General features: G+C 46.3%; 2 protein-coding genes across 4 annotated transcripts; one reads left to right on the top strand and one right to left on the bottom strand.

Annotated features, from left to right (window-relative positions):
* Window positions 1-8567: 8567 nt before the first annotated feature.
* Window positions 8568-53339, bottom strand: EFCAB7 (EF-hand calcium binding domain 7). Of its 2 annotated transcripts, none has more exons than XM_083157678.1 (14): window positions 53322-53339; window positions 42066-42253; window positions 35520-35731; window positions 35125-35211; window positions 33646-33823; window positions 32724-32845; window positions 25652-25790; window positions 24461-24570; window positions 23429-23586; window positions 16883-17016; window positions 12325-12473; window positions 10167-10376; window positions 9115-9222; window positions 8568-8760 (listed from the first exon to the last, which is right to left on the bottom strand). In XM_083157678.1, exons 2-14 carry the CDS (start codon window positions 42250-42252, stop codon window positions 8689-8691), a joined length of 1866 nt encoding a protein of 621 aa, XP_083013804.1. In that variant the 5' UTR covers window position 42253; window positions 53322-53339; the 3' UTR covers window positions 8568-8688. The 2 variants fall into 2 exon arrangements, with proteins under 2 accessions (XP_083013804.1, XP_083013803.1); XM_083157677.1 differs by lacking the exon at window positions 53322-53339 and adding an exon at window positions 52139-52249.
* ITGB3BP (integrin subunit beta 3 binding protein) lies at window positions 52445-95021 on the top strand. Of its 2 annotated transcripts, none has more exons than XM_083157681.1 (8): window positions 52445-52687; window positions 61861-61903; window positions 64023-64155; window positions 68225-68300; window positions 76776-76854; window positions 82673-82766; window positions 83827-83866; window positions 94892-95021. In XM_083157681.1, exons 1-7 carry the CDS (start codon window positions 52683-52685, stop codon window positions 83862-83864), a joined length of 468 nt encoding a protein of 155 aa, XP_083013807.1. In that variant the 5' UTR covers window positions 52445-52682; the 3' UTR covers window positions 83865-83866; window positions 94892-95021. The 2 variants fall into 2 exon arrangements, with proteins under 2 accessions (XP_083013807.1, XP_083013806.1); XM_083157680.1 differs by lacking the exon at window positions 94892-95021 and adding an exon at window positions 90698-91284 and having other exon boundaries at window positions 52450-52687.
* Window positions 95022-119247: the final 24226 nt, after the last annotated feature.

Genomic DNA, 119247 nt, shown 5'->3' with positions numbered 1-119247 from the left:
AGCAGGGGGAGAGGAGAAGGGCGAGGAGGAGGGGGCGGGAAGGAGAAGAGAAGGTGTGAAGGAGGAGGAGCAGACATGTGGAGGAGGAGCAGAGAAGGGAGAGCAGTATAAGTGGATGCTGTTTATCTCCTGTCACGATCAGCGGCAATGGTAGCAATTTTTTCTTCCCAGGTCTGCTGCACTCCCTCTCCCCCGGTGCTAGTCATCTTCTCCTCTGTCTCCCTTGGTTTTCTCTTTCTTCAGCGCAGGGTCCCCAGCAGCTACCGCTCCCTGGCACCACATCATCTTCCTGGTGCTGAGTTTTCTCTCCCTACAGCGCAGGGTCCCCGGCAGCTTCCGCTCCTTGGCACCACTGACAGCAGGCAGCTGATTTCAGGGGATAAACTGGAGCCGCTCTTGGGGTGCAGGTATTGTACCTGAGGCACAGTAGCGCTGCTGAGGGAGTAATGGGATGCAGAACACGGGATGGGATGCCCACGTTCATTCATTAAAAAAATAAATAAACACTTCCGGGTCAGTGGAAAAGAAGACTTCGACCACTGCTTTGAGCTGTGACAGTTTTTAGCCCACAAACTCTGCACCCCACCCCCAGTCCCTATCTTCTCCTACCTCCTACCTCCAATCTCTGTATTCACAGCTCCCTCTGTCCATATCCAGCAAGTTGGATTCCTGCAAAAAAAAATTCACTTTCTATTGAGAAGTAATTTGGTTAATCGAGAGGCCTCTAGTGGTCCCTGGTGGTACTTCACCTCATTAGCCTTTTATTCATATGATGATCAAGCAAAAAATGTGACTATTATATTTATTGTTATATATTTATTTATTAAAAAAAAAAAAATATATATATATATATATATATATATATATATATATATATATATATATATATATATAAACTACTATTTGGATAAAGCTGATACATTTGCATAGATTAGATTAGACCATTCATTGATGCAGCAAAAAAGCAGTTCGTGACATTTTCGCAGAATTTGTCAATCGATGAGCGAGCCCTTATTTCTTATTTTGGTCGTCCCTCATGTAAAATGTTCATTCGCAGGAAGCCTATCAGATTTGGATTCATTGTCTGTGTTCTGCCGATGATTACGTGTACCAAACCTTATTGTGTAGAGGTGCTTTTACACATGACAAAACTGCTGCATGATCACCATCATGTCAGCATATTTTTGTTATAATTTTTTCACATCTTGGACCTTATTCGCATCAACGGATGTCAGCTGTCCGCCCGATTCCCGTACAGGGTGCCTGCGGATCAGAGACACCATAGAGGTGTCTCAGATCTGCTGGAGAAATCATTTGATGGTCGCAGACTAATCGAATGATTTCTCCCCCGCACCCAAGGCTGCAAATGGATGATTATGCAAATCATCCATACGCAGCCATGCGGGGGATTGCGGCGCATTCTGATACGTACATTATTAAATGTGTAAATATCGCATACGGACGTCGATTGATGTGATCAATAGCATACCCTCCAACTGTACCTTTTTGGCTGGTACAGTACCATTTTTTGGGGCCTGCACTGGCCAAAAAGGGCTCTGTACTTGTTTTCTGGCTCTCCCTCCATTTTGCCCATGGCCAAACCCCCTTTCTGAATTTTTATCGGTTTCTGCCTTTCCGATGTTGGAGGGTATGCAATAGTGAACCACATCCATGAAGGCATATGATTCAGTGGTGAAAACGGGGGCGTGTCCATGCTGAGTGATGCAATTTGTAAACCATTCCCCCCGGTTGGTAGGCCACACCCCATTTTGTGTGCTGGGGCCTCACCATAAGCCACCAGTGAGGGCTGGTTATTACCCCTTCCTAACTATTTCAACTTTCATCACACAAGGCAAGCCAAGGAAAAGAGCGTGGAGAAACAGTACACAGGGTACCGCTGTCTAATTACCAACACAGGACCGGGCTCGGTGACCCGGTGTAGTGAATCCTTAGGAGGAAAGCAGACCCCAATGGTTGAATGTCTGACACAGAGGCTTGTGGATCCCTGGGAGGGGGCGGAACCCAAGGTTTTAGGTTTTGCACTGAGTGGGTTGTGGATCCCTGGGAGGGGGCGGAACCCAAGGTTTTAGGTTTTGCACTGAGTGGGTTGTGGATCCCTGGGAGGGGGCGGAACCCAAGGTTTTAGGTTTTGCACTGAGTGGGTTGTGGATCCCTGGGAGGGGGCGGAACCCAAGGTTTTAGGTTTTGCACTGAGTGGGTTGTGGATCCCTGGGAGGGGGCGGAACCCAAGGTTTTAGGTTTTGCACTGAGTGGGTTGTGGATCCCTGGGAGGGGGCGGAACCCAAGGTTTTAGGTTTTGCACTGAGTGGGTTGTGGATCCCTGGGAGGGGGCGGAACCCAAGGTTTTAGGTTTTGCACTGAGTGGGTTGTGGATCCCTGGGAGGGGGCGGAACCCAAGGTTTTAGGTTTTGCACTGAGTGGGTTGTGGATCCCTGGGAGGGGGCGGAATCCAAGGTTTTAGGTTTTGCACTGAGTGGGTTGTGGATCCCTGGGAGGGGGCGGAACCCAAAGCTTTAAGGCTACATAGCCCCTTCCCTGGTGCAATGCCCTTTGGCATCCACAGATGATGAACTCATTGCTTGGTGCACCATTATATGCCACCAGCCACACTTGCAGCAATCCGTGTAGCAGATGCAGATTATACATCATGGCCTCCCATGTGAGGGGCGGAACCGCTTTCAGTGACAGTGATATCTCCATGCACATGATTACCAGGATAATCCTTATTGGACAGGTAGAATTACACTGCGTATACTGCAACAGCCAGGTGGGTAACAAGTAAACAAGTGGGGGAACACGTCATACAGATAGATATACCATGGTTGTCCATTCCCCTATTACCTCCCAATCATTGCCCAGGAACACCCCATACATTTACTGCACCCTACAGTAACATTCACGTCTAACTCAGAGTAAAGGTCCCCATACATTAGGCTGCCCACCAGGAGGGCTCTGACACGAGTTGGCACTTCATGTTCCAAGTTTTGCATGTGATAAATCCCTCACGATGAGCCGGCAGGGGGGATTAAGGGCGGGATGTACTATGTACTATTACCCTGCTGCACGGATTTCGCCGGGCAGGGTATCGCCACCTTTGGGTGGCGATACCCTATAGAAGCCGATGGGCTTCTTTTCGCCGCCTCGCCGCAACCCCGCCGACCCCCCCTTTCCCCCTCCATTGGGCTTACCTTCTTGCAGGTCGTCCTGGACCACGGAAGGTAAGCCCTTCCTCCCCCTAGCAACGCAGCCGGACGTCCTTCCGGCTGCAGGGGGAGGAAGGAGGCGCCGGGGACAGCCTGCTTAGCTGTCCCAGGAGTGAAGGCAGTTCAGGCGGCAGGGAGGAGACCCCCCCGCACACCACAGTACAGGTATCGCGGGGGATCTCCGTTACCGCACTGTGATGCCAGCCGCATATGCTAGTACATATGCGCTGGCATAGTGGCGGGCGGGCAGAGAAGGGCGGCGATGTATATTAATACATCCCACCCTAAGAGTCGGGCAGGGGACTCACAGAAGCAATGAGTGGACGCAGGCGGGGGAGCCGGACGGCAGTGTTTTCGGAGAGCCATGCATGAGAGCTGGGAGACTAGGTTAAAAAAAAAATACCCATACAAATGAATGGGAGGCCGCTGGTTGGCTGATCTCAGCCAATCAGCGGCCTCCCATTCATTTGTATGGGTATTTTTTTCTCTTGAACCTCATCTCCTATCTGCCTCTCCAAGAACACCGCTGTCCGGCTCCCCCGGCCCGTGTCCACTCAACGCATATGTGACTCCTCCCCCTGCCGACTCCCAACAGCCCCCAGCCCAGCTCCTGGCTGCACATAAGATTTATCTCATGTGCAGCATGTCCGACCTCCATACTCTGAAACAACGAGCACGGGACCGAGCATTGGGTCGGACGGGATGTCATAACATGAGATTCGGTCCGATTTAATGGCCCGATCCATCGGAATCGGGTCAAATCGGACCAAATCTCACTAGTATATGTTAGTCTATAACAATTAAGACAACTGGGTTTGCAATGGATACATTTATGTTCGCATTTCTCAGATGACTTGCAGGGTTGCTTGATCCAAACCAGAGATCTTTGGAAACTTCATCAGGGTTAATGTGACCCAGAGTTTACAAGACAATAGCAGCAGCCCAAACAGAACCAATGTAGGCCAGGATTCCAAAGTTCAGCCTGTTATAAACAGGCCATGGTCAGCAACAGGTGTGCAAACAGGTATGATCAAAGTATCAATAATCTGCCACGGACTGAATGCTAGGAGTGAGTACCTACTGCAGGTACGTAGGAGGCAGTGTAAGGGGACTGTACATGGCCAGCACATACAGGCAATGTGTGCGTTCTACCATTGAAATCAGCCCCTTTATCTGTGAGTGATTGATTGTTTCTAGCTAGCCAGTGGGGGCTATATTCTATCACACACACCTGTTATGGGAGTACTTACATTTTTAGTCACGGATCGCTAGCACAATACTGCGTCTTTAGCAGCGAAAGCATGGCACACAATAACGATGAAATGTGTTGCTTTTTACAAGGTGAAGCTGATATTTGTGATTTATATGTATTCGCGTTGGGCAGTAGAAAAAATAAAAATCGATGTCATCTTCTAGAGTCAAGTCCTATTACCCAGCTGACATTTACAGGCCGGGTACGGTTACAGACACAGAGCAGAGGTCAGTACAGGACAGAAATAGCAGTGGCTGCTGGCTGCGCGCTCAGAGAAGGTTACACAAATAATGTGTGTTTAACCCAAAGCGCGTCTACTTGTGCATCCTAATGACTGACCCTTGTTCTACCGCAGAGATTAAAGTCAAATTATCACCTTCTCTGAGCACGGCGGTATCACAGGGACGCTAAGACCCGTCCTGCTGAACCCAGTGTATGGGACTGCTCTATGGTGGCCATGACCCTGAGGAGACGGGATGACTGGGATGCCAACGAGGAGATGTAATACGATATGGAGAGATAAAGTGGAAAGGATGCAATCGGGATGGTATCAGGATCCCGGTGTAACCCTAACCTTCCCACTTAGTGCCTAGCCTTAAACGCAGCCCTACCCTTCACCCCCACCCCACCCCCGCCAGTCTAACCTTAATCCTCCCTCTAGTGCAGGCATGTCTAAACTGTGGCCCTCCAACTGTTGGGAAACTCAGGGCCGGCTCTACCGCTAGGCAGCTTTAGGCAGCTGCCTAGGGCGCTGGGATCTGGGGGGCGCCACCAAGTCTACAAATCAAAAAATCAAGGATCCTTGTTGTACTTAATGCAGGTGGCGGCTATGGAACTTCTAAGACCTCACCTCTATACTTTCCCCCTCCTCCTTGTACTCTGTTGTTGGTGGCAAACGGGAGGGTGCAGAGGACCTCCAGGAAAAGCAGGGGAATTTGCCACCTTCCCGGGGGGGGATTGGATGACCACATGATCTAAAAAAATTTGGGGGGGGGGGGTGTGAAGTTTTGCCTAGGGTGCTGAGAAGGCTTGCACCGGCACTGGGGAAACTACATATCCCAGCATGCTTTGCCATAGTTTTAGCATTCCCTAATAGCAAGACTGCGGCAAGGCATGATGGGACTTGTAGTTTCACAACAGCTGGAGGGCCATAATTTGGACATGCCTGCTCTAGTGCCTAAATCTACACCCCCCCCCCCCCCTTCATAAAGATTTGACTTCTGATGTGTAACAGGGGAAGGGGTCATAGGGACGACACTATGAGAATTGACATACATTAGGTCGTCAGGGTCGAACCCAAGCAATAGGTCAACAATGGGAAGGTCAAAAGTCAAAAAGGTCGAGGTAAGATTTAAAAAAAAAAAAAATTTGCCCCGAATTTCAAAAGTAAGTCGGCATGGACACTGCACGTCGACCTACCGACCGTGTCCCCTATAACAGAGGAAACAAAGTTAGGTATAGTACGTTTTATTTACCCAAATCATTGCAATCACAATATAAAAATAAAATCTAGTAAAAATGTGAGATTTAATAAGTCCCCAAACACTTGCTGCATTAATGGGAAACGGTGGGCATAGCGGGAGGAAAGTAGGGGCATTTGTGCTTTTATTATTGTGATATGGGCATGGGGGGGGCATGGCTTAGGAGCATTGAGGGATGCACATTTCTGAGCTGGCCGAGGCAATTGGGGTCATTCAGACCTGATAGCACGACTCCGAATTTGCAGGCTGTGCGATAATAGAAATGACTGCACATGCGTACGGCTTGACGATAACATCCTGCTACATTTTTGTGTATACTGCCCATGCGCAAGGTGATTGCCAGGAAGCTGGCACAGCCGCTGGTAACCAGACATTTTCTGGGAGTGTCAGGTAATACGCAGGCGTGCCCAGGCATTTTCAGGGAAGTCATGTGACGCCAGCTCCAGCCCCGATCAGCCTGTTTCTATCGTAGCCGATGAGTAAGTCCTTGTCTACGCACACACTGCATATACTCCGGAATCATTATATGGTGAGGGGCGTGGCCATGTGTGTGAGGGGAAGTTATGTGATGTCAGCTCCGCCCCCGATCAGCCTGATTCTCTCACAGCCGCTGAGTAAGTCCTGGGCTACGCACACACTGCACACACTGGGGAATCATTACATGGTGAGCGGCTGTTATCTGGGAGTGTCAGGGAATACGCAGGCGTCGCCAGGTCTGTGAGGGGAAGTCATGTGATGTCAGCTCCGCCCCCAATCAGCCTGATTCTATCACAGCCGCTGAGTAAGTCCTGGGCTACGCACATACTGCGCACACTGGGGAATCAGTACATGGTGAGCGGCTGTTATCTGGGAGTGTCAGGTAATATGCAGGCGTCGCCAGGTCTGTGAGGGGAAGTCATGTGATGTCAGCTCCGCCCCCGATCAGCCTGATTCTATCACAGCCGCTGAGTAAGTCCTGGGCTATGCACAGACCGCACACACTGGGAATCATTACATGGTGAGCGGCTGTTATCTGGGAGTGTCAGGGAATACGCCGGCGTGGCCAGGTGTATGAGGGCAAGTCATGTGACGTCAGCTCCGCCCCCGATCAGCCTGATTCTATCACAGCCGCTGAGTAAGTCCTGGGCTATGCACAGACTGCACACACTGGGGAATCATTACATGTGAGCGGCTGTTATCTGGGAGTGTCAGGGAATACGCAGGTGTGCCCAGGTGTGTGAGGGGAGGTCATGTGATGTCAGCTCTGCCCCCGATCAGCCTGATCCTATCACAGTCGCTGAGTAAGTCCTGGGCTACGCACAGACCGCACACACTGGGGAATCATTACATGGTGAGCGGCTGTTATCTGGGAGTGTCAGGGAATACGCAGGCGTGGCCAGGTGTGTGAGGGGAAGTCATGTGATTTCAGCTCCACCCCCGATCAGCCTGATCCTATCACAGTCGCTGAGTAAGTCCTGGGCTACGCACAGACTGCACACACTGGGGAATCATTACATGGTGAGCAGCTGTTATCTGGGAGTGTTAGGTAATATGCAGGTGTGTGAGGGGAAGTCATGTGATGTCAGCTCCGCCCCCGATCAGCCTGATTCTATCACAGCCGCTGAGTAAGTCCTGGGCTACACACACACTGGGGAACGGCTTGTGAATGGATTTGCAGCTAGTCGAGCTAATCGCAGCCATGTACAGGGCGGGATTTCACTGGCTTGGCGGACGGCAGCCCAGCATTCATGTCTGAATAACCCCCAGTGTCTATTTTTATACTGTGAATTGGACGTAATTTGTACCTCTAAATGGAACACTAATTTCTAGGTGTAATTTCACAAAAATATAAACTTCAAATACAAAAAAACGTAATTTTAGAAAGCTCTCCCCGGTGCCTCCTCCTGCGCACAGACACGGTCAGGATATTTAGGCTCGCCGTGAGGCCAAGCTAAGTGCGGTGCGGTACTATACATTTAATGTGCCTCATAAAGGTCCATAGTGTGTAGATAACAGGTCTAGGTCGACATGGGAAAAGGTCAACATGGTTCTAGGTCGAAATGTCATTAGTTCGACAATGTCTAGGTCGACAGGGAAAAGGTCTACATGGGGTTTTTCACAGTTTTTTTACCTGAATGTCAACACAGTCGAAATGGACACAGTTTAAAGTACAACGCATCCCCTCGCTGTGCTCTCAATGCATTGGGCACGGTGCCTCGCTAAGCTCGGCACACTATTTTATTCTCCCACCACGCCCTGGTGGATGGTAGGGCATGAAATACAGCCTGTCAGCACATGTCGGCTCGAAAAAAAACAGTGGAAAACCCCCATGTCGACCTTTTGACTGTCGAACTAGACACTGTCGAACTAATTACCTGTCGAACTAATGACCTGTCGAACTAACGACCTGTCGACCTAGAACCATGTTGACCTTTTCCTATGTCGACCTTTCCCCATGTGGACTTAATGGTGTCGACCTAATGACTGTCTACCATCATGCTGTAGACCAATTGACCGCATCCCGGATTCTTCATTACCTACAACACGCACAGCGTCACAATGTCTCTCAATGTCACGCCTGGAAATGGGGGAAATACATGAAATCATCCAATAATGATGATATTTGCTCAGTGGAATGTGGCACTTGTTCATTTAATCAAAATCTTTGGCAAAAAGTGTAAAGTTTCTTAAATCCCAGAATATCATCCACGTCCATTAGGGATCACCCACGATTCTCCGTTATCCACGTTTATTAGAGAACCCTCTGTACGCAGTTATACACCCACTCCTGCCTCTCATTCGTGGCCATGACGTGTTGTGACACCTGCAGGCAGAAAAGATCACGTTAGTTCACAGGTGTGATGTCACAGTGATGTCAGGGGAGAGCCGTGCAATTGACCTATAGAAATACTCCTTCTGCAGATTTTAATACAGGGCTTAGGAGGATGAAGGGTTTACGACAATGGTTCTCTTGCATTAGTATAGATCGTTGTAATGCACCAGGGTTAAAGGTCACCGGCTCTCCCCGAAGCAGGCACCTATGTGAGCAGGGATTATTTGTATACACCACATACGTGCGCAAGTACACAAATACACAGGTGGTGCATAGATTCCACAATCCATACTACGGTGTGTTTGGTTACAATGAAAATATAAGCAGATTGTGATTTCTTTTTACCATAGTTGATCTTGCCGCCACTTCTACTGCAAACACACTGAGTCCCCGGCTGCTGGTGCAGTTCTTGCTCTGGTCATTGTTCACCTGAACCACAATCTTCTTATCCGACTGCCGAGGGAGAGAGTAAAATAACCAGCGTTCCTGTACAGAGTAATGTATCACTTCCATAGTGGCTGCTAATTAGTCACGGTCATATTACTGTGTAGCACATATAGGTGGTTCTGGGGAACACTGGATATTCTGTAGCAGTTCATACCAGTCTCCCTGAGGCCATTCTGACCCCTGTTGTACAAATAAGCATGGCTCCTGGGACACAGCGGATTAACTTTGCAGCAGCAGCATCAGGTTCGCCACAGAGTCACACTTAGATCCCTCTGCGACCCACACAGGTGCTACTGTACATGGTGGTGCCCCCTTCACGACTTGGAGCCCAGAGTCAGGTACCTCCATTGTTTCTGGGAGTTACACCTCTGTTCTGGAGCTATTAGAAGTATATATACAGTACCAATGTATAGGCAATAGCAATGTGTGTTCTTAACATTACAGTTATGTAGTAATCGCCTTCAGCACAACCAGCGTAGTTTTATTTATCTCAGATCTGTGAGCTATGATGTGCCACTCCTAACTAGGCAATGGGGAAACGCATATATAGATCATGCGTTCTGTGATGTCCTGATAAGAATCAATAATGAGGGCTGTGCAAGTGGTGCCTCTGCCTGGGGTGTAAAGGCACGGGGGTGCCATGCTCGCTGCCCTTGCAGGTACCCAGCTTGGTCCTGTGGTAGCAGGTTAGGCTGTGATTTCCACAATACACCTGGCCCACAGCGCCTTGCAGTGGATCCTGATGGTATTTCTGCTCTGCATATTGGAGTATGGTTTGACCTTCAGCTCAGACCGAATAACACTGACCTTGTATTAATGACTCATTTACATTACTGAGCCTGCTGCTCCCCGCTCCCCTGCATTACAACATTATTACCTAGGGGGAGGGACCCTAAACTGCACACCCTGGACTGCAAACTCCTCCTCCTGCTTGCAACATTAATACCTACCTTATTCTCAATGACGGAGCTGATCCGGGTGTCGTTCTTGTATGTGTAGATGATGGCCGTTTCGTAGCCATCCATGGGGTTTGCGTCTCCTTTCAGGACGACGGATTTGCACAGCGCCTTCTGGAGCTGCCGACTGCTGGAGCCCAGGCTCACCGCCTTCAGTTTGGGTTTGCATTTCTCAGCATAAACATCGATGATGAAAGGACAGGCCTGTGGTACAGAATACAATGCAATGAGAGAGAATACCCTGCGCTCAGCGGTCACCTCTCCTGTTTATAACACAGTAGGAAATGTTAGATCTCATTTGATGACACTCACATATTAGACATGGCAAATCCAGATAGGGCCATATAGCAGGGCTCCACCCCTTCCTGCACTTTCCACCAATCAGTGTGCTACTATGACCACACAGGTGGCAGAGGTTACTGATCAGCTTATTGCACCACACATAGGGACACACATATTGTGCGGAAGACAATCAGGTGCCCGTACCATACCCTGTACTAATTCTAGTTCCTGGAATAATGCCTCAGGCAAACGGCTGACGTGGTCCAGCATCATTACAACATTCAGCGCCAATGTGGCTAATGCAGGAGTGATGGGATAGTTTTCTATGTATAAGAAAGAGAAAGGTGAACCTGGAAACCAGTTAAAGCTGCTGTATATGGGAGTGTGTAAAGCTCCCTGTAAATATATGGACAAGAAAGGGGGGTATACAGCGCTGGGTTATTCTGAATGATGACCAAACACAATTATATAGTAAAATACAAAAGCATTTATTACAATACACAACAATGAAGAGAGTACTCTCTATGAACAAAAATATGTATAGATACATATACTTAAAAAATGTGCATTGCGCAATGGATAAAAAAAGGGGGGGGGGTGGGATTTGTAGGTTGTCAGTGCATGCGCATGGCTTCGGAAAGTTAAAGAAGGTAGTTCATTGGGCCAATAAATTTGTTATAGTTACCACCATTAATGGTCAATTCATCAGGGTCTCATCTGGTGACCTGAAGGTGGTTCCGGTTAGATTCCCAGCATGTCGGTCCAGTTTGCCTCAGATGGAAAGAAGCAGGAATGGTTGGTGGAATGATGGAAATGACCACCGCCGGGAATCACTGCCAATGGAGGTGTGGACCTGTAGGGCCCAAGATGGTGGAAGCTGGTCCGGAATAAATTCACCGCTATGGAGCCTGGTGCAAGGTGGTGTTGGGGCCCAGGTAGGGGGTAGGCCTCAGTTGGTAACAAGGTCTGTGAGAGCCCTACCACAGACCTTGTTACCAACTGAGGCCTACCCCCTACCTGGGCCCCAACCAAGAGCCCAACACCACCTTGCACCAGGCTCCATAGCGGTGAATTTATTCCGGACCAGCTTCCGCCATCTTGGGCCCTACAGGTCCACACCTCCATTGACAGTGATTCACGGCGGTGGTCATTTCCATCATTCCACCAACCATTCCTGCTTCTTTCCATCTGAGGCAAACTGGACCGACATGCTGGGAATCTAACTGGAACCACCTTCAGGTCACCAGATGAGACCCTGATGAATTGACCATTAATGGTGGTAACCATAACAAATTTATTGGCCCAATGAACTACCTTCTTTAACTTTCCAGAGCCATGTGCATGCACTGACAACCTACAAATCCCCCCCCCCCTCTTTTTATCCATTGCGCAATTCACATTTTTAAGTATATGTATCTATACATATTCTTGTTCATAGAGATTACTCTCTTCATTGTTGTGTATTGTAATAAATACTTTTGTATTTTACTATATAATTGTGTTTGGTCATCATTCAGAATAACCCAGCGCTGTATACCCCCCTTTCTAGTTTTCTATGTATGCCTTAGTCAGCCCCGACCAATGTGCGCCCACTGTTTCCACCTTTGTACGCGAGGGGCAAATATAAGGTGGCATCAGTGCATTTTTGATATAAAAAGACACCTTCTCACGCGACCTGGCGTGCCAAGAGAAGCTGAGTGGCGTATCTGCAGCAAAGATGTACCAGGATGATACTGTATTAAATGTGCCACCCCCCACATAGCCACACTGATTATTCCGGAAATTGCACCTTTTTTTTGCTATTGTTACTAAGTGTGAATAAGGCCCCTGCTCTTCTAATAATAATATATTTGTAGTATAAGATCATTACATCTGTCAGTTCCAGCGCCTTGTTGTAGCCCATGGCTAGTAACGTCACCCAGAGGTCACTGGGATCTCCTTCTCGGTCGTTCGCCTCCATGAGATTGAGGTCCAGAAACCCTTTCCGCGTTAACTCGTTTCTCTTAGTTTCAAAATTTTCTGTAAGAAGAAGAAGAGAATAAATCATTGGTAGAGATGGAGATTCCCGCATTAGACACATCATACGGCCAACAGCCGTCTGTGGGGATGTCCAGGGGCTTCTCCTCCCTCGCTATTAGATTAAGATACCTCTCCTCTGTGCGGACGCATGGCAACTCACAGTTAATGGGAGCATTTAAACGTGCAGTTGTTGCCCATGGCAACCAATACAATTCTAGCTATTAACTTCCAGAAGGTGCTAGATCAGGGATGGGGAACCAGCTGTTGGTGAACTACACTTCCCAGCATGCCACGCAACAGTTTTGGCCTGGCCAAACAGCAAAACTGTAGCAGGGCATGCTGGGATGTATAGTTAAACAACAGCTGGAGGGCCAAAGGTTCCCTATCCCTGGGCTAGATAAATGATAAGTAGGGGGAAATTTATCATTATCTAGGTTGAATTGGAGAAATAATAGACAGAATTTGATTGGTAATGAGCAACACCTATTTTAAGTTTTAGACGCTTTAGTACATTTACCCCAGATAAGCTGCTTGGTAGCTATGGGCCCTGGCGGTGCCCCGGTGTTCCCCGGCGTCCTTTAGAATCCTATTCAGCAACATCTCCGGTCCCAGGGGTGCATTGCACGAGTGGGTGGGCGCGCCGGTGACATCACTGGCGCGCTTGTGCACTTGCGCAATGCGCCCCTGGGACTGTAGATACCGCAGTGGACATTGGGGGATGAGGTAAGTATGAAAAAAAGGCTGCGGGGGTGAGAGGGAGAACCCAAATAGCAACATTGTCTCCTTATATGCAGATGACCTGTTGGTAGGAATGGCTGATTATGTCAACCAATTGCCATTAGTAATTGATAACATGCGGGCATTCGGACAGTATTCTGGTCTAACGATAAACTACGGGAAATCACAGCTCCACATAACTAAAGCCGAAGGGGATAGTACACCCGATAGGGCCTCCTCTCTCCCTAGGGTTACTTGGGGATTATTGTATCAAACAACCCAGGAGAGTACGTCAAAGAAAATCTTGACCCCATAATAAATGAGATCAGAATTAGATGTAAAAGTTGGTTGAGACTCCCAATAACAGTAATCGGTCGGGTTATCTTAGTAAAAATGACGATCTTGCCAAAGCTCCGTTATATATTCTTGCACTCACCCATTCTCATTAAGCAAGAGGTGTTTTAGAAAATCAATCGCGTAATATCATCTTTTGTTTAAAACCCGAGAATTAAAATGCCCTTCTTAACGAGAGAACGAGGTGATGGGGGTGCTGCTACGCCCAATTTTAAACTATATTATTACGCCGCCCAAATGGTCCATTTAGCAGTCTGGATCAATGGAGACAAATATATTGGGGAAATAACCAGATTTATCTGTAAAATCATTCCCGGGCACTAACTTCCCCCGATACTTAAACAAGCCAGGAAAATATGGCAATGGGTAAGCAAAAAAATGGACCTCGTAGAAATAGATCCCGACACTCACCTATTCTCGCTGATCCCAATCGATAAATTAAATTTACATCAAGGTGGGAGGATATGGGGACATTTTGGAATAAATTCTATTGGCCAGGTTTGTTAATAATGGTTTGAAATCATTTTCTCAACTACAAACCGATTTTGCCCTCCCCAAAACCATGTTCTACAGATATCTGCAACTGAGGAGTGTATTAACACAACGAAATCGGATAAAACAGATTAATCTTGTTGAATCCCCAATTAAAAAATTTATCAAAACACTGGGAAATAACAAACGTTTATCAAAATGTTATAAATATCTGTCGGTAAATACTCAAGGGGGGAGATTCTCTAAGCTAGAAATGCGGTAAAAACCCCGTTATCGGGGTTTTTACCGCATTTTGGGATGCTGTAAGCATCCCCCGCCGGATTACCGCGGCAGGGGGCATCGCCAGAAAAATCTGGCAATGCCCCATAGAAGCCAATGGGCTTCTACCGCAATCCTCCGCCGCCCCGCGCCGACCCCGCATCGCCCCCTCACCTGTGTCCGGGCAGCACAGAGCTGTGCTGCCCGGACCTGTGACCTCCTCCCTGCACTGATCCTCTTCCGGGTGCAGGGAGGAGGAGAGCCCGGCGCAGCAGCAGCAGCGCCGGGTGTGTGAGGGAGGGGGGAGCCGCCAGGACCTGCTGGGACCCGGCGACTCTCACCGCAAAGGACAGCTCTTAACGCAAGAGCTGTCCTTTGCCTTAATTATCGCATATGTTAGAACATATGCGATAATTATAATTGCGATGGGCGGCGAAGGGGGCGGAGATTCTTAGAGAATCTCCCCCAAGGTGAGGAAATGGGTGGCTTGATCCAAAAATGGAATATCAACATCCCAGAAGTGAACGCGGGAAATTGGAGAACAGTTCTGGAGGCCCCTAGCTTAGCGACAAACTCGTTAAGAATCCAGCAGGTACAATTAAATATCTTGTATCGAACATATCTAACCCCAGAAAGGATTAGTAAATTTTCTCAAAATAGCCGTAATTGCTGTCCGAAATGTGATGAATCAGGATGCAACTTCTGGCATCTCCTTTGGGAGTGCAAGAGATTGCAAGCGTTCTGGAAAGGAGTTGGAAAAATATTGTCGGCATTAGGGGTCCCATGTCAAAGTCTATCACCCTTGGGGCTGATTCTTGGGGTATGGCCCTCTGGTATCATGTCTCGTGGAGACAGACAGTTAGTGATTAACCTTTGTGCCATAGCAAAAATGGTAATTGCTCTCTCATGGATGGCAAAAAGTGGCCCACGGGTACAGGAATGGATCAGCTTGGTCAATTGTAACATGGAGCATGAGAAATATATGTATCTGTTAAGAAAGTCAATTGATAAATTTTATGCTATCTGGGGGACGTGGTATTATTCAAAGTATTATAGTCATTAAGTAGTATAATCACTAATGGTATTATATGTCATTATCCTTTATATACGTATTAAGTGGTCAAATAATTACACGAAGAAGATTATAGACGAACTGTACTTCAATGATCATTGTGGCAGAATGAGATGTAAATTAATTATAGTATAAGTTTGAAATTAGCACTTTATAAATTCTCACTACTTAGAATAGGTGGAACTCTGTATGGTTATAGATACTGTAAGACACAGAGAAATATTAACGCAACGTATAATAACGCACTACAGCACTTAGACGGACCACGACTTTATTCACGTAAATAACCGTCGATAGAATATGAAGTTGGCACAATAGTACCTTAAACTTTCTGTCCGTATTAGTATATAGTAGATATACCAGTTGCACCGTACTTATTCGATAACACTATTCACCTGAAGTTAATCATAAAGAAGAGTTACGTACTTCAGCACCTCTAGATCACGAGTTATGTGTATCCGGGAGGGCTGTGAAGAAGTAGTAGCCATTACACACACGAATATATTTAAGAATTTAATGAAGGAAAGAAGTGAGAGAAGCGGAAAAAAAAATCCATGTCCCCCTTTTCATCTTCTGCCTCCCTTCTTTCTATTTTTTTTTTTTTTTTACTTTTCTTCCCCCTTCATCCTGCCACCGTCTCTTTGCTTCTCGTAAATACGATTGATAATCCATTCCCACCCCTCTTCCCTGCCAGTCCTCTATATACTAATTAACATAAAATGATTAAAAAGAAATCGAAGTCTTGAGGGACAACTGCAGATCGAGAACTTGAAAAGTAGCAAAGTGATTAAATATAACTGGGTAGCTGTATAGATGCACACGTGTATATATATATATATATATATGTAACGTATTGTAATTCTCAATTGTTTGTCTATGTATTAGTATTATGTATTGCTGTTTTATAAAATTTTCAATAAAGATGATTAAAAAAAAAAAAGTATGAAAAAAAGGGGTGGGGAACGAAAAATAAAAACCCCTGAAATATTCTGAAAAACCACGATTTTCGGAATACACGGATAAGGGAGACCTGTACCACTTGAAGTCTACTGAGAGACAACATAGATTTCCCACTGTGTTATCGGAGCGTTTCTGGAGAAAACGCAATTAATACCGGTAAATGATGTTCGGTTTCTCCCAGCAACGTCCAAGGAAAAAGCGCTACTGTTAGCGGGTGATAGTAAGGTCATATTATAATAAATGTTGGAAGTGTGTGGCCTTTATACCAACGCTTTTTTTCAGCATCTTGCTGAAAGGTTAAAAGAAAAGTAATTCAGTTCTAATGCATTCTTAATAGAAACCATAAAAATGCAAATCTTTTTGCTCAGAATTAGTGGACTTTTTACGGCCTGTAATATACCATGCAGCATCGGGAAGATAGGGATACATATTTAAATCTGTTCCAAATTATCTCCCAATAACACACTTTTTTCTGTTAAACAACTGTATTAAGTGACTTCATTAATAAAACGGTGACAAATCTTGTGGAGGAAACGTAGAAAGCGGAATCACGCACCTTTACAGACCTCCCAGGCGTCCTCGTCGCACTTCTCCCCACTCGTCCTCAGCTCAAAGAAGTTATACTCCTCCAAGTCCAGGTAGCCGTTACTGTCTAAATCGATGATGTCATATATATCGGACAAGGCCGATCTGACGAGCGGAAGATGGGAAAAGAGAGAGGACGGTTATTTCATATTGTTGTAGAAGGTCTCACATTATTTCATATTGTTGTAGAAGGTCTCACAGGAAGGTATGCAGTTCTGCAGAGTCTATGGCATCCTTATAAATGAATGCCCAGGCTTTTGCTCTTCTTGGAGCAGGTCATGTTTTCCTGAAACGTCTCATTAATGCAGGTTTTTGAGCAACTTAGAGTTCTTTATATACATACAAAAGGCAGACGTTGGAGTACGTCTGTCACCCGCATGCAGAGCTGGCAGCGATTTCCTGGGCAGAATCTTTATCATTACAGGAGCCTGTGGCACTGATGGGAATGCAGAGTGAATAATAGTCGGGGAACTGCAGCCTATAATCCTGTCGGCAGCATAACAGGGTGATGGCTGGACAAGTGCGCATTGATGTGCGCCGAAATACAGGGCGAAAAAGAAAACCTGCAAGATGGCTGAACATCTTACATCAGGCATGTCCAAACTGTGGCCCTCCAGCTGTTGTGAAACTACAAGTCCCATCATGCCTTGCCACAGTCTTGCTACTAGGGGATGCTAAAATTATGGCATGGAATGCTGGGATGTGTAGTTTCACACCAGCTGGAGGGCCAGAGTTTGGACATGCCTGTCTTACAGTGTCTGGAGGAGTTTAGTGCGGTGAAGGCAGGGCTTGTAAAGTTAGGACTTATTCAGGTCCGTCCATTAGTGCATATGCGTTCGCACGGGGTGACATTTCTGCGCATGTGCAGGCGCTGGGTGCGTACCCCCACGGCCAACAAACTGTTCACTGGGTGCACGCACCCAACCTTGTGGCTGGTGGGCAGGGGTACACGTCCATGGGAACGCCCAGCGTTATATGGGCGTTCCCATGGTGATCGCCCGGTGATGAGGGCAGGCAGCTGCCCGTCCATTTCAGTGAGAACGTACACGCATATGAAAGTGACCTGAGAGTCATTTGAGCTGAAAGCAGCTCGAATGGTAAAACTGAACTGCTTTCAGCTCAGAATCCACCAGTGTGTATGGACCTTTAGTTACATATATTTGCAAAGACAGGTGTAAGCCACCAGGCCACGTCACGGCTTCTCTGATACTGCGAGATAACAGCATCCACTCTGGGCCATACATGGGACATGTAATGGGCTACTGTAAAACCACATGATAATATCTCAGAGTTGCCGACTTTCTTATTCTCCTCTCCGGGAGAAGCCCGGAGAGGAGAGATTCAGTAGCCGCTCGGGGGCGGGGCTTAATCGTGACATCACTAAGCCCCACCCCCATGCTGTTAAACCAGCGAATTCAGGGATCTCCGTGGAGGGGGCGGGGCTAAAATGACACGATTGTGTCATTTTAGCTCCGCCCCCTCCTCTGAGACCCAAGGATTGCGGCATTTTAATGCCGCGATCCGGGGGTCAGTAGGGGTCCCCCCTGAATCCGGGAGGGTTGCCCACCCTTCCGGGGGGCCGGGAGGGGGCCCCGATTTTCGGGAGACACCCGGAAATTCCGGGAGGGTCGGCAACCCTGTAATATCTAAATGGAGAGCCAAAGTACATGAAGCGACCCCTAGTTTCTCCCAATGGCACTACAATAACCAGCATGCTCCGTGGCTCTCGGAATTTCAATATAAAATGGTAGCTGCTCAGTCAACTTAGTAATAGCCCTCAGGTGCTTGGAAAAAGGCACCTGAGGAGTATTTCTAAACTGATTGAGGAACTAGCATTTAGATATATTTTTATGTGCTATTATCATGCGGCCATTCAGGAGACAGAGATATGAACCAGAGTGGGCGGGGTTATCATGGAGCGTTAGAGAGCACCGGCTTCATAGAAGCTTTGCCAAGAACTGGTGGCTTACCATATCCAGAGATATCTTATAGATTTTTTTTTCACCCCCTGCCCCTTTTTTCATACCTGCCAAGTCCCCGGATGTCCACGGCGGCCTGCAGGAGCTTCTTCAGCGGTCCCAGGAGTGCATTGCACGGGTGCGCCGGTGACATCACTGGAACGCCTGCAAACTCACGCAATGCACCCCTGGGACCGCTGAAGAAGCTCCTGAAGGCCTTGGGACCATCGGGGGGACCAGGTAAGTATGTTAAAAAAACAATCTAAAAATCCCTTATCCGGAAATCTTGTGGCCCTGAGCATTTCGGATAAGGGATACTCAACCTGTATATGTAACTAAAGCCGTGTACACTGATGTGGTAAATCTCACAGACAATGTCTAGTCAATAGATTGATACCAAAAGTTATGCTGCCCATACACTAGGGCGATATTGCATACAATCCTTTGGTTTCGACCGCATCTGTTTGACATATCGAAGCATTGAATGCACATGGAATGTGTCACCCGACGCAATGCACGGGCCTGCCGGTCGAATGTCCCGTCGATAGATATTATGTGCCGCACATAATATTTATGGAATTGTATGAGCGATTGCATGTGGGTTTTAGCCACATGCGATCACTCGCAATGCAATTGTCGGGCAGCTGGAGCGCCGGCATCGTGGAGCACTGTGCAGCAGAGCTGGAATGCGACTGTAGTGAGTGGCAGGCGGCAGAATTTGTCAAAACATTTCAAAAGATAGGGAGGTCCTCTGATTGGCTAAGATAGATCTCTCTCAGCCAATCAGAGTGCTGCCCAGTCTTTTGAAATGTTTTTACAAATTCTGGCGGCTCCGCTGACAACCACCGCACACCAGTGGCAGCCCTCCTGCACACTGATAGATCAACACCCGCCTCCAGCCTTCTTCCAGAACCTGATGTGGCATTACAGGTGGCATGTGACATCGGATGCTGGAAGAAAAGCACTTGGGTACCATAAATATGCGATCGGATGTGATGGGACATCTGATCGCATAAGTGTATGGGCACCATCAGACATGCATTAGTTAGACATTGACAAAAGGTAGACATACATAATTGGCAAAAAAAAAAAAATCGGTTGTTGGGATATTGCGTGCGTTAGTATGTCTAACTAATGTATGTCTAACGATTGTCAGTGTCTAACAGGGACGTGCAGTCAGGGGAGGAAGTGCCTCAACTGTCATTAATGATTAACATAATACAATAACACAAAGAATATACTTATGACACATTTTATATGCTTCATATTATTATCATTGTTTTTACCCCATTTTTTTTTTATTTGCTTTCGGAGGCACCGAGAGCAGTGCCTCCAGCTGTCAATGTAAAAGATCCAAAAACAGGGGGCGGGGCCAAGCTGCAACCTGTAAAAGCCCATTAAAATAGCTGTATAAGAGACGCATATAGAAGTGCCTTATTGACAGGGGCGTGCTTTCTGTGATTGGGCCCCGTTCTTCAAATTCCCTGGCCCTGCAGCTCCCCTGGCAGTGCCTTACCAATCACTGTCCTCACCGCATGCCACTGCTAACTAATGCATGTCTAACATGTATCAGTGTCTAACTAATGCATGTCTGACATGTGTCAGTGTCTAACTAATGCATGTCTGACATGTGTCAGTGTCTAACTAATGCATGTCTAACATGTGTCAGTGTCTAATGCATGTCTAACATGTGTCAGTGTCTAATGCATGTCTAACACATGTCAGTGTCTAACTAATGCATGTCTAACACATGTCAGTGTCTAACTAATGCATGTCTAACATGTGTCAGTGTCTAACTAATGCATGTCTGACATGTGTCAGTGTCTAACTAATGCATGTCTAACATGTGTCAGTGTCTAATGCATGTCTAACACATGTCAGTGTCTAATGCATGTCTAACACATGTCAGTGTCTAATGCATGTCTAACATGTGTCAGTGTCTAACTAATGCATGTCTAACATGTGTCAGTGTCTAATGCATGTCTAACGTGTGTCAGTGTCTAATGCATGTCTAACACATGTCAGTGTCTAACTAATGCATGTCTAACATGTTGCAGTGTCTAACTAATGCATGTCTGACATGTGTAAGTGTCTAACTAATGCATGCCTTACATGTGTCAGTGTCTAATGCATGTCTAACATGTGTCAGTGTCTAACTAATGCATGTCTAACATGTGTCAGTGTCTAATGCATGTCTAACATGTGTCAGTGTCTAACTAATGCATGTCTGACATGTCAGTGTCTAACTAATGCATGTCTGACATATGTCAGTGTCTAACTAATGCATGTCAAACATGTGTCAGTGTCTAACTAATGCATGTCTAACATGTGTCAGTGTCTAACTAATGCATGTCTAACATGTGTCAGTGTCTAACTAATGCATGTCTAACATGTGTCAGTGTCTAATGCATGTCTAACATGTGTCAGTGTCTAATGCATGTCTAACACATGTCAGTGTCTAACTAATGCATGTCTAACATGTGTCAGTGTCTAACTAATGCATGTCTGACATGTGTCAATGTCTAACTAATGCATGTCTAACATGTGTCAGTGTCTAATGCATGTCTAACATGTGTCTAATGCATGTCTAACACATGTCAGTGTCTAACTAATGCATGTCTAACATGTTGCAGTGTCTAACTAATGCATGTCTGACATGTGTAAGTGTCTAACTAATGCATGCCTTACATGTGTCAGTGTCTAATGCATGTCTAACATGTGTCAGTGTCTAACTAATGCATGTCTAACATGTGTCAGTGTCTAATGCATGTCTAACATGTGTCAGTGTCTAATGCATGTCTAACATGTGTCAGTGTCTAACTAATGCATGTCTGACATGTCAGTGTCTAACTAATTCATGTCTGACATATGTCAGTGTCTAACTAATGCATGTCAAACATGTGTCAGTGTCTAACTAATGCATGTCTAACATGTGTCAGTGTCTAACTAATGCATGTCTAACATGTGTCGGTGTCTAACTAATGCATGTCTAACATATGTCAGTGTTTAACTAATGCATGTCTAACATGTGTCAGTGTCTAACTAATGCATGTCTAACATGTGTCAGTGTCTAACTAATGCATGTCTGACATGTGTCAGTGTCTAACTAATGCATGTCTAACATGTATCAGTGTATAATGCATGTCTAACATGTGTCAGTGTCTAATGCATGTCTAACATGTGCCAGTGTCTAATGCATGTCTAACATGTGCCAGTGTCTAATGCATGTCTAACATGTGTCAGTGCCTAATGCATGTCTAACATGTGTCAGTGCCTAATGCATGCCTAACATGTGTCAGTATCTAACTAATGCATATCTAACATGTGTCAGTGTCTAATGCATGTCTAACATGTGTCAGTGTCTAACATGTGTCAGTGTCTAATGCATGTCTAACTTGTCAGCGTCTAATGCATGTCTAACTTGTCAGCGTCTAATGCATGTCTAACATGTCAGTGTCTAATGCATGTCTAACATGTGTCAGTGTCTAATGCATGTCTAACATGTGCCAGTGTCTAATGCATGTCTAACATGTGCCAGTGTCTAATGCATGTCTAACATGTGTCAGTGCCTAATGCATGTCTAACATGTGTCAGTGCCTAACATGTGTCAGTATCTAACTAATGCATATCTAACATGTGTCAGTGTCAAATGCATGTCTAACATGTGTCAGTGTCTAACATGTGTCAGTGTCTAATGCATGTCTAACATGTCAGTGTCTAATGCATGTCTAACATGTGTCAGTGTGTAATGCATGTCTAACATGTTTCAGTGTCTAATGCACGTCTTACATGTGTCAGTGTCTAACTAATGCATGTCTTACATGTGTCAGTGTCTAGCTAATGCATGTCTAACATGTGTCAGTGTCTAACATGTGTCAGTGTCTAATGCATGCCTAACATGTGTCAGTGTCTAATGCATGTCTAACTTGTCAGTGTCGAACTAATACATGTGTAACATGTGTCAGTGTCTAATGGATGTCTTACATGTGTCAGTGTGTAAGGCATGTCTAACATGTTTCAGTGTCTAATGCATGTCTAACATGTGTCAGTGTCTAATGCATGTCTAACATGTGTCAGTGTCTAATGCATGTCTTACATGTGTCAGTGTCTAACTAATGCATGTCTAACATGTGTCAGTGTCTAATGCATGTCTAACATGTGTCAGTGTCGAACTAATACATGTGTAACATGTGTCAGTGTCTAATGGATGTCTTACATGTGTCAGTATCTAATGCATGTCTTACATGTGTCAGTGTCTAATGCATGTCTTACATGTGTCAGTGTCTAACTCATACATGTGTAACATGTGTCAGTGTCTAATGCATGTCTTACATGTGTCAGTGTCTAATGCATGTCTAACATGTGTCAGTGTCTAACTTGTCAGTGTCTAACTAATGCATGTCTATCTATTGTCTTCTAGAAGGTAATTAGTAAATAAGTAGACGATGATTGGTTTCCATGGGCAACATCCCATCTTAGTACATTTACCCCTACGAATCAGGCTACAGAGATGAAGAAGCAGTAAGATATCTGCCCTGACTCCACGCCTGGGTACTTACCGAAACTCAGGAGTCAGCACCAGGTCCTCGTTGGCGTCTCTATATACCAGCCTGGCTGCCTTACTGACCGCTTTCTTGGCCTTTCTCAGCCTACAGCCAGTAGTAAATGGTATGAGGGTGTAGGAGCCAACTGCGAGTTCTCCCTTCCAGGCATACGTCTGTAGGGAGAGGACAGAAAGAAGTGAGCACTGGCCTGTAGTATACTATGGAGTAATCACTTCCCTCGCGGCATTGGAGAACATCCCATGGTGACACTGTAACCCCCGTTTTATAGCAGTGCTTCTCACTGTTTCCTCAGGACCCCCCGCCGCTCACATTGCCCAGATCTTCCAGCAGGAGCACAGGTGCGCTCATTACTAACTGACACATTTACTAACATTCATCATTTCACTTGTGATTCTATGAGGAGACCTGGAAAACATGCGCTGCTTGGGGTCCTGAGGATAAAGTGGCCGATTCAGACCCGAATTGGGACCTGACCCTGATTAATGGTGTTTGCGCCATGTGTGACACTCGCCGGGGTGTTTGCTCCTTAATGGGAGGGCAGGGGGCGGAAGCAGGGGGAACGCACAGCATTTTATGGGCGCTCCCACAAAAACGCTGAGCGCACTACTGCAGAAGCCGGCGTGTCGATGTCTTCTTGTGGCAGGCAGCTGATGTCACGTGACGTCCACTCCCGCCCCAGATTCGGAGGACAGCGTTCAAATGAAAAGTAAGCGAGCAGGTCCGAATTGGGCCCAACGTTTGAGGACACACTTTGTACTGGTCACTTCTTGCTCTGGCAATACATAGTAATAGAAGGTTCGGTGGACACTGTGATCTATACGCTGGCGGAACGGTCGTCGATTTTGCCGACTTTAAACCAAAATACCCCAAAATGTCTGTGCACGTGGTTCCATTTTCCTGAGGCCTGCATAAGAATTGCCTCTGTATACATTGGTACCGGACGCATTTGGTCAGCAGGTGCGATGGGAATCCAGGAAGTCGCGGTGCAATGCCCATGTGTGTGTGTAACAGGAGGAAGGCTCTTGCCTCTTTGTTCCGGAGTTCCGTTAAGGATATGAGCTGAGGATCGCCTTGTCCATCGCTTTCCTTTAGGAGAAATAAGGCAGTGTCCACTGACGTCCATGGGGACGGTTTCCCTGGGGGGAGATGTAATAGTGACTTACAAGTGACAATAGAGAAACCTCAATGAGATAACTGTGCTGACATAATAGGCTCGCCAGTGACAGGCGCACTATTGGTTTCAGCTGTACACAAGAGTATACTGACACGCATGTAACATACACAGGGCCTGATTCAAAGATGTAAGGGCTGGATGTAGCAGGGTGATAGCAATGAACACAAGAGGAACCGGATTTTACTAGATTACGATTACCCCCTTAGACCCAGCGCCGCTAAGAAACTGCATCTATTAAAATTTGACATGTGGTAAATCTACCCCTGCCGTGTCCTGCAGACGCGATATTACTGTTCAAGCGCATAACGACGATTTCTGTACATAGGTGCTGATCCTGAGCTGGACCCTGACGCAGCTATAGCTATTGCTGCCCTCGCGTCTGCTTCTTATGTTAATCCACAGCTGAGACGCCAATAGGCTTGTGTCCTCAGACAGTGTATTCCTATCTGTGTGCATTTCACCATCGGCCCCACCAGCATTACTTGCAGCTAACCTATGGCAAGCGCAGTTTGCGTCTGACTATGGCTTCCTGCGCGAAAATCGCTTTCAGCCATACGCCCTCATTGGCTTAGCCGCCGTCCGGTTACCACCCAGGAACGCTCACTAAAATTCCCAGGCCTCGCCCCTGATCCTGTACTGTGTCTCTGAGCGCTAACAATCAGTCACACTGAGTCTGAGTCACAGACGCGGCGATCAAATAGCGATTTGCGCACGAATGCTGGATTTAGTTACAGAGTGAGTGACATGTAGCATTTGGGGGAAGTATTATAGGATTGCTCCGATGTGTGACCGATGTACGCCCGTTGTCACGCTTATGTACGTGAGCTGCGGATGTAATACGCTGACAGTGGGCGCGTCTGTGGGCAATACAGCGACTGAGCAATTAGGAGAAGACCCCTGTGATCTAAATCGCAGCAGCACCTTTCAACTTCCTGCACCTTTCAATAAGGCTTCCTGTGCCTTCTGCAATTCCAATATATAGCACTAGAGGGCAGCAGAAAGCCAACATATATTAATCATAGCTACAGTACAGTGATACATACCTTCAGCTTTGCTGAGGTTTAATGGTTTGATTGTGAGATAGACCATAGACTTCTGGGACAGCTGCAGCTTATACTGATGGCTGGTTATATTGCTCTCCTCCAGGAAAAAGCACCCCTTAGACTGAGTATAAAGCCACTCCTAATAATGAGAAGAAGATGCAATTAATGCTCCGAAATCCCATGGAACAGATACATAGAATAGTATTCAATGCTGCAGCAGCGAACACGGTCTTCCTTCCACCTGCGCTCGCCGTGCTCTATGTCCGCCGCCAGCCCTCCCTCTCACCCTATTCAACTTGTCAGGAGCTCGCTGCCCCTGACAGCAAAACTTGTGTAACCCGGTGAACACAGCCAGCAGGGGGGACGGCGGCAGGCAGGATGGCATAGGCAGGGAGAGGGAGCGGCCGGCGCAGGATCCAGCAGCAGCTGCACTTCCCGCAGACCTCCGGCTCCCGCTCCCCTGACAGTGAGCATAACATACCTCCCAACTGTCACGATTACAGCGGGACAGTCCCGATTTTCGGGTCCTGTCCCGCTGTCCCACCCGCAGCAGGCATTGTCCCGCTGCGGGGGGTGGCAGTTGGGAGACCCCCCGATCTAATAGAATAGACGCTGTGCACATGCGCACAGCATCTATTCTCGTATGAAAATGAGGTCGCGGCTAATTAGCATAAGCTGCGCCCTCATTTGCATTCGCCGCGCGAGTGTCCCTATTTCCCCAACACAGAAGTTGGGAGGTATGGCATAACCCCTTGGCAGAGAGCTGCCACAGCTGCCAGCATCCCTGATACTGGCCGCCCGTGAGCTGACGTTCCCCGCATCCCCCCCCCTGGCGCTCGTGCTGAGCGTTATATTTGATCGAGCAGCGCCCAGAACGCTCAGCATATAGGCCAGTCATGTGCACTTAAACAGCGGGGAAGAGGACAAAGCCTTTGTCAGATGTAACAATATTGTTTTGTCTCAATTACTTTTGTGATCAAAACATTTTCTTGCCATAGGGCGAAACCGGTTTTTGTAGCCACTCAATTACTTTGGCAAACACAAACCATTCACGTAAGATCAGATGGGAAGTGGAGATTGTCTGGTATGAAACGTACAACTATTTATTAGCTTTTATGTTTTAAGTGTCATAACCAGTGGAGGCTCCAGAGGGCGCTGCAGCACGGTTCAAAATTCAAATAGAGAAGAAACAGCAACTGCCATTCTAAACCATAGTTGCCGACTTTTGAGCTGCCCTCTCCGGGAGAGGGCAGCCAGCTCTGTCAGGCAGGGGGGCGGGGCCATTTCCAGGACTGGAAAAAGAGGCGGTCTGGGGGCGTGGCCACACAGATGATGCCCTGTTGGGGGCATGTCTACAGCGTCACGGCATTTTAGCCCCGCCCCCCGCCGTGCAATGCCGGTATTTCAGTCATTGCACTGCGGGGGGCGGGGCTAAAATGCCGCGATCGCGGCATTTTACCTGCGGACCCCCCCGCCAAGGGGCACATCGCAGGAGCTGGGGGGGATATGCGGGAGGATTGCCACCCTTTCCGGGGGACTGGGAGGGGGACCCGATTTCCGAGACCCTCCCGGCCATTCCGGAAGGGTAGGCAACCCTGTTCTAAACTGACTCACTGGCAGTGGGTGCGGCTCCCCTATTTGAATTTTGAACTGTGCTGTAGTTCCCCCTCTCTGGGGCCGCCACTGGTTATAATGGTTACAAGGGTAAATTACTCAGCTTAATCAATCAAAGCCCATGAACGCAATCTATCATACCAATTATCATTATTTTGGGGAAATTAAAGTATGTCCCCCACCATGATAATGCTTGTGGCAGCATCCCGCCCGATCCCTACAGCTCAAATGTTCACTTTGGCGGATGTGTGCCATGGCAGCCGTTTGTCCGATTATTAGCTGTGCATCAGAAATCCTTGGGAGTTACATACACACTAAAGACTGAGCTCTGGAACCATGTGACCACACTAATGTGACTTCTCCCAGGGTACCGCAAGTCGCTGTATAACTGGGGATCTGTGGTTTGGATGAGGTTGTTTTTTTTTAATAGTTTTTTTCTTTAAATGTATGAAGAATTACATTTATGCATTAATAGTTTCCTGTACTAATATTGCTGTATTGCATCTTAGCAATATAATCAAATCTGCACTGCCCAGTACAGTATACCTCATAACAGTTGATTTTGCCATGTAATTGATTGCTGCTTTAAAAAACATGGGAAAACTCTCCCTAAATCTCTCACTCTGAAACTCTCACCCTATTACATTTGGCCCTATATATATTTTTTAAAACCCCCTTGTAGTTAAAGTAAGTACCTGTGGGTGGCGCTGTTTTACATACAACCTTTGGTACTTGTTTCCTAGCACGGCCACAATCGCGGGCATCATGTACCTTTAAGTTAAGGTACACGATCCCCGCGATGGACCCGATTTCCTTTGAAATCAGGTCCATTTTGCAGGCAAATGTAAAAAATCGGGGGCATCGCGTCGGTCGGGACCATTAACATTGGTCCCGACGCGACCGACGCGATGCCCCCGATTTTGCCATAGGCTTCAATGTTAAAATATTTTTTAACATTGAAATCGGGAGCATCGCGTCGGTCTTGTGCCATTATAATGGCACAAGATGAGATGGACTTGATTAAGTCCATCTCACATAGTGAAAAATGTGAAATGGGCCAATATGACCCATTTCACATTATATATGGCCCCGTCGTCACCCCACGATAGACGCCAACCCGAAGCGTGGCGAGCGCAGCGAGCCCGCGAGGGGCGGCGGTGCGCGGTGGTGCGCGTCCTCCGACCTTTTCATTCCCCTACTATCCACGTCGGCGTGGAGTTGAGAATATATAGTGTGGCGAGCGCAGCAAGCCCCGCGAGGGGACGCGTATACCTGTGAAGTTATACGCGTCCCCTCACCACGCTTCGGGCTCGGTGGATCGCTGCGCTCGCCACACTATATATTCTCAACTCCACGCCGACGTGGATAGTAGGGGAATGAAAAGGTCGGAGGACGTGCACCGCCGCCGCTCGCCACGCTTCGGGTTGGCGTCTATCGTGGGGTGGGGTTCACAGGGTTAAATTTGGGGGTCTAGGGAATATTTTACATTGAATCCAATGTAAAATCGGGTCCCAGGGACCCTATTCACATTTGATTCAATTAAAAAATCGGGTCGGTCGCGTCGATCGCATCGCATGCGATGGACGCAATTTTTCCGACACGACCACCCCGATGGAAATCGGGGTGGCCGTGCTAGGAAACAAGTACCCAACCTTTTTTGCTAATTCATGTTTATACCAGGAAACAGTATTAGCATCACAATAATAAATGAACGCGCGCCTGTGTCATAACAACTACTCCAGGAATAAAGTGAATATAAAGCTAAATACATTTTGATATGTAGTCTATGTAACGGAGGAAGCGGATGATAGATGACAGAACAATCCTTACAGTGCTGTAGCTGCTGTCTGGGCTGATTACGCGGCTTCCCCAGAAATAGCCGTTATTTTGTAATGTAACGTAGGAAATAATGTCATTGTCAAGATATTTACGATTTAAAGGCGGTTGGGGGTGGACGAGACGACAAACCTGGAGTTGTTATTTGGAACGAGAACGCGCCCCGGGAGGGCAGTGACTGGCGTATTTTCAGCTGGCGTTCTGTAATCATTTTATGTCCCCTCCACACCTCCCGGGGGCCACGTTAATTGGAGCCGGGGCAGTTTGCGCTTTATGGCCCTGTTATTTGCGGCTGTTATTTAAGGGTGCGCACAGTAATGACATAAAAACAGGAACCTTAGTGAAGTGCGAGTGAGGTAAAGGACAGCGAAGAACAATGATCAATAATAACACTCTACAAATATTGACTCTGGAAACATTAGCTGATGTGTACCCCACAGGAGCGGCTGTGCCGGTGATTTATCAGAGGCGCTAAAACTAGGCTCCTAAATGAAAATCAATGGACGGTTTAGGAGAGAGGTGGGAGCGGCTGGTTGTCAGGGCACGACAGGTGGAACGCGGTGGTGTCTTACCCAGCAAGGGTTAATCGCAGCGCTACAATAACTCCCCGCCACTGCTGGTGGCATGACATCGACGGCGCAGCACTGTCTGTGTCATATATAAACTATAATGCACAGAGCCAAGCCTCCGCTATGTGAAATCAGACCCCGGGGCCGGTGCGGGGGGGGGTTATATGTATTTGTATGTTTATTACTATAGCCATCCTTTAAAGAAAAATCCAATGCAGATAATAAGCGTCTATGTGTAAACCATAAGGATACGGCATCTAGTGATCGAGCCTCAGCCCTTGGGGCTCATACATGTCAATGGCCAAGGGGTACAGTACATTTATACTACAGGCTATTACAGAGAGGAAAACAATGGCCGCAATCGGTGATTATCTGGGAGCCGTGTCCTCATGCAGGATCATTATAGTTGGCGGCCCAGTGGGTAAATTACTGACACCCCTCCTCATTGCTACACTTGCGTTGAAGATTGAGGGTCACCAATATCAATCCTGCTTCAAGCATGCTCAAAAACTGTCTGCAGTATGGGGGCAACCATTTTCTAAGTGTCACTTTTCATTATAGCAGCAGGAGCCGGCGCCGGGAGAGACAGGACCGTGACCGCAGATGCGGCAGGCTAGGTACCGGCAGCCAGCAGCGGGTAACTATAGCCCCGCAGACCCCCCGGGCACCCACACTTTCTCTGTGCCTCCACCGCCACCACGGGGGCTGCGGAGCTATAGTTACGCCACTGAGCTCCCTCTATACATATCCAGCAAGTTTGAAACAGATCAGTGTCCCTGCGAAAAATGCTTTCATTTTCTGTTAAGGAGTAATTTGTCCCATCGAGTGGTCTCTAGTGGTCACTGGCGGTACGGCACCTCATAGAGGCGAGTAGTAGTTAGCATTTTATATATGTAAAGATATATTCTATGTATTCATGAAAAGAAGCCCTATATTGTTTTCCATGCTGATTAGGGTGGCCAATCCCGGGATCGGGATCAGCGTAATCCTGGGATTTAGCCCCTAAATTGCCAGGATTTAAATCCGGAGATTGGAGTTTCCAATCCCGGGATTTCGGAGTTTCCAATGCCGGGATTTCGGGATTAGACTGCCGGGCAACATCTGAGCATGATGCCCGGCTATTCCCGATGCCCATCGGCGGCCAGCGGCTCTGCGCAGCACGACACGGTCAGAGGTCGCGCGGCGCAGCCTGTAGGGCTCTCTTCTCCTCCCACTCTCTCTCCCCAGGCGCTGCTGCTGCTTCCTCCGTTTCCTCTGCCCTAATGCTGACACACTGATGCAAAGATGGAGAATCTTGCCACTCACGGAGGTGCAGTTAGGCCCAGAAGGTACTGCAGGTGTTACTACTCCAAGGTGAGGGGGGTGTGTTTCCTATTCACTGTGTGTGAATTCTGTAATACAAACTTGCTGGCTTTCCCTGAAGGTCCGATATATATCATCCGTTTGACTGAACAACTGATATATCGATGGACCATCGGTCAGTGGTTACCAGCAGTATATCTGTGAACAGCAGCGTTCACAGATGTATCACGTTGCCTGTGCAAAACAGCTGATGCCCCATCGTGCTGTGTGAACGGCGATCCACCATCCACCCGGTGATTGATAGCTCAACTGAGCGGGCGCATGTAAGTGCACCCACCCGTTGTGACATCAGGCAGGATGGATTGTATGGAGATCACGTTGCCCAATCCGAAGAGAGATATCTCTGCAGATCAGTTGTGAAAGTATCAATATAAAAGTATATTTCATGTTCTGTGGACTATTGGGGTTAGCACATGCGCCAAAATTTCTTTGAGTTTCGCACTTGTCGGATCGTTCGCTCCAGGATGGGTGGGCAGGGGCCGGACACAGGGGACCGTCCAGCATTTCATGGGTGTACATACATATCTATGCCTGCTTGGGCCAGGTGGCTGAGGTCACATGACGTCAGCGCCAGCCCCGAATAAGCCCATCTCCGGCCAGAAAAGAAGTCAGTCTCGCCTTGCTGTTATTTGCGAAGGGAATAGAAATCATTCGATGGTGAGCGAACATCAAAGATTTTTCTTCTGTGCAGCCGCATGTGAGCGGATGTGTATGTGAGGAGATTGAGGCGGGGCGCCGTTGACCCGCTTGGGTCTGAATCGGGCCATAGGGTCGCTCCGATACTGCTGTGCTCGCCATAGGTTACCATTAGGGATGGCCATCGACCATCGATGATTCTAAATTATTGATGGTTCATGGCCGATGTCAAATACTTTAGCCATCGATGGGGGGAGAACCAGATGGTTTCCCTCCATCGATAGAACAGCAAAATTATGTTTTGCTTCTTTTTTTCCTTCAAAGTGCCGGGACACGGAGCATAGCTCCGCCCCCCCACCCACACCTGCGAAGCCCCGCCCCGTGTTTTGATTGGCCCACAGGCCAATCAATCAAACACAATGGATGACCATCGATATGTAAAAAATATCGATGGTCATCCATAGCATAGTTTAGCACTATCGATGGCAACCATCGATGGCAATGGCAACGATGGCCATCACTAGTTACTATTCCTAATCATAGTCCACGTGAATAGAAATTCAAGCAAATGTTGGGAAAACACATGAAACCGCCCCAAAAAATGTGTGTGTTGTCCGTGATCATTACGTGTGTTGTCCGTGATCATTACGTGTGTTGTCCGTGATCATTAAGCATTGTCAATCTATTGTACATCAAACATACGAAGCTGATCAGTTGACTTTGTATCTATACAGTGTAGATGAAGAGCAAAAGGTTTTATATCACCATCAATATCAGATGAGAAGACCAATCACAGAGCTTTTATTCCAGGCCTGGCCAACTGTGAAACTCCAAGTCCCAGCATGCATTGCCACAGTTTTGCTAATAGTGAATGTTAAAACTGAGGCAATGCATGCTGGGAAGTGTAGTTTCACAACAGCTGGAGAACCACAGGTTTGGCCACGTCTGTTTAATACGATTCCCACTGCTGCCGCTGGCATTAAAGCCGCCTGACCCTCATGTTACAGGTATATCACTATGCAGGAAACGTTCTGACAAATACAAGTGGAAATCACCTGTAGGTTTTTGGGCTCCGGCAGCTTGGGGCTCTTCGCGCTGGGTGGCGCCATGTTGATCACCGTACTCATCGTTGCTTTGTAGCTGCGAGCCGATGATGGGCGTGGCGACTTGCCTTCCACTATAACCAATAAACGAGGTTTGACCATAATTAGTTCACTGGAAATGTCATCGTATCACGGCAACATAACTGCGCCAGGCAACAGGAAGGAAGGGAGAGCAGATAATGAGCCGGGTTAATGTTTTATATGACCAATAAAAGTAACAGATTTGTATTTAATTGCTCTTTGGTCACCCGGCTGCACCTGGCTTGTGTCATAGGGCTGCAGGCAATGGAGTTGTGGTGTAAGCAAATATCCAGAAAACTCGTACAGAGGCGCGGCTGAGATTCAGGCGCACAGTATTGGAAATGTACTGGATATGTTCCGGGCGTTCCCAGGTGGGGACTATTAAGATGCAGGGAAAAGGTCCATCGTTGGGGGAGCGAGTTATGGGAGTGTTAGCATTGGCGAAAACCGCTTTCAATTCGACTAAACCATGTGAATTTGTGGCAATTTCGCCTATACGCGCGGTTTTCGCCAATGCTGGATTTTTCACCCAGGCAGGAAATCGGCGCTGGGATTGAATAGACGGTGTCAAATTCACCCAAAAAAACAGGCGAGACCTGACTATTTTTCACCTAGTGAAACTTTCGGCCAGGATTGAATACAGGCCTCCATCGCTCACATTGGAGGCCAGGTCTGTACATACTGGAGGATTTCTCTCATGCACAGTGGTTAGTAAAGCAGATGATACTGATACTAATATGCAAGCACAGCGTCTGTCTGATGGGGAGCGAGTGGAACAATTTTAGGACCTCGGGTGGGGAATTAACTATAAATATTAAGAATGTGATCTCGCTCCACGTTCTCTCAGACTCGCCTTTCTGTGGTGTTGTGTCGCCATCGTTAGGCCTCTGCGCTCGCGGAGATGTGGAGCGCTCAGGAGATGTCTCGACGTGGCTTCCAAACTGCTGTCGCTTGGCCCGACTGTTAATGTCCATTCTGTCGGCCGAGGTCTTGGCACATTGGTCGCAGGTACTGAGGAACACATTGCAGAACTGCGCAAAGAAAAGGGGGCGACATTATGGCCACTTCTACACCAGCAAAGCGTCACATGACGCGTTTCAGTTTTCTTTTATCTGGAACCAACAATGGAAGGTGCAGATCTCAGTGCTACACACTAAAGATGGGCACACACTGGGCGACATTTCGTCAGCGTTATGGACGATATCGGGAATACTACCCCTCTTCTTTTTTTTTTTTTTTTAAGGAAATTTAGCAAAGATTGCAACAAGTAGCTCCCAGCCAGCACAGTGTGGAGTGGTCACAACCTAGCGGCGTCCAGGCCCACACAGCTGAAAGCAGGTCATTCTAAAGGCCCCCATACACTATGCGATTTTGGGCCGATTCCATGCGATTTCGGCACTTGGGCCGATAAATCGCGTGAAATCGTCCCAAAATCGCATGTGTTTGACATGTGATCCGATCCGATGCGCGGTCCCGTGCGCATCGGACCGGATCAGGAGGTCGGACGTTCAGCAGGTACGATCACGTCCGACCTCCTGCAGTGGGCTGGGGGGGGAATGAGTGCCCAGCGGGGGATGCCGGTGACAGTGGGGCGGGCAGCGGTGATAATCCTCATGCTGTCACTCAGCGGGCGGGCAGCGGCGGCTATTACATCTTTAAAATAACATGTCAAATGACTATCCGCCTTCTGATTGGCTGAGATAGCGCACTCTCAGCCAATCAGCGGCCGGCTAATCAGCTTATCACCGCCGCCCACCCCACTGTCACCGGCATCCCCCGCGGCACCCAGAGATGCTGCTGCCAGCCCCCACTGCCGCCGCTGCTCACCGGCACCGCCGGTGCCCGCCCCCCCCCCCCCGCTCCTCACCGCCCGGCAGCTCCCTTGTTTATTTTATATGTGATAAATCTTATGCGATTTATCACATGTAAAAAGTGGCAAATCAAGTGCCACATTGTATGTGAGCTTCCCGGGGAGCTGCCGGGCAAATCGCAGGAGTATTGAGTCCGACTTGTCCCTAGGACAAGTCGGCCTAATGTATGGGGGCCTTAAGGCTGCATCTACACATTACGTTTTGACAAGTCCCTTTTAAAGGGACCTGTTTGTCAGGAAGGAGTCTGCACATTTAAATCTTTGGTTGCATCTACACAGTGAATTTAGCCAGGTGCAGTAGAACAGGAGCTGTTTGGCAGGATGCTTAGTCAAGAGGGGGAGCGAATGAACCAGAATAACCCCCAATATGTTTCGGAAACTTTTCCAGTATGTCATTTAAATTGTTACCATTATGAAATAATGAGGGTATACAGGGAGACTCGTGTGATTCAGGGCACGTACCTTGTTGTAGTCCAGTTTTCCGCCGCTGTTTACGTCAGTGAGCTGGAGCACAGCGTTCACCTCCTCCTGAGACATCTTCTCTCCTTTCTGTGGACAGCGGAGTAAGACTCAGATCATAGGTGGCTTCAGGATACAGTGAGGAACCCACGTTCCTATATGTTACATCGGTGCGGGGACAGTTCTAAAATGATCACGCCTCTACTGGCACGGACATTGGCAAGTTACTTTATAATGGTTCCGATAGCGCAGGGGGAGTGGCATCAGGACATACCTAACCGGCTTAAATGGCGCTGTAGTTCTAGCGGTCTATAGTGGCGTTTCATGCTAGACTCTAGTTTTAGGGTCACCAGCGGTAATAAATGAGATCTCTGAATGTAAGGATCCGCAGTACGTACCATAGTGAGGACTTTGTGCAGGTCGCTATGTAGAATGTATTCCTTGCCAGCGGGATCCATTTTGCGGAACGCTTTCAGAAGTTCCGTCCTGCTGGCCGGTTTCTCTTTTTTCAGAATGGCACAAAAATCATCAAAGTTTAGTTCCTTGGTCTTTGCGGTCCAGTATCTGCTGAGAGTCTTGTTAGATGGGTTCCGGCCGGCCTGCTGCAGAACTGGAGAGAGAGAGACATATATCATTAAATTGTATTTTATTTATATGGCGTCACAAGGGTTCCGCAGCACAGCAAGTACATAAACAGCTGACCGAACAAGGAAACAGTGACTTCCAGTACAAGGCAAGGCAGGACTAAGGGGTTGGGATCATTTGGTCTACAGCATTATGGTCGACAGTCATTAGGTCGACACCATTAGGTCGACATGGGAAAAGGTCAACATTGGTCTAGGTCGACATGGGAAAGGGTCGACATGGTTCTAGGTCGAAAGGTCATTAGTTCGACGAGTCACTAGTTCGACATTGTGTAGGTCGACAGTCAAAAGGTCGACATGGGGTTTTTCACTGTTTTTTTTACCTGAATGTCAACACAGTCGACATGTACACAGTTTAAAGTGCACCACATCCCCTGTGAGTCGGGCACGGTGCCTTGCTACGCTTGGCCCACTATTTTATTCTCCCACCACACCCTAGTGGATGGTAGGGCATGAAATACCGCCTGTCGGCATATGTCGGCTCAAAAAACAGTGAAAAACTCCATGTCGACCTTTTAACTGTCGACCTAGACATTGTCAAACTAATGACCTGTCGAACTAACGTCCTGTCTAACTAATGACCTTTCGACCTAGAACCATGTCGACCTAGAACCATGTCGACCTAATGGCGTCGACCATAATGCTGTAGACCAAATGACGCATCCCGGACCAAGTACGGGATCCTGCCACTAGATCGATCCTATGGAGGTCGACATGCATTGGGTCCACCATTGAAGGTCAACAGGGCTTATGTCGACACCTGAAATAGGTCGAGTTTATCATTTTTTTTATTAGCCGTCATGCGGCAACAGGCGTTATATCATACTTTACCATCCACTACGGGTGTGGCAGGAAAATAAAATAGTGTGCCCGAAACATGGCCAGCGGACACAGTACACTTTTGGGACAATATAATGTGAAAACCCCATGTCGACCTTCCCATTGTTGACATAATGCTGATGCTCGACAATCAAAAAATCTGCACTTTTTGACGGTTTTGGGTACAATTTACATTCGACCTATTCAATTAAAGTGCAGATTTTTCAGGTGTTGTATAGGGCTCCGACAGTCGGGATCCCGACAGTCATTAGCCCGACGTCGGGATCCCGACAGTCATTAGCCCGACGTCGGGATCCCGACTGGCCGGACTTGCGGGCTCACTGCGCTCGCCACCTATTCTATTCTCCCTCTATGGGGGTCGTGGACCCCCACAAGGGAGAATAGCTGGTGTCCGTTGGGAACCCGTCTGTCGGTATTTTAACAGTCGGGATCCCAACGTCGGGTAAATGACTGTTGGGACCCTGTCCGGCACCCGATTTTTCAACTGTCAACAAATCAGGTGCGGTCAAAACATGTGGCTCAGCGAATGACTCGCTGATCTGTGAGATTTTTGTCGAAATTGCAGCCGATTTCGAGTTTCTTTAACCATGTTTCGCAGAAGTAGTTTTGACTTTTAAAAAAGTGAAACTGCATCTATGAAACATGTCGAAAAACATCCGCAATTGAATAACAGCTTTATAAATACTCAGCTGTGAGTGTGACCAAAAAGATCCGAATACAGCATTATTTTCCCACACTGTATATACTGTAAATATGGGGCCTGATTCAGTACCCGTCGCTGAATTGCTAAAAATTGCAATTCGACCGTATTAGCAATTATAAGCATGCGCAAGGATTTAAACTGTGGTCACATTATGGATAAGTGACACCGGGGACGATGATAGGGCAGTGACGTGGCATTCTGTGGGCGTGGTTCGGACAATGGAGGCCTAGCCGGACCGTTTTCGGAGTGGTTCGTGGCAGCTGCATGACATAACACGCAACCGCTGCGATCCAAAACATGATGTCCCGGCGTCTTACTTCACCAACTAAGCTGTGCCGGCGGGGGCTGCCCTAGTTACAGTATGTGAGGGCTTTGCAGCTCTGTGAAGCGATTGCAATTATTTTGCGATCGCATTGTGCGGTGGGACCCGGAATGCTGGCCGGCCTTGCCCTGTGCTGGTCAGCCCCTTAGGTAAGCAGTTGTGGTTTTGTGATTTTTTTGCAAAATTACAACCGAAGCTGGATTAGGCTCATGGGTTTGTTCGGTTGTCTTCATTAGCACAAAGGGTGGTATTCAATTGTTATATCCCACCTGGGGTGAAATGTAATAGGATGAGAGATCCAGAAAGTGAGAGATTTGGGAAGAAAGCTCCAGTTTTTTTAAAGCGGCAATCATTTACACTGCAAAACCAGTTTGATTTTGCAGTGTACATGATTGCTGCTTTAAAAAAACTGGAGATTTCTTCCCAAATCTCTCACATTCTGAATCTCTCATCCTATTACATTTCACCCCTGACCTCCAATTTAAAGAGACGGGAGATCGTAGGGCGATATTCAATTAATCTATTTTTTTGCACCTATAGCCCTCATTATGGTCAGGATTAGCCTCACATTTGCGCATTTCAGCCCACCACCCCCCGGGGATAGCGAGCTGAAATGCTGGTGAAAAACAACTGAATACCGCCCAAAGTTATATTCTTCTACCTAACGTAAATATCACACAGAATAACTACACTTCCATTCAAATACACCATTAGCGCATTGTTACCACGAAAGCTTTTGGGAGCAGCGTTATTCCCTAACAGCGCTCCCCAGTGTCCAAGTAACCATGAAACATTGCTGCGCTGACCGTCTAATAACTCCTTCAGAGATGGGAGTACCACTGTCCAGTTCACTGCTCTATTAAACGTATCTAATAACGTGACCTGCATCCTTATATCCTGAGAATTATTACCTTCCATGAACCTTATTCTCCATCCTACACATTTGCTGCCCGCGGGTACGGTTGAGATTGCGTAGGCTGTTAACCCCTTAGGCCCTGGATCCTGGCCGGCAGCGCTCGGCGGTTTAATCATCATTTAACGACGGGAAATATTTGGTATTCTAACAGCCTGTTCTCTGCGACCTTGACACCGGCTCTCGTATAATAATAATTGGTCAATTGCTTAAGTGGCTCGTGGAAGGAGATGAAAGACATAACAAGCCGAAAGGAGATAACATTTGTTCTCACTGCTACTATTTTTGAAGCAGAATTATTTGGAACCTGCCATTAGCTGCTGGGGAAAAAAAATCTTTTGCCCTAATGTTGAAAGCCTTCATTAGGCTGAGCACATCTGCTGAATGTGACCGCTTGTTAAACTATCCGTGCCGTAATTAGGATATCATGACTGAAAAAATCCAACGTGTCATCGGGATTTATCTCTCTATCAACGTACCAGAACGGCGCAGTGTAACCCTCGGTGTGCCGACTGCCACCAATCCGCTGCATTGGGGAGCTTCCTCTCGCTGGGACTGGTGTGATGCCTCCGGGTATCGTTTTGTGCCTCGTGCCTCAGTGGTGTAACTGGTTCCTAGTACATGTATAGGCTGCTCAGACAGAAATGTTGGTTCACCTCTCGAAATGACTGCCCCCGCTACAAGTTATTAGCTAATATATACCAGTAACGTGTTTTGAAGACGGATGGGAGAAGTCCGATTTTTGGGGGTCGTTCCGACAATCAGGGCGATTTGTCGGCAAGTCGGAGGCCCCAATATATTTTTTTTAAAGTGGCAGATTTTCTAGCACGCCACAGTGAATTTGCACATGTCCAAGGTGGCTGACACTGAAACAGGAAGAATGTGGGAAGAACGTGGGAAATATGGGGAGATGATTGTGGATACCCACCCCCTACTGCTCGATATCTACACCAACATTCTCTACCTTTGCCAACCCATGAGATTATTGTTTTTTCTGGTTTATCGGCACAACAATCGTTCATACACATTATACAATAAATCTGTCCAGACAACCGATTTTTGGCAAATTGCTAAAAAATTTATAACTCTACGGGTACAAGGCCTGCAGCTGTAGCAAGGACCGAATGGGAGGAATTTATCATTGGGTATGAGGACACGGCTCCTTAATTCCTGTTCTAGTCCTTTCTGCACATTGGGGGCTAGTGCAAAAAAACACCATTTATCGCGACTTTCAGCAGATGGCGCAATCATCAAAAAAAATAGGAAGCGTGGTAGTTGCATGCGTGGCATGAAACGCACACAGTGCCAAAGGTCGAATCTGGGGCCTGAATCGAGTGTGGAAATCGCTATTTGGTGATTTCTGTACACGCGCGAGTCCTGAAACTGCGATCACAGTTGATTGCCGTTCCAGAGCTGGCCAGTAGGCGGCGATGTGGAACATGGCTGGGCTGCGCAGCCAGGGCCAGTGAGGAATATGTGAGCACTTTGCTGTGTAGCGGAGCACTCGATTTTTGCTTCTATTGAGGGTGAAGAGAACCCATTTAGAACTTCAAACAGAAACCAATAAACCATTATATCACAATGCAACCAAATAAATCTACTGTTAGTAAATGATCTATTTGGAATATAAGCACTGCATATCGGATAGTGCAGGGGTTCCCAATCTTTTTTGAATCACGGCACCCTACAGTATCAGAATTTTTTCACGGCACCCCTAGGCCCAAAAAAAACAACCAAAAAGAAAACCAGAATACAGTACATATAATATTAAGTAGATATGGTTTATAATATGTGATTCTTAGGTTCAGTTATGTGGTAAAGGGCAGGATTTGCTTCTGTTTGTACACACACCACTGGCTTTGCCCATAAATAATTCACTATAAATAATTTGAATTGGTCCTGGACCACCAACCCGGGGCACCCCTGCAAGTGTCCTGAGGCACCCCAGGGAGCCACGGCACACAGTTTGGAAACCACTGGGATAGTGTGTCGGTACTCCTGCGGGACATTGTTAACGAGAACCCCCTCCACACGTGCGCACAAACCATCGGTGTACATGTATACGCTGGCACCCCATCGGGCCCCTTATAGCGGTGATTTCACTAGGAACACATATTGGCCCTTATTCTAGTTGATTCGGGCGGATGCGTATTTCGGACAGGAACCGAGTGTTCTTAGCCCCGCCTACCGTATGGATCGCTCACCCCGTCCGAATGCGGTAAGACGCCGAACGAACGGTCCGTGAGTGGATGTTTCATGTGAACAACTCCCCCATCTGTTGGAACCTCCCCCATCATTCGATGGTCACCAACCATCGAATGATGGACCGAGCGATCAGACAGCTCCGAGTGCTCCAGACCACTCGGACATTTCTTTGTGCGAAAGCAGGGATATGGGCGGGCAGCTGACATCTGGCTATGTCAGCTGCCCACCCCCCACACGCGCGTCACGGCCGGATTACCATACGTACGCCCATCATTTTCATGAGAACGCCCAAGAAATGCGGGGCGTACACATATGGTAACGAGCCCAAACAGCCCTTCGCGCCCCTCTCCGACCCCTGCTCGGATGGTCCCGACCGCAGAATTCACGTAGTATTCAGACGTGCGCGGCGTACGCACATGCGCAAAAACAATATATCGGCCGACTCAATCAGAATAAGGGCCATTGTGTAAAGCTTAAAAATCAATCTTTACTATATTTTCCCCATAGTGTATGCAGTGAGCCCTTGCAGAGTCCGCAGATACAACAGCTAACCACAGAGTCAGAAGGAGGCTTCTATTTAACCAAGGAGCCTCCTGCTACGTCAGTAGCTCTGAACCGCTTCCACCCTGTGCTGTGCCTTAGGAGTCTTCTGTTAGAACCTTTCATAATGTAATCAAGCTTTGATGTAATGGTTAGCGTTACTGCCTCACAGCGCTGAGGTCATGGGTTCTATCCCCACCATGTGTTATATATACGGGGCAGTACGGATGGTGTAATGGTTACTGCATTACTGCCCCACAGCGCTGAGGTCATGGGTTCTATTCCCACCATGTGTTATATATACGGGGCAGTACGGACGGTGTAATGGTTAGCGTTACTGCTTCACAGCACTAAGGTCACAGGTTCAATACCCACCATGGCCCTAACTGTGCGGAGTTTGTATATTCTCCCTGTGCTTGCGTGGGTTTCCTCCGGGTACTCCTGTTTCCTCCCACAATCCAAAAATATAGCTAGCTCCCAACAAATTAACCCTAGAATGTCTGTGTGTGCATGTACATGTGGTAGGGAATATAGATTGTAAGCTCCACTGGGGCAGGGACTGATGTGACTATTCCAACATTCTCTGTACAGCGCTGCGGAATATGTGTGCGCTATATAAATAACTGGTAATATATAATAATGATGACAGCGGCGTCTTTAATATGTTCTGTAACTGATTCCAACAATCAGACCCTTTGGTCATCATCCGCTAGAGCTAAATATAATATATTGTTATACTGTAACTTCGAGCACAGAGGCAGATGTGATTGTCAGCACCTTGGCACAGCTGCTTCTTGTCCGTGATGTTCTCGAGGCTGCTGTTGAAGACGGTGAGATAGGCGGCTCGGCACGCAGAGTAGAAGGTCTCGTCCTCGCTGGGCTGGTGTTTCTGGTTCTCTGTCCACTCGCTGGATGCATATTTTTTATTTGCAAGTGACGTGTTACTTCCATAGAGACCTGCCATCCTGTGAATGACAGATACGTTGTTAGAACAGAACTACAGAGCGGTCCACTCGCAGCATTCCCTGCAGCCAATGGGAGAAGAGACAGTTTGTATTCCTATCTATTGGCTGCAGCGGGTGGAAGAGAAACATGTAATGCTCATCCTGTGTCTGGTTACAGCCCATGTAAGACAACCATGACGTGTGCTAAACCATTATTTCCTGGTGATATTGCTGAGGCACAGCGTCTCATGCCTCAGCGAGGTAACTCGGAACTAGCCGATGGATTGGCTGAATAATGGGGGTGATTCACGTTGGCTTGAAAAGAGCCGAGTTCGGTCTGGGGACCGATGTTGCGGGTCTGCTCATGCGTATCGGCAAAAATATGCCTGTGCAGACCCGCCGTGCAAACGCCTTTGGCGATTACCACAATCGTCGAGGTGTTCGCACACAGCGGTGCGGACAGGCGGCTGAAGCATGGGGACGCCTAGTGTTTCCTGGGGGTTCCCTCAAAAACGGTGGGTGTGCCCAGAAAAACACTGGGTGTCCCCATGTGAATACAGACGTGCCGAATCTCCTACTCGGACTGGGCGGCTGACGTCACAGGACATCCGCTGCCCAGGCCGTCTTCATCCAGGCGCTCGCAAACAACACTGACTTTTATTTACAAACGGGTGGAACAATCATTCGATGATTGCTGACCATCAAATGACCCCCCCCCCCCCCCCGGACACTTGCGGTGGGCGGCGTCTAATCACTCGGTAAGCAATGAATGTCCGCTGCTCACCAAGCCAACATGAATCACCCCCAGTGGATCAGACCGCAGTAAGGTTGCTGCAACAACATGATGCAGGTGATCTGTAAACGGTCACTGAACTTCGACTTATTAAGGAACCCATAAAACGCAGGAAGAACATGCAAACTCTGCACAGATAGGGTTTTCATTTAAATGGGACCCATGACTAACCACTCCGCCATCGGGTCGCCCATGAGGACACAAAACTCTGAAATCCCGCTGTACTGTATATCACCCTACCAGCCAGCCCATGGCCCTGCTCACACAGCCAAGCACATGACACAACACTGGTGACCACACGGCTTGGTGTATGACCTGATGTGACACCTCGGTGACGCAGCTCGTCATCTGCTGGGATCTGGGGGTTTCTGCTGGTCCATGAAGTCTTGTGATGTTGCGGTGATGGCGATTTCAGATGCTGGGGCTTTGATGTGCCATCTGCAGCTTTCATCCCTGCCTGTGTTATTGTAGTAGCAGTGGGTCTGCTTTCTCTGGGCATTACTCCATGATCCCACAAAACTGCATTAATTGACTGAATGTTTCCTTTGATTGTATTTTCAGTATCAATTAGGACACGTTCTCCGATATTTCGGGAGAGCTGTTACAGTTAGGCAATGCTGGCGTTACTGATCTGTAAGGCCGTGTTACAGTACAGGTTGAGTATCCCATATCCGAGTATCCGTTATCCGAATTATTCCGAAAACCATACATTCCAGAAAGTGAAAAAATTTTTTTTTTTGCTAAAAACTCACTGGGGACATATGTAACAGCACTACTGGTGACATGATATGTATCTGGCACTATATATGTGCAAGAAAATGATTGCTTGGCATTCAAATTCAATATCTGAGATAGTACACAAATTTTGTTTCATGTTTTGAAACCTTGTTTTTTGAACAAATAAAATATATTTGTGTGTATTTTATGTGGTAATAAAATATATTTGTGTGCATTTTATGTGTTTATACAGCATACATGCAAGATACTTCAAAATACATAATTGAAATATTAAAATATTCCGAAATACGGAATAATCCGTTATCCAAAATTCTCCTGGTCCCGAGCATTTTGGATACGGGATACTCAACCTGTACTATAGGCAGGGTTATAATGATTCCACTGCGTCACTCATGAGAAATAATACCACCATATTATCATCTTTTATTATTTTTTGGGTATAAATGAATAGACAGGGCTCACCAAAATGTCCCCGTCCCCCCCATCAGTGGGCAGCACTGCCTCAGTAATTCATCCAACAATCAATCATTCTTAAGGGGTGCGGGACGGGGTACCGACAGGCCTTTACCAGACTTCAGGATCCCGACTGTCAAAACACCGACAGCCGGGTTCCTGACGGGCACCAACTATTTTGTCTCGTGGGGGTCCACAACCCCCATAGAGGGAGAATAGAATAGGTGTCGAGTGCAGCAAACCACCATGCCCGCAAGGGGCTTTGTTGCACTCACTATGCTGTCTGAGTCTGGCCAGTCGGGATCCCGACGTCAGGCTAATGACTGTCGGACCCCTATACCACACCCTACCTGACTCTCAGTCCAAGCGACAGAACCTCTGCTCATACTGGTGATTGCTGCGCACTGCGCCGGCCTGCTGCCCCTAGCACAGAAGATATCATGTGAGTCGGTGGTAGGTAGAAATGGATATTGATGGATTATGAGTGAAAAGATCATTAGTATTTCCCATGGCTAACAAGAGAAAATCATCGCTGGTTCAATGGTCAGAACAATTAGATATGTGGCAAGGACCAATCAGAGAAGGAGGGTGGGGCTAAGTGCTGTGTAGAAATGTTTTTTTGGTACTTGCTTCCTAGAACGGCCACAATCGCGGGCATCGTGTACCTTAAAGTTAAGGTACACGATGCCCGCGATGGACCCGATTTCCTTTGAAATCAGGTCCATTTTACCGTCAAAGGCAAAATCGGGGGCAACGCGTCGGTCGCGGCCATTAACATGGCCACCGACGCAATGCCCCCGATTTTGCCATAGGCTTCAATGTTAAAATATTTTTTTAACATTGAAATCGGGAGCATCGCGTCGGTCTTGTGCCATTAGAATGGCACAAGATGAGATGGACTTGATTAAGTCCATCTTACTTAGGAAACAATGTGAAATGGGGCAATATGACCCATTTCACATTATATATGGCCCCGTCGTCACCCCACGATTGACGCCAACCCGAAGTGTGGCGAGCGCAGCGAGCCCGCGAGGGGCGGCGGTGCGTGTCCTCCGACCTTTTCATACCCCTACTATCCACGTCGGCGTGGAGATGAGAATACCGAGCCCGAAGCGTGGCGAGCGCAGCGAGCCCCGCGAGGGGACGCGTATACCTGTGAAGTTATACGCGTCCCCTCGCCACGCTTCGGGCTCGCCACGCTTCGAACTTAATGTTCTCAACTCCACGCCGACGTGGATAGTAGGGGAATGAAAAGGTCGGAGGACGCGCACCGCCGCCGCTCGCCACGCTTCGGGTGGCGGCGTTGAGGGGGTAAAATTGGGGGTCTGGGGAATATTTTACATTGAATCCAATGTAAAATAGGGACCCTATTCACATTTGATTCAATGTAAAAATCGGGTCGATCGCATCGCATGCGATTTGGTCGCATGCGATGCGACTGACGCGATTTTTCCGACACGACCACCCCGATGCAAATCGGGGTGGCCGTGCTAGGAAACAAGTACCTTTTTTTTTCTTGAAAACATTGGGGCTGATTCAGACCGCAAATTTGCAGCACTGCCAACTATTGGATGACCGTGCATGAGCACGGTACATTGTGCTCATGATCCCGGCCACTGGGAGGGACATTGACATCAGATCTCCCAACAGCCATCGCCGCTCAGAGTAAGTATTGGCTTACGTGGCTGATGCACATTTGGGTAGGGCGGCTGGAAATCCATTCAATGGTGAGTGACTGCGAATGGATTAGGCCCCAATTCGCACTCGCATCTGTTCACATGGGTGGAATTTCACTGCGGCAGGGCGGCGGCATCTTACTGATTGCCCCATTGTCTGCCTCATTGTCACTTCCCAATCAATGACAACAGCTGAACATCAGAAACAAACCATCGATGATTGATAAGTGCTTCCCTAGTGTTGGGACCCTGGCGCGGCCAGGTGGTTATCCAGGCTGCAGATTGCCGCTTCAGGCACCGCAAACACCAACGACAGATGCCGCTGGGGCAGCGATGGTCCATCCCATTGTGACCTTGTGCCATGGGCAGTAGTACTGGTCCTGTACATAGGGGGCCACTAGGAATGCCAATCCTGGGTCGTTTCTTTCAATCCCAGGATTCTGGATTTAAAAACTCTCAATTTTAGGATTTCCTGTACACTGTCCAGGCAGGGTACGCGTTGTTATGTCGACACTCAAAAAAGGTCGACATGCACTATGTGGGCATGAACAAAGGCAAAGAGATCAACAATGGAAAATTTCGACATGGAAAAAGGTTGACATGGGTTGTTCACTTTTTTTGGTTTCTAAGTTGACATAGGTCGACATCGACACTGTATAAGTTCCTCGTGTATATTCTCCCTTTATGCCCACTGGGATGATAAAGTATAAACAAGTCGTTTATAATAAAAAAAAATCATGAAAAACTCATATCAACATTTTCCATGTCGACTGTATTCTAATTCATGTTGTCATTTTATTTATGTGTTGACTTTTTGATGGTTGACCTTTCACCCCATTGACCTAATGACTGCATCCCGTCCGGTCATGCAGAGGCTGCCTGGTTCCGTGTGCGTGTCCGTGATACAGGCCGGCATTTTATGGTGCCATGTTATTGGACTTTGGAGACTGATGGTAGATGAGCCTCAGGCTACTGCCGTTATGGCTGAGAATCTATAGCTACAACCCTGTCATATCTGCACGGGCAGAGAAATCAGCTGTATGGCTGCGGGAGCCTCCGGGTACGGCCGGGCGGGGGAAACAGTCACTTTCCCAGTGTTGTTGGTCTTACAGCCTTTCACATTATCTCAGTAGGATGACTGCGAGGGATATCTCCCTGCACAATGGCGCGAATATCTCCTGCACAGCCGCGACGCAGCCGTTCTTAGGGTCCCCTTCAGGACTCATTGGATTCTGGATCCTGAGGTTTCAATCACAGGCGCTTTCCAGAGTGATAAAGGCTTTTTACACTTGGGAGAGAAAGATAATAACCAGTGATCATGGATGATGTACCCTATTTATATTAGGAGCACCGCATGCCTGACACGCTCCTATTACGGCCGTGTTATAGGACCCAACGGGGGGGAGAGATGTGACAGGCAGACTACAAATCAGTGACAGGGATACTGTGACGGCGGATGCGCACTGGGCTCTGTGGTGACGCCAAGAACATTTCCTGCGCATAAAGTAATTATCAACGATAAGCGGAACGCAGAGGAGAGGCAGAAACCGCAAACTAACGGACATAATATATAAGATTATACATCAACGATGAGCGGAACGCGGAGGAGAGGCAGAAACCGCAAACTAACGGACATAATATATAAGATTATACATCAACGATGAGCGGAACGCGGAGGAGAGGCAGAAACCGCAAACTAACTGACATAATATATAAGATTATACATCAACGATGAGCGGAACGCGGAGGAGAGGCAGAAACCACAAACTAACGGACATAATATATAAGATTATACATCAACGATGGGCGGAACGCAGAGGACAGGCAGAAACCGCAAACTAACTGACATAATATATAAGATTATACATCAACGATGAGCGGAACATGGAGGAGAGGCAGAAACCGCAAACTAACGGACATAATATATAAGATTATACATCAACGATGAGCAGAACGCGGAGGAGAGGCAGAAACCGCAAACTAACTGACATAATATATAAGATTATACATCAACGATGAGCGGAACGCGGAGGAGAGGCAGAAACCACAAACTAACGGACATAATCTATAAGATTATACATCAACGATGAGCAGAACGCAGAGGAGAGGCAGAAACCGCAAACTAACTGACATAATATATAAGATTATACATCAACGATGAGCGGAACGCGGAGGAGAGGCAGAAACCGCAAACTAACGGACATAATATATAAGATTATACATCAACGATGAGCGGAACGCAGAGGACAGGCAGAAACCGCAAACTAACGGACATAATATATAAGATTATACATCAACGATGAGCGGAACGCGGAGGAGAGGCAGAAACCACAAACTAACGGACATAATATATAAGATTATACATCAACGATGAGCGGAACGCGGAGGAGAGGCAAAAGCCGCAAATTAACGGACATAATATATAAGATTATACATCAACGATGGGCGGAACGCAGAGGACAGGCAGAAACCGCAAACTAACGGACATAATATACAAGATTATACATCAACGATGAGCGGAACGCAGAGGACAGGCAAAAACTGCAAACTAACGGACATAATATACAAGATTGTACATCAACTATGAGCGGAACGCAGAGGACAGGCAGAAACCGCAAACTAACGGACATAATATACAAGATTGTACTTCAACTATGAGCGGAACGCAGAGGACAGGCAAAAACTGCAAACTAACGGACATAATATACAAGATTATACATCAACGATGAGCGGAACGCAGAGGACAGGCAAAAACTGCAAACTAACGGACATAATATACAAGATTGTACATCAACTATGAGCGGAACGCAGAGGACAGGCAGAAACCGTAAACTAACGGACATAATATATGATATTATACATCAACGATGAGCGGAACGCAGAGGAGAGGCAGAAACCGCAAACTAACGGACATAATGTATAAGATTATATATCAACGATGAGCGGAACGCAGAGGACAGGCAAAAACTGCAAACTAACGGACATAATATACAAGATTGTACATCAACTATGAGCGGAACGCAGAGGACAGGCAGAAACCGTAAACTAACGGACATAATATATGATATTATACATCAACGATGAGCGGAACGCAGAGGAGAGGCAGAAACCGCAAACTAACGGACATAATGTATAAGATTATATATCAACGATGAGCGGAACGCAGAGGACAGGCAGAAACCGCAAACTAACGGACATAATATATAAGATTATACATCAACGATGAGCGCAATGCAGATGAGAGGCAGAAACCGCAAATTAACGGACATAATATATAAGATTATACATCAACGATGAGCGGAACATAATATATAAGATTATACGGTACTTGTTTCCTAGAACGGCGCCCACGATTTTGATCTTAGGCATCGCAAGGAAAAAAATCGCGTCGGTCGCATCGCATGCGGCCAAAAAAATCGCATGCGATGCGACCAACGCGATTACCGCGATTTTACATAGGGAACAATGTTAAATGGCCCAATTGACCCGATTTCACATAGGGAACAATGTTAAATGGCCCACAGACCCCAAATACCCACCCTGAAATGTGAAATGGCCCCCCCAATTGTTAACGCCACCCCACCATCAGCGTCAACCTGAAGCGTGGCGAGCGCAGCGAGCCCGTGAGGGGTGTCGGTACGCGTCCTCCGACCTTTTCATACCCCCACTATCCATGTCGGCGTGGAGTTGAGAATAGATAGTGTGGCGTGCGCAGCGAGCCACCGAGCCCCAAGCGTGGCGAGCCCCGCGAGGGGACACAGAACACGCTCCCGAAGCGTGGTGAGCGCAGCGAGCCCCGCGAGGGGACACTGATTACTTAACATGTATTCCGCGTCCCCTCACGGGGCTCGCTGCACTCGCCACGCTTCGGGCTCGTATTCCGCGTCCGCTCGCCACGCTACAGGCTTGGTGGCTCGCTGCGCTCGCCACACTTTCTATTCTCAACTCCACGCCGACGTGGATAGTGGGGGTATGAAAAGGTCGGAGGACGCGTAATGCCACCGCTCGCCACGCTTCGGGTTGACGTTGATGGTGGGGTGGCGTTAACAATTGGGGGGGCCATTTCACACTTCAGGGTGGCTATTTGGGGTCTGTGGGCCATTTAACATTGTTCCCTATGTGAAATCGGGTCAATTGGGCCATTTAACATTGTTCCCTATGTAAAATCGGTAATCGTAATCGATTTTTTGGGCCGCATGCGATGCAACCGACGCGATTTACATTTTACCATGCATTTCTGTGTAAAATCGCGGACATCGCATCGGTCGCATCGCATGCCATTATAATGGCATGCGATGTACATGTGATGCCCGCGATGTGCGCCGTTCTAGGAAACAAGTACCGATTATACATCAACGATGAGCGGAACGCAGAGGATAGGCAGAAACCGCAAACTAACAGACATAATATATAAGATTATACATCAACGATGAGCGGAACACAGAGGACAGGCAGAAACCGCAAACTAACGGACATATATTATAGCTTCAAGATGTATACAACAAAAAGACAAATATACTATGAAGGGCATGTGACATTAGTATAAATGTTTAGCTTTGTTCCAAAGAAAACAATACAATTCTATTACATACCTTTATGGAGTCAGGGCCTGCTGAAAAACAGACATTACACCCCCAACATGTCCTGACCGACGGCCATAATACATCTATTACACCCTATACAGACATAGGACACTACATCTCAACATGTCCTGACCGCTGGCCATAATACATCTTATAACCTGGGTTGTTCAGTTTCACACCGCACCTTGACCCTGCAATAACCCTGGTTTTAGATGTGGTGTGAAAGGGGTATAATGGTCTGGGGGCCACTAGACTGCCAAGCATATTGAAACCAAAGGCTTCTACACAGTAGGGATGGCCATCGACCATTGATGATTCGTAATCATCGATTGTTCATGGCCGATGTTGAATACTGTTGCCATTGATGGGGGAGAACCAGATGGTTTCCCTCCATCGATGGAGCAGCAAAACAATGTTTTGCTTTTTTTTTTCAAAGTGCCGGGACACGGAGCATAGCTCCACCCCCGACAACCGCAAAGCCCTGTCCCTGTGTTTTGATTGGCCCACAGGCCAATCAATCAAACACAATGGATGACCATCGATATGTAAAAATATTGATGGGCAGCCATTGCATAGTTTAGCACTATTGATGGCCAGTTGCAGAATTGCCATTGATGGCAACCATCGATGTCAATGGCAACGATGGCCATCCCTACTACACAGTGATGTATTAATCCCGCCTCCAGGTGCAGTGATGTAATAATCCCGCCTACAGGTGAAGTAATGTATTAATCCCGCCTACTTTGGAGTTGTCTCCGCCAACATTTGATTTGGTGCCGTCCATCACTATTTTCTCCTTTAGTTCCCAATCTGCCACTAACCCATCTGCTATTGATGAAGTTACTTTGAATTTAAAGAACCCCAACTATCATCCATGACTCAATGCACAAGCATGAAATGCGTTGGTATAGACAGAAGCGGAAATGATACCGGACGTTGAACTTGATACCAGACGTTGCCAAACACAGGCAAAGGAAAACAGTCACAGAGGTGGACAGGACAGTTATATTTTCTGTTATATTCTGGTTACAGCTACCCCATCTGTACCCTCATCATATTGTCCACCTCTTATGTACGATAGCGGGGCTATGGCTGCATGGTATGGATAGACATCGTATTGTGAAGTTTCACTACCATCAATGTTTTTGTTTCGATGAAAGTGGTTTTACCATTCAATGGTGGCATTCTGATGTTTGCCGCCATCGAATGGTAAGCATTTGATGGTTTTCCGATGGTCCTGATCACCAGCCAGCCATGCTGCAGTGCATCTGCGCATGCATGGCCAGGCTGAAGATGTTTGTGCATGCACCAATCATATGAATTATTTTTCCTATCAAATACTTTGATGCAATGGTCAGTGACCATCACCTTGAAAGATTCGATGGTGGATGCCCAGCCATCATTTGATGGTGGGCTTCCAATGCCCATCCCTACTGCAGGGCAGAGATAAGCTCCCCCAGGACCCTCAGCCTGTAATTGGCCAACAGGTCCCAACTATTAGGAGGCAAGGCTTTCAGTGACTTGTATTCCACAGCCCAGGGACTGACCTCTGACTGTGGCCCTAACAGCTGGCTGTGGCCCTGGGGGAGGACCGTGCACCCCGATTCAGAGATCAATGCCCCCCTTTATGTAAGCACGACACCCCTTCCACCCAGTAACTCACATAGACTATCAGCCTCAGCCGCCTCTCGTCTCTTCTCCTGCTGCCACGGCTGTTACCTAGGGAACGTTAGGCCGGAAGTGACGGTTGGCTCCCTCAACAAAGATGGCCGCCGCGGCTTCTTAAGGGACAATTTAGAAAATTCGTTAGATTTAGGGTTTTTGTGAGTGAATTTTTTTGTCGGAAAAGGGCGGCGGGGCTTCCGAACGATGCGACGCGTGACCCAGGTGTGTTATATCCGGACTATTATGTCAAACTCCTCTATGTCGCTGTGTTTTGTGTTCTACTGTATTACCAAGGGACACAGAGGCACAGTGTATAGACTAAGCTGGTGCCCTGGACTTCCCCATCACCATGTACTCCGGTGTTATGCCTCAAGGCCCCTCAACACCCCCAAATATTGCAATAAAGGCCGCTAGGAACTGGATTAACGGGAACAGTTTCCGGGGGACGGCTTAGAGACGCACACCCAGGCGCCAAGACCATCAGCATTTACTCTCATTATATAAGTGACAGTGACTATATAAGAGAAACTACAGATCCCAGTATGCCGTGAGTAACACGCCATAGATCTCAGTGTACCGACCAGGTCAGGGAGTCTGGGGGTTGTAGTCCCAGCTGGTGGTAAGGGGGAGACTACTACACCAACTATTGTGGCATGTACTTCTCTGCTCAAACATGCTCTGTTCCAGACCCATACCTCCCAACATTACCCTCTCCAGGAGGGACACATTGCTCTGCTTTTGCACGTCTGTCTTAATGTATGATTGCCATCACCTGTGTTGAAGCACCTTTCTTATTAATTAACCTGTTCAACACAGATGGAGGTAATCATGCATTAAGAAGAAAGTACAGGAGCAGAGCATTGTGTCCCTCCTGGAGAGGGTCATGTTGGGTGGTATGCATACCTATAGCTTTTTAATGCACCATTAAAGTGGGGTCTTCAGTCATGGGTGTGTGCTTTGCAATTGTGGAACTACTAGCTAGCCCTGACAGCGTATGTACAGAGAATATGTCGCCTGTGCCCAGAGGACCGTACACTTCATATTACTGATCATGCGTGCATATGCTAGGATTACCCCACCAGTGTGGGGTTTTTTTTAAATATGAGAGGGTTCTGGATCACACAGGAGAAACCCACAGGGAGAACATACAAACTTCTATACAAATACACTTGAACCCTTACCTCTGTAACCTGCCATCAAAACCTAACCCCCCTCCCCCTGCAGCCTAATTCTAACCTCCCCTTGCTTAAACCTTACCCCCTCCTCGTAGCCACCTTCCCCTCCCTGCAGCCTAACCCTATGTCCCCCCACTAGTGCCTAAACCAAACCTCACCGGAATACTCACCAATCAGGATGCTGTCTGTCGGTATTCTGGCCTTAAGTAGAAACAGGAGGGGGAAAAAGGGTTTTGGGAGAGGGGAAGGATGAGGAGTATAACCGCATTGGTATTTATAAAGAAGAAGTTACTGAATAGTGATGATTTTGATCTATAAGAACTGACAATTATCCTATTATCAGGAACAGTGAGTCCCAGAGCACTCAGACAATGTGTGTCTTGTGGTGCCTCTGTGTGGGACAGTCAGTGGTGCACCCCAGAGTAAGGGCAGGCATATGCATAGCATACAGGGAGGTCGGATGATCTTATGTGCTGACCGTCCGACCTCCCTGATCCGGTCCGATGCGCACGGGACCGCGCATCGGATCGGATCATACATCACACACCTGCGATTTTGGGGCGATTTCATCCGGTTATCGGCCCAAAGTGCCGAAATCGGATGAAATCGTCCCAAAATCGTATGGGGGCCTAAATTGTAATGAAACAATGCCAAGGGAGGAGGAGAAAAAAAAGAAAGAAAAACTCTGGGTGGGGGCACCCTTATATCACAGATCAAGGTTTATGAAAATAATAAAGATTTAGCCTTTATTAGGTATGCTCTAAAAATCAATTGTGGGTTCCTGTACTAGGATAGAATTCTAAAAAAGCGCAGCAAAAATATATGTGATGGTAATGTGGAGACTCACACTGGTCTTAGTATGGGTTATGGTTATTAGAAAATCCTCATTAATCCCACAGTTAACACCAGGTTATGGTCTGTTTTGTTGGGGTTTATTTTAAATCATAGGATTTTTTTCTCCAAGACCAGTTGTGTCTCACCGTGCGGCAGGGATTTCTGCAGCATGAGGTGCAGCAATGTTATTTATGTAGAGCAGTGCGGGGGCATACAGATTATCCACAACATTTGTTATGCTAAATTACAGTAAGGTACAGTAAGATAAAAAATTGTGTCCACTGGTAAAAACCAGTGGTTACCTGAGAGACCTCGCCGGTATGGTAATGGGAAGCCGGGATGAGGTCTGCTGCTGTGCCGAAAAAATAGATGGGGAGTGAGCGCTCGCCGCTTCCTGCTAGCGTCCCTGCCTGGAGTGAGCCGGTCACGTGAGTGCACCACGTGTCCCGGCGGAATCCCTCTGACGTACGTTTCGCTACGCTTGGTCACAGAGGTGTATTCTGGCCTTGGCATTCTGATCCTTTTTGAGGTACCGGCACCTGTGTTTTGACAGCAGTCGGGATGCTGATTACACTCGGGGAACTGGCACTTGTAGAACATGCAGAAGGAGTAGTGTTGTAGGTTCTTACAGAGCTTCACACTAGTAAGAGGGTAGAGCCTTTACTCACCTTGTGGAGAGGGCGTGGATGTGATGTCCGGCGCTGGCAGAAGTTTGTTGATACCTTTACAGCGTTTGTATTTTTTCTACAATCTGTGTTTTTTGTAGGTTATTTTATTTAGACTGCATTGTACCCTTGCGTGCTCGCTCTGCTAGCCACAACAAAGCACCGCGTCCTCTCAATTGACAAGCAGCGCTCTATTACATTCTCCTACCACACCCTAGTGGATTGAAAAACCCCATGTCAACCTTTTGACTGTTGCCCTAATGCTTGTGTCAACCTTCAGTCATGTCGGCCTTCCCCTTGTCAAACCAGTGACCATATCCTGGTATTTGGGGCTGAACCTGTATGAAGCAAGGTTGGTATCTATGTCCCTGATCAATTATATTTATAATTATATAATAGCAGCCGGTTCCTATTCAATGCTGTCTTTCCGATAGCATTGAAGCAGCATCTCGTCAGAATGGACCTGACTTTAAAAGCTGTTGGGCCCGTTTTGCCGAGAACGGTCGTGGACGTCCATTTGTGGACACACCCCCTTTTAGGAGACCGGCAGGCGGGACATTGAATCCTGCCTGCCAATAAACAGACGAGAGCTGGCTGAGAATGGGCTAGGGTCACGACTATCGGGACGTACCGACACTTGTGACTCGGGATTAAATACCCCCCCCCCAGAATCTCTATTGATATAGAAAAAATTGCTATAGATTGCGACTTATGCCAGTAGCCCATTTATTTCAATGTCCTTAAACTGTAACCTAACTCATTCTATGGGAATGAGTATGGTTAAGTTGACCGTGACCAATGTCGTCGATGTAATGGTATGGTTGTCATGACTGTCTTGTAAATATCAAAATTGAAACTGCATTCCATTAAAATGAATGGGCCATTGATGTGAATGGCTAAGATTTGGTGCAGTGTTTGTGTAACCTCTCCTATCAATCAGCCCCTAGTTGGCACCGCCAAACCACATTGATGAATAGATGCTTCTGTGTCCACCTCAATTAGGCCCAGTGTTTTAATTGCCGTAACAAATGAATATGTACTTCCACATTAGTAACAGGAAATGACACAAGGATCCCCCTACTGGGCGGAATGAAACGTTTAATGCTTGTGAGGCCTGAATCGCACATGCACTAGTAACTGCCCTCCACCTATTTGTGTTACCTATTGGCGCGACCTATTTGAACCACTGGGTGTGTTCTGGTTATGAAGGGTTTTAGAGCTGGTCATTATAAATGGCCCTATTTTTCTAAGCGCTCCTTTTAAACCTTTGCACAGTATCTACAGTTCGCTGTGCTGGAATGCTTATTCCAAATAGTGGAAGTCGTCTCATGGTCAAATCAAACAAGGTGACATTAAAGTCTGGGGATATGTAATCCCGGCCCAATTTCCTAGCCGGTGAAATATCGGCAATAATTTGCCGATTAGTATTCAATCTGCAGTTTTTTTTTAGTCGGGGGGGGGGATTGGGAAGGGGGCGAAAAAGGGCGCATATCGACAAAAACCATGTGAATTTGTGTCAATTTCGCATATCCACTTGTTTTTCGCCGATGCTGTATCGAGTCGGATTTGCCCAAAAAGCAGGCAAAAATTGGCAATTTTTCGCCTGGTGACAACATCACCTGGGATTACATACCACACCAGGTGGCTGTTAAATGTATTTTGTTGTCTGGAAAAGTTGCAAGTGTGGCCTAATTGGTGCACTAAGGGGGTTTCCTGGTACCAAGAATTCTCACTTGATGGTGCCAATGGGCCAGAGCAAAATGCCATTTTAAATCTAGATATAATTATCTTATTTCCATTTAAATACACCAAGTTTTGTACCTTTTGCTGTAGGCCCTACACACATAGGCCCTTATTCAGATCTGTACGCAGTACAAATTTGTTCTCATAATGGGCAAAACCATGTGCACTGCAGGTGGGGCAGATCTAACGTGTAGAGAGAGTTATTATATAGTAGGGTAAATACTGGCTGCATTCTTTTTACACTTCCATTTAGATTTAGACATCTGCCTCTACTGCCGTGCACATGGTTTTGCCTATTTTGAGAACAAATTTGTACTGCGATCAGATCTGAATAAGTGCCATAGTGATGTGTGACGCTGACAGCCCACACACAGGGGAGAACACTGGCGACCAGCGAGATTGATGGACACTGCCCATCAATCTCAGCTGGGTACGCGCATTGGTGTCACTATCTATAGCCCTACACACACCGATGTAGGGGCATTTTCTTAGAGACTCTGCCAAACTAAGCAAAGACGCTTACAAAATGCCTTAATATCGTCATGTGTGCAGGCCCTATAACGCAGCTTTAGTGATTGGTGGGGAGATTTATATTGTGTCCTCTCCTAGAAACAGTTACTGCTTTTTCCCTGGAGTCTGAGCTAGTTGGTCACCAAGTTCCTTGGGAAGGGAAGATTAAGCAGTAGTAAATTTTAAAAAGATTTTTTTTTTTTTTAATGCTGTCAAGTTTGAAAAGCCTACATCATGCTGTGACTGTGGTTGCCATGGTAATTTCACAACACTATGCAAACTAAATTATAAACCTCGCATCCAAACCTTAAGCAAAATAGAACAGTGCTGATACAGAGTACATTAGTCCCGGGCCCATTCAGCGAAAAGGCCCATCACTGTATTGGTTCCAGGCCACAAGCTCATTGCAGGCAGCCATGGAAAAACCCCAGAGGGGCCTTTTCAAATGTAGGGAAAGCCGCAAGCGAATTGGAGCTCATAGAATTGCAGTCAATCAGGATCCACCATATTGGAGCAATCCCTATTTTATCAGCCCTGGGCCCCACAATTTCTGGTGGCAGCCCTGCCCATGAGTGCCGTTTAGCTGTGGGAACACACTGGAAGGTCCCTGGGCACAATAGGTAAGACGAGTGTTGGCCGTTCTGCTCCTTTATAGATATATATAATATGCACAATGACTGTGTGTGTGTGTGTACACATACGATTACTTGCAGGGCCCCGGATCATTCTTGCTATAGGTATTTAGTCCCCATGTAATAAAATGCTAATGTCTGCTCTTTAGGTGACAGCTGTGGGATTGAAGGCATTATAAATATTCCGCTCTCCTTTTCTAGCTTTGCGATTAACAGCTGGGCATCCAGTTCAGGAACAGATTTTGGCAAGAGAGAGAGTGCCTGGCATGTCTCTCGCTGTGTATGGTAGAGCATAGTTTCTTAAGGGTCAGTGGCTTTCAGCATGTCGGCTGAGCCATCTGTTCCCATCTCCAAGAAATAACTTTACCTTTAGGAGATGCGAGCACGCTGAGCGATCCGTCTCTCCTACATGACGTCCGCTAATTGTCAGCACAAATTCTGCATACCCGAGAATTGTTGATATACCGAATAAGGGGTAGGTTCAGAAGGACACTTGGTGGATCCATTTCTGAGAAGGCGTTCACTCTAGCACCCTGCAGCTTTCAAAAACCCCATGCGGTTCCTCTTCCCTGCCTGGGGTGTCGCTCTCTACTATGGTGCTTCTAGCACGGTGTGGTCTGCAAATGATTGCTGAAATACAGACCACACTGTGCTATATACACAACAGCAGAGCAGGACACTACAGGCAGGGAAGAGGAAATGCATGTGTTTTGGAAGATGCAGGGTGCGAGAAATTTACTCAGAAGGCAATTCTATTTCACATTGGATGCTGTTATGGGCAAACAATCAGAATCTACTTAATTATCTAGCACCAGGGCTATTTTTGTGCAGGCTCCAGCAGGAACTGTGGCCCTTATTCTAGTTCACTCTTTCTGACAAAATATTTCTTAGATGGACAAAACCATGTGCACTGCAGGTGAGGCAGGTGTTACTTGTGCAGAGATAATTAGATTTGGGTGGGGTTTTACACCTGCCTCACCTGCAGTGCACATGGTTTTGTCCATCGAAGAAATATTTTGTCAGAAAGAGTGAACTAGAATAAGGGCCACAGTTCCTGCTAGAGCCTGCACAAAAATAGCCCTGTCTAGCACCTTCTAAAAGGGCAGCAAATCCATCCCAGTGTCAGCATCTGTGTGTGACCGCAAAATCCATCCCGGTATCGGCCTCGGTGTGTTACAGCAAAATCCATCCCGGTATCGGCCTCGGTGTGTTACATCAACATCCATCCCGGTATCGGCCTCGTTGTGTTACAGCAAAATCCATCCTGGTATCGGCCTCAGTGTGTTACAGCAACATCCATCCCGGTATCGGCCTCAGTGTGTTACAGCAACATCCATCCCGGTATCGGCCTCAGTGTGTTACATCAATATCCATCCCGGTATCGGCCTTGTTGTGTTACATCAATATCCATCCCGGTATCGGCCTCGTTGTGTTACATCAACATCCATCCCGGTATCGGCCTTGCTGTGTTACATCAACATCCATCCCGGTATCGGCCTTGTTGTGTTACATCAATATTCATCCCGGTATCAGCCTTGTTGTGTTACATCAACATCCATCCCGGTATCGGCCTTAGTGTGTTACAGCAACATCCATCCCGGTATCGGCCTTGCTGTGTTACAGCAACATCCATCCCGGTATCGGCCTCAGTGTGTTACAGCAACATCCATCCCGGTATCGGCCTCAGTGTGTTACAGCAACATCCATCCCGGTAACGGCCTCAGTGTGTTACAGCAACATCCATCCCGGTATCGGCCTCAGTGTGTTACATCAATATCCATCCCGGTATCGGCCTTGTTGTGTTACATCAACATCCATCCTGGTATCGGCCTCGGTGTGTTACAGCAATATCCATCCCGGTATCGGCCTCGTTGTGTTGCATCAACATCCATCCCGGTATCGGCCTCGGTGTGTTACATCAACATCCATCCCGGTATCGGCCTCGGTGCGTTACAGCAAAATCCATCCCGGTATCGGCCTCGGTGTGTTGCATCAACATCCATCCCGGTATCGGCCTCGGTGTGTTACATCAATATCCATCCCGGTATCGGCCTCGGTGTGTTACATCAACATCCATCCCGGTATCGGCCTCGGTGTGTTACATCAACATCCATCCCGGTATCGGCCTCGTTGTGTTACATCAATATCCATCCCGGTATCGGCCTCGGTGTGTTACAGCAACATCCATCCCGGTATCGACCTCGTTGTGTTACAGCAAAATCCATCCCGGTATCGGCCTCGGTGTGTTACATCAATATCCATCCCGGTATCGGCCTCGGTGTGTTACATCAACATCCATCCCGGTATCGGCCTCGGTGTGTTACATCAACATCCATCCCGGTATCGGCCTCGGTGTGTTACATCAATATCCATCCCGGTATCGGCCTCGGTGTGTTACATCAACATCCATCCCGGTATCGGCCTCGGTGTGTTACATCAATATCCATCCCGGTATCGGCCTCGGTGTGTTACATCAATATCCATCACGGTATCGGCCTCGGTGTGTTACAGCAACATCCATCCCGGTATCGGCCTCGGTGTGTTACATCAATATCCATCCCGGTATCGGCCTCGTTGTGTTACATCAATATCCATCCCGGTATCGGCCTCGGTGTGTTACATCAATATCCATCCCGGTATCGGCCTCGTTGTGTTACAGCAAAATCCATCCCGGTATCGGCCTCGGTGTGTTACATCAATATCCATCCCGGTATCGGCCTCGGTGTGTTACATCAACATCCATCCCGGTATCGGCCTCGGTGTGTTACATCAACATCCATCCCGGTATCGGCCTCGGTGTGTTACATCAATATCCATCCCGGTATCGGCCTCGGTGTGTTACATCAACATCCATCCCGGTATCGGCCTCGGTGTGTTACATCAATATCCATCCCGGTATCGGCCTCGGTGTGTTACATCAATATCCATCCCGGTATCGGCCTCGGTGTGTTACATCAACATCCATCCCGGTGTGTTACATCAATATCCATCCCGGTATCGGCCTCGGTGTGTTACATCAACATCCATCCCGGTATCGGCCTCGGTGTGTTACATCAATATCCATCCCGGTATCGGCCTCGGTGTGTTACATCAATATCCATCCCGGTATCGGCCTCGGTGTGTTACATCAACATCCATCCCGGTATCGGCCTCGGTGTGTTACATCAATATCCATCCCGGTATCGGCCTCGGTGTGTTACATCAACATCCATCCCGGTATCGGCCTCGGTGTGTTACATCAATATCCATCCCGGTATCGGCCTCGGTGTGTTACAGCAACATCCATCCCGGTATCGGCCTCGGTGTGTTACAGCAACATCCATCCCGGTATCGGCCTCGGTGTGTTACAGCAACATCCATCCCGGTATCGGCCTCGGTGTGTTACATCAATATCCATCCCGGTATCGGCCTCGGTGTGTTACATCAATATCCATCCCGGTATCGGCCTCGGTGTGTTACATCAATATCCATCCCGGTATCGGCCTCGGTGTGTTACAGCAACATCCATCCCGGTATCGGCCTCGGTGTGTTACAGCAACATCCATCCCGGTATCGGCCTCGGTGTGTTACATCAACATCCATCCCGGTACTTTATAGAGTAGTGTCCTGGCGGGATAAAGGTCGCTAGGTCGACCAATAAAGGTTGACACATGAAATCGGTCAACATAAGCATTAGTTGGACAATGGGAATGACGACAATCAAACTGTCTATATGAGGTTTTTTTTTTTGAGCTGACAGGTGGTACATCATACTGGGGTGTGGGGGGAGAGTATATTAGTGTGAAGCACCGTGCCCAAAGCATGGCGAGGGCAGCGGTGCACTGATACGTTGATCATGTCGACTTACAAAAAACACGGAAAAACTCATGTCAAAATTTTGACTGTCGACCTGATGCTTGTATAAACCTGTTGACCTTATCCATGTCGACCTATGTCATGTATAGACCGAAGCCCTGTCCACCTTTAGTGGTCGACACAATGTATGTCGACCTTCACAGGGCATAGCAAAAATGTATGTGTGTATATGAAGCAAAATAAAATGTCGTAGTATGAGAGAACAGCGGCTGGCTGTGTATGCTGGGATTTATAGTTCTTCTGCAGGCCGCTGTGAACACCGCCCCTTTGTCTGTCCTAACTCGTATCGCTTCCCTTCTGTTTCAGAGCCAGAAGGTCACTACGCTTGGAAGCCGGGGAAAGCGACAAGGTACGTATCCCGGCCTTCGCACTGTGCCTCGTGTCCAGGGGAGCCGAGAGAGGGGGGGAGCAGGTACTAATTACCCGGGCCCAGGCTTGCTGAAGGGGCCCCGCAGGGGCCCTGGTTCGACCCCTCCCTTCCCCCTCCGTCCCTCCCGGGTATTACCAGTAGCACACACTTCTACAGCATGTGCTGTTCTGACAGCAGGCTCAGCATGAGTGTCTCACTGACAGCGTGAGAGGTCATGCTGAGCCTGCTGTCAGCACAGCACATGCTGTAGGTGTGTGCTGCGTCTGAGATAAGTTTTCTTTTACCCACCTCTAAACATTTTGGGGGTGTGGCCTAAGTGTGGGAGGTGCCCACAACACCCACACTTAGGCCACACCCCCAAAATTTTACCGGGGCCCGGCATTCCTCTCGGCTGCCCTGCTCGTGTCCCAAGCTGATCTGAAATACCTCCCACCTCAGTCCGAGAGGAACCGGAGGAGTTAAATGTTCTGTCGCTGCAACAGGATCCTGCAGATTTGCATCTGCGACAGTTTTGCGACGAGTGGCTGGGCATAGCACGCATACCCCTGCTTAGTCGCGGGGGGCAGACACATGCCGGATCTAAGGGCTGTCGACAGGACTGACCGGTAATAACGGCGAAGACGAGTGTATTTCTGTGTACCCACTAGTCACTTTCCAAATTGAATATGTCACCAGGTGTAGGGGACTCATTTGTCAGCTCCGACGCCGCGGCGGCTGCAGCGGGAGCCGTCTTGTCATCGGCCACCTCTCGGAACAATATGGAATTATGATAATGTTACATCGAGCGAATTAGACTTTGCGAATGGGAAATGGGAACCAGACAGGCATTTTTATGGGAAGAACATAATTGTTTACCTCGGCTAATCTGCAATAATTAAGCCATAAAAATAGCACTGCTTCTATAAATTATCCCGCCATTACTATCGTATAAAATCACACTGAACTATTACTGTTATGTTTGTGGATCCCGTCTCAGTGCAAACACTGTGCCAAATGGATCTGCCGCAATGCCAAATGTATCATATACGGGATTATGAAGCCCTCATGCCAGCGAAGGCTGATAACGCGAATACTAATGGCGGGGAGAGTATAATGAGGTCTGCGGCTGGTCAGGACTGTCCTGCACGCTGAGAGTAAAGCATTTCCGCTTATTTCGGTACCAGAGATAAAGGTTGTGTACCTTATAGGGTGTACAGAGAGAACGTCACTTAGGACATGGGGCCTTATTTTGGTTCACTCTTTCTGACAAAATCCTTCTTAGATGGACAAAACCATGTGCACTGCAGGGGGGCAGATGTAAAATGTGCAGAGAGAATTAGATTTGGGTGAGTTATTTTGTTTCTGTGCAGGGTAAATACTGACTGCTTTATTTTTACACTGCAATAAAGATCTCACTTTGAAGTAAAACCCCACCCAAATCTAATTCTCTCTGCACAAGTAACATCTGCCCCACCTGCAGTGCACATGGTTTTGTCCATCTAAGAAGGATTTTGTCAGAAAGAGTGAACCAAAATAAGGCCCATGGTGAGCTGTCAAAGCTGCTTTTAAGACTTCTAAACCCCACAGCGTATATGGGGGGGTTATTCATATATAGGATGGGCAGCCCCATTACAATTTGGGAATGCCCAGCGTTTCATGGCTGTTCCCATTAGAATGCTGGGCGTTCTCATGGTAATGAGGCGGTCATGCGGGTACGGTGGGCAGGCAGCTGACATTTGCAAAAAGATTGGGTCCCTAATGTCGACATAGTGGACACCGTCAAAGTGTACCGCATCCCCTCACTTCGGGCACGGTGCCTTGCTGCACTCGGCACACTATTTTATTCTCCCTCCATGCCCTAGTGGATGGTAGGGCATGAAATACCACCTGTTGGCACATGTCGGCTCAAAAAACAGTGAAAAACCCCATGTCGACCTTTTGACTGTTGACCTAGCCATTGTCGACTAATGCTTGTGTCGACCTTCCAACCCTGTAATCTCATGTGTCGATCTAAGCTGGGTCCACCTTCAGTGGTCGGTGGACCCAAAGCATGTCAAAGTAATTTAGGTCGCACTAATGACCGTGTACCATTATAATGATATTTTCCTATTACATACAGAAGGAAAAGACCAAAAGGAAGGCAGCGCAAGACCTCCGCCCTTACTCCCCAGTAACTGGCACCCGGAAAATGACCCCCACTTCAGTCTCTAAACGGAGAGCAGCAGCAGCGGCCAGGCAGAGGACGCCAACAGGTTAGTCCGATTTGTCTCTGTTATTATCGGGATGGTCCCGCTAGACCTGTCTCTCATCGTTATGTGTCTCTGTCTCTATGTATCTGTTCTCATACGGTTCCCCCATCTAGTTTTATTAGTTACATAGTAGGTGTCAGTGACTGTTCTACCCTTGTGGGGGCAGCGCACCAGTTAGTATCCCCCTGTGTCTCCCATCGCTCATGTCAGTGTAGCCAGCCCATCCTAGTGACTGTACAGCATCTAGTTGTGGGTATGGGTAAAAACCGGACCAGGACAAAACCACCGGACCGGACATCAAACTCTGCATTTTGGAGCTTGTAGCCTCTGGTCCAGGGGGTGTCCTGTCCGGTTGTCCTGTCCTGTCACCAGGTAGAGGAGGAGGGGTAGAATAAAGTCTCCTTGGGGCAGATGTATTAAGCCTGGTGAAGAGATAAAGTGGAAGGAGATAATGAACCAGCCAATCAACTCCCAACTGTCATATTTCAAACACAGCTGATTGGCTGGTGCATTATCTCCTTCCACTTTTTCTCCAGTTTATCTCTTCGCCAGACTTAATACATTTGCCCCATTGTATGGTCTGTGCATGTAGCAAAAAACGGATGGTCCGGACCACACAGGGAGGCTGTAGTCTCCCCTCCACTGTGTCCCTAGTGATAGCTATCACAGGGACCCCCCCCCAGACAAGACACCCCCCGGACAGGACACCCCCCAGACCGGACCCTACAAGCTCCGGACTGCAGATTTTGATGTCCGGTCCGGAGTCTAATCCGGGTCAGGTTTTTACATAGTCCCTCTAGTTGTTGGGGTATCCGGTCGATAAGTCGAGTAAAGTATGATCCAAGTGGTCCGACACCAAAAAACTACTGTCCACCATGTGAATGTCACCCGTGGTCCCGCAGATCACCCACTATCGTCTAAGTGGCATTGCTGCCGCTCTTAAAACTCCCCTGCTTTACCTAGATTCCTTTATGTATTTGTATGTGATCTCACCATTCAGTACAGGTGCCATGACTTTCCTTCTTCACTTGGTATTACTAAAGCCTGACCAGTAAGATGCGGCTGATGCATGGGTTAATGGGTTTTTCTTTCCATCAGTGTAAACCGTTACAGCATCACAGCGGTCTGCTTACACGTCCGCTAAGCTACCAGTCCTGTTCTGCGTACTTCTCCCCATTTACATGTATGTGCCGCCGTCACTTCGTTATATGTACATTAAAGGCCGTCGGTGCGCGATCGGCGCGCTGGTTATGTGAGCAGAGCGGGAAGCCGGTAATGTAAAGTGTAAATGATATTGGTTTTAATAAACTTTGTTCATGCTGCGTGTTTAAGTGTTCTCCTCCATCTGAGTGGATCAGTCTGAGCTCCACGCCTGAGAGGAGCCTGATTACTTTCCTTAAGTGGATGTAGCCTGAATCTCATTCTCCGACTGTAGATGCTCGTTAATGCAGCAATGTATGGACATTGTAGCGGGGAATCGTAGCGTCACAAAGTTCTTTTTTTTTTAATAAATCTGAGATTTTCTGTCCTTGTCTACTTCATCTCTGTTATAGGAGATGCGTTCTCGGTGCTGGCAGAATGATGTCATTATCACGGTAACAGCAGTTTAGTTTTCTCTTTCCAAAGGGGACAAAGAATAGTTTCCTGGATTCACCTGTGAATCGTATGAAACCGTCCCTCCCACTCTATTAGTAAGTGGCCTGTCCGTCAAGTCTAGACGGGCCTTATCCCTGGTAAGTTACTTAGGGGCATCACGGATGGTGTAATGGTTAGCATTACTGCCTCACAGCGCTGAGGTCATGGGTTCTATACCCACCATGTGTTATATATACAGGGCAGTACGGATGGTGTAATGGTTAGCATTACTGCCTCACAGCGCTGAGGTCATGGGTTCTATCCCCACCATGTGTTATATATACGGGGCAGCACGGATAGTGTAGTGGTTAGGATTACTGCCTCACAGCGCTGAGGTCAGGGGTTCTATTCCCACCATGTGTTATATATACGGGGCAGCACGGATGGTGTAATGGTTACATTACTGCCTCACAGCACTGAGGTCATGGGTTCTATCCCCACCATGTGTTATATATACGGGGCAGTACAGACGGTGTAATGGTTAGCATTACTGCCTCACAGCACTGAGGTCATGGGTTCTATCCCCACCATGTGTTATATATACGGGGCAGTACGGACGGTGTAATGGTTAGCATTACTGCCTCACAGCACTGAGGTCATGGGTTCTATCCCCACCATGTGTTATATATACGGGGCAGTACAGACGGTGTAATGGTTAGCATTACTGCCTCACAGCACTGAGGTCATGGGTTCTATCCCCACCATGTGTTATATATACGGGGCAGTACGGACGGTGTAATGGTTAGCATTACTGCCTCACAGCACTGAGGTCATGGGTTCTATCCCCACCATGTGTTATATATACAGGGCAGCACGGATGGTGTAATGGTTAGCATTACTGCCTCACAGCACTGAGATCATGGGTTCAATCCCCACCATGACCCTAACTGTGTGGAGTTTGTATATTCTCCCCGTGCTTGCGTGGGTTTACTTTGGGGACTCCGGTTTCCTCCCACAATCCAAATATATTCTGGTAGGCTAATTGGCTGCCAACAAAATTAACCCTAGAATGTCTGTGTGTGTGTGCGCGTACATGTGGTAGGGAATATAGATTGTAAGCTCCTCTGGGGCAGGGACTGATGTGAATGTTTAACTATACTCTGTAAAGCGCTGCGGAATATGTGTGCGCTATATAAGAGACTTAATAAATATAAGGGGAACCTCAATATGTGCCCTCTGCTACCATCACTGGAGGTGTAAATTGGGCTTTTTCAGTTATATCACCTGCTGAGGTACCCGGCATTGCTTGGGGTTAGTTCAGGGTTGCCGACTTTCTTATTCTCCTCTCCAGGAGAAGCCCGGAGAGGAGAGTTTCAGCCGCTCAGGGGGTGGGGCTTAAGAGTGACATCACTAAGCCCCGCCCCATGCTGGTAAACCAGCGGATTCAGGGATCTCCGTGGAGGGGGCTAAAATGACGCGATTGTGACATTTTAGCTCCGCCCCCTCCTCTGAGACCCGAGGATTGCGGGGGTCCCCCCTGAATCCGGGAGGGTTGCCCACCCTTCCGGGGGGCCGGGAGGGGGACCCGATTTTCGGGAGACTCCCGGAAATTCCGGGAGGGTCGGCAACCCTGGGTTAGTTGTGCAATTAGCATTACTTGATCGTCACCCTTTTCTTGCTTTAAGCCCGACAGCTCTTCCAGCAGACCCAGGAGGTGGCTGCCTGGTGTCATCTAAAGTTCTCATCCAAATCTGTCCATCGGAAGGCCTTGAACATGCGCCCCCATGCCCATGGTGTGCCTGGTATACACCTCTCTATGGTCTGCTCCCGAATCCGACCACATTTTTGTTCTGGAACCCCGTGTCCTCTCTCTCTCTCCTCTATATTATGCAACTCTGACATAGTTCGCTTCACTGACCCAATTTGTATAGCGGCCTGATCCCTTTCTTGGCCCCTGGGGCCCCAACGGGGTCAGGATTGGGGGTCTTAGTGGCCGTATGCCTAATCTGGACCCAATTAAGCCAAGACTGCGGTGCTACGATGGTGGCTAGTGCAAAGAAGCCCTTGGGAGCTCGCTGCAAGCTCAGTGGCTCTCTTCGCTCGTGGACTTCTGCAAGGGAGAATAGCCCCTGTGAGTCGGGATCCCCCCTGTCGGAGCACTGGCAGTCGGGATACTGACCATCGGGATCTTCCTTGTTGGGCAATCATCCCGCACCTTATTTAAAGACTCGAGTGGCACACAACGTCAGAAGTAGTATAGTATAATGCCAGGGATTATTTCATTGTGAACAGGCTGTATGTCTGTCTGGTGCACACCGGCGAATAGGCATTTTAGTGTACCAGTCCGGATTGATTGTACATGTGTTCTGGTTTTAATGCATCCCGAATACTTTTGTGCATTTATCTTTACACATATATGACGGCTGGAAATGAGGCAAAAATGGACTTACGGTAACTTTTTTTTTTTTCTTTTTGTTCTTTTCCTTATTGTGGACAGATGACGACAAGCATGCCAAGTCCGCAGAGCCAGGAAAGTCCAGCAGAGGGCAGCCTGCCACAGATGAAAATTCTGAGTAAGTTTCTAAAAATCAGCACCCATGGTACAAAGCTGATGTTGGAGGGCATATTCTCCTATACTGGCAATATACAGCTTTGTCCACCTAGCCTGAATACGCTATGCGATACCACCACGATGCGCAGAGGGATGTAGCGTCTTTTTTCAACGAAATTCATTGTGAAGCAGCAAACCGCTTTGATATGCAACACTTGTATATCTGTGTGCAGCTGAACCTGAATCTATATACCGAGCTTAGCGGAACTTGGTCACGTTTGCCATCAAAATCAAATTCGAAGGGTAAAAGGGGTTTGGAACTATTGCAACAATACTGTCTGAGGACACTTCTGTATAGACACAGGTCCCGATGTACTAAGCTTGAAAAGTGATAAAATAGAAAGTGACAAACCACCAGCCAATCAGCTGCTAACTGACATGTTACAGGCGGTGTTTGAAAAATGACAGTTATGAGCGGATTGGCTGTATATCCACGGTACAATTATTGTATACAATTTGGACTAGATCTCATCGGTTTTGCAATGAGATGAGATCTAGTACAAAAAATATGTGCAGCACGTACGTTTTGAGCTGTGCGATGAGATGTGTGACGGGAGCGCGCATCTCGTCGCACCCAGCAATTGTACCGTGTATGGGCACCTTAAGGCTTAGTACATCTCCCCCACAATGTCTTTATTTTGTGCTGAAATTACTAAGTTGCTGTAGACTCCAGACCTGAATTAAATGGCGCTCTCTAAAGCAGCGATGGGGGGAACCTTTGGCCCTTCAGATGTTGTTGAACTGCACTTCCCAGCATGCACTGCTACAGTTTAGCTATTTGGCCATGCTAAAACTGTTGCGGTAAATGCTGGGTGGGCCAAAGGTTCTCTGATCTGGTGCTTCTAGCACACTCTGATCTATATCTCAGTGCTGAGTTACAGACCGTAGAGTGATGGAAGCACCCGGTGTGTGTGTGTGTGTGCGTGTGTGCGCGTGCGCTCTCAAGTCTAGAATTGCTACTGCAACATTGTTCGCACACATTCGGGATAATAAGTGGTGTGGTGCCATAGTTTCCATGATTGCTGAGCGCAGTACAGTGTGTAGGACACCTTTTATCTACTATAAAATTCCAGGTTCTTTTTCCCAAATTCTGTTAACCTATTATAAATGTGCGGAGCGTGTCGACAACCTGTCGTAGCAGCTCCCAGAATTCCATTTCTCGGTATGGGTCATAGTGTCGACTATGAAGGTCAAGATACAGCGGGGCAAAAAAGTATTTGGACAGCCACCTATTGCGCAAGTTGACCCACTTAAAAAGATGAGGGGTCTGTAATTTCCATCTTAGGTACACTTCACCTGTGAGAGACAGAATGTGGGGTGTGAGTTTTATTTCAATATTGATGAATTTATTGCAGATGTAACAGCTGGTGTATAATTGTGACCCTATAGACGAGTGTCACCTTTAACCTCTTCAGTGGCAATCCCGAGAATTTTCCGGGCTGTGCCTCAGTGCCCAGTCTGGCAAGCCCGGAAAATTCTCGGGATTGCCACTGTTTAGAGCCGGGCGGCGCTGCTGAGTTCACTCTGATCTCAGGCAGCGTCGCGCTGCCCGGCTCCCTCCCCTCTGCGGCGTCGCCTCCTCCTCCCCCCTCCCCTCCGGGTGTTCAATAGAAGTCCCCGGCGCCGGCTTATGACAAGCCGGCTGCCGGGGACAGCGATGCGGCGCGGGGGGCGCAGGTCCGGGCAGCCGCTGATTGACAGTTCAGCGGCGCTGCCCGGACCCAGGGGGGTAGTGGTGGGTTTTTTTTAAAGGGAGCGCTCCCCATAAAAAACTCGCCCAGTGGGGAGCGCTCCCAAAAAAAAAACCCACCACTGAAGGGGTTAAAGTAGTGGCTCACAATCTTTCTTTCATCACTGTGCCCTAGAGCAGTGGTTCCCAACCTGGGGTACTAGTACCCCTGGGGGTACTCTGCAGACCAGTTGGGGGTACTTGAAAATAATATTGGTAATGGCGAAAGATGAAAAAAAGTATTTTTATGGCAGAAGAAGACCCATTGCTATGGAGAAGAACCATGTTGTGTCACTTATGGTTCTGTCTTCAGCGTCATCAGCATCTCATTGTGCTTTTGCCTGACCAGCAATCCACTGGGAGCTACCTGTGCTGCAATCAGACATCAGCGATCATCTGCCCAGCACTGACACAGGTGGAAGAAGCATCGGCATTAATCCTACAGGTGTAAGTGGGAACCCTGGAAACAATAAACACTGCCCTAGAGTATGCGGGGTTTTTTTTTACGATGATCCCAGACGCCGTTTCATATTGGTGATATTCATGAAAACGCATGCCGTGAAATGTAATTGGGTCCGAATTTGCTGGCGGTGCGGAATGCTGTCCGATATCGGGTTTTACATTTTTTTTTTTTTTTAAGCGGCATCATTTACTGTGCCTTATAAATGATTGCTGCATTAAAAAACCACCTGAGACTGGCAGTCATCGCCCAAACTGTGACCATGTTACATTTCCCAGTAAAAGTAATTGTGTTTTATAGGTCATCCATAGGGGGGGGAAATGTTTTATCACACCTGATCACAGGGCGATATGCAAATGTTATCACGGCTATCAAGCCCATTAAGGTCGTATTTAGGCGCGCAAAGCGCCTAAGCATGACCAAACTAATGTGCGCGAAAAGAAAAATCCCGTTTGGGTGCCCAAACAAGTGTCTCTTCTCATCATTTTTAGATTGCTACCCCCAGGAATCCCCCCCCCCCCCCTCTTTAGTGTCAGTTTTGTGGTGAGGGACAAGACACTTCTTCTGTACACATTTGTTATGATTTGCAACCACACGTACTGTTTTTTTTTTTTGCCTATTACAATTTTAATTGGCCGTTGGAGCACCAAGCCAGCGTTTGGCTGCCCTACAATGATTGTTCAACCTTATGTATTACTCAGGTCTGATTGGGCGACTCTCACTGTGCAGGTTTGCTTTATGGGCGTCGCTTATTGCGGCGGTGATGGGCGTGATTTGGGCTTAGTGTGCGCTGATTCGCTGACAGATGGACTCTATTTCCCTAGGGCCAATCCTGCCTAAATGCACCTCTCGCCACACGAGGATCAACTTTTTAAACATTATTCAAAACGAGCTACAATTTTACCGTACAGCATTCTAGGGCATGAGATAACACAAATTCAGCTATTTGCCGTGAACTTTCCAGCCCCAAAGCAATTCCCATCTTGTATAATACACTGATGCTGACATTTCCTCTCCCGGCAGCCATCTGTTGCAGCCACGGGAATGCAGTAAACAGCAACTTAAGTGTCTGGTAAATGCCACTTGTAATCAGTCCTTCTGTGGGATCAGAATGGGAGGTTCTCCCACGGCCCGGGTTCAGTTTCCATGCTCCAGTATCCGTTTACAAGTTAATACTGTTATTCTTTTTGTAAGAGAGTCGGCGTTATCGTGTGTAAGGTTAATGAAAGGGCCGGGGCCACTTAGAGAATCACTTTAGAGCAAGGCGCTGCGCTGTAATCACTTTCCTCTATCAAATAATAGTCATCAGATAAGGCTGCTTATTGCATCAGGTGTATATGTGGGGCCAGTTCAGACCAGTGTTCCCTCTAAGCTGTGCGCACGTGCGCGCGCACACAACTCGACGAGCGTGCGCACAGACATTACAACAGAGCGCACAAAGCAGCAGTGGTCCCTTTTTGCAGTTGTGGACTCAATTACTGTGTGTTTCACCCATTAACTACATTGTGTGCTGTGTTTTGAATGTTTAAATGTTTAATATCAGTTTGAAGTAAAGTTAACACAATTCTGGACGTCATTTTCCAGTTATATATAAGTGACGCACAAAAATTTAAATTTCCTTCCAAGATGCACAGCCAAAATCTTTAGCCGCACTCAGCCTTCGTAAAATTAGAGGGAACATTGGTTCAGACCGGCTCGTAGCAGGCCGAATTCCCCCCCCCCCCCCCCCTTCACCGATGTTTGGCGTTTATGCCAGTGGCTGCCTATGGCTGCCTATGGCTATGTGTCCTTGTAGGTATTAGGGTTTTATTTCTTTGTGATTTGTTTTGGAATCGCCCCACCTGTGTCTCCACAAGATCCATGCACAGGAGTCAGTGTTGCGTGGTGTATTTCTGGCTGCACACGCTCAGTACACCTGGTTTGGGTTACCCGGCAGTGAGATTGGTGGAACAAAGTTTTTTTTTTTATTTATTTTTTTTTTTAAACCAGTTTTATTTGCATGAATGTTATAATTGGAAAAAAAAAATATATATTCTTGATTATTTTAGTACTAAAACATGCTAAATATTAAAACCCTTAACCACCCATGCTTTCAATTTAATTGAGTGAGTTATTAGGCTTTGAGTTAATTGAAAGATGTCAAATATCAGTTTGTTACTGCTAATTATTCCTGTTACAGTTGAATATATGTAGATAGCGTAAACAAAATAAATATGCAGAGACATTTCAATACTTTTGAAGGCTTTGAAATGAAATATACATGAAGGAGATTAGACCATGCGGGGTATATCTGTGTACTGCCTCTTCAATGCGTTGGGTTAGTAGACCCTTTAAGATCTAGAATGTCAATTATAGTTTTCTCATGTCCTGTAGGATTGTTATGGGAGGAGTTTGTGGAGTCATAGTTGATGCTAGGCAGATTTAGTACCTCTCTAATCTGGTTCAGCCTTATTATTATTATTATTATTATTATTATTATTTTATTTATTTACATGGCACCACAAGGGTTCTGCAGCACTTAACAATACATAATTGAGCAAATACAAGAAAGTAATGACTTACAGTACAAGAAATATATTCTAAGAAAAGCACATGAGGATAGAGGGCCCTGCTCGTTAGAGCTTACATCTCTCAGTTTTGTGTAAATTTATTGCATTGGTTTCGCTCAGTCAAATGTAGACCACAAGCGACAGGAATATGCAATAATACTAGGGGGATTCTCTATTTTGTAAGAAGGCTTGGTGTCATGCCTGTAATCGTAGTATAAGAAAAAAAAGACAATGGGTTTAGTAAACAAAACCTTACATTTGGAGGAAAAGGGGTGAGAGATGCCGGAGGTCTGCAACCATTTGCTAATCAAAACCATTCCTAGTAAATGATTGCAGCTTTAAAAATATGTCCGTTCTCGAATTATCAGTCCTCCGACAACTCTGACCCCACCCTAGTAAATTAACCTCTTGGTTTAAACCAAACATGGTGTAAGCGGTGGTGGTATAGGGTATTGGACATACCGTCGGACCTCTATGGCTCTGTAATAGTATAAAGTCTCATGCAGGCCGCAATGCTGCACATGTCTGAGGTCATACCTGCTGGGGTGTAGCGGTATGCTCCTGTGTAAGCGGTGGTGGTATAGGGTATTGGACATACCGTCGGGCCTCTATGGCTCTGTATAGTATAGAGTCTCATGTAAGGCCCCAATGGAGCACGTCGGAGGTCAGACCTCCGGGAGAGATGTCACATCCGCAAGCTTCTAGAATCTTTCAGTTTTCTTCAGCGTCACCACGTGCAGCTTCAACATCGATGTCCTTTATGTTCTTGCTACGGCTGGTCTTGTCCGCCGATCCCATGAGTTGCCGGTAACGGGCAAATACTGTGAAGTACAGGACAACTGCTGTGAAGAGCAGCATAAAGATGAAGACCACACTGATGATGATTATCATGTTGGAGATGTTCTGTCTCTTCATCTCTGACTCTAGGTCCTCCACGTTGTCCAGCAGGTCATCTATATAGTAAGCTGTTGTCTCAGATCTGGCAGCTCTGATGTCTGTGTGGGGATCTCCTGTTGGGTGGATCACATGAAGCTGCCCCAGCCAGATCACTTGGCGCAAATCCTCTATTTGCTGATCTTTTCTCTGCATCCCGGCTGCTTTCTGTGCGTACCCCAGGCACAAATAGTAAGAGGAGTAGAATCAGACACGTCGCCATCTTCCTCCTCAGTGTCGATCTAGATACACCTCTTATCCTGAAGGGGCGACAGTGAATGTCTGCACCCTAATCTCTCCTCGCTCCTCACTCTTCTCTCCTCCAAATAATGAATGCTGTAACCAAACGGTCACTGAAAATAATCTGTAAGCAACAGCTCCAGAAATTGCTTCCTGTCCGATTGGGAACCAGGCAACACAATGAACTCTAATGGGCTGCCCTGGCTTACCACTCATTGTGATGTCGTTATAGGACCATTGTGATGGGTGTAATCAATGGAGTGGGTGTGTATGATGTAATCGTACAGACATTAGCAGCAGCTATAGAGGCAAATACATGGTATAAAGTATTATATGAAGTATAGGAGAAGGTAATCGGGGGCAGAATAGCATATTTCTCACCTGCCCCAATGCACTAAAAACCCTGAAAGAGGCAATATTTTAACCAATCTGGGCGGAGCCTTGCATTTTGGGGTGTTTTTTTTTTTTTTTTTTTTTTTTTGGTCCAAAGTGCTGTGAAATGGATCAGGCATTGCCAAACAAAGCAGTAAAGTTTGGTTGGGGGTCTGCCGGTGGCTTTAGCCTCCCAGGACACCCGTGTGCTTTCCAATGAGCAGGGCGGGCGGCTCGTATGATCATTTACGGCCCTGATAAAGCCATAATAACGACACATGCATTGAATAAATGCCCTGACAAGATCTTCGCAGCTTACTAAGCAAACCATAATCACCCCCAATATGTATTATGATAGACTGTGGTGTATGCCATCATTTCTGTTCTCAGGCTGCCATGTCCCTTTTTAAAAAAAAATCGGACCACTTTCCAAATATTTAAGTGTGATTGCTCCATTTCATAGCAATTATTTAATTTTTTGTTTAAACCCCATTTATTTTTTACTATTTTTTAATTTGTTTGCATTAATGTTTTTATTGTTTAAAAATAGTAATTGTGCTCATTACATTAATACAGGTTGAGTATCCCTTATCCGAAATGCTCGGGACCACGAGCATTCTGGATAAGGGATTTTTCCAGATTTTGGAATATTTTTTTAAAAAACATACTTACCTGTCCCCTGGTGGTACCCCGATGGTCCCTCAGCATCCACTTTGTCCACATCAGGCCTCCAGCACCGTCTCCGGCATCTCCAGCGGTCCCAGGAGTGCGTTGCGCGAGTTCCCAGGCGTGCCGTGACGTCACCGGTGCGCGCGCACACAATCACGCAATGCACTCCTGGGACCGCTCGAGATGACGGAGAGGATGCTGAAGACCTGCCGTGGACGCCGGGGGACTTGGTAAGTAAATAAAAAAAAAAGGGGTTAGGGGGGTAAAAAAATAATTCTAATTCCAAAAAAACCACGGTTTTGGGAATAATTCGGATACGGGATACTCAACCTGTACTAACATTGCTATGTATGAACCTTTGTCATTCATGTTTTAATGCTAACTAACATTAGCGACCCAAAGTTATTAGGCCTTGATATGATTTATTTTTAACATTTTCCCTGTTTATTACCAAGGGTAAAAAAAAAAATATCGGGAGCAAAAAAAAAAAAAAAAAAAAAAGTTTTTTTCGAAGGTTTTTTTACCGGACCAAAAAGATTTTTTTTTTTTAGGGAAACGTGACCTTTCACTGTCGTAGTCCAGTTTTTGCTCGAAAATTAGGTTGCTCTCTAGGATTTCGTTTCGCCTGAGGCAGGTGAGAAAAAATCCCTGATAAGCGATGTCTCGCTCCGGGTTATCGGGGCTAATTGGATAGGCTGGATGAATCTAATAGTCACAATAAAATCTTGTAGCCAATCGGACACCTCTCTGGAAATGTTAGTTGTGGTTTTCCCCCTGTCCCATAGGATTGCTAGAGGAGTTTATGGAGTCTTAGTTGATGCAAGGCAGATTTAGTACCTCTCTGATCTGGTTCACCTTCCCAGCCTCCTTTAGTCTGTGGTGTATGAGAGTGTGAACGTTACTGCATTGGTTTAGTTCACTCGGATAAAGATCCCAAGCAACAAGATGTAATGGAAAGATATTGTGGAATGTAATAGCCGGGGAAATGTAGACCTTTGTGTGTCCCTTTTTTAAACCATGTACCTTAACCTAAATAGGCCAATATGCAAATAGTTTTTTCTCTGGTTTTCATATGCAAAGAAAATGATGTCCCCGTATCCTGAATTTTAAGTACCCCAGGGTAGATTTATTAAACTTCCTATACATGAAAGCTGCTGATGTTGCCTGGAGCAACCAGCCTGATTCTAACTATAATTCCATAAACTATTAGACCGAATACGATTGGTTGCTATAGGCAACTGCACCATTTGTGAGCTTTAAAGAGTCGTAAATCAACCCCTGGGAACGTCTCATTCCCAAAGAAGTGAACACTGTTTTTTTTTTGTTTTTGTTGTTGTTTTTAAACGCTGCCAACTGGTAACAATGGGATCCGCGTCTCCCTTTCATGACCGCATCAATCCCCGTGATTAGCAGGAATGCGTCGGCAGCCCAGCGCTGGCACAGAGAGGAAGACGAAACGTTACAATTGTTCTTATTTATTTTAAGGCTCCTGGAGCTGTTTTCGCGAGTTGAGGAATCATTGGAAGCCTTTGTGAACATGAGACAGGAACTGAAGAATCTGCAGGTTAGTCTTGTCCCATAATTCCTGGCCAGGAACGCGCAGCCAGGCCGAGCGCCCCAGAACTGCCGAGCAGGCAGTGTAATGCATCCCGCCATGTGTGCTTCTGTTTACCTAATTTAGGTTGGAGCTGGTTTAATGTGTCTTAGCAGTTAATAACACATGCTGTGACATTTACAGCGGCCGTGTCCGTGTGAGTCCCTCTCCGCACGCTGGGTGGTTTCTGCATTTCTAAGTCCAGGGTTAGGACAAAATATTTATGCAGAATGAAATCTGCGCCGTTCCCAGAAGATTATCGCGGAGCTGGAGAATGGTATTATGTACTAAGATTAGAGAGAACAACTGTGCCGGGCAGCATAGAGGACACGGCTTCAGTTCACCAAGGTTCCTTACAAAGTGTTCTCTCTCTCTCTCTCTCTCTCTCTCTCTCTCTCTCTCTCTCTCTCTCTCTCTCTCTCTCTTCTCTCTCTCTCTCTCTCTCTCTCTCTCTCTCTCTCTCTCTCTCTCTCTCTCTCTCTCTCTCTCTCTCTCTCTCTCTCTCTCTCTCTCTCTCTCGAAAACTTGGGGTTTCTTTATTTCCAAAATTGCTGAAAAATGTCATCTTACAGTATGCTGTGCCAAAGACCTAAGATTGTAATTTGTTATAGATTCCACCATAATGTTAGAATGTGTTTGCATTGATACTCAATGACGGCAATGAAATCAGGTGTGGTGTTGTTGTTTGAAACACAACGCTCCTGAGTTGATAACTTGTATGTGTTGATGAATTCCACATCCACTCCTGAGATTTAGCACCTACTGTATGACATGTCCTCCAACATCTGAGGGTCAGAAATCGGTACAAAATCAGAAAGGGACGTGGCCACACCTCCATTTCTATACTTTCAAATTGTACAGTTTCTAGGGTGTGTAATTACAGGCGCTGAGTGCGTGGGGACCGGGGTGGGCGTTACTTACCGCGCCATAATTAATTAAAAATTCACTGCTCCCTGCCACTGCCCACTCCCCTTACCGAACCTGCAGCAGTCTCTGAGGTCTGGGGATCTGTAAAGCACATGCACCGGGCATCTCTACCAAACAGTGGGGCAGCCCCTGAGTGTGGGAGCAGGTCCACGGACCTGACCACATGATGTCATGACACGACGCACGCTACCTGCACCACTGTAATGGGTGCAATGGGCCAAATTCTTCCCTACACCCGCCGGGCCAATCCACTGATCCAGCCATCACAATCATCAATGGGTGCATTGATAAGGTTTGAGTGTAAGAAGTTGAAGAATAAGACTGAGAAAAAGAATTGCCATGTTACAAAGTGTACAATTTACTCACTAAATCGTAAAAAAAAAATGTAAGTGTACATAGAAGTACAATCAAAAAAATGAAAGTAGGATTAAAAAATAAGTTCTGATTCAAACTGATAATTGTTTGGATGGGGTGGGTTGTGAAACAAATCTATAGGTGGGGGTATGGATATTGTGGGCAGAATTGGTGTTTGTTACACCTACAGGGGGCCCTCAATTGATGGGATTTTCACTACAGTGTCACGGTCACAGTGTCACCATAGGGGGATTCCCAATTGGGGTCCAGGTGGTCTTTTAGGGACCCTTTACAATCCTGTAGGTCTCTTCTCCTTGAGCTTACGGTCTCCCTTAATGATAGTCAATCACTGAGGGAGACCGTAGGCTCCAGGAGAAGAGACCAACGGGATTGTAAAGGAGTCCCTAAAAGACCAACTGAACCCCAATTGGAAATCCCACTACGGTGACACTGTAGTGAAAATTTCTCATCAACTGGGGACCCCCTGTAGGTGTACCAAACACCAATTATTATGCCCACAATATCCATACCCCCTCCACCTATAGATTTGTTTCGCAACCCACCACCATCCAAACAATAATCAGTTTGAATCAGAATTTATTTTTTATTGTACTTCTATGTACACATATTTATTTCACAATTTATTGAGTAAATTGTACACTATAACGTGACAAATCTTCATCTCAGTCTGATTCTTCAACTTCTTACACTCATAACATTCAAACAAATGCATGCAGCGCTCATGCCCATCGACCAAACATTATCTATGAACCAAAAGAGTCTGGGAAACCCTTAAGGCAGAGCAGTGCCTGATATCCAACTGAATAACAGGGTGAGTGCAGTGTACCCACTTTATTTTGATCAATGGGTGCATTGGCCAGGACAAAGATTTCTTAGTGCAACCGGACGGGGAGTGCAGTGGCAGGCTGGGGGACTGGAGAGACGGATATGGGGAACAAAGTAGAAACGGTACATTAGGTACAATTTTTATTTGCCGGTACAGACTGTTAAATAAACGGCAGATTATTTTTTGTGTTCTGTGTGTTTGTGTTGTACTGTTTTTGTGTGTGTTGTAGTGTACCTAATGTATTGTGCGTAAGTGTGTGAGGTGTGCTATGTATATACAGTATGTGTGTGTTGTGTCTTTGTGTGTGCAATGTTTAAGTGTGTGTGTTGTACTGTTTTTTTGGGTGTGTGTGGTGAATGTGGGTGTTTTGTGCTGTTAGAGGTATGTTATGTGTGTGTGTGTGTGTGTGTGTATCTGCCCTATGTGTAAGTGCGTAAGGTGTGCTATGTATAAATCTGTGTGTGTAGTGTGCTGTGTGTATCTGTGCAATGTTTAAGTGTGTGTGTGTTCTGTGTATTGTACTGTTTTTGGGTGTGTGTTGTAGTGAATGTGGGTGTGTGTTGTACTGTGAGTGGTGTGTTATGTGTGTGTGTTGTGTGTATCTGCCGAATGTGTAAATTTGTGAGGTGTGCTACGTATATATGTGTGTTATATTCCCGCCAACTAAGAACAGTTACCATCCTGATATCTCCATCACTGTTGACAACTCGACAATCTACCCTACCCAACAAGCTCGTTGCTTAGGGGTCACCCTCGACTCTGACCTGTCCTTTGTTCCCCACATTCAATCTGTCTCCAAATCATGTTACATGCATCTAAAAAACATATCCAAAATACGACCGTATCTCACACAAGACACTACTAAATCTCTTATCCATGCACTCATTATATCCCGCATTGATTATTGCAATAGTCTCCTAACTGGACTTCCCAAGAACAGACTCTCACCACTGCAATCCATTTTAAATGCTGCTGCTAGGCTGATCTTCCTTGCAAGACGCTCATCGTCTGCTGATCCGCTCTGCCAGTCCCTCCATTGGTTGCCTGTATATTACCGTATTCAATATAAAACACTTCTACTTGCATATAAAGCTATTAACCATACTGCACCAGCATATATCTCTGCACTTATCACACAATATCTCCCATCTCGACCACTCCGCTCTGCACAAGATTTGCGTCTCTCATCTGAGCGGATCACTAGCTCCCATTCACTATTACAGGACTTTCATCGGGCTGCTCCCATCCTATGGAATGCCCTTCCATGCACAATTAGACTCTCCGCTAGCCTCCAAACTTTCAAGCGTTCCCTGAAAACTCACCTCTTCAGGCAAGCCTATCATATTTAAGTTCTACACGCATAACCCTCTGAGGCACTTATGTATTATATAGCTTCCCTTCTGGACTTGTAACTTGTTGGGACTGCTATGCTATTACTGGTGCCTGTCCTTGTGTTTCCTCCTATATCCCTATAGATTGTAAGCTTGCAGCAGGGCCCTCCTACCTCCATGTCTGTCTGTTGTTACCCAGTTTGTTTTATCACTGTTTACTATTGTAAAGCGCAACGGAATCTGCTGCGCTATATAAGAAACTGCAAATAAATAAATAAATAAGTGTAGTGTTGTGTGCGTATCCTGGCAATGTTTAAGTGTGTGTGTTCTGTGTGTTTGTTGTACTGTTTTTGGGTGTGTGTTGTAGTGTGTATGGATTTGTATTGTACTGCATGTGGTGTGTTGTGTGTGTGTGTGTGTGTGTGTGTGTGTGTCTGTCCAATGTGTAAGAGTGTGAGGTGCTCTACGTATAAATGTGTGTGTTGTGTGCTATGTGGTGTACTGTGTGTGTGTGTGTGTGTGTGTGTGTGTATACAATGTGTACGTGTGTGTGTGTTATGTGTGGTCTATGTATATCCTCAATTATTTCCTAATTGTTAAAAGCCTTCACCATAATGTTAGAATGTTTCTGTCATACTCAATGACAGCAATGAAATCAGGTGTGGAGTTGTTCCTTCGTCCACGGTTTCCCAGGTCGTCGATCCATCGATGAAGGGAAATTAAAACTTGGTGTTTTTTAAATTTCTAAGTGAAATTTCCCAAAAAACGGCTTCGAGGTGTACACCACCGGGTCCAGAGGTATCTTGTTGCTGAATTTGGTGTCTCTGACTGCCACGGTGTGTCCGCAATGCGACGGACACGCACACACACTCTTCAACTTATTATATAGATAATGTACATGTGCGCGTGTGATAAATTACTTTCATTTTAATTATGAATTGTCTATTGTATATTTTTTTCTTTATGATTTGGACTTTTTTCTTTTTTATATATACTGCTCTTCACCTCTTTGGGGGGAATTCAAGTGCTGTGCACACCGGTGGCCACTAGATGGCGCCCAACATAACAATTCAAGCGTTGCTCTGTTCGGGTGCGCGCAGCCGCTGGCTCTGACATTCCTGCTATGTTGTTCCGTCATATTGACGGGCCGGTAACTAGTTGTGACTATGTTGGTAATATGTAAGATACAAAGGTCGACACCAAAAGGTTGACATTCAATAGGTCAAGCTAGAGAAAAGGTCGACATTGACAAGTGTCACTAATTGGGGGTGGGGGTCATGTCGACACATGAAAAGGTTGACATGAGTTTTTCAAGGGTTTCTGTGACAGTGTCAACATGACCCCCACCCCCAATTGGTGTAATTAGTGTAAAAATCGTGAAAAAACTCCTGTTGACCTATTCATGTGTCGACTATTGCCATATGGACCTTTTGCTTGTGCATGTTCACCTTTTGCCAGCGTCGACACTAGACACTGCAGGTCTGGGATATAGTCATTAGGTCAACATACATTTGTTCGACAATGGGAATGTCGACATGCGTTTTTCATGTGTGTGTTTTTTTTTAGCCGACGTGCCAACGGACGTTATTTCATGCCCTACCATCCACCATGGTGTGGCAGGAGAATATAATCGTGTGCCGCGTGCAGTGAGGCACCGTGTCCAAAGTATAGTGAGTGTACTGGTACACTTTGGAAGTGTCCATGTCGACTGTGTCAACATCCCGGCCAAAAAATGTGAAAACCTCATGTCGACCTTTTGACTGTCGAGCTTCCCATTTGTTGACCTAAAGCTTGTGTCGACCTTCCAAACCTATCGACCTTACCCATGTCAACCTATTTCACCTAAGACCTGTCGACTTTCAGCACTCAACCCAATGCGTGTCGACGCATACCGTCGATCTATCATCCTGATCTGACTTCTGAGAACGGTGTAGTTACATATAGTCCGTGATACATTGTATATAATACCCTAACGATCTTATTGCACTAATAAGGTAATTAGCCGTTTATGACATTGCTCAGACTTTTATTTACATCTTGAAAGGAAGATTGAGCAATATTTATTCCCCGGAAATCTTTGACCTATCCAAATCCATTTGTTTTAATGTTTGCCTCCTCTTTTATAGGCCATATAAACACACAGAAAATGTATCAAGTGCAACGTACCCTGGAATCCTTCTGACTTAGTAATTACAGTGTTAGGGGGGGGGGGGGGGGAGGCGGCCTACCGGGAGAATGAACCGCCGTCGTTTATACATTAGGAGCCCGGCCACAGTCATTATGCTGGGACTTTGTTACCAATCCCACTGACCGATTTTATCTTTTCCAGGCTCTAGAGGGCAGCAGTGAGCTGGGAAATGTCACTGGATCCGAGCATCCGGCACTAGTTCTACAGACGGAGGTGCAGAGAGCGAAAGTTCTGAGTAAGGGAAACAAGCACTCTATAACTCACCAGGTCCCTATTCCCCCCCCCCCTCCCCATGTGAGCTGGACACACAGGAAAATGCCAGATAATCAGGAGTCAACCTGTGTATTATTGGGAAGCTGGCATTCGTAGCGTCTGTCAGGAGAATATAGAGTTCCAGAAGCAAAGACTTAAGGCCGCTTCTATCTGGCTTCAGAGTGGGGTAAAGGGCACCTTGGCTACTAGGTTTCCTATCTATGGGGTAGATGTATGAAGCAGTGATAAGGGAGGAGAAGTGAGCCAAAGCAGAAGTGGACTGTGGCAACCAATCAGCTGCTCTGTATAATTTTATAGTATGCAAATTCTAGATGTTACTTCAGTGCTGATTGGTTGCCATGCGCCACCTCCTTTGGCTCACTTCTCCCTCCCTTATCACTGCTTCATACATAAGTATGTAACGGGGACCAATGATTTTGGGGGGATACCTACAGACTTCATAGGAAGTCTGGCCACGTAGCGTGTCTGGATTAATGGGTGGATATATATATATATATATATATATATATATATATATATATATATATATATATATATATATATATATATATATATATATATATATATATATATATATATATATATATTCTCCATGAGTCTTCTCATTATGGTTGAGATATATAATGTAATTAGTGAACGTCTATACTTAGCCCAATTTGTGCAGAAGAGTGTCGTTCTCCCCACACGCACACACAAGAACACAAAGGACCCTTCTTTATAGACTGCCATGTGAGGCTGAAGATTTGGGGGAACGTGCAGGAAATTCTACATTTCTGTATCAAATTAAGAGTGTAACTGTTCACGTGTCCTTCAGTCTGTAAAGGAGAAGTCGCTGGATGTTTGAGGTCGCTGAGATTTTTAGGACAACCGGTTATCCGTGTGTTATAATAGTATAGACTCCGGTATATATGCAGGCCCCAGAATCTATTGTGTTCGGCAGAGTATTCATTTCGTGACCGTACAGTTAATAAAACAGTTTAATTTCAGACATGTATTATAATAAGTTGTTTTTATATTTTTAGTATGCGAAGTAAGGAAACTGAAAATACAGAATAGCTAGCGGTAAGTATTCGCCTGTGCAGATTTATTACAATGTATGGTGACTTATCGCTGCTACAATCATCTGGTATCTTTGCCAAAGTAATATAAATGTGTGACCACTAGATACCCAACTTCGCAACGTTTAACGTCTCCAAATTTTATATGTAAGAATGTTCCCTGGGACTCGGATTTTGCATCTGTTCTGTGACCACCTCAGCGATTCAGGCAAATACAACAGTGTACGCACTAAGTCAACGCTGGCAATCTCGCCAGCCCTGGACCCTCAAGGGTGCTCACATTGTATTAAAATAGATTTTCTAAAAAAAAGTGACTAATTTAAATAATAGTGATGGAGTTTATTTTCTTAAACCCAGCTTTAGTTATTTATTTATTACCAGTTATTTATATAGCGCACACATATTCCGCAGTGCTGTACAGAGAATATGTAAACATTCACATCAGTCCCTGCCCCACTGGAGCTTACAATCTATAATCCCTACCACATGTACACGCACACACAAATATTTTTGGGTTAATTTTGTTGGGAGCCAATTAACCTACCAGTATATTTTGGAATTGTGGGGGAAACTGGAGCACCCAGAGTAAACCCAAACAAGCACGGGGAGAATATACAAACTCTGCACAGTTAGAGCCATGGTCGGAATGGAGCCCATGATCTCAGTGCTGTGAGGCAGTAATGCTAACCATTACACCGTCCATGCTGCCCAAAAGCGTTGCTCCTTATTGCATGTGAGAGGGGGTAAACGCCAAAGTTTGCTGAAGTTAAGGGCTTTAATAAATCATCCCCTCCGTACCTTCAATAAGAACAGTCTGACTGTCTTCATGAAGATCTGGCCACAAAGGGGTGCTGTCTCATTAAAGTTTGTGGATGATAGATTGTAAGCTTGCAGCAGGGACCTCCAACCTCTATGTCTCTGTTTTACCTAGTTTGTTCTTTTAGTGTTGTTAACATTTGTAAAGGGCAACGGAATCTGCTGCGCTATATAAGAAACTGTAAATAAATAAAATTATACATCCACTGGTAAAGTGACAGGGCCTTACCCTGCTGTATAAGTAAAATACAAGTAATTAATAATAATAATGATAATATGCTGTACCAAGGAGAAACCTAAAGGGACAATAAGCGTTACACATAATGTATATGGTTTTATTTCCAGGAAATTAATGCAAATTAACAGAACCCATCTTTGTATTGTTCCGTGCAGGACTCTCACATGTGTTTATTTAAGAGCCAGCCTAAACCGTTATAATAAAAGTAAGGGTCTTTTCCACCCAAATATGTCATCACCCCCCCCCCCCCCCCCTGCCCCCTATGTGACTGCATAGTTAAGGGACCACTGGACCCTGCACTTATTTCTCTGCTCCAAACTCTGTCTAGTCCGATTCTTTCATGCTGGGAATCTTGCGCTAAATGCTAAATGGGGAAGTCTTTTCTCGTCCTAAAATACTCCCCCCCCTGTATATACAAACATCCTGCTGGTGGCACCTGCTGGTCTGTCCTACAAGGCCTGAACAGTCCGCTTCCACCTCCTGCCCCTTCTTGTGCCAGTACATCTGTTGCCGGCACACTAGGGAGGCAGAAGTTTTTAGTACTTGGAGTCCGTATTCATTTGGAGGAAGCAACAACAGACTGCTAGGACCCAGCGACGTTACTAATCCCGGTGTGTCATCATTAGTGCTGGTTTCCTTATTAACAGCGGTTAGTGATCGTATTCCTAAAATGGTCCAAGTACTAAAAATACCAAAAATGACCTTAACCTTTTGAGTTCCATGGGAATTTGTCGAAACAGGTGTGAAAACTGCCATGCACACATTAATATTCACCATAATGACCTGTAATGTTATCTTTTATATAGGAAATCGAATCCTTTTTTACACATTTTTGTTTGAATTTATATAACAAATGTGAGCGATGCTGGGATTTTCAGCACATATTTATATTTGGTCTATTTACTAAGCATTGGAAAGTGATGAAGTGAAGCGAGATTAAGGGATCTATGTACTACGCCGTGGAGAGAGATAAAGGGGCATATCAATTATGCTCGGTGAAGTGATAATGTGCTGGTACTTTATCACCTGCCAATCAGCTCCTGGCTGTCTTTTTCAAACCCAGCCTGTGACTTGACAGTTAGGAGCAGACTGCCCAGCGATAAAGTACCAGCCACTTTATAACACCACAGAGGTAATAAATCTGCCCCAAAGTACCTGCCACTTGGCTCCTAACTATGACGTTACAGGCTGTGTGTTTGAACAATGACAGTTAGGGGCTGGCTGGTTGGTACTTTTCTCAGTTCACTTTATTATCTTAAATTAACACACTGTCAATGTTCTAATGTAGTTTTCTATATACAAAATAGAAAACAAACCAAACCGGAAAACTCGTTTCCATTCACACGTACGCTGCCACATTTAAATTGGTCTGACAAATAGTTGCATTTCGGTTTCTGTGTTGTGGTGCTTTAAAACAGCTAAGTAAACTCTACCTGCTGGGCCGCCGGCCTCCTCTAAGGTGTTGCGTGTCGATGGTCAGGAGGAGGTGAATGGGCGCCCCCTGCAGGGCAAACATTCCGCTTATTGTAATGCAAGCGGCTGCAGTTTCCTGCATACTCTCAGCACTTGTTGGGGCAGCTCTCTGCCCCTGTCTATGCGCATGGCAGGAGCTGCGAGGATCAGCCGGGGATCCGTGATTTAGCAGCCGTTAAGATGGAGTTATAACCTGCTCCGGAGACAAGTGCAGGGCATTCATCATGACCCTTGAGCGGCATAACCTTGCCCAGGAAATTCAGGCAGACGCAGTGTTTGCAGGAACCGGCCCCTGTCAGTCGCAGCCTTGTTGCCGAAAACTTATGGAAAAAGAATTTGGACACAGCTGCAACTTTTGTCGATTCCAGCACTTTAACACACAATCCAATATTTATTTCCATTTTGCTTCGTTTTCAAGAACCGGCCCAGAATTTACGACTCCTGGGCGACGAGGAACGTTCCGGAGCCAACTCTGTCTTGCCGGTTTTTAACGCTTTGCAGGCACGGACGGATTTAGAAGCTGGGTGCACAGGTATAGCGCAATAATATAATTTAAATGAAAAACATTGGGTGAGAAAATGAAGGCCGTCTAAGGCTGCGTTATTCAGAGATAGGTAATAGAACGAAGGACAACCTTCGAAATACAGGAGTATCCGAAGAAAATGCTTCAGCAGCGTATCTGTACGGTTTACATTTTTACATTGGATTGTTTTCTTCTTGTTCGCTTCCTGGATTTCAGAAGATACATAAAAAACAAAAACCTTCCCAAACTCTGTCCTTGGGCTCACGTTTTCCATGTCAGAATTGCAAGTTAAAAAATTAGCTCCACCTGTGGATCGCGTGAAATGTGTGAGGAGTACACCAGTGCGCCTGCCGGGTGACCTGGGGAATGTCAGTGAGTAATTAGTACACCTGTACTGTTGCTAGGTGACTTGGGAAATGTGCCCGCCAGTGGGGAGTACACCTGTGTACCTGCCAGGTGACCTGGGAAATGTGTCAGTGAGTAATGAGTACACCTGTGTACCTGCCAGGTGACCTGGGATATGTGTCCATGAGTGATGAGTGCACCTGTGCACCTGCTAGATGACCTGGGAAATGTGTCAGTGAGTAATGAGTACACCTGCACTCCTGCTAGGTGACCTGGGAAATGTGCCCGTGAGGGAGTGCACCTGCTGGTTGACCTGGGAAATGTGTCCATGAGTGATGAGTGCACCTGTGCAACTACCGGGTGACCTGGACCTGTGAGGACCAAGTTTGGAACCACTGCACTAGAAAATGAAACTCACAATTCAAACGCCGTGTGTTATGAAATTAACTTTAACCGATAATTCTACCCACACCAGAATAATAGAAACTAGTTGATCCTGCCAACAAATAAACATATCAAACTCCTGTTTAGAATGTGCTCATCTGGTGCCTCATAAGATGAGACCCCGGTGTCTTGTTTCCAACAGCGACATGGATGGGTAAAACAGGAATTCCCCATCACATGATAAGTTTGAATAAATTGTTATGAAAAAAAAGTGTGGTTGAGAATCTATGTGGATTCCGCAAAACACTCAAAAAGCGGATTATGGATGGGAATGCTACCAAAGTGTCCTCACCCCTAATATAACAAGTGTTATATGGAATCGTATAAAAATACGGGTGGTGTAATTCCCTCCACCGGAGCTAGTTATACACCCGATACCTCGTAGGGATTGTTTTAGCCCGGAAAAGGAATGGAGAGCGTTTTTCAAAATAGTGTAGTATTTAATTATACAATTTGAACAAATGTTTTTATGCTGTTCAAATTTTATATTGTAATTGTATTTGCACGTTTAATAACCTAAGATTCTGCTAATCTGTAGAACCAGTCCTGGGTCTTGAAAAGTGGGATGTAGGTGCAGGCCCAACCAACAGACCCCAGTGCTTTTTTAACCATCGTTGGATAGCAAACCTTTGTAGGTCCATACCCAACCCCCCCCCCATGCAGCGATAGGCCGCTTCGTAAATAAGCCATTTGAAGAGGGCACATGTAGTTTATATTCGCCAGCATGCGTGACCATGTTAAAGGAAGAACAAACGGGACACTTTGATTTTCTGATGAGAAAAGTGTCCGGGGATGCATAAGGTGATGGGAAAATGCGAGCGGGCCGCGCTGGCGTTCTGCCTGCTCACAGGCACTTTTGGATGTGGTTTATTCGTGATTACTTTGGATTAGTTCCGCTGGAAAAATGTTAAACCCGTGACCGTTCTGTGGCTCGCTCGAGTCAGAATGTCACATTATCGTCACATGGCAAGGCATGAAATTTATTTACTTAACTTGAACAAGCTTTCCCTAAAACAACTTAATAGAGAACATCACTGCATGAATGGCGGCCATTATGCTGGGGCCAGTATATCATTATCTTGTACAAGCGGCAGAGACAGGAGCATTGTCTGCCCATGACCAGCATTTACTGTAAACAAAATATTTTTCAACAGAAAATAAGCAGCTGCCAGATACGCCGTGCCGCTGGTTCTCTGATGTCTTGTCATGGGGGAAGAGGGTGCATGAATTCTCCATCGGTGGTCTCCTCTGTGCAGCACCTACAGTCCTCCCTAAAGGGTTGCATCACATGTTTAGCAATTAGTGGCAAATGTAGGGGTACATAGGGTGTATGTGCATCAGGGGTGGCCAAACCGGTCCTCCAGATCAACCAACGGTCCATGTTTTCACCTAGCTGGTGCACAGCTGTAGTCATTACTAACTGTCACATTCCCCAGATCGCATAGATGGTGCACAGCTGTAGTCATTACCAACTGTCACATTCACCAGACCACCTAGCTGGTGCACAGGTGCAGTCATTACTAACTGTCACATTCCCCAGATCGCATAGCTGATGCACAGCTGTAGTCATTACCCACTGTCACATTTCCCAGACCATCTAGCTGGTGCACAGGTGTAGTCATCACAAACTGTTACATTCCCCAGATCACCTAGCTGGTGCACAGGTGCAGTCAGTACTAACTGTTACATTCCACAGATCACCTAGCTGGTGCACAGGTGCAGTCATTACTAACTGTCACATTCCCCAGATCACCTAGCTGGTGCACAGGTGCAGTCAGTACTAACTGTCACATTCCCCAGATCACCTAGCTGGTGCACAACTGTAGTCCTTACTAACTGTCATATTTCCCAGATCACCTAGCTGGTACACAGCTGTAGTCATTACTAACTGTCACATTTCCCAGATCACCTAGCTGGTGCACAGGTGTAGTCATTACTGTCACATTCCCCAGATCACCCAGCTGGTGCACAGCTGTAGTCATTACTAACTGTCACATTTTCAAACCTGTTGCATTCATTCCTACTATAGACCCACAGGTTGCATGAGACACATGAACTGTTGGTAGATCCTGAGGACCGGTATGGCCAACCCAGCTGGACGTGGATTAGTGTACTCATTATACAATGGGATTGTGGGGTGATATCCGGCAGCCAGGATGTATGTTACGTTACCGTTACTGAGCCCTGTATCTGGGCTACCCAAATGTATATTTTGCATCCAAATTAAGATGCTACAAGTGCGCCAGGACAATAAGATTAGAGGTGCGTATGGTTTGGAATAGGGACGAGTATATGCATATGCAGTGGTCTGTGTACTAAGCCTTGGGACTTTATTTAATAAGATGGAAATGCTATTAAAAATGGGATGTTGCCCATAACAACCAATCAGAATCTACTTATTTTCGCACCTTCTAGAAGATAATGAATAGAATCTGATGGTTGCAAACATAAATCCTATCTTAGTAAATAAACCCCTTGGAGAAAGATTTAGGGGGTATTCAATACATGCCAAATTTTTCGGCATGCTGATCGACCAATAAAAAAATATATACGGATTGGCGAATCATTGAAGTTTTCTCACCTGGCAAAATAACAACGATACATGAATACCCGCCAATGAGCTCCTAGCTGCCATGTTACAGCCTGCATTTAAAAAATGACAGTTAGTACTTTATCTCTCTCCTAAGCTTAGTAGATAGTCCCCTTAGTTCCGCGCGCACAATCCATCAGCCTGTATATCTTCATTATAGGTGCCTATGGGAACATATACAGATATTGCTGGTAGGATATTACCAGGATGTGACCCACAGGCTACATGGTTCTTCGTATTCGTTCCTGGTAGAGGTTTTTCCCATTTTGCACCATTTGTTTTACCTTGTATTGGTTTAATCACTAGATTGTATTTTGTCCTGTTCAACTAAATGGACAGTAAAATGGAAGCAGCATATCCGTATTGTAGGACTGTAGAAGTAATGTGCTTTCTTTTTATCTTTCAGGACTCGGCCATTTACCACGACAACCTGCAATATTACATCCCCAGTGTGTAACACAATCTAATGCAGTTGTTTTTGCCACCAATCGCCTGCACGTAAGCACCGCTAGTGCACGTTACCGGTCTTCCCTGCGGCATTGTGATCACTGACGGCGGTGGTAGCAGGGGAGAAGCGGATGCTCTTAAAGCGGGCTTATCCTCCACACACACTGGGGAAGTCTGTTCTCATATGCAGACAATTGTCTTACTAGGAATCAGCAAGATACCTCATCCACAGCCCAACTAATACATAAACAGGAGGTTCCTGATGAGCTGACTGTATTATACACACAGAGGAAGGGGTATATTTATTATAGATTTTAGACCTGAATAGGTAATGCTTTATAAAAGTGTCTTCGTGCTTGCAACAGAACCAGGTCCTGTATTACACAGCGTCTGCAAAATCGCATAGTGGATGCGGCCATCCTGAAGCCTAGGACCGGATTGTCCTGTGCCCCGGTTCCTGCCTCTATGTCCTGTCGTGACCAGTATATTTTAATCTGTATATAGCTAATATGTTCACAGATCATAGCGTTTCCCAGCCTTAATTTATGTAATTTATGACCAAATATAAAACCATTTTGTACATTTTTATAATATTTTTGTAAATGCCCAAAGGAATATTAAACTTTGCGTTTCAAGTTTATGTGGAATTGAACATGCAGCCCTCCAGCATCTGTGGGAACTACACATCCCAGCATTCCCTGTCACAGTTTTTCTATTCGGTCATGCTAAATCTAGTGCTGGCCACACATCAGACCAACTTTCCTCCAACCATCCAACTAGTTGGTTGGTTGAACTGAAAATCTGGTACTGTATGGGGGGCAAACGCCAATAAGCAATTTGCTCACAAACTCAGGAGAATGGACAAAAACATTCAGTGAAATTGTTTAAATCAAATAGGTCCAACTACAGTACATTGTCTGAGTGACTGCTGTTGTCTATTTTCCAATTTTGGAAACAAATGACTTAATTACAAATGACATTTGCTTCAATCCAGTACCCGGTTTTTATTCCATCCAACCAACTAGTTGGATGGTTGGAGGAAAGTTGGTCTGATGTGTGGCCGGCATAAGGCAGGGCGTGCTGAGATTTGTAGTTCCACATATGAGGCCACTCCTGTATAGTGGTGTGTTTTTGTCTGTGTGGATTCTGTGTTTGTGTTCTGGGATCACAATTCTATTACAGTGTATGGAAGCCGAGTATTTATATTACAGTACTGAGGACAGATGAACCGGACGAGCCGCTGAGGTCTGGGGGGGAGAAGGGAAATATTAAGGAAACCAGATAACAACGACATTTATTCTAAAGCACGCATGGTGCAGTGGTTAGCATTGCTGCCTCATAGCACCGAGGGCGCGAGTTCAGCTGCTTACATGTATCTTTGAGAAAATACATAAAATAATGTTAATTATACATTCATGTCTTTCCTAAAGAGAATTAGTTGTATGTAAAAGACCTGGGACATTATTTATACCTGATCGGTTCTCTGCTAATTTCCAGGGCCCAGTAATCAGATCGCCGCCAGATTGAAAACACGCTCTGTGCAAGGCTGCGATTGGATAGCAAAAATATTGCAGGTTCCATTTGCAATCGCTCACCATCAAATGATTTCCCAGTGCGCGTAGCCCAGGACTTACTCTTCGTCTGCGATAGAAACAGGCTGATTGGGGTTGGAGCTGACGTTACACACCCTCCTTGAATATGCCTGGGCATGTCTGCATTTTCCCTGACACCAACTGGACGGGCAACATCTTCAAAGGAAGGCTTCCTGTCAATCAACTTGGATTTTTATCACTGGATGGCCTCACGCATGCGCACTACCAGATGTACGCATGCGCAGTCTTCGATAATTACCCAGCCACACCCAAACATTGCCCTGCCCCCTTGAGCTGGCTATATTAGCCAGCGCAAGATGGGGAAGGCAGTCCGGCACCAAGAGGAGCTCCTGAAGAGGCGACGGCCACGCAAAAGAGCTTAAAGGCTGCCGCCCCCAGGGGAGAATGCGGATAAATCAAATATCCCTGGGGGGGGGGGGGCTTTATTTTGGGGGGCCCCACCTCCCAAAGATCTCCCAGCCTGGGCTGGCTAGGTCGGCTAATGCTTTGGCCATGGGACCGTCAAGTGTGACCCCTCGCTAAGGCATTGCACCCCCTGCTAATGAAGCCCGGTGCTGGTCCCTTCAATACAGGGGTCCCCCACTCATTTTGTCCCCTGTATTTTGGGAACCAGGGCCTGCTCCAAGAGCCCGGTGCTGGTTCCTAAATTACGGGGGACCCCTGCAATGTGTGGCCCAAACCTAATATATTGTCTATGTCGAAATAGACACCAAAAAGGTGAAAAACTCTGGTTGACCTTTTTTCCTTGCCGATATTTTGCTTGTGTCCGCTTAATGCAGGTCAACCTTCTTGTGTTGACCTTTTGACTTTCGACCTAGACACTCAACTGAATGACCCATACCGATCTAAATCACTTTTAAACCTACACTTAAGTGAAGCAAGAACATCGGTACATACCAGGAGTTAAGTTCACCTTTGCGAGGGCTGTCTTATGGGGGAGTGAACCATTAGAGAACTGGGAGTGCAGAGCCGGAGAAATTTGTAGAAGATGGGACTAGGACCAAACTCCGACCATAAATTCATTCAAAGCACTTTTTCGAAACAGGCGGACGATTTTAAAGTCAAACGTTCTCCGAACCATGCATGCCTAGCGTACACAAATCACCCCCCCCCCCATCTAGTTTTTAGAGAGCAAGACATTTAATGGACATCAAAGAGACCCCATCTGCTCAACCTAGAACCCTACCAAGGTCCAATGAGAAGAGTCCCTCAGTCATTGAATCAAATTTGCTGGTATACATTGGGTAATAAGATCCCGCACAATTTTATGGGGTACAAGTAAAAAAAAAAAGGCAAAAGATGCATTATTGCAAACTGCCCCTGTCACCACTTTGGGGGCGGATAACCGGGAACTGAATCTCCCACCATTCTACCTTTCTGCATATTACCAAACATAACCCCATTTGGCCTTCCAAATAAATCTCATTGGTATGGTCAAGCCAGAAAAACCCTATTCCCTGATGAAACGGATTCTCTGATGAAACGCGCCTGCTCAGCCTGGCAAAACCCACTCCCAGATATAATATCATTCAACGCGACACGTACTATAAGTACATGTTACAGAACAATGTCTCCCAATGTAAGAAATAAATGCTTCTCTGCTCAGAAGCCAAACGGAACCTGGCACTGCCCCAAAGAGCTTACAATCAATATTTTTAAAATAAAACGTCCACCAACGGATTGATTTGCAAACAGTAAGTTCTCTTTTAATTTGTCACAAATAATTAAACACGTTTGTAAATAACCTTCTAACGATGCACAAACTCGAAAGCGGCGGGGGGAACGATTCCGATCAAGCTGTCGTGAGATCGCCCTGACGAGACGCTCGCCAATGTCGAAGAGACGGATCCACTTCTGCCTCGCCAGTTATTACAAATATCCAGGTGCTAGGTATGTGCTGATGACAACAGAATTGAAAAGAAAGACAGTAATAATTCTGACTGGTTTTCACTGCTGGAGATATTGATTATTTGTGTGTGGTGAGAGATTTGGAAAATTCAATTAAAGAAGTTGTGCAAAGGTTTCATAAATTCTCCCCGTGTAGCGTGTACACAGACATTGATGCGTATTAAATCAATGCAGCACTTCACAATATATTTCCTTTGAAGCATAAAAATAAATAACATTTAAACAGTTCTGCTTACTACAGAAACAAATTTTATTTTCTATGAAGCATTTAGTCATAGGCTATCACCGCGTCCTCCCCGTTCGGCAGCTGCAACAAATTTTATAGACGCTCTCCTCGGAGACACATCTTGTGTACTATGAATTTTTAAATGAGCAAATGTTAAAGATGGGTTGTCAGCAGTATAAAAATTGATCAGTTAAAAGATAAAGGCATAAGTAAAGAGATTTGTATGGGAGCCCTAATAGGTTTTATTAAATAAAAATACTATAAAAGACAGGTAATGAATAGACTGGAGGATTTTAACTGAGGCTGAAGCGGAAAAAAAATAATTCTGGCACAGTTAGACGGAGATTGGATTTATATTACCCAGGAATTTTTATGCCCCTTCTTTATTTATTTCTTTTTTTTTAAGATCTGCAAATGTAACACGAAATAGGAAGCGAGAAGTACTCGGCTCGGTGGTTTACCGGAGATATAGCGCAGCTCCGAGCGGGAAAATGTTGGCTTATTTTCATTGCCGCGGCTGCTTTGGTATTACCCGCTTAATATTGCTAATAAATATGAATTTTCGAAAGAGTTGTAATTGTATGATGCGCCTTATGGTAGCTCTGGACTCGCCCATAGGGCCATAAGGGGAGTTGTGTGAGATTATGGGCGGTGTTCAATCCCAGCCGCTATTTCTGCCTGCGGGAATACCGCCCATCGCCTATTCAATGCTGCTTTACAACAGCATAGACGGCAGATTACCGAAAAACAGATCCGACTTCCGTCGGAAACAGCCGCGGATTGTCGGATTCACGTCCATTTTTCGACAATCCTTGGCTGTTTTTGTTAACACGACCACTTTTTTATACTCGACAGCCTGAACATTAAATTCCGACCGTCGAGTTACAGTCGAGATGAGCGAAAAATGGCCCGGGATTCCGACTGCCGGGACGCTCTAACAGTCGGAATCCCAGATTGAATACCCCATATGCAACTACTGAGATGGTTCCATTGAGAGCTAGTTTGTAACCTAAACCAGTTTATCATATGCGCTCTTGCAACCATGATTGGCCACTGATAATAATGGCGGTCACTGGGGGAGTAAATATAGCTGACTTGCGTTCATCTTTGCGTTCGCCTCAATGAGTGCAGGGGCTGCGATGCGCAGTTGCCGACTTTTCTAGTCTCCTCTCCGGGAGAAGCCCGGCAGTTTGGGGGGCAGGGCTTGAGCGTGACATCATTAAGCCCCGCCCCAGGATACAAAATAACCTAATTCACAAATCTCCGTAGAGGGGGTGGGGCTAAAATGACACAATTGTGATATTTTAGCTCCGCCCCCTCCTCAGACCCGCAGAGTGCTGTATTTAAATGCCAAGATAGGGGGGAAGATGCCGCGATCAGGGGGCAGACTGGGGGGTCTCCCAGAATCCGGGAGGGTTGCCCACCTTTCTGGGGGGCCGGGAGGGGAACCGATTTAAGAGCCTCCTGGCCATTCCTGGGAGGGTGAGTTACCCACAGCAGCCAATAAGATAATTGCTTTTCATTTCCCAAACCTTACTAGGAAACGGCAGACGGCGGTTATATTTTTAGAATGTCACAAACCGCTCGTTTGCCTCATCTAACAGGAAGATGGTTATTTGCTGTATCGGATTCTGTGAGTAAACAAAGTAATTAGAGTCAGTGAATGGAGGCTGTGTTAGTCTAGATGTAAACTATGTTATAGAAGAGTCTCATGATCCAACGTCCGGGGCTGAGAGATGCAGGAACATGTTACAGGAAGGCGCCTCTGGCCATGGACAGTTCTCTATTGTGCTCGCGTAGCTTCAGGGTTCCCCGTTCTTGGAATATTTCTCAGGACCATGGTCTGTTAGTAGTACCCACTGTCCTGGTACAGTATGTGTGGCCTCCTGCCCCGCACCGGTCACTTTCAGCTGTCACCAAGCAGGTTCAAAAACATCTATCCCAGGCCGAGAGAAATGTCCCCTGGTAAAGCAATTGTTTTCCTAACAACAAAACTACAGATAGAGAAGAAACAGAACTTCAGACAGGAATGTCCCAGCTGCCTCCTTTACTGCGTCATATAATAGATCTACAATAACGACTATTAATGATAATGAAACACTGTATTGTAGAGAAACTGGAAGTTTGTTACAGAAACTTACAGGTATTAATTGTATTTATATAGCGCTCTTTCTCCAATGGGGTAATTGAGATATATATATGTGTGCCTTGAGACACACAGCAGATACCAACAAGGCCATCCACTTAAGCCAAACATGCATTGACATGTCTGCATCAACTCCAACAATAGATCTTGTGATACATTGTTTCAAATCATTGAGATCAACATGAAGGGGAGGAAGACCTTGTACCTGACTTATTCCCAGGGCGGTGCAAGGTTTCTAGACACCGTAGGAAAAGCTACACAATACTGCCCCTGCATCCCCAAATACCTTCCGCCCAGCTAATCCCGCTACACCACACAGTGACCCTTATTCACATTACACCATGCATTGATTCATGTTGCACCACATGTAGTGAGCCATATTCATGTTACACCACACAGTGACCCATATTCATGTTACATCATGCAGTGACCCTTAATCCCGCTACACCACACAGTGACCCTTATTCACGTTACGCCATGCATTGATTCATGTTGCACCACATGTATTGAGCCATATTCACGTTACACCACACAGTGACTCCTTCACATTACAACATGCAGAGACCCATATTCACGTTACACCAGGCAGTGACCCTTTTTCACATTAAATCATGCAGTGACCCTTATTCACATTATGACACAAAGTAGTGCCGCTTATACACATAATAATGCCCACTGTAGTGCAATTATACATATAATTCCCCAATACCACACTTAATAATTCCCTTCCTCTACCATGCCCCTCCATCACATACAACCCACACAGTCTGCACCTGGGTTGAAGCTCAGATATCTGCTACAGCTGTACGATAGTCATCTTCAAGTCAACCTCGGGGGAGCTCAGCAGCAAGAGCATCCATTTAGTCATTACAAGGAGCTGGCAGTGTAATCACCAGGGACAGTAGCGCATCCCCTGGTACTGCTTCCCTTTTATTAGCAAGAGTGTGATCATGGCCCAGCCTCCTCATGAGAATAGATCACGCCCCCTGCGCGGCATATTCCCTTGATTTACGGGTTTATAAGAAAAGGGTCTGAATAATTTCCCCCACCCCAAATTTCAGTTTAGATAAAAAAACAAAAAAAACAGTGGCAGCCATTTTCCTGTAGTGCATATAAATATATGGGCAGTGCCATTTTGGTGGGGATATTAGTATCTTCAAACGGATTTAGAATCTCCTTCTATTTCTAATCATGGGACAAACAGAACAAATCCTACTTTTGACACTGAGGGAGGGAGTGCCCTGCAGGGCTCCTGACATGACTGACAGAGTGAAGTGGTGATGCAATCATGACCGCTGCTGTACGAAGGGTGGCACTAACTCTCTTGGTTACACTGATGCTGCTTGGGAAGGGGGTGGAAGGATTGCACTCTGTAATCCTAAAACACGCTGTTTACATTTGTTAGTGCATGTGTATTCATGGTTATCAGTGCTGGCTTATAACTCTTGGACAGCCACGGCATCCTTGCTCCTCAGCTAAAGTAGTGGAGCAGCCCAAGTCACTGATTTATCAGCAGCGCCGCCCCCTAGTGGCCTCCGCCCATAGGCAAATGCCTTAAGCTGCCTAGTGGTAGCTCCAGCCCTGCTTATTTCCATAAAAACACATACAGTATGAAAACAACACATCCAATAAATAGAGGTAGGGCCTACAAGTTGCAGGCGGTCCAGTGTTACATTTATTACAATGAAAATGAGCAGCCCAAGATAGGGAGGCAGAGCTACAAGTGAGGTGGGTGTGGTCTCTGGCAGAGGGAGTGTGGCGTAGCACTCCCCAATTAGCTGGCAGCCCCTGGCTCCATCCTTGCCCTCAATATATGCCTTGTACACGGCATATATTCGGCGATCACCGGCTGCTCTTCAGTGGTCACTGGCTCCCCCACCTCAAAGCAATGTTCGTATCAATACTTGCAAAATTTCCCAAATATATTGTTTACAAATATTCTATAAATATCTCGTAACAATAAGCATAGACACACCCATATGTGGTGCTAGACACGCCCCCTCCAACTGTTCTCTCCCTGATTCCATTTAGGCATATACTGTATGGTTTAGATCAGGCATGTCCAACGTTGGCCCTCCAGATGTTTTAAAACTACACATCCCAGCATGCTTTGCAATAGTTTTAGCATTCTCTAATAGCAAAACTGTGGCAAAGCATGCTGGGATGTGTAGTTTCAAAACATCTAGAGGGCCAACGTTGAACATGCCTGGTTTAGATCAACTTGATTGTGATGAAAGACCTGATCATAAACTCAGCAGATTTCCTAACTGTAATCCCACTGTGGGGCACACTGCACCCTGCAGTCAGATTTGGGAGATCGCTGATAACAGAGAACAATAGAGTTTGCCAAGGAACATAGGAAATTTGAACGACACTTCAAATGTCGAAATGTATGTCCAGAATTTGGGAACTTGTTATGGAAGTCTATAAAGACTTTTGAGAATGTGGATGGAAGGTCTGTTCCATAGGGCTTGTATTTTAGGGTTAATGGCCCCTCAGTTGGTAGAGAGGGAGTTAACCCTTCGAGTGCCAAATTAATTTCTCAAAATAGGTGTGAAAATTGGAAAGCAAACATTTGTATTCATCATAATGACCGGTAATGTCACCTGATATAGGAAACTAGTAAGCCCGCTGAAAGCAAAAGCTTCGAAAGCTATTCTGCTACCTTCTGTGTTTGTGCATGTGTGAAAAAGAGATATAGGCCCTTAATCTGATTGAGTCGGACGGCCGATGTTTGGTATTTGCGCATGTGTAGAGGCGTATCTGCGCATGTGCGAACGCTTCGCACGTCCGAACACAGTGTGAGGTCCGTGCATAAAATGATCATACGGAACCGTCCGAGCAGGGGGCGGAGAGGGGCGTGAAGGGCTGTTTGGGCTCATTACCATATGCATATGCCCCGCGTTTCATGGGCGTTCCCATGAAAACGCTGGGCGTACGTATGGTAATGCGGCCGTGACACACGTGTGGGGGGCGGACAGCTGACATAGCTGGATGCCAGCTGCCGCCCATATCCCTGCTTTCATATGGAAAAATGTCCGAGTGGTCTGGAGCACTCGGTGCTGTCTGACCACTCGGTCCATCATTCGCTGGTCGGCGACCATCGGAGGATGGGGGAGTTTCCCACAGAAGGAGGAGGTGTTCACATGAAACATCCACTCGCGATCCGTACGCTCGGCGTCTTAATGCATTTAGACGGTGTGAGCGATCTGTACGGTAGGTGGGGCTAAGAACACTCGGTTCCTTTCCGAAATACCCATCCATTCAAATGAACTAGAATAAGGGCCTTAGTGTCACTCTCTGCCAGCAGTGTTTCGGAGACTCACAGACACTATATTATATGATATAATCTTTTTTTACACATTTTTTTATTTGAATTTATATAACAAATGTGAGCGACGCTGGTATTTTGAGCAGATATTTAGAACATCTCTCACAGAGATGTTGGCTTGCAAAGGGTTCATCGAGCAGGCTGTCCTTCAGAGAGCGCTCTTGGAATGTCCTTACTAGAAAAACAAAATCCCTTCATATTGTAAATATTATCTGTATATTGAGCGCTTTCTGTGTTAACAACACTTAATGTGCATATGTTCTCCTGGCTTGTAATTATTTATTTCAGTCACCATATTTTATATCAAACAGATCTGAGGAGGGGGGGAAGAAGGGGCGAGAGCTTGGGACATAAAATCGCATCTGCCTCGATCATCTTAAAAGAGAAGTTTAAATGCTTGTAAATCAATCTGCCCGACAAATACCAGTTATGGGTGGCTGCGAGCAGCGGGCAGGTGCGTGCCTGGATATAGTTCCTTGCATCTAATTTAAACTTTACACTGTACTCAAGCAGATAATCTCAATGTAAATAACACATTTCAGAGATATAATGCTCTGTATCCAATACCCGCTTTTGCAGAACATCTGGACCGTAGTGATATCGTATATACTCGACAGAACTCAACGTGTTCGGTTTTAGAAGCAATTTAATAGTGAACTCGTGTATACACAGAGGAGGCACCTATTCCAGTTCATTGGGACAATCGACCTCACTGAGGCATAAGGCATGAGTTGCCTCGTGCCTCACTAATGTCATAGGCTACTAGTGAATTAATAGGCTTCGTTTTAATGGCTATAAGCTTAACCTACAAGTTGGCAGAAAACATTACGTTGACTGTAGGTGATGGGTACAAGAGCCCCAATAAGACTTCTAAGAAAAAACAAAAACATTTGTACATTATAAAGCTGTAATGTTCAACCACATTGGACAAAGAGGGGTTAATTTACTAAAATGGGAGTTCTATTGAAGAATTTAGATTCTACTTTATTTAGCAGCTTCTAGAAGATAATAGAATCTGGTTGGTTGCTATCGGCAACATCTCATCTTCAATAAAACTCCCATCTTTGTAGATGTACACCAATGTGTATAGATCACTGGGTTGACCCTAATTAGGCTGACATGGAAGGTCGACAGGCTTTTTTTTGGGGGGGGGGGTGCCATTTACCATTTTAAGCCACATGTGACCCAAATGAGTGTAGGTCATCTAACATGGCTCACTTCGCCCATCACTTTTTAGGCAAGGTTCCTAAAATATGTGGAAAAAAATGTCCCCCATTGTCAGGTTGACCATTTCACTTTGTTGACCTTTTGTACTTGTTAATCTTAAGCAGTAGACTCAGTGCATATCGACCATATGGGGTGGACCTATTGCCTAATTAAGGTCAACTTATCATCGGACACAAATGACTACAGTTACCCGTTATTGACAACTACAACAGGTGGGTTGGACCATGTGGGATGGTCTACATCAGGCATGTTCAAAGTCCAGCCCGGGGGCCAATTGCAGCCCGTGCTGTCATTTCAAGCGGCCCGCAGCCTCCAGCCAGAAGCGGGTAAAGCATCAGATGCGGGACACACAGCACTAAAGGTGGGGCCCCGACGAGCGTGCCTTTACCTTGCTGTCTGCAGCAGTTAGGAGGTGCCGACCGCCACAGTGAGATGTATTTGGCATCTTTCGGGTGAGTATACATCCACCCCCTGCAGCTGCAATTGTATATCACCCTCCTCCGCAATCACAGTGACAGCAGTGTGTGGGGAGGGGTGCAGCAAGGGGGAAGCTTGCTCCCGTAACATGCAGAGTGGAGGAGTTGTCCTTGCAGTTCCTGCTTTGCCTCTCCGTCCCATGGCTCACAAGAGGGTCTGGGAAACATACAGAGAAGGGAGGAGGCAGGCAGGGGGACATACAGTCAATGGGGAAGAGTGGGGGACATACAGTGAAGGAGGGTCAGGCTGTGGGACATACAGTGAATGGAGGCAGTGATGGACATTCAGAGAAAGGGGGGCAGGCTGTGGGACATAGTGAATGGGAGTATTACAGTGAAAGGGGGCAAATTGGGGGACATACAGTGACAGAGGGTCAGGCTTTGGGACATGCAGTGAATGGAGGGTCAGGCTTTGGTACATACAGTGAATGGAGGTAGTGATGGACATTCAGAGAAGGGGGATAGGCTGGGGGACAGAGTGAATGGGTGCAGAGTAGGGAACATACAGTGAATGGTGGACATACAGTGAAGGAGGAGCAGGCTGGGGGACATACAGAGAAAGATGGTCAGGCAGGGGAATATACAGTGAAGGGGGCAGAGTGAGGGACATACAGTAAAGGAGTGACAGGCTTGGGGACATACATTGAATGGAGGCAGTGATGGATATTCGGAGAAGGGGGGCAGGCTGGGGGACAGAGTGGGTGCAGAGTGGGGGACATGCAGTGAATGGGGGCAGGCATGGGGGAATACAGAGAAGGGGGGCAGTCTAGGGAATATACAGTGAAGGGGCAGGCTGAGAGACAGAAAGTGAATGGGGCAGAGTGGGGGACCATTCTGATGTGATTAATGATTCAAAGAATGTCAGGCTGAATGGTCGGTCCCCCACATTTTCACCTCACCAAAACTGGCCCTTGTCGCAAAAAGTTTGGACATCCCTGGTCTACATGGTCGTCTCCAGGATATGGTGGCTATGGGGGAGATGTATCAAGTTTTCTAAATAGTAGGCAAGTAAAGTTGTTGTGGGAAACATCCACTCTTTTGAAGGTTTAATATAGAGCCCTTATATCTCTTTAAGTTTGACGACTAAGCTCCCTGGATGGTGGGAAAGTTATTCGGTGTCTGGGCCTAGCAGCCAGATATGAATATGAATGGGCGGCCTAAGGGAACTTCATTCTCCCTCGCTGAACATAAACTCTTCTCATTGGTGTGCAGAATGATTCAGAGAAAGTTCTATTTTTAAAAGGTCTAAGGTTGACTGGCACAAAAGGTCATTGGGTTCAAAGGTCAATGTGCAAATGTCAACTTATGGGTTTGACCTTCTGACTGTCTAACTATACACTGTCTATCCAATGACTGGAACCCATATTTCTTAGTGCAAACCTCATAAGCAGGATTGACAGACCTGGAGGTCAGTCCAATGAGCCACGAATGCCTCTCTGCAGCCTGAATTGGCCCCAAACCCCCAGTTGGCCAGATCGTGGCTCCAACTCGAAAGACCGAAACGTTCACCCAACTACCACTAAATATTATTTTATTCTCCCCTTTAATTTTACCGCTTGAACCATCCGCAAGCAGCATCTCTGAGAACCTGCTTAGTACATATGGCCATTACAGATTCTAAATTCTGCACCCTCCACTTACCACCATCTTGACGCACAAACCCACTTACCACCATCTTGACGCACAAACCCACGTACTTCCCTGTAAAAAAGGCTGAATGTGCGCAATTATTGGGACAGCGTCCCTAAATCTTAGAACAGTGAGGACAGGATGATCCGTATCCCCAAATAAGCATGTGTCCTCCTCCGTGACACTTTATCTGCCTGCCACTGCAGATAGGCTTATGGTAAAGCCCCGTTCCGTATGATGTACACTTTAACAAGTTTACAGAAGGGACCAAATGTTTGCATACTCCATTAATTAGTTTTTGCAAACATGACTGTGAGATACAGTAGACAGTGGCGGAGAGGGTTACTTGCTGAGTGAAGGCCAGGCTACACTAACTGCAGTGTCAGTTGTCACTAGCTGGATCTCCACGCTTGACCTTGCAGGTCACACGTAATGCTGAAAGGTCGCGGGCTCCATATAGCGTATCTTCTGCTAATAAAACAGCCGGGTACATTTTGACAGTATAATGTTCCTAATAATATCCTGCCCATTAATTACTTAATGTTTCCTGTTTGTCATAAAAATTGACTATTTTATCTTTCAATATAGATTATTTGTAATGAAACCTTTTACCTTGAACTTAAAAAAAAATAGGCGTTCTGGAAAAACGTTCATTTTATTTAATGAAGCTTTGCAGCAGTTAGTGTTTGGCTAAACATATAGCGGAGGAAAGGATACTGCAGCTATGGCAGTACTAAAACTCCCAGCATGCCCAGGGAGCTTGGGCCGTAGTCTGCCATGTTGTCAATGGAAGCTCATATTAAACAGGAGCCTGAGGAAGCATCGTGGTAACCGTAAGGCTCGGGATTGCAGAAAATGAAGAGAAGCTGGATTTGTAATGTTGGGCTTGTTACAATCTATTTGACAAGGGCCAGGGACAAACCTGTTAGTTGTAAATCTGTGGATGCCTCCACTTTTGAAGTGGCTGGTGACAAGGTAACCCGTATATTATCTGTAGACTAATGCTATATCTGACATTTGGCTCAGTATTGCAATTTTGTGTGTGGCTACTTGAGGGGCAAGATCAGTCCTTGATTTACTGGAATATCACCAGAACAGAGTGGAATGGGGGCCGCAGGAAGCCACAGGCTGAGCGCTATGTAGTGGGAGGAGCAGGGTCCCTGGCAGCACAGAGTTTATCAGGAGATGTGTCAGTGAGGACTGGGCTGCATGTGACAGGGACAGTGACAAGATGTGAGAAGGGCAATGGGGGCAGCAGGGAGCCACAGACTGAGAGTTATATAATGGAAGGAGCAGGGTCCCCAGCAGCACAGAGTATATCAGGAGATGAGTGATGTGTCAGTGAGGACAGGGCTGCATGTGACAGGGGCAGTGACATGATGTGAGGAGGGGAATGAAGGCAGCAGGAAGCCACAGTCTGAGAGTTATATAGTGGGAGGAGCAGGGTCCCCAGCAGCACAGAGTATATCAGGAGATGGGGGATGTGTCAGTGAGGACAGGGCTGCATGTGACAGGGGCAGGGACATGATGTTAGGAGAGGAATGGAGGCAGCAGGAAGCCACAGGCTGAGAGTTATATAGTGTGAGAAGCAGGGTACAGCACCAGCACAGAGTATATCAGGAGATGAGGGATGTGTCAGTGAGGACAGGGCTGCATGTGACAGGGGCAGTGACATGATGTGAGGAGGGGAATGGGGGCAGCAGGAAGCCACAGGCTGAGAGTTATATAGTGGGAGGAGCAGGGTCCTCAGCAGCACAGAGTATATCAGGAGATGAGTGATGTGTCAGTGAGGACAGGGCTGCATGTGACAGGGACAGTGACATGATGTGAGGAGGGGAATGGAGGCAGCAGGAAGCCACAGACTGAGAGTTATATAGTGGGAGGAGCAGGGTACAGCAGCAGCACAGAGTATATCGGGATATGAGCGATGTGTCAGTAAAGACAGGGCTGCATGTGACGGGGGCAGTGACATGATGTGAGGAGGGGAATGGAGGCAGCAGGAAGCCACAGACTGAGAGTTATATAGTGGGAGGAGCAGGGTCCCCAGCAGCACAGAGTATATCAGGAGATGAGTGATGTGTCAGTGAGGACAGGGCTGCATGTGACAGGGGCAGTGACATGATGTGAGGAGGGGAATGGGGGCAGCAGGAAGCCACAGACAGAGAGTTATATAGTGGGAGGAGCAGGGTCCCCAGCAGCACAGAGTATATCAGGAGATGAGTGATGTGTCAGTGAGGACAGAGCTGCATGTGACAGGGGCAGTGACATGATGTGAGGAGGGGAATGGCGGGCAGCAGGAAGCCACAGACTGAGAGTTATATAGTGGGAGGAGCAGGGTCCCCAGCAGCACAGAGTATATCAGGAGATGAGTGATGTGTCAGTGAGGACAGGGCTGCATGTGACGGGGGCAGTGACATGATGTGAGGAGGGGAATGGAGGCATCAGGAAGCCACAGACTGAGAGTTATATAGTGGGAGGAGCAGGGTACCCAGCAGCACAGAGTATATCAGGAGATGAGCGATGTGTCAGTAAAGACAGGGCTGCATGTGACAGGGGCAGTGACATGATGTGAGGAGGGGAATGGAGGCAGCAGGAAGCCACAGTCTGAGAGTTATATAGTGGGAGGAGCAGGGTCCCCAGCAGCACAGAGTATATCAGGAGATGAGTGATGTGTCAGTGAGGACAGGGCTGCATGTGACAGGGGCAGTGACATGATGTGAGGAGGGGAATGGAGGCAGCAGGAAGCCACAGACTGAGAGTTATATAGTGGGAGGAGCAGGGTACCCAGCAGCACAGAGTATATCAGGAGATGAGCGATGTGTCAGTAAAGACAGGGCTGCATGTGACAGGGGCAGTGACATGATGTGAGGAGGGGAATGGGGACAGCAGGAAGCCACAGACTGAGAGTTACATAGTGGGAGAAGCAAGGTCCCCAGCAGCACAGAGTATATCAGGATATGAGTGATGTGTCAGTAAAGACAGGGCTGCATGTGAAAGTGGCATCCTGATCCTTTTATGACGTTCAGATGCCGGTGTTCTGATGGCAGTCAGGATGCCCCCGTTGGTATATTGAATGACAGCATCCTGACTGCTGGGATGCTGACCGCATCCTGGTAACCCAGTTAAATTAAGCCTCCTCTTCATCGTGTTGTAACAATATTTAAGTTTGGCTTTAGCTGCACGCAGTGACGGTGCATTTCCAGCCATTGTCACTGGTCGCCCGCTATCATTTACAGTAAACAGCTGAATTATTTTGCAAACCCGCCAGCAATGAATCCTGCCCTATTCCATAATCTCTCTGCATGGTACACAAGCACCCACACGTCCCTCTGTAAGAATATGGCCTATTGTAGAGGACAGGCTGCCCGTGGTAGCCCCTTGCCCATAGTGCTGCGGCTTTGTGGAACAGTCACTCTGGTGTCTCAGAAATCCATGACTCTGAGATCACACATCCCACTCGCTCGCTGTTTATGTACGTTTGCCTACAAAAGACGTTTTATTACTCCAGATTAAACAATTGTCTTTCTGCTCCTCATAGTAACAGTGAGCTCACTGTTCTCCGCCTGTAGGTGTCTGTACACATGGGTTACAGGGACCAGGAAAGCTTTAGTGGAAGCACCCACCAGTGACTCCAGGAGCGCAGACATGAGATCAGCATTATTACAATACTAAAGATCAGATTCTGTTCTCGAACTCTTCATTTTTAGGATAAAACACACAAAAAAAAACAATTAATTGTCATATCTGGTTTCATGTTAGTACAGTGCTGATTGCAGGCACCATTCTGTCTTACCATTAATCCATCTGCAGTGGCGTAACTATAGCTCTGCAGCCCCCGCGGTGGCGGGGGGGGGGCGCAGAGAAATTGGGGGCGCCGCCGGGGGGGCTGCAGGGCTATAGTTACCCGCGGTCTGCGTCTCGCCCGGCTCTCTGTCGGGACCTTCCTGACGTCACGGTCCCGGCCGGCTCCTGCTGCAATGAAAACTGACAATTAGAAAATGGCTGCCCCCATACTGCAGACAGTTTTCTGTCTGCAGTATGGGGGCAGCCATTTTCTAAGAGTCCGTTTTCATTGTAGCAGCAGGAGCCGGCCGGGACCGTGACGTCAGGAAGGTCCCGACAGAGAGCCGGGCGAGATGCAGACCGCAGGTTAGGTGGGGGGCGCCGAATAAACGTGCGGCGGGGGGGGGGGGGGGGGGGGGGGGGGGGGGGCGATAAATAGTTAGTTACGCCCCTGTCCATCTGTATACCTTATAAATGACAACAAGTGTTTGTTTGTTTGATTGCGTTAAACTCAGGAACCACTGAACGGATTGCAATGTAGGATTCAATATGTGTAGGTCATTTTCCCTGGTGGGTTTTAGGCTACAGCGATCTTGGTTACATGTATTTGCAAATACATGGGTCCCCAAGCCATCCGTCAAGGCTACACTGAGTAGCCCTGTCGGACGGCTTGGGGGCCTAGACTAGACTCTGAGACAGAGCTGGGGTCTCCTAGTGACCTAGGGCCTTATTCTAGTTCACTCTTTCTGACAAAAGCCTTCTTAGATGGACAAAACCATGTGCACTGCAGGTGGGGCAGATGTAACAGGTGCAGAGAGAATTAGATTTGGGTGGGGTTTTATTTCAAAGTGAGCTCTATATTGCAGTGTAAAAATAAAGCAGCCAGTATTTACCCTGCACAGAAACAAAATAACTCACCCAAATCTAACTCTCTCTGCACATGTTACATCTGCCCCACCGGCAGTGCACATGGTTTTGTCCATCTAAGAAGGCTTTTGTCAGAAAGAGTGAACTAGAATAAGGCCCCTAGTGCCCAGAATCTATTGCTCTACTGGCTAGAGAGGAAGAAACTGTACAAACGCCTCCTCAATGCTTGCTGCGCCTGGTGTGGTTGTATTTTATAAATTTTTGTGTAGTGAGCATTTAGATTTTGTGCCTCTCTGTACGGTGTGCCCAGTGGCGTAACTATAGTCCCGCAGCCCCCGCGGTGGCGGGGAGGCGCTAGGCAGGTGTGGGCGCCTGGGGGGTCTGCGGGACTATAGTTACCACCTGGTCCCGGCTCCCGACTCCTGCCCTCCCCCTCCTTACCCCATTGCCACCGGCGCCGCTGCCTCTAACCCGACACGCAGATCTGTGTCGGGTGACGGGCGGTCCCCGGCTCCGGCTGCAGTGCTAATATAATAAGAGACACTCGGAAAATGGCTGCCCCCATAATGCTGTATGGGGGCAGCCATTTTCCAAGTGTCTGTTATTATATTAGCACTGCAGCTGGAGCCGGGGACCGCCCGTCACCCGACACAGATCTGCGTGTCGGGTTAGAGGCAGAAGCGCCGGCGGCAATGGGGACGGGTAAGGAGGGGGCTAATATTTCGGGGGGGGGGCGCCCGAAATGTCCGGCGGGGGGCACAAAAAAAGTAGTTACGCCTCTGGGTGTGCCTCTACTGTAGTTTGCAGAGGCATTTCCAGAGATCAGAGTAGTTGTGTACCTCATAGAGGGAGAAAGTGTCGGGATTCCAGCGTCGGGATTTTGACCGCCGGAATTCCGACTGCATCCCATTTGTACATCCCAAGATAGTGTTCCTTCATATTAGACCGTTCTCTAGTGAGAACCTCTCATATCTCCCAAAAAATTTTATTTGAGAGTCGAGACACTTTAAGCCACACCCTGGATTTAGCCAGGCCAAGCCTCACATCTCTAAGCCACACCCCTTTTATACAGCATGTGGCTGTTAGAAATAATTCCCTCACTTCATATTATTTCCACAAATGTAGATAAATCTTTGGGGTGTGGTACACCACACAGTCAGGATTCCGACAGTCATTAGTCCAACGTCGGAATCCCGACTGCCGGGACTCAGACTGCGGGGTGAGCACAAGGAAGCCCTTTGCTTTTAAAAGTCGGGATTCCGGTGTCGGTGTAATGACTGTCGGAATCCCCACTGTCAGTCAGTCATCTGGCACCAAATCTTTGTAAATCGGTTTCTTCCTTTCTTTGACTGCCCTAAAGTATTTCCGGGCAGTATGTTTGCTAACTGGGGCATCACTGTGTTTGTAAATATAAATGATTACAAAATACTATAAAATGCACATTGCGCATAAAAATACCAGCGTATCGGAATAGACGAAGGATCAAGTCACATGATCACTGGCAGTCCCCAGCCAATAGGCTCACAGGTATGTGGCATCAGTGCGAATAAAGGAGATCACCAGGCGGATATTGCAGGAGGCCTACCGTCCCAACAGGTCACATGTGGATGTGTTCCACGGTATGTAGGGAAGACACAACACCCACTGAAGTCACAAATGCAGGGACATAATTGTAATATATGGCATTTAACCGATGAATGTAAAGATTCCTGCGATCCTTGTCCAATGAAGAGCCTCCGCTGCGATTAGTGTAATTACCCGTCTCCCAGTCACTTAGATGCCCAGCTGTCTCCCAGCTCTCTCAGTGGTAGTCGGCCCAGGGGAATCAGCATTATATGATCTATTTCTAACTCCCGACCATACAATTATGTGCAGGACAGCAATGCCCCCCCCCCATTCTTATCTAGCCTTCATTCTGTCACCTATATCTGTCTGCATATTACCAGACCATGAGGATAACTGAGTAGTGCTCCCATCCCTGCAAAAGACAATGTCAGCTGTACAATCAGAGTTCAACGCAATTTTGTTTTGCGTACTCTTCTTGTGGATTGTCATACGATGATTTTACGGTATCCGGACTATTGTTAGACAGCACTTACATAGACAGCCATTACATCGACACCATTAGTTTGACAGCTCAATAGGTCGACATGCTTTTAGGTCGACATACCATTAGGTCGACCTGTCATTAGGTCGACAGCTCATTAGGTCGACATGCTTTTAGGTCGACACCGCCATTAGGTCGACAGTGTCTATGTCGACAGTCAAAAGGTCGACATGGGTTTTTCACTGTTTTTTGAGCCGACATGTGCCGACAGGCGGTATTTCATGCCCTACTATCCACTAGGGCGTGGAGGGAGAATAAAATAGTGTGCCGAGCGTAGCGAGGCACCTCGCCCGAAGCATTGCGAGCGAAGCGAGCGATGCGAGGGGCTGCGGTTCACTTCAAACTATGTCCATGTCGACTGTGTCGACATTTCGGCCAAAAAACAGTGAAAAAACCACGTCGACCTTTTGACTGTCGACATAGACACTGTCGACCTAATGGCAGTGTCGACCTAAAAACATTTCGACCTAATGAGCTGTCGACCTAATTAGCTGTCGACCTAATGACATGTCGACCTAATGGTATGTCGACCTAAAAGCATGTCGACCTAATGACATGTCGACCTAATGGTATGTCAACCTAAAAGCATGTCGACCTATTGAGCTGTCGAACTAATGGTGTCGATGTAATGGCTGTCTATGTAAGTGCTGTCTAACATTGGTCCCACATCCTGATTTTACTGTATATATGTTACCACTTGGGGATGTTGAAAAAACCGGGCTTCCTGAGTCTAATTGCAAAGGGATTGTGATTAGATTAGATCAGGGCTGGGCAACAATGGCCCTCCAGATGTTAATGAACTACACATCCCAGGATGCTTTGCATTAGTTTTGCTATGTGGCCATACTGAAACTGATGCAAGGCATGCTGGGATGTGTAGTTCATCAACATCTGGAGGGCCAGTGTTGCCCAGCCCTGGATTAGATGCTGATTTTTTGCCACTGTTTGATAATGATCAATATGTAAGCGGTCGTTCGAACAAAACGCTAGGCTTTGCGAATTCGCACAGCAGTGATCCAATGTGAATAACCTCCATAGTCCTCTCCTAAGACACATTTCTATGCACTTTTAGTAGTCTTCAAGTAATATAATAGCTTGACAAACATCGTATCAATCAAATACAATTCACCCAAAGCCTAAAGAAGGGATGGTCCATCCACGGCAGACTGTGCTGGGAAAAGTGGCAGCTACCAATTGCGCTGCCCCTTGAAGATTAGCCGGAACCTCAAACGCGTTTTGCTTAAAAAAAATCTTCTTCAGCTTTCATAAAATAAAGATTTATCCTATTGAACTTTTTTTTGTACCTTTCCATAATTAGCTATTTTTTATTACTTTTTTAGCAACTAGGTCAGTGCGCTAATATATATTAGATCTTTTCATATTAAAGTTTTAATGGTATAATATCCCCAACTCGTACATGTGCATCCTCTAGAGGAGGCTTTTTCCAGCTTTTTCTTTTTACCTTTATGCCCCAGTGACCACACCCACCACGGCGCTTGTAGCAACACATTCTATTTTTTTACTTGCTGCTGTAACCCACAGCAACATGATTTAGATTATTTTTGTAGACCCGCCTAAAAGTAAATGTAATTGGCTGCTATATGGTTATAACAACCAATCACATTTACTGGATTCAGTATTGAATCCCGGCGGTCGGGATCCCGGCGTTCAGAATCCCGACGCCGGAATCCCGACAGCCGAAATGCCGACAAGGGGGGGACGTGGATTGCCCCCCCTTGCGGGCTCGCTGCGCTCGCCACGGAGCGGGCCCGGTGCCTCGCTACGCTCGGCACACTAATTTATTCTCCCTCCAGGGGTGTCGTGGACACCCCAGGAGGGAGAATGTGTCGGCATTTCGGCGGTCGGGATTCCGGCGTCGGGATTCTGAACGCTGGGATCCCGACCGCCGGGATTTTAACTGCATCCCCATTTACTTTACTTTTAGGCTGGTCTACAAAAATAATCTGAAAGAAAATGTGATTGGTTGCTAGATTGGTTATTGCCATCAATTACATTTCCTTTGTGCTGTCTGTCTCACCGCAGCTTTCAGACCAGCTAAACAAATATTTTCTGCACATTTTAGCACTGCCTTTTATTGGGGGTAGTAGAAGTATTGATGTGAGTAGACGTTAGTGTTATATTGGCACAAGGTGATTAGATCAGCATCTCCTACTATACAGAGGCTTGGTTATTACTAGCGTGACCTTGTTGAAATCATCTGTACGACACAGGTCCATGATAGGGGGAATGATAAATTGCTTTTCGGGAGTTTATAACAATGACTGTAGCACCCGGAGCTCAGTATAAAGGGACACAATCTTTACATTTTATTTACTTTTTAACCAGCACGTGGATAACAAGGGGGGGATAATTCATATGCAGCCATTCTTCAGTTCTAGAATATGTACGTTAATGTAATGCAACATCTACATACTGTATTAGTAGCAGACCGATGACTGTTTGGAGTCTCTATGGTGCAGTTGCCTGAGCAGGGCACCTCATATACCAAATTAAAGGTCTTGATCCACAGATTTGCAGAATAGTATGAAAGTTGTATTTGGGCTCTTATTCAGATCTGATAGCAGTACAGATTTGTTCTCAAAATGGCCAAATCCATGTGCACGGCAGGTGGGGCAGATGTAACATGTATAGAGAGAGTTAGATTTGTGTGAGTTATTTTGTCTCTGTGCAGGGTAAATACTGGCTGCATTATTTTTACACTGCAATATAGATTTCAGTTTCAAAACACCCCACCCAAATCTAACTCTCTCTGCACATGTTACATCTGCCCCACCTGCAGTGCACATGGTTTTGCCCATTTTGAAAACAAATTTGTTCTGCGATCAGATCTGAATAAGGACCTTGGTTCCTTCTTTTCGGCGTTATGTGCCAAAACATCCGCCAGCCATTTACAATGCATCAACATTGTGCTCTGGAAAATGTGACAGTTGGTGAACTCTCCTTTTGCACCTCCCGGGTGATGGGGAACACGTGATCTTCTGGGTGTTCTGAAAACTGTGACAGTTATCTGCAACCACCCATTAAGCAAAATTCAACTCCTAAGGGGGTGAAACTGGTAAAATGTGCCACCTAGCACACCTTTGCCAGGATCATACCTGGCACTTCAGCTAGTTTACATCTCAATCTTGTAGAAACAGAGATTCATTATGAAGGATTGGTGAACACTATAAGCAACTTCTGCCTGAGGAAAGAAACTGTGATCCACGAAACGCGTCGTTTTTGTATACCACAGAGATTATTTATTTTAGTTTATTTTTATGCTTACATTTAAGTATTTAGCTTAATAGCTATTTTTATTATTCATATAAAGTATTATTAATTTAATAAAATGAAAATTTAGTATATGCTGTGTTGAGCTTTCTGGCACTGGATATTTGCACTAAGGGGCCCCTTACCCCAGGACCTAATCCTTGTATATATACAGTGCTTAAAATTACTTGATATTTAACACCGTAATTGTTACGATTGTCCAGCTTTAGTATTAGAGCATTATTCCTCCAGGACAGGGAGAATAATTATACAGTGACGATGATTTCGTACTTCGTATTTGCATTTGTTTTCACTTTAGCTGAAGATACAGGGGTAAAATCAACTTCCAAAGTTGTTTGGGCATTTATTAGGATTTCAGCCAGGGCCGGGGATAATGTGAGGTTTCCATGCATTCCTTAAGCGCATAGCACCAGCTCGGTCAGGGAGGAGTATATGGATTCTGGACTGCCCGGGTTGTCTATAATTGTCGCTGCCAGAAGAAACCTTCTTTTCTGCTTCACCATTCAGCGTGCTGATGTGTCATGGGTATAAAGCAAACTCAGGCAGTAATTGACCAGTTAGACATGCATTAGTTAGACAGTGACCAATTAGACATTGCAGTTAGACATGCGTTAGTTAGACATTGACCAGTTAGACATGCGTTAGACATTGACCAGTTAGACATGCATTTGATAAACTTTGACAAAAGGTAGACATGCATTAGACATTGACCAGTTAGACATGCATTAGTTAGACAATGACCAGTTAGACATGCATTTGTTAAACTTTGACAAAAGGTAGACATGCATTAGACATTGACCAGTTAGACATGCATTGATTAGACTTTGACAAGTTAGAAATTGACCAGTTAGACATTGACCAATTAGATATGCATTAGTTAGATATTGACCAGTTAGACATGCATTAGGTAGACATTGACCAGTTAGACATGTATTAGACATTGACCAGTTAGACATGCATTAGTTAGGCATTAACCAGTTAGACATGCATTGATAAGACTTTGACAAAAGTTAGAAATGCATTAGTTAGACATTGACCAGTTAGACATGCAATAGTTAGACATTGACCATTAGACATGCATTGATTGGACTTTGACAAAAGTTAGAAATGCATTAGTTAGACATTGACCAGTTAGACATGCAATAGTTAGACATTGACCATTAGACATGCATTGATTGGACTTTGACAAAAGTTAGACATGCATTAGTTAGACATTGACCACTTAGACATGCATTAGTTAGACACTAACAAAAGTTAGACATGCCAACACACTCAATATCCTGACAACCAACCTTTAAAAAAAAAAAAAAAACTCACTTATTCATACTTTACCATTCCAGTTAGGAGAATAGAATAGTCTGCCGAGTGCAGCGAGGTCACATGCTCAAAGCATGGTGAGCAGACGTGGTACACTTATACAGTGTTTATGTACACAAATGGATTTTCCATTTTGACATTTTACTTGTGTTGTTACTTTAGTCACTGTCAGACTTATTCAAGTCTAACATTTGGCAATGTCTTACTAACGCATGTCTAACTGTTGACTGTCTGACTAGACATGGTCTGTGAGCTACACCCACAGAAGCGCCAGAACCACCACGAGGGAAACAAGTATTTAAGGTTGTATCATTATTCCGATCTTTGCAATAGGCAGATTTATTAAAACTCAGAAAATCCAGGCACTCCTATGTAAATGAATGACAATCTGAATGTGGCTTGCTTAGTAATGGGGTACTGAACCTGAAAACACAACAATTTGCAAAAACAGAGACCATAGGACTGAATGCAATCAGATGTCAGCAATAATAATTAAATAACTATATATATATTATATATGTTACATAAAACAAATTTAATCCAGAAGGGTATAAATGAATGGTATAAAGAATACAACATATACAATAGCACCATAAATGTGCATAAAATAACATAAAGAAAGTCACATAATAGAACAATAAACACTGCCACAAACATATTTGGTTTGTTCACAGAAAATATTTAGGTATATAGTGTACCACCAATATAGCAAAAAAAGGGCAAAAGTTGGTTGCCAACAACTAGATGTTCCATGATGTATGAATTGAGTTTTATACTTAAAAAAATTAAATGAGATCCTTATGAGAAAACAGACATTATTCCAGAGCAGAGAAACATGTTAGGGTACATTAAGTATACCGCTGATCTTTTGGAAGGACAATGTATAATCTACATTTGCCGTAATTAGTGCACCAATTTCCCCAGGCATGAGTTGCGGTAACCTGCACAACAGATGGATGGGTGTCCCCATGTTAGCACACAGAGGGAAGCTCATGCCGGACTGTCCGATTAAAGCTGTACGATCATTGACCCGATCTGGGGATAATCTCCGATCGGGACGATAGTTGCATAATGTGTGCCCAACTTTACAAGCACTGGGGGGGAAGACCTTGAGGTCCGAGAAGGCGTACAATGAAGAAATGTACACAGCAAAGGAAGGTAACAATACAGAGGTCCAGCAGTCTGGATTGACCTGACCGGCCAATAAAGTTTTAGGGAAGGGGTCACTTTCACAGACAACTCATTTCAGGGAAAGCTAGACTTCCTGTGGCTATGCGTTGTCACATCATGTCCCCGTTCTAGAGTTTCTCTTTGGCATTTGGCAGCCAGGCCTAGAATGTGCCCGCCGCACAGAACGCAGATCGTCCCTATGGGGGCACAGCTGCCAAATCTATAATTACAAAGCAAAAACAGTTTTATCCCAACGTCATAGTACAAATTCACTTGTTGACCTTGCAATAGCAACAATGGTAAATCAGATTTGGTTGAACACAAAATTGCAATAGATGGTGGAAATCTCAAACCCAGCAATAAAACGGAGTGTACCAGTCAATGACATGGATATATGTAATCTCTGATTTACTGGACATTACAGCGGATGTCATTGGATTTTACAGGTATTGGTTACAAAATGGACAATTTGTCGGCCATTTTGTGTTATTGTTAGCAATCCTAAATGTGTATTATGTCTGATTGGACTAATGTGGTTGAGTGTGAGTCAGGGAACAGTAACATGCTACCATTATATAGAAGTATAATACACTAGTGAAGCAAATATTAGTATAAATTATATACTTTACATGGCCAAACCTGTAGACACAAGATTATCACACCGAAAATGCTGGTTGAACATCTCAATCACTCCTTTTGCCTCTGTTCTTCTGGAAAGGCATTCCGCTAGATTGAAGAACACGCCTGCAGGGAATTAAATCCAGTCACCCATAGAGCATTAGTAGGTTGGCCGCGTTTGTTGGGGGGGATGCGGTCAAAATCCCGGAATCCCGACCGCCGCAATGCCAGAATAAATTAGTGTGCCGAGCATAGCGAAGGAACCGGGCCCGCTGCGTGGTGAGCACAGAAAGCCCACAAGGGGGGCGATCCATAGCCCCCCTTGTCGGCATTGCAACAGTCGGGATTCCGGCGTCGGTATTTCGACTGCTGGGATTTCATACTGATCGCATGTTGGGTGTAGGCCTGGTTTACAGTTCATTCCAAAGATGTTCTATGGGGTTGATAGCGCTCTGGCTAGGCCAATCAGCTTCTTCCACACCAGGTTAGGCAATATACGCTTATGACGGACCTTATGTCCAATGAGAGTGCTCATTACACAGCTATAGCAAACGTCTGCCATTGCACATGGCAATCAGAGAATTTTCTTTTTTTTCTTTTTACATTAGTTTTTATTAGTTTTATACGGTAACAAACAAAATAATAAAGGTACAGAAAGGTAAAACAAAAAAACATGTAGACACGATCATAAGTGTAAGTATAGACCAACCTAAAGTATACGTATCAGTCAGAAGGCACTCAAAAGCAATAAGTGGCGTGTAGAGGCTAATCAATAGAATGAGATCAGTGGCCCATTCTGTAAATGTCGGATATGAACTAAGGTCTAGAGGTCCAATATTCAGTCCATCCAAGCCATTTGATTAATGGGTTGGAGGTTGAGGAGGAGTAACGCACTCCAGCTGATTCATATTCGCAGTGGCTTTGAACCGCTTATTGGATTTGAGGGATAGTTGGGATTCAGGTGGAACGCCAATTCTGTCCAATCAGAGTTTTAGAAAAATTCTTAAAAATTGTCACAAGGCCTTAATGATTAATATAACTGAATATACAAACAACAATACAATCTAGTGGTTCCCCATAGGTATACCAAATCAGTAGCGCTTTTGTGTATATAAGCAGTAAAACAATGTCCTTTGTTAGTAAGAGCAAGCGTGGGATTAGCTTGGTTAGTCCAGGTTATTAGTACTTGCAATACACTCCTGTGATAAGGGGGGATGAGCGCTAATTAGAATAGATGAAGAGAAAATAAGATAAAAGAATAAAGGAGTGAAAAACACCTGAAAAAGTAAATGGCAGGTTAATAATGTTTACAGCTCCTTTGGGCTGTTTTAAATTGTCCGTGGTGCGTTCGCCTTACTTTCCCTACCTCTAAGTCCAGGAGTCTGTTCAAGATGGTAATCGGAGACCCGTGCGTGCCTGTTGATGATAGCGCCGCACGTCTCCTCTTCAGACGCTGTGATGCCGGGACCGGGCTGGGGTCGGATGAGGTGGATGGGAGTGAGCGCCGTGTGACTGCTAGAGTAGCCGCACGTCTCTCCTCCGATACCGTCAGTCCGGACCTTCACTCTCTGCGGTAGCTGAGATGGCGGCAGAGCGGAGATAAATTCTTCTTCTTCCCAAGGAGGGGGGCACGTAAGGGAATCAGCGGATGAGCCAGTTCAACGCGTTTCATGCCTTTGGGCACTTTTTCAAGAAAAAGTGCCCAAAGGCATGAAACGCGTTGAACATAGCTTCAGGTGTTTTTCACTCCTTTATTCTTTTATCTTATTTTCTCTTCATCTATTCTAATTAGCGCTCATCCCCCCTTATCATTCTTAATTTTTATTAAATATTGAGCTGCTTTTTTTCCTTACTCCAGCGCAGTGAATCCCGTATATACACTCCTGTGATGGCAGAAGTTTAGCTGCAAGCTAATGCAGATATTAAATGTTAGTAAATTTATCAGTTCCAATAAATATGCATATAATTGAGCTCGTTAGTTAATGGTTATGTCTGGCCAGACAATATACACGATACGGAGTAATATGGGATCAGGTCTCTCAGCTGCTGGTGCTTTAATAACCAATAACCAAATGTGAGGCAACTTTATCCGGAGATTATTCGATACTGAAGCTGTGACCACTGCAGGTGATGGTCTGTTATTATATCAAATCCAAAGGTATTGTATCTTCTGACGCGTTTCTCCGCCTGCTTTTACGCTCTCAGCTGCTTTTTCAAAGAGGGTAAAAACCATTTTTGTATTTATAGTGTAATAAATGTATGTAATATGTAAATTAACTTTAACCTATGCGCAGTCTTTGTCCTTTAAGTTGATTTTCTAGCTTCTCTTGAGGAGTTTGAGCAACCCCTCGTAAGACAGCAGCAACTGGTTAAAGTAATATTAGTTATTGTATTTCTTTGGTCCAGTATTGATACGGTGTGTAACACAAAACTGTCAGATACAAGAGCACCAGGCAGATTTCTTTTTTTTCTGTTTATCCATAACCTGTCAGACCTCCGTTATATAAATGAAAATTTGCCTAATTTTGGGGTCGGGGAAATAGGGGTCTTCAAAACTGTTGAGATTAGTACAAACACAGCTGTCCAGAAGCTGGAAATAGATGGGCATTCCCAGAATATGTGGAATAGGGAGCCTACATGTCCACATCCCCGCCAGCATGGATTAGGATTATCTGGGCTGAATTCGTGCAATGCAATCAGAGAATTTTCAGTTGCTGTTGGAAAACCCAATCCAGTAAGCTCCCGCCACACAGATCTCGGACTTTCATTGCTTACAGAGGCAGATTGGAACTACGCAGTG

This window comes from Crinia signifera, chromosome 8 (assembly GCF_055691185.1).
Source record: "Crinia signifera chromosome 8, ASM5569118v1, whole genome shotgun sequence".
Classification (NCBI taxonomy): domain Eukaryota; kingdom Metazoa; phylum Chordata; class Amphibia; order Anura; family Myobatrachidae; genus Crinia; species Crinia signifera.
The sequence above is the reverse complement of the archived record's forward strand: the minus strand, read 5'-3'. Positions and strand labels throughout refer to the sequence as shown.

Excerpts from the sequence above, each read along its gene's own strand:
- EFCAB7 (XM_083157677.1), bottom strand. Across the intron at positions 25,791-32,723 it reads CGGAGCCCAAAAACCTACAG|GAGTGGCTTTATACTCAGTC; the intron begins GTGATTTCCACT and ends TCTCATTATTAG. Across the intron at positions 10,377-12,324 it reads AGGCGCTGGAACTGACAGAT|GCCTGTCCTTTCATCATCGA; the intron begins GTAATGATCTTA and ends TCTGTACCACAG.
- ITGB3BP (XM_083157681.1), top strand. Across the intron at positions 76,855-82,672 it reads AGGAACTGAAGAATCTGCAG|GCTCTAGAGGGCAGCAGTGA; the intron begins GTTAGTCTTGTC and ends TATCTTTTCCAG. Across the intron at positions 82,767-83,826 it reads GCAGAGAGCGAAAGTTCTGA|TATGCGAAGTAAGGAAACTG; the intron begins GTAAGGGAAACA and ends TTATATTTTTAG.